Raw genomic sequence first — 144,179 nt, forward strand, 5'->3', positions numbered from 1 at the left:
CAGGGTCTGAGTCCATTTGGTCTCCTGTCCCACGACCACGTGGGTCCCGGCCTCTTGCTGGGCCCCATAGGTCTGGGTTTCCCTATTGGCAACCGGCTCTGTGATGGTCTGGGTCCTGACTCCCTGCTGGGTCCCCGCCATCTCCACCTCAGCCTCTGTCACCTTCTCCAGGTCCAGTGTGGCCCCTCCCGGGCCTCCAGGCACCTCCATCGGCCAACCCTCAACTCCCTTAAGAGGGCAGTGCCTTCTAATGTGGCCCGGCTTCCGGCAGCCCCAGCAAACTTGCCGCTTCTTGGCTGTCGTGGGCCTTTCAGGATCCCTCTAAGGTCCCACCCCCTTGCTAGGACTGACCCGGACCCTTTGCCTCAGGCCTGGGCATGCCCACCACAGGTGGCCTTCCCGCCCACAGGCCCAACATATCTTCAGCCACCTGGGTTCCCTCACCCAGCGGCCAGCTTGAGGGACTTGCCGCTTTCCCGGTTCGAGGCGAGGCACCCTGCCTCCAACCCCATAGGGACAGTCCCGTCTTATATGTCCTCTCACGCCGCAGGCGTAGCAAGCCCTGCGCCCTCCTACAGGCCTCCTGCCCTCGGCGTTCCGTTGCTCCTGCCCTCCGCGGTTTCTTCTTAACTCCTTCCCCAGGAGTTTCCGCAGGGACCGCTGTTCTTCTGCCAGCCGGCCGACCTGCTCTTGGAGGGCCCATAGCACCTCCCACAATTCCTGTTGGGTCTCCCGTAATCCCAGCAGCTCTTCGGCCCCTTTCCTCCAGGGCACTGCCTCCGGGCCCTACCCAGGAATGGTACCTGGGGCTGCTCCATAATAAACCCCCACGTACCCAGGGTCCATCATCCCCTGTCTCAGTTTCTCCACCTTCCAGGCAATAGTCCCACCTTGCCCCTTCTGTCAGGGGCGGACCGCTTATGCCCACATTCTTCACCATATGTAGAGATCCGGACTCACCCCTGCGGCGCCTCCTACTGGTCGTCCAGGGAATTAGCTCACCAGCCTCTGGAGCGCCCTCTGCAGGCCGGTGATCCACCTTGTCCTCTGCTGGCGCCTGTGTCCCTCCCAGGACCCGGTGCCCCTATTACTGGGACGCTGCCCCCTGGCAGTACCCCACAGATCTGGGTCTCCCCTCCCTGGGGAACCCCCACCCACTATCCCCAACTTGCCTCAGCACTAGGCCACTGCCAGTCACCAACTAGCCCCTGCTTCTTGGGGCAGACTGCAGTATAGGCCACTCATCACTGGCAAGGAGGGTTTGGACCTGCTGCCTTGGCTTAGCCCTGGGCTGCCCTCTGCAACCCCCAGTACCCCTTGGCCTCCTACCAGGCCGCAGCCTGGGGCTATCCAGGCTGGAGCTCCCCAGCTCCTCAGCCTTTCCCCAGCCCTGCTCCACTACAGGTATCCTGTCTCGCTCCCTGCAGCCAAGCCCTTCTCTCTCTGAAGGCAGAGAGAGACTCTGGCCTGAGCTCCTGGCTCCCAGCCTTTATAGGGCCTGTTGAGGCTGTTTGGGGCGTGGCCCCAGCTGCAGCCACTTCCCCTAATCAGCTCAGCCTTCACAACACCTGCTCCCTGGGCTATCTCAGGCCCTTCCATGCCGGAGCAGGTGTCCACCCTGCTACAAGGGGCCATCGACCACTATATGCCAGAAGACAAGGCAGGAGCGAGAGAAAGCAGAAGGGTCTCTGCCTTGCCTGAAATGCTGACCAGACCTCAGAGTCACTAAAGGGGTGAGATCAGACACAGGGGGTTCGGGGCAGTTTGTCTCAGGACAGTTTGTTATTTTGCGAAGATCTATAACTCTCCAGTGCTTTTCACAAGTACAAGTGCCATGGGTGGCAGATATAATAGGCCAAGGGAGGCTAAGCCTCCCCAAACAGGATGCTGTGTATCTCCCTTTTGAGGCATGCTGCCAATCCGCTGCCTTTGGAGCACTGCTACTGAAAGGAGGCCTGGGCCATGGCCCCACCCATGCTCCGCCCCCAGGTCCCACTCCTCCTCTTCCCTCCCCCACTCCACCCCTTCCCCCAAGGCTCTCATCACCTGCCACTCGCTATTCTCTCCTCTCCTTTGCCCCCTCCTCCAAGGTCCCCACTATTCGACGCTCGCTCCTCTCCTCTCATCCTTCCCCCAGTGAGCGGTGAGGGTCTTGGGGAAAGGGACAAAGGAGAGGAGGAAGCGATGGCAGTGGGGGCTTCGAGGGAAGAGACAGAGGAGAGGAGCAAGTGGCATGTGGCAGGTGGGGGGGTCTTGGGGGAGGGGGCCCAGTGGGAGCGGGGCCTGGGGTGGAGCTAGATGGAGTGTGGGCAGGGCCTCGCACCCAGCCCCCCCAAATGCTGAAGTCACATGCCACCCATGTCCTTTACTTAGCCAGTGTTCCCGGCTCACCTGTGCACGCAGAGTGAGCTGGAAATCTGCCAGAGCGTGTATACACAACTGGGAGCTTGGGAGGGCTGAGGCACTGGTTCTGGGGGGCTAAGCCAGCTCGGGTGCAGAGGACACACCCCAAAGAAGGGTGGCAGACATGGGGTCTGCAGCTGGGTGTGTATCTGAGAGGCCCAGAAGCACCTGGGATCTTGTGGTTAGGCCCACTCACAACCAGGGGTGAACGTAACTTAAAGGACTTATCGGTACTCCGGAGTCCTTCGGAGGGGGCGGGCCCTCAACCGGAAGAGGGGTGGCCTCTACCAGAAGAGGTGGGGCTTTTAAATCCGCAGGCGCTTTAAATCAGGATTTAAAGGGCCCGGGGCTCGGGCTGTGATAGCAGCAGCTGGGAGCTGTTTATTTACCTTCACGGGGAGAAAATACTGGGCATTCAAGGGCTCTGTAATCTAGCAGACAAAGGCTGGACAAGAATCAATGGCTGGAACCTGAAGTCAAACAAATTCAAATTAGGTATAAGGCACAATTTTTTAACAGTGCTGGTGATTAACAGAGACCCAAGGGGCTGGATTCTCCATTCTTTTATGTCTCCTGGTCCAAACTGGGACCTTTCTGGAGGATGTTTTAGTCAAACACAAGTTATTGGGCTCAGTAACCAGGTGAAATTCACTGGCCAGTGTTACACAGGACGTCAGACTAAATCCAGGTTTAAAATATATGAATGGATGAATTCCGGCTGGGCTGAGATCACCCGAGGCCTCAGTCCTGGAGAAACAGCATGAATAATACCACGCTAAGTAGGTTGTGGGTAAAGTGTGCCCATCCCTAGGAGCTGTCCTGCAGGTCCTTGAAAATGCAGGTAGAAGCTAGGGAAGAAAACGCATGAGTTTGAGGGTTTGAGACTAGCACAGTGCTTCCAAGGGGACAATGAATGTTCACTGGCCTCTGTGATTTTGTGTTCACATTTAGAATAAAACATTGATCATTGCACCATGACCTGAACCAACAAGAACACACTGTTATTCAGTAGTGCTGGGGCCTGGTTTTTCTGCTCCTAAAAACGGACAAATAAGTGTGGTCAGTGCTCACAGCCAAGTTCGGTTCAGCGTTTCCTCACCCACCTGTGCTGGTAGTCTCTGTCACCCCTATTGTGTCCGTCATTGTGAGCTCCCTGGGCCAGGGATGTCTCTTTATTACACATCTGTGACTGGGGTTCCTAGGCACTAACACACCATCACTGATACTGATAACCATTAACAGCAAACAGGGCAATAAACAAATGTGCTGACTGTACTATGGCCAGGCTGGTTCATTCATCACTAAATCCCCTCAGAGTAATACAGCACCACCCCCCGCTCCTGAACTCCCCAGAGAGGGACCCCAGGGGCCATTGGCACAAATGTGGACAGGGGAGCTGGGTTGGGCAGAGGGAAGGTATTGGAGGGATTTACTGAGCTCCTGGAGACAGAAACGTCCAGCATATTGTGGGGAACAGGAGAGGGCAGGGAGCCATTAGCTCAGTTGTAAATAGGGCAGAGATCTCCTGCTCTAACCGCTGGGCCTGCTGCCTTTGCCTAGCCCCTTTCTAGCAAGGTCCCAGAGAAAACACACATGGTGACAACGCAGCCTGGCACACCCACTCCAGCTGCCTCCCCACCTCTTCCCCTGGACTCTGCTCTGCCTTGTTCCTATCGAACGTGGCAGCTGCGTTATAGACACACATGTTACATCTCAGCAATAACGCCTGTGTGCCCAGCACCATGTGTACCTGTTGGGCTCCCCGCTGAACCCCTCTCCCTTCCCTCCCTCCCTCCTGCTGTTCTCTGCTACCCCCGACTTGCCCAGCATGCGCCCATACACATCACAGTCATGCAGGGAATATGATGCTTTACAATTTGTTATTGTACTGCAGTCCGGAGTTATTTCCAAAGAGCATTGTTTTTCATTTACATTAAATAGATAGAACTAGCTACCTCCTTCAAATCTATTAAACCTATCTTACCATTTGTTGAGTCTCTGTATCCTCTCTAAAATTTTCCCAGAGCCTGTGTGTCTCTACTTTACAACTTGGTGGTTATAACTCCCATTAGGGACATTCCTGAGGTGGGGGTGCTTTATCAACAGCAGAATATTATTTTTTTCAATTTTAGTGGTGAACTCCCTGAGTTTCACCCAAGGCTGGTTTACTATGGGGAGGGGGGTTGATCAGATCCCAGGCCTATATCCTGGTCCATGTCCCTGCCCTCCAGGGCATGCTGCCCAGGGCAGGTACAGGGTTTGGGGTTCTCCACAGTAGCCCAGCTCCAGCTTCTGACCTGGCCTGTGGAGGGGACCTCAGGGGGAGAGGAGGAGCATGGGGCAGGGCCTTGTAGTGAGGCCCACCTCAGCCCACCCAGCCCCGGGAAGAGGCTGGTGCCGCCCTGAGCCTTGGGCAGGCGCACAGCAGTGCCACAGGGAATCCAGGACAAATGCTGTCCCTGAGTCATTCAGCGCGGGACTGGGACTTGAACTCTGTATGTCAGGACTGTCCCATCCAGTTTGGGATGGGTGGTCACCCTACTGAAATAAAATTATTCTACTTAACTGCCAGGGGGCAAATTTGTCACATACACATGGAAGATATATAGCATAGCTATGCATAGTCCTAACTCAGGAAGTTCCTTCGAGAGGAAATGTAGCCAAACTCCAAACCTGGAGACAATGGAATTTTCTGTGCCTGCGTCCTGTAGATAACTAACTGCTTGGTTTGCAAAATAACGCAAGGGGGGGGGGAAGTAGATGAACAATAAGGGGTCATGAGAGGGGCAGATATATGTAGCTTGCTAATTATGTATGCTAATGATGGCAAATTTTAACCAATTTTGGAGCGATAGATTATCATAAGCAACTGCATATAATGCTTTGGTGTAAGTGTTTTCTTTGTTCTTGCTGACTTATGAGCTCGAACCCAATTGCAATTGAAATAAACGGATCGCCCCTCCTGGGGCTCCTTGCTTGATTAACTGTGTCCGCCTCTCCTTATTCCTCAGCTGGAACGGACAGGAATTTCTATGACAGTTTTGGCGACCACGAAGGGACTTCTCCAGCTCGGAACCGCTCCGGGGCCCCTCCCTCGAGAAGGACCAGCGCGCGCCGAGGTGAGTTTACCTTGGGTTGTATTGTCTTGGAAGTTGGCCCCCGGCGGGGACGATAAGGAGGACTCTGAGAGACGGACCACAAGCAACGAGACAGATCGCGTTAGAAGAGGCCTCATCAGGAGATGGGTAAATTGTCTCTGTTTTGTGTTACGTGTACACGGGGGTCTTAGACCCGACGATTTCCTTGGGACAGCTTCAGTGAAATTACTGGGACATCCGTCTGGCAGTTAAACACTCTTAGAGTGCCAGCCCAGTATAAAAACAAGTTTCGGATGACAGGAGATTACCCAGGCAGGAACAGAGGCTGACTGGATAGCTGGGTGGTCTCCCCGGGACATAAAGGAAACCGTCACTGACTCCAGGGCTTTGTTCTCGGTAACACTGCGCATGGTGGAGAACTGAAGCAGGGAATTTAGGAGTCAGTTAGACCTGACATGGGAAATTGTCAGGGGAAATTCGATGCCAGCACACTTCTGGGATGTGTTCTCAGGAATTGGGGAAGACTTTGCCTCAAGACCTTGAGAACCATCCTGGAAGTTTTAAGAGTAGAACAAATGAATTATTTGTATTTGTTTTATAATGCTGCCCCAATTTGCAAAGACAAAGAGTGCACTCTCATGTTACAACAAGCTAAACCTCCTCCCTACCGGCAGTGTAGAGTAGAGGAAGATGAATATAGGCCAGTTCCCCCACCAGCTGCGTCCCCTCAACCCCTTCCCGTTCAGGTAAATCAGGTGGTCCCAGGGCCCGCCTCTGCACAGGTGCAGGATCTGCCTCCAACCCCATCCCGACCCCGAGCCACATTGTATCCTGATCTGCCAGTGGTCTATTATACCCGAAGCCACGTTCGCAGGCGAAGTCTGCCCGACTCCTCGACTGGCTCATGGGCTTGGTCTCCCGAGTGTGTTCCTGGAGACGTCAATTTCAAGCTCATTAAACAAGAAGGACAGGACCCTCCGGCACTCCAATTGCCCTTAAGACAGTACCCTGTTCCTACCGGAGAGGGTCAGGTTGTTGACCGCTATGTCCACACTCCTTTCTCTACCAGTGACCTATTGAATTGGAAGATTACCACCCCAAAGGTCAGGAACGACCCAGAATCTGTATATAGGACATTTGAAACTATTTTTGCCACTCATAACCCTACGTGGCAAGATATTCATGTTCTTTTAAAAACCCTACTTTCTGAGGAAGAAAGGAAACAAGTGCTCAGTCGAGCTCAGGAGTCTATAGGTGATTTACCCCCACCGCCACCAGGATGGAATGCCCTGACAGCAGGAGATGTAACTGGGGGCGATCCTAACTGGGATTACAACAATGCTGAAGATCAATATAAGTTAACCTCTTTAAAGACTGTAATTTTAAATGGAATCAAGAAGGCTGGGCAGAGAACTACTAATTGGAGTAAAGTAACTTCTGTCCATCAAGGCCCAGATGAACACCCCTCAGACTATTATGAAAGACTGATGAAAGCTGCTAGGTTGTTTGGGGGTCTAGATCCTGAAGCAGAAGCAAATGTGCCAGTGATAAGAGGATTGTTTAAAGACCAGGCTGTGGAGGATATAAGGTGGAGGTTAAATGATGTGGAAGGATTTGCAGGGATGCCTCTCTCTCAGATAGTGACTATTGCCACCAGAGTGTTTAATGGGTGAGAAGCCCGATGAAAGGCTGAGAGGGTGAAGGAAGAAAAAAGGAATATAAGAATGTTGGCGGCTGTATTGAAGGGAGCAGAGCCTAGCGTCGGCAGAGGCCGAGGAAGAGGACAAGGGTTTGTTGGTAGAGAGGGACCCAGTAAAGGGGGGTCCAGAGGACCTTTAATTTGTTATTTCTGTCATCAAGAAGGGCACATGAAGAGAGATTGTAGACTGAGAGCCCAGGGACAACTTAAACCTCCTCAAGATGTCAATAAGGGCCAAGGTCCAGTTTGGACACCGCCTAATCAACCCTTCCAGGGAATGATGCAGGATGAGGGACTTTATGACTGACGGGATGAAGGGGGTTCCACGTTGTTATGTTGCCCAGTGTTTTCCTTATCCCGCAATGATCCCCTAGTTCCTTTGATGATTGGAGGAAAACAGTATAATTGCTTATTAGATACAGAAGCCATCCTTTCCACCCTTACTGATTTGGATCTTCCTAAGAGTGGCAAAATTGAACGTGTTATGGGAATTGAAGGAAATCCTTTCCGTTGTCAGATTTCCAAACCTTTAAACATACACATAGGGCCCCTGTCTGAGGAACATGCCTTCCTACTTACCCAAGGACCAACCAGTTTATTGGGACGCGATTTGCTGTGCAAACTTTGGGCTACTATTCACTGCTCTGACCAAGGCATTCTTTTGAGCCTGCCGAATGACTCTGTCATTCCCTTGATGGCTCTAATGAATCCCGAAACTCCTTCAAATTTAGCAATGCTTCCCAGGGATTTGGAAAATGCTGTCCCACCTTGGGTATGGGGAACAAAAAACACTGACGTAGGATTACTAAAGTCAGTTGAGCCAGTTCAGATATGTGTTAGGACAGACATGGACCCCCCTCGCATTCCCCAATACCCTCTCCCACGAGAGGCAATAGAGGGACTGACTCCCTTAATTGAGTCATTTTTAAACCAGGGCATTTTACTTCCCTGCCACTCGCCTTGTAACACGCCCATCTTGCCAGTAAAAAAGCCTAAACCTGATGCCCAAGGGAACACTGTTTGGAGGTTTGTACAGGACCTCAGCGCTATAAACAATTACGTAATCCCTAGACATCCTGTAGTTCCTAATCCTTACACTATATTGACTGCTATACCTCCAACCACAAAATATTATACTGTTCTAGACCTGTGTTCAGCATTTTTTAGCATACCCGTCCACCCTAATTCCCAATATTTGTTTGCTTTTACCTGGGGATCGTCCCAGATATCATGGGGGCGTCTCCCTCAGGGGTATGTGGAATCCCCCGCTATATTTTCAGCTGTCTTGCACAAAGATTTGCAAGATGTAATTCTCCCAGGACAGTCCATGTTGCTTTTGTATGTGGATGATCTTTTATTATGCTCAGAAACACAAGAGACTAATAAGCAGGACTCGATAGCGCTTTTATGTGCCTTAGCAATGAAGGGACACAAGGTGTCACCCTCAAAGATTCAATATTGCTCACAGGAGGTGAAATATTTAGGGCACATACTAAAACCAGGAAAGAGAAGCCTTGCTCAGGAAAGAATAAGTGCCATTTTAAATGTACCCCAGCCCAAGACAAAGAGACAGTTAAGGGGGTTCCTCGGCATGGCAGGATTCTGTAGGTCCTGGATTCCTGGGTATGGGGAAATGTCAAAACCATTATTGCAGATGACCACTAAGGATGAACCTGACCCAGTGAAATGGACTAAAGATGCTATCAAATCCTTTGAAAGTATCAAGACAGCCCTTGCATCGGCACCTGCCTTGGGATTCCCGGATTATAGGAAACTTTTTACCTTATTTGTTCATGAAAGGGCGGGGGTGGCCTCTGGTGTTCTTACGCAAGCTTTAGGATCACAGAAACGGCCTGTGGCCTATTTTTCAGCATTACTGGATCCCGTTGCAAGAAGAGCAGTTGGATGTCTTAAAGCCCTAGCTGCTGCAGCTTTGTTAGATGAGAAAGCTCAAGAGTTGGTACAAGGACACCACCTAGTGGTAAAGTTCCACATGCTGTTGCTCTCCTTTTAAATCAACTAAATACCCAACATTTTACTAATGAAAGACTGACTAGAAGCAGCTTACCTACATTCACAGGTACGCCTGCCATTTCCAAGGACAGCCCCTGGACGTGAATGCCCACTCGTTTCAGCCCGGTGATTTTGTGCTTGTGAAAACTTACAAGAAGCAGACACTCCAACCTGCCTGGGAGGGGCCGTTCCAGATCCTGTTGACTACTCCTACTGCCATCAAAGTAGCTGAAAGAGACTCCTGGATTCATTACACCCGAGCCAAGAAAGACTATTCTGTTTCTAACATTTTGCCTCCACAGGTATCCACAGGAAATAAACCTCGTGTTCTCTCTCCAGAGGATCAGTGGATGGTGCAGACCTTGCCTGGACTGAAACTTAAATTCACTCGAAAGGGAACTCCTGGATAAGGTCCCCAGCGAGGGAGCAACGCTTGTTTGCCGACCGGCAAGGCCAACCCGAAGTAGATGACTACAGGGCAACCAAGGCCCTAAACGACTGATATCAGAGTTTTCGATGGATATAGAAGATTGGACTGTATTATTTGGATTGGCGTTTATTGCTCTTTTTTCTTTTATTTGTTGGTATTTTAACCTATTGTGAAAATGTTTCCTCTGTTAATTTTGTTGTTTTCCCCTTCCTGTTCTTATGAGCATAATAATTTCATTAGATTTAGCCATGTGGTGAGGAATAGAATCCCAGAATGGAGGAATGACTCATGCTGGGTGTGCACCTTGGTGCCTCCCGATGCAGAACGAGGACTTTCTTTCCTTCCTATCCCTTTGACGGCTGCAAATATTACTCATTCAAAGGTGTATGTTACTCTCCATCGGGCTACAACTCATACCTGGCAACAAGAAGGTATAAGCCCTAACTCCAGGTATTTGTTAACCTTCAAGGTGCAGGGTGAGTGGTGTCTCCTGGGAAATGCGCCAGGCCTGTTTTTAGGGAACAGTACTTGCAAATACTGTGTGGGCCCGGATGGTGACAGAGAGTGGGTCACTCCCTTTGTTTATTGTTTTGACACCACTGACGACATTGACCGCAAAAGTATTTGCGCCAATAGTGTCTGCTATGAAAACTGCACCATGGTATGGGAAAACTCCGATGGAAAATGTCTGTATGCAGGCAAAAATGTAGAGACGGAGACATCTCCTCGAAGCACGGGCCTATTGGGTTTACGGGACGTTATACATTCCTGTTACAAAAAGCGTTGGGAGTAACATGGGATGCACCTCCAGGCCCTGTTCCAGCAGGGTTCGGTTCTTACTGGGTGTGTGGGAATAAAGCCTATCATACCCTTCCAGTACACTTCTCAGGTTCTTGTTATCTTGCCTGGTTGTTACCCCCCACTCGTGTTGTGAAACAATTACATGAAGGCAAGATTAGAAATGTAAGGGACACTAGCAAACCTCAAGCTGAAGAGGATGCAGCCCTCGAACCAATGACGTGGGCAACATTTCCTAGTAATCGCAGACTTAGGAGAGGGGTTATAAGACTCCAGGGTATTTTAGAAATTATAGCTAATGAAACTGCTACCATAGTTACAAATCAAGCCACTGAACTTAAGCAGCTTAGACAGTTAGCTTTACAAAATCGTATGGCTTTAGATATTCTATTAGCAGCTCAAGGAGGAACTTGTGCCCTTATAGGCCAAGAGTGTTGTGTATTTGTGAATGATACCTATAAAGACACCTTTAACAGAGCAGCCCACTTAAGAGACATCGCCCGAGAAAGGTCTGATGAAGGTAGCTGGACACATGATTGGTTTGATGGTTTATTTTCCTGGTTTTCTTCCCTAACAGACTGGCTAAAGGGACTCCTGAAAGGAGGTGTTATGATTTTACTGATGATTGTGTTTATCTTGTGTGTGTTTAAACTGTCCATGTGCATAATGTCTAAATGTGCTAGGGCAACTAGCAAACCAAAGGGAATATTTCTCTCTTTACAAGAAAGACAGGTTTTGGCAAAGGCGGGAACCATGCCAGATACCGATATTCTGACCCCTACATATTTGCTCTAACACTCCTATTGCTGTGAAAAGTATGATCATGAACCCACTATATGGGTCATGATCAAAGGGGGGAAATTGAAATAAAATTATTCTACTTAACTGCCAGGGGGCAAATTTGTCACGTACACATGGAAGATATATAGCATAGCTATGCATAGTCCTAACTCAGGAAGTTCCTTCGAGAGGAAATGTAGCCAAACTCCAAACCTGGAGACAATGGAATTTTCTGTGCCTGCGTCCTGTAGATAACTAACTGCTTGGTTTGCAAAATAACGCAAGGGGGTGGGGGGGAAGTAGATGAACAATAAGGGGTCATGAGAGGGGCAGATATATGTAGCTTGCTAATTATGTATGCTAATGATGACAAATTTTAACCAATTATGGAGCGATAGATTATCATAAGCTACTGCATATAATGCTTTGGTGTAAGTGTTTTCTTTGGCCTGGTCTACACTAGGCGTTTATGTCGAATTTAGCACCGTTAAATCGAATTAACCCTGCACCCGTCCACACCACGAGGCTATTTAGTTCGACATAGAGGGCTCTTAAATTCGACTTCTGTACTCCTCCCCAATGAGGGGAGTAGCGCTAAATTCGACATGGCCATATCGAATTAGGCTTGGTGTGGATGGAAATCGACGCTAATAGCTCCGGGAGCTATCCCACAGTGCACCACTCTGTTGACGCTCTGGACAGCAGTCCGAGCTCGGATGCTCTGACCAGCCACACAGGAAAAGGCCCGGGAAAATTTGAATTCCTTTTCCTGTCTGGGCAGTTTGAATCTCATTTCCTGTTTGGACAGCGTGGCGAGCTCAGCAGCAGTGGCAACGATGCAGAGCTCTCCAGCCGAGATGGCCGTGCAATCCCAGAATAGAAAGAGGGCCCCAGCATGGACTGATCGGGAAGTCTTGGATCTCATCGCTGTGTGGGGCGATGAGTCCGTGCTTTCTGAGCTGCGCTCCAAAAGACGGAACGCAAAGATCTATGAGAAGATCTCTAAAGCCATGGCAGAGAGAGGATACAGCCGGGATGCAACGCAGTGCCGCGTGAAAATCAAGGAGCTGAGACAAGGCTATCAGAAGACCAAACAGGCAAACGGACGCTCCGGATCCCAGCCCCACACATCCCGTTTCTACGAGGCACTGCATTCCATCCTTGGTGCGGCCGCCACCACTACCCCACCACTGACCGTGGACTCTGAGGATGGGATATTGTCCACGGCCGGTTCCTCGGACATGTTAGCAGACGGGGAAGATGAGGAAGGAGATGAGGAGGACGAGGCAGTCGGCAGCGCTTACCAAGCTGATTTCCCCGACAGCCAGGAGCTCTTCATCACCCTTACAGAGATCCCCTACCAACCCTCCCCAGCATGTAACCCGGACACAGATTCAGGGGAAGGATCAAGCGGTAAGCGCTTTAAACATATAAACCTTTATTTTGTACAAAACTTGAATATTAATACTAATAACAATCTTTGATTCATGATTTCTTCCCCCTGGGCGCTTAAATAATCAGTAACAAGTATTTGTAAAAAAATCAAACAGTGTCCGGTTGTGCATGATTGTGCTGCCCAAGCTGCTCCGCTCTTTTGTCCCTGCTACTGCAGCTAGATGAAAATCCTGTCTATATGTCCAGGGATAGAGCAGTAGTCCTCCACGGACATCTCCACAAAGCTCTCCTGCAAGTAATGGGATAGCCTGTTCATCAGGTTCCTGGGGAGAGCGGCTTTACTTGGTCCTCCGAAGTGCGAGACGTTCCCGCGCCAGGAGACAAGCAGGTACTCTGGTATCAGTGCCTTGCATAGCATGGCGGCATAGGGCCCCGGTCTCTGCATGCTTTCTCGAAGCATCCTCCGGATCTCGGTGTCCGGGATCCTCATGAGGGTGATGTCGGTCATGACAACCTGCTTTGAATTAGGTAGGGGACTGTTAGTATTGGGACTGCTTGCAACAAGTTCCTTTACAGAACTGTGACCGCTGGTTTACAGCCACGCGGTGGGGGCAGGAGAGGGTCAGCATCCAGGGATCTTTCCCTGGCACATCCGCGAGGGGGTGGGACAGGGCCACAGTTCTTGCTTGGCCGACTGCTGGCAGCACAGACTGGCATTGCTTTCAATGTGAAAGGTGGCCAGTGGTACTCCTAAAGTTTTAATCTGCAACAAGTCTACGGCTTACCATGTTTGCCTGCTACAGAGAGTACCGTGTCCTGCCCCGGTTCCCAGATCGGCAGTGCAAAAGCCCAGGCACTGAAGGCGAGGTTCGAAAATTCGACCTTGTCCTCAGTGCGCATGTGATAGGTGTGGTTCATGGTCTTGTTCACGGAGAAAGACTATGTTCTTGTGAATCAAGGTTCTTGATTCACAACTACATTTATCTTTCGGAGGAATTCACTGCCTTTTCCTCATTCCCACAGCCACATCTGCAACTGTCTCCCAACCCAGCCTGGAATCACACTCCCAGAGGCTAGCGCACATTAGGCGGAGGAAGAAGAAGACGCGAGAGGACATGTTCTCTGAACTTATGGGCTGCTCCCGAGCCCAGGCGGCACAGCATAACCAGTGGAGGGAGAATTTGTCCCAAATGCACCGGACACACATGGACCGTGAGGAGAGGTGGCGGCAGGAAGACCAGCAGGTGACTCAAACGCTGCTTGGACTTCTGAGGGAGCAAACGGACACGCTCCGGCGCCTTGTTGATGTTCTGCAGGAACGGAGGCAGGAGGACAGAGCCCCACTGCAGTCTATCAGGAACCGCACTCCCCCGCCACCAAGTCCCATACCCCCCTCGCCCAAAGTCCAAAGAAGGAGGGGCGGGAGAGTCCGTGAAAACTCTCACTCCACCCCTGCAGACTGCTCAAGCACCAGAAGGCTGTCATTCCCCAAAATTTGAAAAGTCCTTTCCTGGCCGCCTCAAGCAAGCCCCCGTCCGAGTTTCACCCCCCAGTTTCATGTGTGGTTGTTAATAAAAAATACGTTTTTGTTCATTACTGTTTCAGTCATGCTGTTTTGAGGGAGAGTCTGTCTGCAGGGGGGGAAGGGGCTTGGTAATTGGACAGGACAGTCACCTTTAGCAGGCTACAGAGGCGGGGGCAGGTCCAGCAGCAGGACACATACACAGTGCACTGACTAGTTACCCTGGTCAGTCTGGGAGGTGGTTTTCATGTTCTGTGCGTGGGGTGGGGTGGGGGGTTGCGCTGTGACTTTGTGGCGGGGGAGGGCAGTTACAGATGTTATGCAGCGGTCCTTGTCCTGGATCACAGAGCCACGCAGCAGGGGATCTGTAACCCTCCTCCCCCTGCCATAAAGTCACATAGCCCCCACATACACGCAGTCCCGCTCAGGAGGGCTGGCAGGCTCCGTGGAAACAACCAATCCGCCACTGCGAATCCTGTCATTCCTGGAGTTTAGAAGGATCATTTGCATCAGTACACTACACCCGCTCCCCACCACAGTCTGCGTCCCAGGTTTAAAACATTCCCGCGAAAACAGTAATAAAGACAATGGTGTTCATTAACAAAATAAAACTAAATTTATTTTTTTGGAAGGGGGTGGAGGGGATCTGTAACTGGAGAGGATAGTCATCCTTAACTGGGTAAAGAAACGGGGGCAGGTTCAGCTTCTCTGTACAGAAACTTTAAAGTCACTGGTCACCCTGCTCAGTGTGGAACCAGGCTTTCAAAGCCTCCCGGATGCACAGCGCGTACCGCTGTGCTCTTCTAATCGCCCGGCTGTCTGGCTGGGCGTAATCAGATGCCAGGCTATTTGCCTCAACCTCCCACCCCGCCATAAAGGTCTCCCCCTTGCTCTCACACAGATTGTGGAGCACACAGCAAGCAGCTATAACAATGGGGATATAGGTTTTGCTGAGATCACAGCGAGTGAGTAAGCTTCTCCATCTCCCCTTGAGACGTCCAAAAGCACACTCCACCACCATTCTGCACTTGCTCAGCCGGTAGTTGAAGAGTTCTTTTTCAGTGTCCAGGGCGCCAGTGTAGGGCTTCATGAGCCAGGGCATTAGCGGGTAGGCTGGGTCCCCAAGGATCACTGTAGGCATCTCCACATCCCCAAGAGTTATTTTGTGGTCCGGGAAGTAAATACCTTCCTGCAGCCGTCTAAACAGACCAGAGTTCCTGAAGACGCGAGCGTCATGAACCTTGCCCGGCCATCCGACGTTGATGTTGGTAAAACGTCCCATGGTCCACTAGTGCTTTCAGCACCATTGAAAAGTAGCCCTTTCGGTTGATGTACTGGCTGGCCTGGTGGTCCGCTCCCAGGATAGGGATGTGAGTTCCATCTATAGCCCCACCGCAGTTTGGGAATCCCATCGCGGCGAAGCCATCTATGATGACCTCCACGTTTCCCAGGGTCACTACCTTTGAGAGCAGTACCTTGACGATTGTGTTGGCTACTTGCATCACAACAACCCCCACGGTAGATTTGCCCACGCCAAACTGGTTCGCGACAGACCGGTAGCTGTCCGGCGTTGCAAGCTTCCAGAGGGCTATGGCCACTCGCTTCTGGACAGTCAGGGCTGCTCGCATCCGGGTGTCATTGCGCTTCAGGGCAGGGGACAGCAACTCACAAAGTTCCAGGAAAGTCCCCTTCCGCATGCGAAAGTTTCGCAGCCACTGGGATTCGTCCCAGACCTGCAGCACTATGCGGTCCCACCAGTCAGTGCTTGTTTCCCGTGCCCAGAATCGCCGTTCCACAACATCCAGATGACCCATTGTCACCGTGATGTCCTCGGAGCTGGGTCCCGTGGTTTGTGAGAGGTCTGTGCCCCTCTCAGAGTTCAGGCCCTCACCGCGGTGCCGTAGCCTCCTCGCCTGGTTCATCTGCATCTGCCTCTGGGAAAGGTGGATAATAACCTGCGAGGCGTTCACAAGTGCCACAACTGCAGCGATGGTCGCAGCGGGATCCATGCTCGCAGTGCTGTGGCGTCCGTGCTGTCACTGACCCGAAAAGCGCGCGAACTGATTTCCCGCCGGCGCTTTCAGGGAGGGAGGGAGGGCGGTATTGACAGACGGATGACGACAATTACCCAAAAGCACCCTCGACCCTTTTTTTTTACCCAGAAGGCATTGGCGGCTTGACCCAGAATTCCAATGGGCAGCGGGGACTGCGGGAACTGTGGGATAGCTGCCCACAGTGCACCGCTTCCAATGTCGACGCTTTCCCCGTTAGTGTGGACTCACAAAGTCGAATTACTGTCCTTAGTGTGGACACACAAGTTCGACTTTGCAATATCGATTCCACATATTCGATTTAAGTGAAATCGAAATACCCTCGTAGTGTAGACATACCCTTTGTTCTTGCTGACTTATGAGCTCGAACCCAATTGCAATTGAAATAAATGGATCGCCCCTCCTAGGGCTCCATGCTTGATTAACTGTGTCCGTCTCTCCATATTCCACAGCTGGAACGGACAGGAATTTCTATGACACTACTTTATTAGACAACACTCTTTGAATGTTACTGCCAATGCTTGCTGAGGTGCCTTAATCCCTGAAGAGTGGACAAGTCTCCATCAGGAGCCTATCTCAGCTGGAATTGCTGAACAGGGCTTCTGGTGTGAAGCAGGAGTGCTGAAGGTCCACAGGTCCAGTCTCAGGAGGCAATGAAGCTGCGTGTCTTACCCTGGGGGAAGAGTGAGACCTCTAGGAGTCTGGCACATCAAAGGGCTTCCTCTGAGAGACTGCTCCAAACCTGGAGCATGTCACCAATCCTATGGATCCATGAGAGTAGGCGAGGGGACATTAGGGCAGCTCTATGCAATGACCCCTGCTTGCTGCAACAGGAGGGGCTCTGGGGGATCTGTCCATGTAGTCCCAGCCCTGGGTCCTCTGCCAGGGCCTAGCTGGCCCCTTGGCTCCTCTCCTTCCCAAGGAAAATGGGTTTCTTCCATAGGCATTGGGGTGGGGGGCAAAGGGCCATTGCTTCCATAGGCTTTTGAGAGGGGAGCAAGGGAGCCTCCTTGGGGGAGCTCAATCTCCTGGGCAGGCTGGCTGAGTCATGGGACACTTCTGGCTGGAGGAGATGAGGCAGGAGTTAAAATAACTGGTGCCCCCTGACAATTCTGACACCTCCCCTAGAGGAAAACATGCAAGACCAGTTCGGTTATTTACTATTAGCCTTTCTTTAGAGTAATATACCAATAAAATACCCCTCCAAAATGCTCTGGGTGCCTGAACAATTCATAAGGGTCACAACAGCTCATGACGCCCACCCAGCAGGAAAACATTATCCCACACAAATGATGAATGAACTCAGCCAGCCAATAAATCAGAGGAGCCTTGCGAGGGGAATTAAAACCAATAGTAAGAGGTTTTATAGCCATATAAATAGGAAGAAAACAAAGAAAGAAGAAGTGGGACCGCTGAAGACTGTAGATGGAGTGGAGATTAAGGATAATCTAGGCATGGCACAATATCTAAACAAATACTTTGCATCGGTCTTTAATGAGGCTAATGAAGGGATAGGGATAGTGGCAGAGTGACGGATGGGAATATAGGAGGGGGGATTGACATTACCGTATCCGAGATAGAAGCCAAACTCGAACAGCTTAACGGGACTAAATCGGGCGGACCGGATGATCTTAATCCGAGAATATTAAAGGAACTGGCGCGAGAAATTGCAAGCCCGTTAGCGATAATTTTTAATGAATCTGTAAAATCGGGGGTGGTACCGTTTGACTGGAGAATAGCTAATGTGGTTCCTATTTTCAAGAAGGGGAAAAAAAGTGACCCGGGTAACTACAGGCCTGTTAGTTTAACATCTGTAATATGCAAGGTATTGGAAAATTTTTTGAAGGAGAAAGTAGTTAAGGACCTTGAGGTCAATGGCAATTGGGACAAATTACAACACGGTTTTACGAAAGGTAGATCGTGCCAAACCAACCTGATCTCCTTCTTTGAGAAAGTAACAGATTTTTTAGATAAAGGAAATGCGGTGGATCTAATATACCTCGATTTCAGTAAAGCGTTTGATACGGTACCGCATGAGGAATTATTGGTTAAATTGGAAAAGATGGGGATGGATAAAAAAATCCAGAGGTGGATAAAGAACTGGTTAAAGGGGAGACTGCAGCGGGTCATACTGAAAGGTGAACTGTCAGGTTGGAGGGGGGTTACCAGTGGAGTTCCTCAAGGTTCGGTTTTGGGTCCGATTTTATTTAATCTATTTATTACTGACCTCAGAACCAAATGTAAGAGTGGGCTGATAAAGTTTGCGGATGACACAAAGTTGGGAGGTATTGCAAATTCGGAAAAGGATCGAGATATCCTGCAGGGAGATTTGGATGACCTTGTAAACTGGAGTAATAGTAATAGGATGAAATTTAATAGTGAGAAGTGTAAGGTGATGCATTTAGGGATGAGTAACAAGAATTTTAGTTATAAGCTGGGTACGCATTGGTTGGAAGTAACGGAAGAGGAGAAGGACCTCGGAGTCTTGGTTGACCGCAGGATGACTATGAGTCGGCAATGTGACGTGGCCGTGAAAAAAGCTAATGCGGTCTTGGGATGCATTAGGCGAGGTATTTCTAGTAGGGATAAGGAGGTGCTGGTTCCGTTGTACAAGGCACTGGTAAGACCACATTTGGAGTACTGCGTGCAGTTCTGGTCTCCCATGTTTAAAAAGGATGAACTCAAACTGGAACGGGTACAGAGAAGGGCCACTAGGATGATCCGAGGAATGGAAAACCTGTCGTATGAAAGGAGACTCGAGGAGCTCAGTTTGTTTACCTTAACCAAAAGAAGGCTGAGGGGGGATATGATTGCTCTCTTTAAGTATATCAGAGGGATAAATACCAGGGAGGGAGAGGAATTATTTCAGCTCAGTACTAATGTGGACACGAGAACAAATGGATATAAACTGGCCGTCGGGAAGTTTAGGCTTGAAATTAGACGAAGGTTTCTAACCATCAGAGGGGTGAAGTTCTGGAACAGCCTTCCGAGGGAAATAGTGGGGGCGAAAGACCTCTCTGGCTTTAAGATTAAGCTTGATAAGTTTATGGAGGGGATGGTTTGATGGGATAACGTGATTTTAGTCAATAGATCAATAACGTGCCATAGTTGGTAATTAGTAACAATGGTCAATGATGGGATATTAAAAGTTACTACAGTGAACTTTTTCCGGAGGGCCTGGCTGGAGAATCTTGCCCACATGCTCGGGGTTAAGCTGATCGCCATATTTGGGGTCGGGAAGGAATTTTCCTCCAGGGTAGATTGGCAGAGGCCCTGGAGGTTTTTCGCCTTCCTCCGCAGCATGGGGCAGGGGTTGCTGGCTGGAGGATTCTCTGTGACTTGAAGTCTTTAAATCACGATTTGGGGACTTCAACATCTGAGTCAAGGGAGAGAATTATTCCAGGAGTGGGTGGGCCAGCTTTTGTGGCCTGCATCATGCGGGAGGTCAGACTAGATGATCATAATGGTCCCTTCTGACCTTAAAGTCTATGAGTCTATGTTAGTCCCCCAGGAACAACCCTCAGCCTTCCCCCGTAAGTCTATCAAATAAAGAAGGGCCTGTTAGTCTCAGCTGAAGGGGCTGGTCCTTTCTCGTGTACCCTGGAGATAGGGCTTTTCTGCTTAGAAGCCAGCTCTGGAGGTATGAGGATATTGGTTGGGTTACAGCACATGCAGTGGGAGCATGCCAGCTGCTGAACACCTTTGCAGGGCTGCCCTGCCCTGCCCTACTCTTACCAGCACAGGGTGCGGGGACTTTATGTTGGTCATGCAAGGAGGGAAAGCCTCTCTGTGTCCTCTGAGCTCACACTAAACACCTACATGAAGGCCAGGCAGAATATGGCTCTTGGTGTTTATTGCTCCACTGTGAAAAAATGTGGCCTATTTCTCAGAGAGTTTGTTTTATTTGTACCAGAAAACTTGTGAATTACTTGGAATCACAGGGAGGCCTTTCCTGCCTTGGCCAAGGACTACTACTGAGGTCTGATTATTAGCTCTGCACCCTGGTACACTGCTTCAGTCAGAAAAGTGTAGTGCTTGTGGGGGCAGAAAGCCTTGGCAGAAAATACAATTGACAGAAATATAATTGATTGTTATGACAGTGACTCTGAGGGAGCAGGGAAAAGCCTTAAAAACTAAAACTGTCACCTTCCAAACCAGGGAAAATTGCATTTGCTCTCCCATAAATTGTCACCTTCCTGGGACTATGTGTGTGTGTTTCTTTAAGTCTTATATCTCTGCGTACCATAAATGGGATTCCTGTAACTTTGGTTTCACTTTCATTTGGAAGCTGCTGGACGCATAGAGAATGTTTCAGTTCAGCTAAAATTGCAGTAAGTTAACCAGCAGTAGCTGTATGAACAGACTGGAGTCAGACGTGCCTGCCTAGTGGGAAATACTGCTGTAAATACAGAGAAGTTCACTTGTAATGCAGACCTGGCAGTTCTGAAGCTGGGAGCCCTTCCTCTGCCGCTAGCCTGTGCACTTTGCTGTAGGATCCAGCAGGCCGGTGAGTGTCAGCCCTCAATTGCTCTGGGTGAGGCTCTATTATTCTGCACAGGAACTGTTCTTATGGCAGGGAGTCCGTCCAGGGCTCTCACTTTCCTACTTTAAATATTGCTGCAGAAAGGTCTAAAATGCTCAGAGATCTGCGGCCCTTTTCCATTATCCTGTAACACAGGCTGAAATAGTGTCTGTTTATTCGCTCTTCTGCATGAAACCTGGAATTACATTTACACTTCTGCTCTGGTGACTTTCCTGTAAGCTGTCATCAGAGGAGTTTGTGCTCTCTCGTTCTCCTTCTCCATTGACTGTGTGTATTTGCCATTAGCTCATGCCACTGAAGTTCTGCTCTAAGAGATTAGAAGGGAAATGGTGTAGGCCAGATTAAATAAGGCTGCTGCAGGGAGGGGTTAATTTGAGCATGTTGGGCCATGAGGACCTTTCTATGCCAGGGAGAGGGGAGAGTTACCCAGACAGAAGGCTGATGATGTTACTTCTGCTGCTGTCCTAAGGGTTCTCCCAGGAGAGGGTTCAGCTTTAACACCTGCTAGAGCCCCATCAGCAGGAGTCACTGAGTGCAGGGGCTGAGCCAGTGCATTCCCTGGCAGCCCTGGTCGTACCCACTTCCCTGGGCTGCACTGACCCTCAATGGCTGCCTGAGCATAGGAGAAATTAGAGATCCTCAGTGCTGGGGTGTACTGAGGTCCAACTGTGTTGGAATTACCAGCTATCGCTTTAAGGGCCCTGGAGGAGGGGTGGGGGGAGAGGGAGGAATTCCATGGTCCCATTTGCAGGCTAGAGGGCTCTGCAGCAAAGCATGTGACTGTGCCAGCAGTCACTTTACAGACAGACAGCTTAATGCAGGGGTCTCAAACTCAGATGACCCCGAGGGCTGCATGAGGACTAGTGCATTGGCCCGAGGGCCGTATCACTGAACTCCCCCCCCCCCCCCCGCTGCCTTCTTTCCCCTCCCCCCGGCCCGAAGGGGCGTGCTGCCGGCTGCTTCAGAGAGCAGCACGGCGCTTGCAGCATCAGGAGGCAATCCCACGGGTAGGCAGAGGGGCGGGGGGGTGCGGGGAGCGGCGAGCTTGGCGGGCCGCACACAAGAGCCCTGCGGGCCGCATGTTTGAGACCCCTGGCTTAATGTAAGGTGGGGAGAATTGTAGCTCTCTGTTTTAGGGGGCAGGCAGCTTTGTTTCTTTTCTTAGTGTTGTGTTCTTGTGTGTTCTGAATTCTAAGAAAAAAAAGTTGTTTTTATTTAACTTCTCTGTGTGTGTGCTGTAAACACAAGAAGTGCCACTGTAACCTGGATTCCTGGTAAACCCTTCACCATCAGAAGCCCTTACCAGGATATCAGCTGGCATAAATCAGTGTGAGCCCTGGAGGAGAGCTGGAGACATAGGCAGTTTTTGTTTAAAGCCAACTTTTGCATCCTCTCTAAATTCCAAAAGATAAGTCAGCTCAGCATGATTGGGGGGAGGGGGAAGGAAGGAGGGAAGTGAGATCGAGTTTGTGGGAAAATCTGGAGTTATTTGAGCTAGGGCACCTTACAAGTGAGCTGATTTCAACAACCCGCAAGTCTTTGAATGCTTTTTTAACCTACATCATAGGAAAAAATGTAGACCCCTCCTGGGACTCCCCAGATCCCCAAGAGAGGGACAGCCCCTTATTCCTCCTGCTTTGGGGGCTCAGTGACTCAAGCTAGGACCAATGGGCCCGGAGTTCTTTGCATGTGGTGCCTCCATCTAGTGTCAAGGTGCATGCTGGCCAATATTGTCTCGTTTCCTTGTGCTCCCCCATTTGTTTGTCTGGCAAGTGTACTATGCGCTGAAAGAGATGAGAGACGTAAACTCACACCACTGGACTCCCACTGCTGAGATCTACTGTGTGGTTGTGAGGCAATGCACCCTGTGTTCACAGCCTACACACTATTGTAATAATCTTTGTACAAAATATGCCTTGTGAGGTATCATTTGAAAACAACTCACTGGTCAATAATATAATGGTGAAATGGATGTAGCAGCATTATATGTAAAGTTATGACATCCCCCTGTATTAGCACATGTTCAAAACCATAGAGACCAGCCTATACAAAAGTTGTTAAAGAGGTCTGTCTTAAACAAAGGAATGTGTGATTACCTCAATTTACAAAGTAATGTTGTGTGTCTGAGTTAATGACTCAAGATTGTCCAATAACAGGCTCAGCTGGAATTATTTAATCTAAGATTATCAATCCGAGATCAGTACAGCATTATACAGAATTCAGAAAAAGAAATACATTACCACTTTTTGTTGTTAGACCAAGAGCTGGATCTGTGTCTCTGCTTCACTGTGGGAGGCTCAGTTTTCACTCTCCAAGTTCCCATACCATTTGTCGTGGAGTGCACAGGCTCCGTGCTCTGGAAATGCTCTGACTGAAGTTCAGACAGGGCCCTCTTGTAGTGTGACTCCCCTCAGGGCGCACACTCACTAGGGCAAGCCTCCTTGGCTTCAGTGCCTCCTGGATCTGACCTCGGAGTGTTCAGCACTCCTGTTTCACACTGTGAGCTTTCCGCAGTGAGTCCACCTGGGGACGCCTTACACTCCCCCCCAAAGGGGCCCTGCACCCCAATTCTGCAGTCAGCTGAGACTCTCAGCCAGCGTTGTAAAACAGAAGGTTTATTAGTTGTCGGGAACACAGCGTAGAACAGTTCTTGTTAGCGCAGAAAATGGGAAGATTCAGCAAAGTCCATCTTAAGGGGATCCAGTGCTCAGAGCCCTGGGCTCTCCCTCCGAGTCCCAAACCAAGAGACCGACCAGCTTCCAGCAGCCCACCCTCAGTCACGCCCTGTTGCCCCTCCTCTGTCCTTTGTCTCTTTCCTGGGCAAACTGGTCACTTAGCCTTCACCTCTCGCTTTGTTCTCCAACTCCTTCAGCTGGCTCCTTGCAAAAGATGGGGCCTGGCCATCAGTTGCCGGGACACAGAGTATCCGGCTATTGCTTGGGCCCAGGAAGCAAGACAGAAGTCACACATGCCCTCTACATTCTCTGCAATGATCACACACCCTTATTCCACCACCTAGATACTTGTGCAACACATAGAGGAAACTGAGGCACACACAAAGTATTCAAACAAAACATTAAGAGAATCCCCACTTCATCACTTCAGTATCATTCTATAGGGTTGTAGACAAAGAAACCCTCTTTGCCAAGACTCCCAGAGAAATATGTTGTGATGTCATTTCTATACATTCTCATTTTACCTGATTTATGTGTGAAGGCATGATTATTTACATCTGAGGGGACTAACAAGTCTTCAAGATAACATCTCTCAGTGGGTCCTTCTTACCCTGCAGTCATTCTTCCCTGTGGATTCCCCAGCAGAAAACATCTGCTGTAACAATCATCCCTTATTAGTTTCCCAAGTTTATATATGCTTATTTAACCATTATATCTATATTTATCGATAATGGAGATGGTTTCCAAGAATATCTGAAGTTTTATAGACATGAAAGTGCCCAAGATTGTTAAAATATAGCATAATGAATAACATTCCTGAATATGGTTACTTATCAGTCAAGGACCAGTGTTCTGGACCTTAGAGTTCAGACATACTCTGTTGAAGACAAAGATTCTAAAGAATCTAAAGATTCTAATAATAGAATCATAGAAATGTGAGGCTGGAAGGGACCTTGGGAAGTCATAAAGTCCAGCCCCCTGCTCTGTGGCAGGACCAAGTAAACCTAGACCATCTCTGACAGCAGCTTGTCCAACTTGTTTTTAAAAGCTTCTAATGATAGGGACTCCACAACCTTCTTTGGAAGCCTATTCCACAATTTAACTACCCTTATAGTGAGAAAGTTTTTCTAATATGTAACCTAAATCTCCCTTGCTGCAGATTAATCCCATTACTTCTATCTAGAAATGAATCAAATATACAGAAAGAAAGAACAAAAAGGGTTAATATTTACTAACAGATACACTAGTAAAAAGGGTCCTCAAGACAGCAAGGGGGGGAATGGCAGGAGACAAGCCAAATCTGCATTTCAGCAAACACAGGTGAGAAGAAAAAGCATGGCGCCTCCTTCACCCTAGACTCTATGTTGCCGTCTTTACTGTTTGACCAAACTTCTTTTGAGGTGTAATCTTCAGAAGAATCCACTTAAAAGGGTGTCTGGACTATAAAAGAGGCAAAAACATCCCAGTTCATGTTTCTGTCTTCCACCTAAGAAGACAAAGGAACTAGCCCTTTGACTTTCCAGGTAGAGCCTGACCTGTGAATTTGGTCATTCCTGTTGTGGGAATATGTGGTAGGATTTTACCTTGAACCAAGTCTAGCTTGTTAAGTTTTAGTTACTAGTAAGTATTTTACCTTTATTTTTCTTATAACCATTTCTGACTTTAATGCCTTATGTTTGTACTCAAAATTTATGTCTTTATAGTTAAATAAACTTGTTTTATTTTTAATTTAAACTAATCCAGCGTTGTGTTTAAACTGAGCTGTTTGGTAACTCCAGTTAAAGTTATAAAATGTTGTGCACTGACCCCTTACAAGGGCCATGGATCTTTAATATCTGCACTGCCCAGGAGTGGGGTGGGCAGTACAGAACACACATTTTTGGGGAAAATTTGGGACTGGGAGTGTGTTGGGTAGTAAGCAGGTAGTAAGCGAGGCTGGTGGAAGCCAGCATGTAGCTGGAGTGTTGCTGCCAGGGTCACAGTTGCTGGACCAGGGCTGTGGTGATACACAGACACTCAGGGTGTGACCTCCATGCTGGCAGGCTGATTGTGAACAACCCAGATTGGGATTTACAGCAGCAAGGCATTGTGAAGTACCCCAGGTTGCAGAGCAGGCAGTGACACACCTCCTGACTGGTATGGACTGCACCCTGGAATGTGCCAGTGGGACCTGAACCAAGGACCATAATTTAAAATAAGAAGCCATTAGTCCTTATTTTTCAAACCACAGAATGAGAAGGCCCAGTGCTAATCCTTAAATTGTACAGAATCTCAGTTTTTGTTTTCAATAATTCTGTTTAAACCTTTGACATACCAGGGTACAATTCAGATCAATGAGCAGCAGCATCACCCCTGCCCTGTAACCTGGGGGCCCTCTACAATGCCTTGCTGCTGTAGCCGCCAACATGGACTGCTCACTAACAGCCTCCAGTGTGTAAGTCACTCCCAGCTATGTCTGTGTGTGCTACAGTCAGTCAGCCACACCTTGGCTCTTACCAGCCTTAAAATTTACCATAGGGTGATCCCGGCATACTCCCAGTCCCAGACTGTCTCCCAGAAAAGTACTGCCCAGCCCTCTCCTGGACAGTACAAATATACTAAGTCCATTATTCCTTTAAGGGAATAATATAGCAGTTTATTACTTTAAATCGAGTTATCCAGACACTTCAACTTAAACACACTGGATTAGGTAAAACATTAAAACAAGTTTATTAACTACAAAGAGAGAGATTTTAAGTGAGTACAGGTAATGAGGCATAAAAGTCAGAAAAATAAAGACAGAACACTTACTAGTGTCTAATTTAACAAACTATACTAGATTCAAGCCAAGTTTTTCACCTATGCTTTCAGCAGTCTTGCAGACCAAACTCTTTAAGGCCTTGTCTACACTACGAGAGTACTTCGATTTTAGTTAATTCGACTATGTGGAATCGATATTACTAAGTCGAACGTGTGTGTCCACACTAAGGACAGTAATTCGACTTTGTGAGACTTTGTGAGTCCACACTAACGGGGCAAGCGTCGACATTGGAAGCGGTGCACTGTGGGCAGCTATCCCACAGTTCCCGCAGTCCCCCCTGCCCATTGGAATTCTGGGTCGAGCCCCAAATGCCTTCTGGGTAAAAAAATGTGTCGAGGGTGCTTTTGGGCGCCTGTCGTCATCCGTCCGTCACTCAAGCCCTCCCTCCCTCCCTCCCTGAAAGCGCCGGCGGGAAATCAGTTCGCGCGCTTTTCTGATTACTGACAGCGCGGACGCCACAGCAGTGCGAGCATGGATCCCGCTGCGACCATCGCTGCAGTTGTGGCAGTTCTCAACGCCTCGCAGCTTCTCCTCCACCTGTACCAGAGGCAGCTGCAGATCAATCATGAGAGGAGGCTACGGCACTACCGTGACGGCATGAAGTCGGACACTAGCTCCGACCTCTCTGAGAACATGAGACCCCGCGCCCAGGACATCTCGCTGTCACTGGGTCTTGTTGATACTGTTGAACGGCGATTCTGGGCCCGTGAAACCAGCACGGAATGGTGGGACCGCATAGTGCTGCAGGTCTGGGATGAATCCCAGTGGCTGCGCAACTTTCGCATGCGGAAGGGGACTTTCCTCGAACTGTGTGAGTTGCTGTCCCCTGCCCTGAAGCGAAAGGACACCCGGATGCGGGCAGCCCTGACTGTCCAGAAGCGAGTGGCCATAGCCCTCTGGAAGCTCGCAACGCCGGACAGCTACCGGTCCGTCGCTAACCAGTTTGGCGTAGGCAAGTCTACCGTGGGGGTTGCTGTTATGCAAGTAGCCAGGGCAATCGTCAAGCTACTGCTATCTAAGGTAGTGACCCTGGGAAACGTGGAGCTCATCAGAGATGGCTTTGCCGAGATGGGATTCCCAAACTGCGGTGGGGCTATAGATGGGACTCACATCCCTATCCTGGCACCGGACCACCAGGCTAGCCAGTACATCAACCGGAAGGGCTACTTTTCCATGGTGCTGCAAGCACTGGTGGACCATCGGGGACGTTTTACCAATATCTACGTTGGATGGCCTGGCAAGGTTCATGACGCTAGGGTGTTCAGGAACTCTGGTCTGTGTAGACGGCTGCAGGAAGGTATTTACTTCCCGGACCACAAAGTAACTGTTGGGGATGTGGAGATGCCTACAGTCATCCTCGGGGACCCTGCATACCCGCTAATGCCCTGGCTCATGAAGCCCTACACTGGCGCACTGGACTCAGGGAAAGAACTATTCAACTACCGGCTCAGCAAGTGCAGAATGGTGGTGGAGTGTGCTTTTGGCCGTCTCAAGGGCAGATGGAGAAGCCTACTCACTCGCTGTGATCTCAGCGAGACCAATATCCCCATTGTGATAGCTGCTTGCTGTGTGCTCCACAATTTGTGTGAGAGCAAGGGGGAGACCTATATGTCGGGGTGGGAGGTTGAGGCAAATAGCCTGGCTTCTGATTACGTCCAGCCAGACAGCAGGGCGATTAGAAGATCACAGCGGGACGCACTGTGCATCAGGGAGGCTTTGAAAGCCAGGTTCCTGACTGAACAGGGTCTCCAGTGACTTTTTACTTTGTGGACACAGATGCTGAACCTGCCCCCGTTTCTTTACCCAGTTACTGTTGACTATCCTTCCAAGTTACATACCCCCTTCCCCACCTTCCCAACAAATAAAATCTGTTCTGTTCTGTTAATGAACAAGGTTCTCTTTTTTACTGTTTTCGCGGGAATGTTTTAAACCGGGGACGCAGACTGTGGCGGGGGGCGGGCTTACTGTTTTGATGCAAATGATGCTTCTAAAGTCCGGGAATGACAGGCTCCGCAGTGCTGCATTGGTTGTTTCAACGCAGCCTGCCAGCAGTCCTGGGCGGGACTGGATGTATGTGTCGGCCAAGTGACTTTCTGGCAGGGGGCGGAGGGTAACAGATCCCCTGCTGCGTGGCTCTGTGATCCAGGATAAGGACCGCGGCATAGGATCTCTAACTGCCCTCCCCCGACACAAAGTCACAGATCAACCCCCTCGCACCCCAGAACAAGAAAACCGCCTCCCAGACTGACCAGGGTAACTGGTGACTGTGCTGTGTATGTGTCCTGATGCTGTACCTGCCCCCGCCTCTGTAGCCTGCTACAGGTGACTGTCCTGTCCAAGTAACAAACCCCTTCCCCCCCTTCAGACAGAATCCCCTCCAAAAGACACTCTCGGAAACAGTACTTAACAGAAACCGATGTTTTATTACGAACCGCACATGAAAAGGGGGGGAGGGGGAAGGAAACTTGGACATGGGCTAGTGTGAGATGGGTAGGAAAGGACTTTTCAAAGTTTGGAACGAGAGCCTTCCATTGCTGCAGCAGTGTGCAGTGGCCGACTGACAGTTTTAACGGCCCTTGCCGCCCCTCCTTCTTTGTACTTTTGGTGAGGGGGGTGTGGGACTTGGTGGCGGGGGAGGGCGGTTAGAGATAGACAGCAGCAGTGCTCTGTCCTCCTGCCTCCGGTCTTGCAGAACATCCACTAGGCGCCGGAGCGTCTCCGTTTGCTCCCTCATTAGTCCAAGCAGGGTTTGAGTAGCCTGCTGGTCCTCCTGGCGCCACCTCTCCTCCCGTTCCATGACTGCTCTGTGCATTTGTGACAAGTTCTCCCTCCACTGTGTCGTCTGGGCTGCCTGCTCTCGTGAGCACTCCATAAGTTCATAAAACATGTCTTCACGAGTTTTTCTCTTCCTTCTTCTAATCTGCGCTAGCCTCTGGGAGTGTGATGCCAGGCTGGGTTGGGAGACAGTCGCAGATGTGTCTGTTGGAATGGGAAAAAGGGAGTAAATTCCTGAGACAGATAAATGAAGTTGCTAACAAAGAGCATAGTCTTTCTCTGTGAACAACACCATGCACTGCACCTTTCACATGCGCACTCAGGACAAGGTCGAATTTTCGGCCCTCGCCTTATGTGTCTGGGGTCCTGCAGTTGCGATCAGAGAAGCGTTGCAGGACACCTCTACTTCTGCTGCGGGAAAACATGGTAAGCCGTAGACTTGTGGCAGCTTAAACATGTAATAGTAGCACTGGGCTCCTTTCGCACTGAATGCAAGGCCACTCTCTGCTGGCAGCAATCAGGGAAGCATGAGCTCTGCCCCTGTCCCACCACCTCGCGGCTGTCCCCGGGAAAGATCCCTGTATGCTGCCCCTCTGCCGCCTCCACCGCGTGGCTGTAAAGCAGTCCAAATACTAACATTCCCCTCCCTAATTTAAAGCAGGGCGTCATGTGTGACATAACCCTCATGAGGATCTCGGAGACCGAGAGGGGAAGGATGCTGCGTGAATGCATGCAGAGGCCTGGGCCATATGCCGCCATGCTGTGCCGCGCACTGATCCCCGACTACCTCATGGACTCATGGCGTGGGAACGTGTGCTACCACGGGGGACCAAACAAGATTGCCCTGCCGTTGAACCTCGTGCGCATGCTGGAGCGGTACCTCCAGGAGAGCTATGCGGAGCTATCCCAGGAGGACTGTCTGTCCATTCCCGGGCACATTGACCGCCTTTTCCTTTAAGTTGAGCATAACGGACTACAGAGTGGAGGGGCCGTGTTGTGGACTAATCATGAATATCCGGACAGTACTTGATTTTCTATACATAGTTAGTAGAAAAAAGTTTACTAAGCCAACTAAATCATGAACAACAAATTACTGATATAGTTATTATTCCTGTTTTGTTATAAATAAAAGTTTCTATGTTTAACTGAGTGACTGAAAAGCCCATTCTTAACAATATAAATATTCCACTTATGTTAAAATGAAATGTTTAGATGTTTAAAGCACTTACTGCTTGATCCTTCCCCTGATTCGGTGTCCGGGGTAACGGATGGGGACGGTTGGTAGGGGATCTCGGTAAGGGTGATGAAGAGCTCCTGGCTGTCGGGGAAATCAGCGGTGCAAGCGCTGTCGACTGCCTCGTCCTCCTCATCTCCTTCCTCATCTTCCCCGTCCGCTAACATTTCCGACGAGGAACCGGCCGCGGACAATATCCCATCCTCAGAGTCCACGGTCAGTGGTGGGGTAGTGGTGGCGGCCGCACCTAGGATGGAATGCAGTGCCTCGTAGAAACGTGATGTGTGGGGCTGGGATCCGGAGCGTCGGTTTGCCTCTTTGGTTTTTTGGTAGCCTTGTCTCAGCTCCTTGATTTTCACGCGGCACTGCGTTGCATCCCGGCTGTATCCTCTCTCTGCCATGGCTTTAGAGATCTTCTCATAGATCTTTGCATTCCTTCTTTTGGAGCGCAGCTCGGAAAGCACGGACTCATCGCCCCACACAGCGATGAGATCCAAGACTTCCCGATCAGTCCATGCTGGGGCCCTCTTTCTATTAGATTGCACGGCCAACTCTGCTGGAGAGCTCTGCATCGTTGCCAGTGCTGCTGAGCTCGCCACGCTGTCCAAACAGGAAATGAGATTCAAACTGCCCAGACAGGAAAAGGAATTCAAATTTTCCCAGGGCTTTTCCTGTGTGGCTGGTCAGAGCATCCGAGCTCAGACTGCTGTCCAGAGCGTCAACAGAGTGGTGCACTGTGGGATAGCTCCCGGAGCTATTACCGTCGATTTCCATCCACACCTAGCCTAATTCGATATTGCCATTTCGAATTTAGCGCTACTCCTCTCGTTTTCGAGGATTACAGAAGTCGAATTTAAAAGAGCTCTATTTCGAACTAAGTAGCTTCCTGGTGTGGACGGGTGCAGGGTTAATTCGATGTAACGGCGCTAAATTCGATATAAGCTCCTAGTGTAGACCAGGCCTAAGTCAGGACCCCTCCCCCAGAGTCCAACAGTTGCTTCCTATGTCTTTTCAGGTATAGAGAATGTGATGGGCGGGAGAGACCTTTATAAACCTGCCCCCCCTTTGAGAAGCATTTCCAGCTGGGAGCAAGGCGACAGGCAGTCTATGTGGATGGAACTGCATGCTTTTTCTTTGCCAGGATGTAGATTTTTGTCCTGCCCCCTTGCCTGCCAAAGAATGGCCACTAAAATATCCCATAGACTGGGACAGTTATCTGAGACTTGGTCAATTCCCTACTCTTCTGGCAGAGGGGGGATTTGAATTGGAGGTCTCCCATACCCATGATGTATGCCCTAACTATGGGGCTAAACATTGTGAAGGAAATGAGCTGCTCGCTCCCCCACAACTGCTTTGTGTGGAGCTAGGCAGCCTCTCAGCATGCCTCCCAGATCAGGTCTAATAGAAGAGATAGGTACTCCTCCGCCTATCTTTCCCCAGGTTGTGGATTGTTTTGGAGGATAGCCAGGAGATAGGCATCTGGAAACCTTGAGGGAGGCAGGAGTGCACATGCATGGAGGCAGAAACTTAGGCACCTGGGGAATTTGTGCTGCAAAAACTTAGGTGCTGAGCAGCCAAGTGAGTTAAGGCACCTACAGGGTTGAGCAGCAGCCAAGCAGCGGTTTCATGGGTCACAGCAGTGCCTAAAAATGGGACTCAGGCACCTAAGTACCTTTGTGAATACCACCCTGTGTCCTTATCCTCGGATGCCAACAAATATCATTCTCCCCTGCTGGGGAGGGATAGCTCAGTGGTTTGAGCATTGGCCTGCTAAACCCAGGGTTGTGAGTTCAATCCTTGAGGGGGGCCATTTAGGGATCGGGGGCAAAAATCTGTCTGGGGATTGGTCCTGCTTTGAGCAGGGGGTTGGACTAGATGACCTCCTGTGGTTCCTTCCACCCCTGATATTCTATGATTCTATAATAGAGGCAGTAACTGAGGACCTGAGATATTACCAGAGGTGAGCTCTAGCAGAGTTAGGAAGAGAACACAGGTCTCTCCTGGGGCAGATCCAAGTCACTCCCACTTAGCCACACTGCCTTATGGAATGAGTGTGCTAAATCTATGTGCTTAGCTTTGCTGTCTGTACAATGGACTTACTTCTGCCCAACCATGTGAACGAGGCAAGAGGCTGCAGGAAGAGCCAAACATTGGGCAAGTCTCATAAACCAGAATGTTCAGAGGGTTAGAGTAATGGTGGGAGGGTTAGTGATGAGGTATGTGGGGCAGCCCCTGAACCTCTGTTGCTGAGGTTAGGGGGAGCAGAGGGGCCAGGCAGCCATAGGAAAATGGAGTTTGTTTGTTTTTCATGCTATAAAGCAGCAAAAAAAAATGTTTTTAAAACTCCGGTGAACCCTCTTTTCCTGGTTGTTATAATTCAGCAACCACTTGTCCAATTCACATCAAATTTGGTAGAAATAGTTTAACTCAGCCCCAGACCTAATGTTCCAATTTTGAGGCTGATAGAATCTTCCTGTAGTTTATAGATGTAGGGTCAGAAACCAGGGTTATAAAGGAAACGATTACAGTCTTAACTATGGAGTGACTACCATCACTCCATCATGCCGGGGTGGAACAGCCTCTTCCAAAGTGGGAATGACTGCTCAAACCAGGATGTGTGTGAGGCTAAACCTGCTGGGTTTAAGAGAATAAGCACATTCTTGTGTGCAGATTTCCATAAGGCTCTTTAATTTCATATCACCATCTAAATTATAATGGTGGCTTTCTGCTCTACAATTTCACTTGCATCTTCAACCTTGCTACATGCAGGAGAGAAGAGTAAATTCTGCTGCTATTTAAAAAGCATTATCATAAAATGGCACAAGGACAGACGATACTGAACTGATTCTCTTTTCCTAAATAATTTTTGCTTTATACCCTAACTTGAATTCTTTCATTGTAAGGCACCTCCTGGACTAAGGGTCCATTTCACTGGCTGTAGAGAAGCTGGAAATGTCCCAGTGATCCTGTAATTGCTGAGAAGTTTCTCCTGGGCTCATGAGGTAGGTGGTAGGAAGTTTTCATCCCTTAATTTGTTTTTAAAATGCTCATTTTTCTACTTGAAAGGGTGCATTAATGACTTTAGCTCTATGTCGAACTAAATAGCTTCGTGGTGTGGACGGGTGCAGGGTTAATTCGATGTAACGGCGCTAAATTCGACATAAAAGCCTAGTGTAGACCAGGCCCAAGTGACACAGACCCAGAAATTGCAATGCCTTTTCTCACACTGCAATATAAAAATAGACACAAAATACGTTAAGGGTTTTTTTTTCTTCTTGGTGACTTTCTCTTTGTAATTTTACAACCGGACTGTTACTCTACAAAAGTTAGTGATTTTTGTGATAATATTTTTCAGTGAATTTTGCAAATGCTAGTATTAAGGCCTTTGCCCAGAATATTGGACTGTAATTTGAGATGGTGAACAGGGAAACCCAAGTTTTGCTTTGCCTTGTAACATGTCTTATGACAAAAGCAGTAGCAAACATGCACATTTTGATGCAATTATTAACTAGCACATGTCCTAGGATTCATATTGTGCTCAATGAATTTTGCCCAAATTACAGCATGTTGCTCAGTTGGAATTTGTTTTTTCTTTTCCTTTCTGATATCTGGATCAAGTTACAATCAAGATGAGGATTTCCTTCCACTCCCACTGTGCAATGGGCAACCTCTCTCTGTGCAGTTACATCATTTTCTTTTTTATGCTCCATGTTTCTACACTGGAATCAGGTAGGAAGCCTCTTGTCACAGAGTGTATTCGACTGTTTCTCAACAGTTTTAATACCATTGATCTTTTGTTATTTTGAAACAATTCATAATAAGAGCATTTTATGTAAATTTGAGAAATACAATCCTTTTTTTGGAGGGGAGGCAGGGGAAAGATATTGATTTTTCTCCCTTTTTACTCCCCTTGGTCTCAGTGTAACTTGTACTCAGTGGATTTTTACATCGTGTTTCACCTTAAACTTTCCACCTGCCTCATCTTAAACTTCTGCAACTCTGCCTATCACTATTCAGTATTTTCATTAATTACTTGGATAATGGACTGGAGAGTATGCTGATAAAATCTGCAGATGACACCAAGCTGGGAGAGGTTGCTAGCACTTTGGAAGACAGGATTAGAATTCCAAATGACCTGCACAAATTGGAGAATTGGTCCAAAATCAACAGGATGGAATTCAGTAAAGTCAAGTGCAAAGCACTTCACTAAGGAAGGAAAAATCAAGTGCACAACTACAAAATGGTGAATAAATGACTAGGTGGTAATGCTAGTAAAGGATTGGGGGCTGAAAAGGATCTGGGCTTATGGTGGATTATCGATTGAATATGAGTAAGGCTATGAATCAGCCATGGAGGTCACAGCTTCCATGATTTTACGAGACCTCCATGACTTCCTGAAAATTATGATCAGCTCAGATAGAGCTAAGGCAGCCCTGGAAAGTGGACCTCAGGCTCCAGCCCCACATGGCGGGGCTTGGGCTTTCATGATTTATTGTTTATTGTCCATGACTTTTATTAAAAATACCCGTATCAAAATCTTAGTCTTAAATATGAGTCAACAATGTGATGGAGATGCAAAAAAAAGGCTAATATCAGTCTTGGGTGTATCAGCAGGAGTGTTGCATGTAAGACACAGGAGGTAATTGTCCTGCTCTGCTTGGCACTGGTGAGGGCTCAGCCTGAGTACTGTGTCCAATTCTGGGTGCCACATGTTAAGAGTAATGTGAACAAATTGGAAAAAGTCCAGAGCAGAGCAACAAAAATGATACATGATTTAGAAACCCTTACCTGTGAGGAAAAGTTAAAAAAACTGGGCATTTTTAGTTGTGATAAAAGAAGACTGAGGGGGATGTGATAGTCTTCAAATATGTTAAGTTCTGTTATAAAAGGACTGTGATACATTTTTCTTGATGTCCAAGGTAGGTGTGACATACCACGGTACATCCAGACCAATGACTAGCAGTGTCACCTCGCCCTGTAACCTGGGGTGCCGTTACAATGCTTTGCTGCTGTAGCCTCCAACCTGGACTGCTCACAAACAGCCTCCAGCATGTAGGTCACTCCCAGCTATGTCTGCGTGTGCAGACTTAAAAATTGGCTCTTACCAGCCTTAAAGATTGCCACAGGGTGACCCCAACACACTCCCAGTCCCAGATTTTTCTTTAGAAATGTATGTGCTAAAATATTGTTTGTTATTCCTTAAAGTGAATAATATACACACAACTTGTTACTCCACATAGAGTTACCCAGACACTTCAACTCAATCGCACTAGGTTATATAACACAACGAAAGAAATTTATTAACTACAAAGAGATATACTCAATTAAGAGCTAATTACTGAGGCATAAAGATCAGAAATGGTTAGAAGAAAAATAAAGAGAAAGCACTTAGCAGTGCCTAACTTATCAAACTACATTAGATTCAAAGCAAAGTTTTTTCATCACATGCTTTCAGCAGTCTTAATGACCAAACTCTTCAGGTCAGGACCCGTTCCCTAGAGTCTACAGGCTGCTTCCTTTGCATTTTCAGATGTAGAGAATGTGATGGGCAGGGAGAGAGATAGGGGTCTCTTGGGGTGTCTGCCTCTCCCCCACTTTGAGAAGTATTTCCAGCTGGGAGCAAAGCAACAGGCAGTCTTATGAAGAAAGGAAACTCCACAATGTTTCTTTGCTAAGATGTAGATTTTTGTCCCGCCCCCTTTCCTACCAAAGAATGGCCACTTAGCAGGTAATGGTCCATCAGCTTTGTTTTTATCTGACTGAGGCATCAGCTTGCTCGTTGTCTCTGACGAACTGGCTTAGTCACTCCCCAGACTTAACTGGAAGTTATGATTTCAGCTTATGTTTATAACGTCACATGTAACGCTCCCACATGTATTTTGCCATGATATTGATCAGCAAATGATGAGTCTTTAAATGATACCTCACAAGGCATACCCTGCACCAAGATTATTACAATAGTGTGTAGGGTTTAAATACAGGGATGTAGTCCGTTATAGCAGGACAAGAAGTAATAGTCTTAATCTTCAGCAATGGAGATTTAGGTTATGTATTAGGAAAAACTTTGTAACTATAAGGTAGTTAAGTTCTGGAATGGATTTCTAAGGGAGGTTGTGGAATCCCCATCACTGGAGGATTTTAAGAACTGGTTGGAACACTTGTCAGGCATGGTCTAGGGTTACCTGGTCCTACCTCAGCACAGGGGACTGAACTTGATAACCTCTAGAGGTCCCTTCCAAGTCCTATATTTCTCTGATTCTATGATTTTTTTCAAAATTGAGCTTGTATGTCACCGTTCCACAGATCTGTATACAAATCTACTTTTTACTTAAAGAATTGGAGAGATACAAAAAGAGAACTCAGAAAGAATAGCAGAAAATGTGGTTATTCATACATTCATAGATGATTAGGCCAGAAGGGACCATTGTGATCATTTAGTCTGACCTCCTGTATAACACAGGCCAGAGAACTTCCCTGAATTAATTCTTGTTTGAATTAGAGCAGATCTTTTAGAAAAAATCAAGTCTTGATTTTAAAAATTGCCAGTATTGGAGAATCCACCATGACCTTAATGATCTACTGCATTTTCATAAACTGTTCCAATGATTAATTCCCTCACTGTGAAAAATTTGCACTTTATTTCCAGTCTAAAGCCTGGGCAAATTCTATATGTTGTACAAAACTTCTTCAAAATTACATATAAGAACATAAGTATGGCCATACTGGGTCAAACCAATGGTCTATGTAGTTCAGTATCCTGTCTTCCAACTGTGGCCAATGCCAGATGCTTCAGAGCAAATGAACAGAACAGGCAATCATCGAATGATCCATCCACTGTCATCCAGTCCCAGCTTCTGGCAGTCAGCTGCTAGGGCCACTCATAGCATGCGGTTGCATCCCTGACCATCTTGGCTAATAGCCATTGATAAATCTGTGATATATCACACACAAATAACAAAATATATGTTTCCCAATTATATATACAGCTGTGATTCAAGAAAATAGACCATTGGAAGAGATACCTAAAAGACACAAGAATTAATTCATAGCTTCATAGATTTCTAAATTCCAAGGCCAGAAGGGATCACTGTGATTATCTACTCTGACCCTCTGTAAAATACAGGCCAGAGAACTTCCCCAAATTCCTTAAAAACAACATCCCCTTTCTTAAAAGAAAAATCCTATATTGATTTAAACATTCCTAGTAATGGAGAATCCACAACAGCTGTTGGTAAATTGTTCCAGTGGTTAATTACTCTCACTGTTAAAAATGTACACCTTATTTCCGGTCTGAATTTGTCTACCTTCAACTCATAGACATAGATTCACAGATTCATAGACTTTAAGGCGAGAAGGGATGATCATGATTATTTCCCATTCCTCTGATCATCCTAGTAGCCCTTCTCTGCCCCTGTTCAACTTTGAATTAATCTTTCCTAAACATGGGTACCAGCATTACACACAGTATTCCAGCTGGGGTCTCACCAGTGCCCTGCATAATGGTACTAACACTTCCCTGTTTCTACTGGAAATACCTCGCCTGATGCATCCAAGGATTGCATTAACCTTTTTCACGGCCACATCACATTGGTGGCTCAAGGTCATTCTGTGATCAGCCAATTACACCTTTCTCCTCCTTTGTCACTTCCAACTTAAAAGTCACCAACTTATAACAAAAATTCTTGTTGTTAGTCCCTAAAATCCCAAAGTGCATGACCTTGCACTTTGCACTATTAAATTTCATCCCATTTCTATTACTCCAGTTTACAAGGTCATCAAGATCTTATTGTATGATATTCTGGTCTTCCTAGGTATTGGCAATACCTCCCAACTTTGTGTCAGCTGTAAATTTTATTAGCGCACTCTCACTTTTTGTGCCAAGGTCAGTAATAAAAATGTTAAATAGGATTGGTCCCAAGACTGATCCATGAGGAACTCCACTAGTAACCTCCCTCCAGCCTAACAATTCACCTTTCAGTATGACCCACTGTAGCTTCCCCTTTAACCAGTTCTTTATCCACCTTTCAGTTCTCATGTTAATCCCCAGCTTCTCCATTTTAACTAATTCCCATGAGGAACTGTATCAAATGCCTTACTGAAATCCACGTAGATTAGATCTACTGCATTTTCGTTGTCTAAAAAATCAGTTATCTTCTCAAAGGAGGAGATCAGGCTGGTCTGGCACAATCTACCTTTTATAAAACCATGTTGTATTTTATCCCAATTACTGTTTACTTCTATGTCCTTAACTACCTTCTCTTTAAAAAATTTTCCCCAAGACCTTGCATACAATTGAGGTCAAACTAACAGGCCTATAGTTTCCCAGATGACTTTTTTTCCAATTCTCCAGTCAAAGATGTACGACCCCCAAGTTTACAGATTCATTAAAAATCCTTGCTATTGAGCTTGCAATTTCATGTTCCAGTTCCTTTAATATTGTTGGATGGAGATTATCCAGGTCCCCCAATTTAGTCCCATTAAGTTGTTTGAGTTTGACTTCCACCTCAGATGTGGTAATTTCTACTTTCATATCCTCTTTTCCATTAGCCTCTCTGCCACTACCCCTAAGCTTCTCATTACCCTTATCAAAAACTGAGGCAAAGTATTTGTTTATGTGTTACGCCATGCCTAGATTATCTTTAATCTTCACCCCATCCTCAGTGCTTAGTAGCTTCATTTCTTTTTTCCTTGTTTTCTTCTTATTTATTTGGCTATAGAATATTTTACTATTGGTTTTAATTGCTTTTGCAAGCCCCAACTCTGCTTGGCTTTTTGGCAGTTCTCACTTTTCCCCTACACTTTCTGACCTCGTTGCTGATTGTGACAGAGGTCCCTGGGATACAACCTGGAACTGTGGGACTGCTGTGCCATCTTAACTATTTAGCCTGGGTTGTCTCTCATAAAGCTATACCAGTGAGAAGCAGCAACACTCCTTCAGGCACTGTGATCACTCAGCTATCAGCATGTGAAGCCCCACACCCAGCTGTATTACATGAATGCTCCCTGAGCTACTCATGAATCATACAGAGAGAGGCACCAGTCAATCACCTCAGCCCCCTAGCCTTTCACCCCAGAAATATACCGTCTTACACTGCTTAAGGCTCCCTTGGGCAGTGCAAGCTCATTAATAAGTTTCCCACTTCCTCGTAGGAAAGTGGACATGCACCAGCCTTTGTAGTCTGAGTTGAGATTTCCAAAGCACTTCATCCAAAAACATACTGTTTTAGGTAAAGTATAAAACAGATTTATTAACTACAGAAAGATAGATTTTAAGTGATTATAAGTAGCAGGGATAGAGATCAAAGTTGGTTACTCAAAGTTGGTTACTTTAAAACACTAAGTAAGATTTGAATCAAGCTGTCTCTCACCCTTACAGATGTTACAGGCAGCTCAGAGTTTCTCAATACATGGACTGGACACCCTTCCAGCCTGGGACCGGTCTCCCTAGTTCAAAGTCTTTGTTTTCCAGATGATCTTTCAGGAGTTGAGATGGAGATGGTGGGGAGAGAGGTCAAATGATGATGTCACTCTCTCTTTTATGCTAGAAAGATCCTTGCTGTGACGTGGGTTAGGCTGCCTTCTCTGAGAACTCTCTGGGATAGTGGGTTGGGTGTTGATGAGCCATTAAAAACCTGTCTGGCCAGTTTCAGGATGCTCTTTTGTCCCTACTGAAAGGCCAGCAGTGGGCATCTCCCAACCTCATAATATATTTCAGTAACACATATAGCAATGCTTCATAACTTCACATCCAATGATGGACCTTAATATGTTGTTGGATTTTATGTACTAGCAAATCCAGACTTTTAAAATGATTCCTCACAAGGCATACTTGTACAAAACAAACCATAATCACATGGCAGTGGTGAATATAGGGGTTCCAGGGTGCTAATTTGAAGTACAAAGTGTCACAATGATTCATCCCCTCTTCCATTCCTTGTAGGCTTTCTGCTTTCTCTTAATAGCCTGTTTGAGATGCTTGCTCATCCAGCTTGGTCTGTAACCCTTCCCTACAAATTTTTCTCCTTGCTTGGGATTCAGGCTTCAGATAGCTTCTTCAACTTTGACTTAAAGTAATTCCAAGCCTCCTCCACATTCAGATCCTTGAGTTCCTCAGTCCATGCCACTTCACTAACTATTTCCCTTAATTTTTTAAGTTTGTCCTTTTGAAATCAAGGACCCTAGTTGCAGATTTATTTTTTATCCTTCCATTTAGTTTAAATTGAATTAGCTCATGATCACCTGAACCAAGGTTGTCCCCTACAACTAGCTGTTCTCAGAGGTCCTCACTGCTCATGAATGCCAAATCTAAAATGGCATCGGCTCTTTTGGTTCGGTGGCTATTTGGTGAAGAAATCTGTCAACGATCACATTCAGGAAAATCTGGGTCCTACTATTATTAGTAGCACTTGTCCTCCAATATATATCTGGGAAGTTAAAATAATACTACTGGGAATTGTGTGATTACAGGAGACTTTATTAAAATCATTAAAAAGGTCTCTACCCATATCCAAATCAGATGGCGGGGGTCTGTAGCATACCCCAAGCACTATCCCAGGGAAGCCTCTGGTAGTTTTCTTCCCCAAAGTGTTTTTGACTGAAGTAGACTCTGTTTTATCCATTCTGTCACTTCTGATTTCTTTACAATCTCATCATTAATGTATGATGCAACTCACCCACCTTTGCCTTTATTTCTGTCTTTCCCAAACAGCACCTGCACTCCAGTCATGACTCCTATTCCATCATGTTCCTGTTATCCCTATAATATCTGGTTTCACTTCCTGCACTGATAGTTCTAGTTCCTCTATTTCGTTACACAGGCTCCTTGCATTGGTGTACAAACATCTTAACTGTTGCTGCTTGGCTTCACTCAGATTCTTCACCTGATTGAGTACAGTTATTTTACTTACAGTATTGCCTACTTGACTGTTAGCTTCATTGGTATTGGCACTATCTTTCCTTTTACTGTCCATTCTCCTACCTACTGCTCTTCCTTTCTCCATTGGTGTATTCTCTCTTGATTTTCTACCTGGTCAATATTAGGATAAGGTGTGGGGATTACGTGTGCATCTCCCAGCTGTCTACCCCCAAGTTCCTAGTTTAAAGCTCTGTTAATCAGTTGTGCCATCCTCCACCCCAGCAGTCTATTTTCCTCCCTACTGAGGTGGAGTCCATCCCATGAGAACAGTCCTCTGTCTGTGAATGTCTCTCAGCCATGAAATATCCCAAAGCCCTCCTTATAGCACCACTGCCTGAGGCATCTGTTGATCATCATAATCTTGTCTTGCCTTCCCTCTTCTCCTCTAGGGACAGGCAGAATCTCACTGAAGATCATCTGAGCCTCCATTTCTTTAAGCGTCTTCCCCAGCTTGGCATAGTCTCCTTTGACACGTTCCAGTGAGAATCTAGCTGTGTCATTTGTTCTCATATGAAGGACAATCAGTGAATTCTTTCCTGCTCTCATTAGAATCCCCTTCAGCCTCAGATCCACATACTGTATCTTAGCTCCTGGCAGACAGCACACCCTTCTATTCTCTGGATCAGCTTTGGTGACAGTCTGTTGAAATGGATCTTTAATGGCCCATAGCTGGGCAGATTGTTACCAGCACCAGTAGAAATTCAGAAAACAATATCTTCAATGCATAGTAATTTATTTGAGAAAGAATCATACAAGCAGTAAAGGTTACATAATGCACATCTCCTTAATAAGCTTCAATTCCCCAAGCATAAACCTTCAGTAACTGTGTTGGCCTTACACAGTATCTCGATTAGCAAACAAAGCAGGTATAGCTACCGATTCTAGATGGAGACTTCTTTTCTTCCGTTCTTTCCCCTCTCAGGTACTTGGTCTGTCAAATATCCCCTGGAAGCAGGGTCTTGGTTACTCCGAGGTCCTCTGGTTCAAAAGTCCCACAAAAGTCCCTCAAAGCAGCATCTTGGTTACCCTGTGGCCTTCTGTCTCACAGCGTCATGAACCTCTTCAAATGTTAATCGGGGAACTAACTTAACTAATTTACTTAGCTTAGCATTTATAACTTTTGTTCTCAAAGGAGTCACATGTCCCAGAAATATGCCCTGTGGTTTTCTCTAATTAATATTTTAGAAGGGACTGCAAAATAGGCACAGATCAATCAGTTGTTACCCTCTCATCAATCATTCATTTAAGCTTTTAGCATGATGCCATCCAAAAAAGGGTCATTTTGACCCTGGGTCAGCCTGTACCAAGCCCACTGATTGCATGATTTTATGTCTTCTTTACTTTGGTGAGCTGGTTTCCCCGGCGGATATATTCCAAAGTTTGATGTTGAAACATAAATGCAGCTAGAACTTTTATTAACTATTTAAGTACAATTTCAGCACTTCCAGTACATTTTCCACACCATCTATATAATGCTAAGCGAATGCTGCTCCCAGAATCCTCTAGCAAATTCAGACACACCAAGCCATATCAAACTTATGCTTGCCACATTTATTCATATCAATCACAGAATTTCATAATAATTCAGCATCGTCCCAACTCAGGCCTGTCTGTTCTTCTTAGTAGAGAGTCCCCAATCACATAGACCTGCTTTTTCCTGGTGTTGGTATGATTTTCCAGCCTTCATCCTGTTCCTTCTGGCTGCAATTCCTCTTGACTTTTGTTCTCCCTTGCAATCTTAGCACTTCTTAGGAATGTGTATTTTTGCAATATTAGCCCTGTTCTTGCCAGATTCTGTGAGCAGGTCCTGCCTCATACCAGGCCTCTGATACAAGGGCTTATGTCTCAAGCTCTCTTCCTACTACAGGTTCCAGTCTAGCAAACAGTTTTCCACAGGTTAATTGTTCTGGTTGCAGGCATTAGCCAGCTCACAAAATTTAGAGACAGAGCTCACTCATTTTTTAATCCTCTCTGGATTGGTCTTGACTAGGAAAAGTGTCTGAGTTTAGTGCAGGGTCAGCTAACACGTGCTGGCTAAGCCTGTCCTAACTTGACCCGTTTTCCAGTGCACATACAGTGAGACACCATTAGCTCAGTTTTAGCTGGTCAAGTTGCAGTCTAGGCGGTTGTGAGAGATCAGCATGCATTACCTATGAAAGTAATCCACCTCCCCTCTGGTCTAACTTTCTGTGTGTCTTGGTTCCTTTAACAGTGAATTTCAAGGTTATTGGACCTGATCATCCCATCACGGTCTCTGCAGGGGAAGATGCCCTGTTACCCTGTCACCTCTCCCCCAGCATGAATGCTCAGGAGATGGAGGTGCGCTGGTTCCAATCCAAGGACTCTGAACTTGTCCATCTGTATCAGGATGGAAAAGATCAGACTGAGCTGCAAATATCAAAGTATCGGGACAGAACAGAGCTGCTGAAGGACGGTATCGTGGATGGAAGAGTTGCCCTGCATATACGCAACATCACCCCCTCTGACCAAGGACAGTTTATCTGTTTCTTCCGATCACCCAGCTTTTTTGGGGAAGCCACTCTGGAACTGAAGGTGACAGGTCAGTAACTTGGCTGCTAATTTGAGTTCCCAGAAGAAGAAGAATTTATTTTGAGGTGTAACTTAATGTGTCTCATTTTCATACCAGTATCCAGAATTCCCTTCTATCTGTCTAGCAGAGAAAGGTGTAATACACACTAATGGCTGGAAGTTGAAGCTAGAGAAATTCAGACTGGAAATAAGGCATAATTTTTTAATAGTGAGAGTTGTCATAAACAGACAGTTAAGGGTTAATGCCTCTTTTACCTGTAAAGGGTTAAGAAGTTCACCTAGCCTAGCTGACACCTGACCAGAGGAACCAATGGGGGGACAAAATGTTTCAAAAGGAAGGAGGGAAGTTCCCTTTGTCTGGGTCAGTTTTCAGTTTTGACCGGAGTGGGAAAGCTCCAGAAATCAGCCTCTTATCAAATAGTGAGTATTAGTGAAGGGAATAAATAGGTTTATGTTTATTTTCTTTGTAACTTATCTTGGGCATTAGGGAATAATCAAATTGGGTAATTTTTGTGTAACTAAGTTTTGGCCCAGGGGAACATCCTCTGTGTTTTGAATCTGTTGTCTGTGAGATCAGCTTGTATGCTATCTCCCAGAGGGTTTTCTTTTACCTTCCTTAATTAAGTCTTATTTTTAAGAACCTGATTGATTTTTCCTTGTGTTAAGATCCATGGGGATTGGATCTGGACTCACCAGGAATAGGTGGGGGAAAGGAGGGGGGATAGTTAAATTCTCCTTGTGTTAAGATCCAAGGGTTTGGATCGGTGTTCACCAGGAAATTGATGAAGAAGTCTCTCAAGGCTACCCAGGGAAGGGAGTTAGTACTTGGGAGTGGTGGCAGCAAAACCAGATCTAAGCTGGTAATTCAGTTTAGGGGTTCACATGCAGGTCCCCATATCTGTACTCTAAAGTCCAGAGTGGGGATGAAACCTATGACAAGAGTAATTAACCATTGGAACAATTTACCAAGAGTTGTGGTGGATTCTCCATCCCTTGCAATTTTAAAATCAAGATTGGCTGTTTTTTTCTAAAAAACCTGCTCTCAGAATCATTTTGGGGGCAGTTCTCTGGCCTGTGTTATGCGGGAGGTCAGACCAGATGATCACAGTGGTCCCTTCTGGCCTTGGAATCTATGAATCTGTGAATGAACCCATGAAAGCTTTTTTAAAGACTATTAATATATATATATATATATATATATATATATATATAAATAAAACTGTCAGGGACAGTACTTGGTCCTGCTAATGAAGGCAGGGGACTGGACTCGATGACCTTTCAAGGTCCCTTCCAGTTCTATGAGATAGGTATATCTCCATATATTAGATCTTTAATCTTTGAGAAAACAGCAAGAGGAGATAAAAAGGTGAATAAAAATACTTTAAAATCAGCTCTAGTTTCTTGCTGCACAACTTCTAAGGGCATGTGTAGGAGTAGGATGGCTGATACTCACTGCTCATCCAGGTGCAGTGCATCACAAGAGGAGCGAGGCTCAGTGGTATCAGCCATCAGTAAGGCTATGTTTTAGTCACGGGTATTTTTATTAAGTCATGGACAGGTCACAGGCAGTAAACAAAAATTCACGGGCCCGTGACTTGTCTGTGACTTTTACTAAAAATACCTCTGACTAAAACTGGGAGGGGACTCAGGGGGCACCACTGGTGTTGGGAGGGAGGATGTAGTCCGGAGAAGCGCCGTGGGTGCTGGGGAGGGGGGCTCAGCTCGGGGAAGTGCCACGGGTTCTGGGGAGGGGGACGCAGCCTGGGGGGGCACCATGGTGCTGGGGAGGGGGGTATGGGTGCTCAGGGGTGAGTCACGGCACTACTCCCACACTACGCTCGGACGTATCTGTGGATACGACAAATGGTTGGTTGAAGTCCGTGGCCCTCAGTACAGGGTCAGACGTAAGGGCTGCCTTAAGCTGGTTAAAGGCTTTGTGACACTTCTTAGTCCACTGAATTGCATTTGGCTGTTTTTTCCTGGTCAGGTCTGTCAGTGGGGTGGCAATTTGGCTGTAGTGTGGTACAAATAATCTGTAATACCTGGCCAAGCCCAGGAAGGTTTGGACCTACTTTTTTGACTTAGGGACAGGCCAATTTTGGATAGCATTTACCTTATCCTGTAGGGGGTTGATAGTACCTTGACCCACCTGGTGTCCAAGGTACATTCCCCTGTTAAGGTCTATTTGACACTTTTTGGCCTTAACGGTTAATCCTGCCTCCCTTATGTGCTGGAAGACAGCTTGGAGGTGTTCCAGGTGTTCTGCCCATGAATCTGAGAATATAGCCACATCGTCAAGGCAGGTGACTTCAAATTCCCCAAATCCAGCCAGAAGGTTATCTACCAGTCTCTGGAAGGTGGTGGGTGCATTTAGCAGTCCAAAAGGGAGCGCATTAAATTCATACAGCCCCACATGGGTGATGAAGGCTGACCTTTCCTTGGCTGGGTCATCTAGCAGCATTTACCAGTACCCCTTAGTTAAGTCTAAGGTGGAGATGAACTGGTCACATCCCAGTTTCTCCAACAGCTCATCTGTGCATGGCATTGGATAGTTTTCTGGGCGAGTTACAGCATTTAGCTTATGGTAGTCCACACAAAAGCTGATTTCCCTATCTGGTTTGGGAACCAGAACCACTGGAGAAGCCCATGCACTCTCAGAGGGGCGGATTACACCCATCTGTAACATGTCCTTGATCTCCCTTTCTATTGCGCTTTTGGCTTGAGGAGCCATCTGGTAGGGTTGGGCTCTAATTGGGCGAGCATCACCTGTGGCAATGGAGTGGTACGCCCGTTCTGTCCATCCTGGGGTCACTGAAAACATCGGCGCAAAGCTGGTACACAGCTCCTGAATTTGCTGTCGCTGCTTACGCCCAAGGGTCATGGAAAGACACCTCTTTCATGCCACCGTTGCTTTTTTCTTCATAGTATACTCCTTCAGGCCACTCAGCGTTGTCTCTCTCCTGGGCTGTTAACTGGAGAACCTTGATTTCTCGGGAATAAAAGGGCTTTAGAGAATTAACATGGTATACTTTAGGTTTTAGGGTAGGGTCTGGGAACGCTATGATGTAATTAACAGTTCCCAGATGTTCTCGGACCATAAATGGACCCTCCCACAACGCTTCCATTTTATTGGCCTGGAGCGCTTTCAGTATCATGACTTGGTCACCTACTTTGAAGGAACACTCTCTGGCATGTTTATCATACCAGGCCTTTTGCTCTTGTTGAGCATGTTGTAGGTTTTCTCGAGCAAAGGCTAGAGAGTCTTTGAGGGTGTATTGCAGCTTGGTTACAAAGTCCAAAATGTTAGTTCCTGGATAAGATGTAACCTCCTCCCATTGCTGCTTCACCAACTGTAATGGCCCCTTAACTTCGTGCCCATAAACGAGTTCAAAGGGTGAAAATCCCAAATTGGGATGTGGTACAGCCCTGTAGGCAAAGAGCAACTGCTGCAACACTAGGTCCTAATAATTGGAGTGTTCATTCACAAATTTATGTATCATGGCCCCCAAAGTCCCATTAAACTTCTCCACTATGCCATTCGTTTGATGGTGGTAAGGTGTGGCAACCAAGTGGTTCACCCCATGAGCTTCCCAAAGATGTTTCATGGTCCCTGCCAGGAAGTTAGTTCCCGAATCTGTAAGCATGTCGGAGGGCCAACCTACCCTGGCAAAAATGTCTGCCAATGCCTGGCTTACACTTTTAGCCCTGGTGTTGCTTAGAGCTACTGCTTCTGGCCATCGGGTGGCAAAATCCATGAAAGTCAGTATGTACAGCTTTCCTCTGGGTGTCTTCTTAGGGAAAGGACCCAGAATATCCTCAGCTACTCACTTAAATGGAACCTCAATTATGGGGAGAGGCTAGAGAGGGGCCTTGACCTGGTCTTGGGACTTTCCCACCCTCTGGCTCACCTCACAAGACTGGACACAGGTAGAAATGTCCTTGCCCATTCCCTCCCAGTGGAATGACTTCCCCCAAACGGTCCTTGGTCCTGTTCACCCCAGCATGGCCACTAGGGTGATCATGGGCTAAGCTCAAGAGCTTTCCCCTATACTTAGTTGGAACTACCAACTGTCTCTGAGGATGCCAGTCCTCCTTGTGCCCACCAGAAAGAGTCTCTTTGTATAAGAGTCCTCCTTCTATAACAAACTTGGACCTGTTAGAAGAGCTGAGAGGTGGTGGATTGCTCTGTGCTGCCGTCCAAGCTCCCTTGAGTCTCTCATCTGCTTCCTGCTCTGCATGGAACTGCTCCCTTGATGCTGGAGACATTAGTTCCTTGCTGGGTTGGGGGCTTGGGCTTGGTCCCGCTGGAAGCAATGCAGGTGATGGAGTTGTTTCCGTTAACTATGAACCGCTCTCTGCTGGTGCACTAGGTGGTATTTCAGGCTCCGGTTGAGCCTCTTGTGCGGGTTTAGCTGCTGCTGCAGGTGCAGGCTCTGTGGTGCCCTTTGGTGCTGGCTCCCCTGACTCTGGTGGGGTTCCAAGCACGGGCTCTAGTGCTGACTGCTCCACCAGTTCCGATCCTTGGGCTGGTTCTGGCTGGGTTCCAGGAACTGGATCTACAACTGCTGCTATAGACTCTGGTTTGGGGCTTGGTTCCACCACCTCTGGCTGGGTTCCTGTAGGAGGCTCAGGAATGGAGTTAGGTCTGGAGGCCTGTTTAGCCTGGCTGCGGGTGACCATCCCCACCCTTTTTGTTAGACTACATGGTTGGCTAAGTCTTCTCCCAGCAGCATGGGAATGGGATAATCATCATAGACTGCAAAAGTCCATATTACTGGACAGGCAACCTTGTACTGGACAGGCAACTTGGCTGTAGGCAAGTTAAAAGAGTTGGCCTTAAAGGGTTGCACCGTCACTTGGGCCTCTGGGTCGATGAATTTGGGGTCCACCAGGGATTGGTGGATCGCTGACACTTGTGCGCCAGTGTCTCTTCACGCAGTAATCTTCCTCCCACCCACACTCACAGTTTCCCTTTGCTCTGGGGGTATTTGCGAGGCATCTGGGCCTGAAGCAGTAGCGTAGCTGGAGGGGTGCAGGGGAAGCAGCTGCTTCCCCTCAGCAAATTTTTCAAAAGCCCATGCCTTAGTTAGGCGGGGTTACCATGGCGCCAGCGGTGCTGCTCTGAAGCCCGGCTTCCCCCAGCGTGCTGCTGCATACCCCGCCCCCTCTCACCGCCACGCCCATCAGCTGTGTCTCCCAGCAGGAGGGAGAAGCTGATTGCCCAGGTAGGAGACGATTAAGTACTGAGCTCCAGCAAGCTGGGCTCCTGCAGGCAGGCTTTGCCAGCTTCCCCCAGCATGCTGCATTGCATACCCTGCCCCCTCCCTGCCACGCCGGCTGTCTCCCAGCAGGAGGGAGACAGACTGCTAATCAGGGAGGCGGGGAGGGGGAAAGAACTGAGCTCCAGCAAGCTGGGCTCCTGGGGAGGAGGAGAGGCTGGGGCCTTGGGGAAGAAGGGGGTCAGTTGGGGCATGCCCCCCCATAGGGGGCAGGGACACCCACCTCACCCACCAGTCAACTGTTTATGGGGCCCTTGGGGGCCCATGAGCCATCAGCTGTTCGGCAAGGGTGGGGGCAGTAGGGTAGCTAGGGGAGTGCTGTTTAGCTGGTTTTTGGCCACTAGCCAATCAGCGAGGGGAACTGCTCCTGGAGCAGGGGCTGAGCTGGGAGACCCCACCAGTGAGGTGCAGCACCACCTCCTTCTCCTACCTGCTCCTTGTGGCACTGTGGCAGGCGTGCTTTCTCTGGCTCTGCAGCAGCAGCTCCTAACCTCTCACACAACTAAAGGCAGCCAGTAGCAGCAGCTGGTAAGTGTATTTCAAAGGGGGTCTTTCTTGTGGTGAGGGTGGTGGGGACTGGAAACCCCCCAGGTGTCTGTGAGAGCCAGCACCTGGCTGCTGGTGGGATGGCCGTCTGCATGGTGGGGGGCAGGGGGCTCAGCCAGAGGCATCTCCAAAAACATCCCCTGCACCCCCGCAGCAGAGAGACTGAGAGTACCAGCCCCTGCCGGGCAGCTGGACCAGGACAGGCATGGGGGGTGGGGGGGGAGGCGTGTCTCCTGTGGGGTGTGGTGTCCCTGCTTGCCCTCCCTGCCCAGGCAGACGCCTGCCTCTCAGAGACAGTGGCCATGTAGTGTGCTTGGTTCCCCCTCCCTGGCAGCTGGGTGACTACCTCTTAGGGGGTGAGGGGTGGAAGGGAAGAGGCAGTGGGGAAGGGATAGGGGTGGGGGGGTAGGAGAGGAAAACTATCAGGGAAATCTTCATAGCTACAATCTCTGCCTTGGGGTTGTGGATGGAATTGTCTCCCAAGGGACGGCTGGAACCATCTGCTGTGCTCTCTGTGAGCTGAGGGGTGAAAACATTATATGTGTTTAGTAGTCCATGTGATCTGGCAAACACAAGTCCAGGCACCATGTTGGGGGGCAGGGAGAGGTAGCCTGATTTTCCCTCTCCTATCAGGGGAAACCTGAATTGTCTCCTAAGGGAAGGGCTTGTCTTGTGATCATGTTGGGGGGCGGGGAGGGGGGTATTGCTGAGTCCCAGGATTGAGTAATTCTCTGGTGATGGTCATTAAATGACTAATTGTCATTCACTTGCTGTACACAATGGCGGGTGATGGTTGTTTAACATCCACCCAGCCATTTGGTCAAGTGCCTTGTTTCTTGGGAGTTGCCTTCTGTTACTTCTTTAATTTCATCCTACTCACAGGAGAGTGGGATGAAATTACAAATTCTGGTTCTAAGGACCTGCTGCCTGGATCCCATATTGCCTTGCACTGGGACTGGGAATTAGTGCCCTGCAACTCCTCCTATTGGGCCAGTGTAGATCCTGCTGTTAGTACAGCTATTTGCAGGTGCCCTTGTGTTTAGCTGAACCGTTGGACTCAGTTTAGTGGGGATGGACTCAGAGACTGAGAGCTAAACTGACACTACTGTCCTGCTGTGTGGATCCCAGTGTGCTTGTACTGTGAATTTTTGGCATGCACATGTGGCTATATTTATCTCATTGTGCTGGTGCTACTTCCTTGGTGTGATGATGACATTATGCTAAGATGAATCGTGAAAATAGTGTCCTGTTGTGATGGTCACTCTGTGCTGTTCATGTGAATCTTGCATTTTTGTATGCTGTGTTGGTGTAGTGTAGCCCTGTTGTTCCCAGGAAATTGGAGCCACAAGGTGGGTGAGGTAATATCTTTTATTGGAGCAACTTTTGTTGGTGAGAGAGAGACAAGCTTTTGAGCTTTCACAGAACTCTTCTTCAGGAAGAAGAAAGAACTTCGTGAAAGCTCCAAAGCTTGTCTCTCTTTCTTCTTCCTGAAGAAGAGTTCTGTGAAAGCTCAAAAGCTTGTCTCTCTCACCAACAGAAGCTGGTCCAATAAAAAATATTTTACCTCACCCACCTTGATATATATTTACCCCTCCCCACCCCATATTACCTCACCCAGCTTTCCAGGAGTGAGTTTTTATGATGACATGGGAAGTGCTCTGACTGGTCCTGACTTCTCTGTAGCAGCCCGTCTAGCTTGCACTGCAGCCCCGTACCTGGGGGCTGGGTGCCTGCAGCGCTGAGACTCTGTGAGATCAGGGACTCACAGACCCAGCTAGGAGGGGAAGGGCACCTCCTCCTTGGCCTCTCTCTCTTGCTGCCTCCTTTTCCCGAGTGGCCTCATGATGCACAGAGCCAGCATGGCTAGGTGCTGCATTGGAGTCTCCCAGTGCAGCCCCGCAACCCCTCTCCCCCATGCAAACCCCCAACAGACCGTGCCCACCTCTGTCCGATTGTCTCTCTCATGTGGGGGACTGTGCCCCCCCTCCTTGCTCCTCTGTGCTGCCTGCTTCCAGGGGCCACAGATTGCAGAGCAGCCCCCTCAGGAGAGATGAGAGGGGCTGTCCCACCGGGGGCGTGCGAGCAATGGCCCCCTCACAGCGAGATGCTGCACTGCCCCTGCCTCTGTCTGGGTGGTGGCCCCAGCCTGAGGAGTGCAAGGCAGCATGAGCTGAGCATGGGGGCTGGGGGCCAGGCCAGCAAGCCTGATCACTGACACTCCAGGTGTGCCCAAGTGCGGAGCTAGTGCTCCGGGCTTCTCCTTCATTCAGTGACACATCATTGGGACTTGCTTTTTTCGTGCAGAATTTGCCTTTCAGAAAGCAAACCAGCCCCCCCCCCCCAAGCCCTTTTCAATGGGATCCTGGGGGCTCAGGTCCCTTGGGGAGTCAGCATTGGGATTGCATTAAGTGGGGGTTGTGACGATGCGGTTCTGACGGGGACCCAACTGAGAGTGCCAATTCAGGACAAATTGCTAAAACAGGGCAGTTACAGCCCAAGGCTGGGGTTTTTCCACCTTTAAGGCAAACCAAACCAGCCAGACAGTGAAGTCGTTGGTCTCACCCCACTGGCTAACCACAAGTCACACAAGCAATTCCCTTAGACACTCCAGTTTCGCAGTATCACCACCAGTGCCACTCGTTATGGGGACAAATGGTTATGAAAACCAATGCCCCAGTAAAAGAAAAAAGGTTCTCCTGATCCCAAAGGACCAAGCCCCAGACCCAGGTCAATATACAAATCAGATCTTACCCACAAATCACGCTGTAGCCAATCCTTTAGAATCTAAAGGTTTATTCATAAAAGGAAAAAGATATAGATGAGTTAGAATCAGTTAAATGGAATCAATTACATACAGCAATGGCAAAGTTCTTAGGTTCAGGCTTGGATTGGATCTGGTCTTGCCACAGGATTCCTGTATGACTCATGTGATTTTCCCAAGAGCTAAAGAAAACAGCTACTTTATCTGTACAAGCTCTGGCAAATGTTTGGAACCCAGTTAACATCAAATTAATGTAGATATTAATGTTGTTCATAGTACAGGAATCTTGGCATTTAGCCATGAAAGCAATATGGAGGCATGCCTCAGTTTCCCTTTTCATACAGCACATTAGGTCTGGAATATCTTTTCCCCTGTGAAAAGTTCCAATACTGTTTACAGGCATTAACTGTGAAACACCAGTATAACAAGGCCTTTTAACATAAAGTGTGTTCTTATGTATTCCTTTTAACATGTTCAAGGGATTTTTCAAAAGATTAGGCACATGGTACATTTTTACAGTTTGTGGTAATAGCAACACATTTGTTACAAAAATTACCATTAGCAATAACAACAAATTCATTGCAAGTGTCCATTTACAATCATGTTTGTCGTGCCACACCTTTGGCTCAATACCATTGTAGTTTGGGCATTTTAGGGGTAACCTGTGGCTTCCCTTTGCAAAATTCAGTTTTCTCTTTCCTCCTTGTCCTGCAGGATCAAACCCTGATTTCTCTTGCTTAACAGAATTCACTGGCTGATGGGGTGGGCTCTCTGGGCTAACAGCTATTAGCAAGTCCTTCCTCTCCCAGCCAGACAAGTAATTTGCATTACCACAGACTGGAGCCAGTCCACCAGTTTTCATATCCTTAACTGCTATTTCCAAGGCTGGACTCTGTCTTAAAGAGATACCACACAAATTCAAAGAGTCTGAGGGTGAGAGTTTGCTTGCTGTCCCCTGCATCCTCAAGCATTCGGCCATAAAACTGTTCTGCTTTGAAACCCCAGTAACCAAATCTGTCCTCAGACCCTGAAGCACAGACTGCTCACTTAAAGAATTAGCATGGAGACATTCCTGTTCCAACACCATTGTCTTCCCAACAAGCTGGCCACACACAGCCACTTGGGTATAGGGCTGCTCAACTTTCTTAACAGCTTTTACTCCATCTGAGACCTTCTTAAAGCTACCCACACTGGATCTTTCAAAAGGAAAGTCAGTGGATCCATTCACAACAGAAAATTTCTGGCTGTTAGGAACTGAAACTTCCCTGATTAAATCACTTTCACACCCTTCAGTTGCAGCAAACGGCTTGTACAGATCACCATGAGGATTCCTTCCCTTAGGAGCTTCTCTAAGCAACAATTCACCCTTCACAGAAATTCTTCCCTTACCCTCTTTACCTAGGGCTTGCTCTAAAGGAACACTTTCCTGAGCAGCAACAGACTTTTTCTGGGTCTGTCTTACGTCCAGGATCACCTTTGGCCCATCAGGCGGATTCCTACACAATCCCCTTTCAGGCAAACCCGTAGACTCACTAGATAAAAGGTTAGAAGCATTCTCCTTCCCTTTGCCACACACAAGTTCAGGAATCTTTTTCTTCTTGCTACAAGTTGCTACAAGATAGATTGTCTGGGTTAGCTTTGCTCTCCATTGAAAGACAATTGGCTACTATAGTAGATTATAATAAAGTAATAGATAACTTTGCTAGAATGAAGCTTAGACGAAAGAGGCGGTTGTAGTGCTTCATAGATTATCATATTGTTTTGATCTTATCTTTGAAATATAAAATAAGTAAATAACACGTGTTTTTATTATGTTTTGATTTTATATACAATACTGTAAAACTTTTTTTATATTTTAAATGCAAAATAACACACGTACTTATAAAACAATATCATTCTTGTGTTTTTATTTTAAGTACAAAATAAATATGTATAACAAATTTAAAAGTATGTAACTAGTAATTTGATATGGCGGCGGGTGGCGCCTTTTTTTGTGTTCGCTTCCCCAGATGTTAGAACCTGGCTACGCCACTGGCCTGAAGGCTCTCAGTGGGACTGCAGGGTGATGAGTTGCAGTCGGTTGGTGCTCTTGGGACAGCTGGCCTTCACATGCCCCAGCTCATTACATTTAAAGCATCTCCCAGCTGACTGTGGGCTGGGGCGAGGTGGGTGGTTGGAGAGTGGGGTGATGGGACGAGATGGGGCATCTGGGGTTTCCCTGGCTGTGTGGAGGGACCTGCGTTGGGCTGACCTCAATGGTGGGGTGTTGTCTCGGGTTGCCCCTTCTGGTATCCACTCCAACTGCTACTACCTTTCTTCTTCTCCGCCACCTCCACACATTTGTTTCCGATCTCCCCTGCCTTGATTACAGTTTTTGGCTTCCCATCTAGGATGTACCTTTCTATTTCCTCAGGAACACTCTCTAAGAGCTGCTCCATTTGTTTTAGGAGAGACAGATCTTCCAGAGATTTAATACTTGCTCCTGATATCCAGGCATCCCATTTTTTTTACAATGTGGTAGACGTGTCGGGAAAATGCCACGTCTGGTTTCCACTTTAGGGCTCTGAACCGCCGACAGGCATGCTTGGGTGTTAGTCCCATTCTAATTCTGGCCTTTTGTTTAAAAAGTTCATACTCGTTCATGTGTTCTTTAGGCATTTCAGCTGCCACGTCTGCTAAGGGTCCACTGAGTTGCGGCCTCAGCTCCACCATATACTGGTCTGTCGGGGTGTTGTACACAAGGCAGGCCCTTTCAAAATTTTCTAAGAAGGCCTCTGTATCAACGCCTACCTTGTATGTGGGGAATTTCTTAGAATGGGGAGCAGTACCTGGAGAAGGACTGTTAAGGTTACCTGGTTGGTTCAGCTTAGCCTTTTCCAGCTCTAAGTGCTTCAGCTCCATTTTCAAGCGCTTTGCCTCTGCTTCCGCCTCCAAGCGCTTCATTTCCAAGCGCTTCTCTCTCCTGTCTTCCGCCTCCGCTTCCAAGCACTTCATCTCTAGGAAGAAATTCCTGTCTTCAGCAATCAGAACTCGGTCTGGGTTAAGGGCATTCCTCCAGCTTGACACCGGGATCTCGGACTGGGGAGGGCTGATCCTTCCTCCCTGGAAAGTCTCCGGTCCCCCCATCCCCTCCCTGCATTTCTGTCATGGAGCTGGATGTCTGGGCTTGATCTGGGTCTGTCTTCTCCGAGGCATGCCACTTTGGGAAGATTGGTTTCTCTAGGGTTTCGGTGCCTGATCTCAACTTCATGCACAGACTGCCCTACTCTAGCCGAACTATTTCGTTGCCATAAAGCTAGAAAAGAAAAAAAGAAAAATATAAACTGCTTGTTGGACTCCCTGACTTTGCAGGCTAATTCCCCTGGTGTGGCCTCATGCTGGTGAGTCATTGCATTGTAACTCCCTTGCTGGACAATAGCGATTGATGGGTTGTTTGACACCCCGCCCAGGTGTTGGTTGCTTTCCCTGCTGTTGCCTCTGGGGAGTTAATACTGGCTGATTCCCCTAACTTACAGCATGTTTTAGTGACAACCATACTACACAATTCTCATAACTTCATATGCACTGATGATATACATATATGGATAGAGAAATGACTTTCAGCAGATCATAACCGTTCCCCTGATACCTTACAAGGCATGCTTTATATGTAAGATCACGATTATATGAAAATGAGGAATATGGGGATTCCTCATTAAAAATCATTAAAAAGGGGATAGAGAATAAGACTGAGAATATATTATTGCCCTTATATAAATCCATGGTACGCCCACATCTCGAATACTGTGTACAGATGTGGTCTCCTCACCTCAAAAAAGATATTCTAGCACTAGAAAAGGTTCAGAAAAGAGCAACTAAAATGATTAAGGGTTTAGAGAGGGTCCCATATGAGGAAAGATTAAAGAGGCTAGGACTCTTCAGTTTGGAAAAGAGAAGACTAAGGGGGGACATGATAGAGGTATATAAAATCATGAGTGATGTTGAGAAAGTGGATAAGGAAAAGTTATTTACTTATTCCCATAATACAAGAACTAGGGGTCACCAAATGAAATTAATAGGCAGCAGGTTTAAAACAAATAAAAGGAAGTTCTTCTTCACGCAGCGCACAGTCAACTTGTGGAACTCCTTACCTGAGGAGGTTGTGAAGGCTAGGACTATAACAATGTTTAAAAGGGGACTGGATAAATTCATGGTGGCTAAGTCCATAAATGGCTATTAGCCAGGATGGGTAAGAATGGTGTCCCTAGCCTCTGTTCGTCAGAGGATGGAGATGGATGGCAGGAGAGAGATCACTTGATCATTGCCTGTTAGGTTCACTCCCTCTGGGGCACCTGGCATTGGCCACTGTCGGTAGACAGATACTGGGCTAGATGGACCTTTGGTCTGACCCAGTACGGCCTTTCTTATGTTCTTATGGGGATTACAGCACGCTCCCCCAAGGTATAGAATGTCACAGTGTGTGCATGTCATGTTGGGGCCAGGGGCTGCTGCAGCAACAGTTTCTGAAGTTGATTGATTGTTGTCTTAATAAAGCTTGTTGGATTTCACCCTTTTGGTCTCCGCTTCCACTGCTCAACACAGAGGTGAGGCAATAAATACACCATGAGCCTCCCAGGCAGAGCTGCCAAGCAGCTCATGGTGCCTTTTCACAACAAGGCTGACAGAATGTGATTTACAGCTTTCCTACACTATGGGGGCTACAGTGGCACAGCCATGGCACTCTAGCTACGCCACTGTAACCCCATAGTGCAGACACAGACTAAAGCGATGGAAGGGTTTTTCCATTGCTGTAGGTAATCCACCTTCCCAAGCAACAGTAGCTAGGTCAACTTCACCTGCGTAGGTCTGAGATTAACACTTAATCTGCTGGCACTCAATCTTTACCATTAGCTCAGTCTGCTTCTGCATGTTGTCTCTGTAGACAATTTGTCATACAAGTCCTGGTATCATGCTGGTGTGAGCACCTGCAATCCATTTCTTGTGAATTTATTTTTTGATGGTTCTGATGCAATCTGTGTGTCAGAAGATGTGGTGTCAATTCTGATCCGCATGCCGCTCATTGATTCTTCTGATTTAGGTATCTCTTGCATATTTGTTGTTGGCATTGTACGGTCAAGTCTTAGGTGCCTTCTATTACATAGAATCATAGAAGATTAGGGTTGGACGAGACCTCAAGAGGTCATCTAGTCCAACCCCCTGCTCAAAGCAGGACCAATCTCCAACTAAATCATCCCAGCCAGGACTTTGTCAAGCCGGGCCTTAAAAACATCTGTCCCTTTCTCCTGTAGGTGTTTCAGTGTGATATGACTATGGCTCCTGTAGTTATTTCCCATGCTGGTTGCCAACCTTGTGTTGTTTCCATGCATGTGGATCTCAATGATGGAACACAGATAGTGGCTTAGCTGTCCAGTCATAGTATTTCTTCTGTCATTCTTGTAGCTGTTTTAATCTGGTGTGAGCCTCTGCAGTATTTTGGGTTGTAACAATGTATATGAAGATGGAAGAGTTGTTCTTAACATCTTTCCCTTCAGCAACCTTGTGAGACAGTATTCCATACCTCTCAGTGGGGTGTTTCACACTTCAGAAAAACTAAGTAGGAATCTCTACCCAAAGCAGCCATTTTGTGAAACATTGATTTTATCATCTGAATGGTTCTCTCGGTCATTCCATTAGATTGTTGCTATCTAGGACTGAGTGAGTGTATTTCACACCCCAAGATCTCTCCAAGTTACTCATTTCTATGCTTGGAAACAGAATGTGGTCAATTGCTAACTTTTTTGGGATTCCATGTCTTGCAAATACAGCTGTCAGTTTAGCAATAACGGAATGTGCTGATTTGTCTGACCAATGCAAAACTTCTAGAAATTTGGAAAAGTAGCCCTCTAGGAGTAGATATGAGTGTTTGCCAAAGTAAAAAAACGTTGGCAGATATCTTTTGACATGGGATATCAGGAATCTTATAAGACCATAGTGGTTCTTTCTGGTTACTCACCTACATTCCTGACACACCCTGCATCCTTGTACAAGTTATTCTATGTATTGGGATGTACCAGGCCAGAACATTATCTGCCTTGATCTTGCTTTAGCTCTCTGAATGCCTTGGTGAGACTCATGCAAGCATTTCCTGCCTTGTATTGTTAGCAATAATGATCTTGTCACCAGCCATTAATAAATCTTGTTGTAATGAAATAGTGCTTTGCACAGCCCAGTATGGCTGCACTCTGTCATTCACTTTTCTTCTGTGTGGCCAGCCTTCATGTACTGTATTGTGTAAGGCTTGCATTACAGGGTCTTCCTGTGTGTCCTCCTTCCATTTGTTTAACAAATCTGTGCCGAGTGTAATGGTGGCCTCAACTGCATAGATGACCTTTTCATCAGTGATTTCATCATTTGGGTCTGTAGTACATTCCACTGCAGCGCTTGACAGTCTGGCTGGAGTTAACATTTCTTTACAAGATGTATGTGTGACTTTTAGATCATAATTCTGTAATTGAAGTAGCACATGGTATAGATTTGCAGCTCCTTTTCCAAGGGGTTTGGAGAATACCAACTCCATTGGCTCATGATCAAACTGTACCTCAACCTTGTCACAGTTTAGGGCAACTGCACCTGTATTTCCCCTTAGTGGTCACACAAGGGCACTCACAATCAAGTTTCCGGTTCCCTAGCCATTGCCTTTCTTGAATTGAAACCTGTGTCTCTCTCCTTCCTGACCAGGGTATTTCCAGGCTGAACAGTTGTCTGCCTTCACAGTGTATTTCTCAGCAAAAGACAGTCTGCTGAAGCAGGCCTGCTTCACTTCTCCCCTTAGCGATGGTACCCAGTATAATTGCTACAGTTATAAGCTACCACACAGCACTTCCTATGCAAGCCTAGTTTATTACTAAGTGTGACCGGGGTCCTAGTGGGGAGCTAACTGTGGTCACTCAATTAGGGTGAACTGCAAAGAATGGGGCAGACAGTCCCCATAAAGCTGGTGGATATTTCAATACTTAGATTTACCAAGCCAGCATAAAACAGCTTCTTTATTACCTTACTGGTTACTCAGAAGTCAATAACACAGTTTCCCTTAAAGTGATCCAGCCTCAAGCCTCCATCCAGGTACCCATGTCAAATATGATAATTTCTGTAAATCTTATTTCATCATATAAAAGAAAAGGTTCTACCAATCCCAAAGGATCGGACACATTACCTCCCAGGTTAATGAATGTTTCAGATCTTACCCAAATATACGCTACAGCCAATTCTTATTAACTAAACAAATTTATTTAAAAAACGAGAGAGAGAGAGAGTATGGTTAAAAGATCAATATACATACAGACATGAGTTCAATTCATTGAGGTGCAGATTCATAGCAGAGATGGTGAGCTTTGTAGTTGCAGGGTTCCTTTAGAATTCAGTTCATAGGTCATAGTCCAATGTCCAAGTCTCATATTCAGGGCGTATCAGCATAACTGGGACCTCAGTCTTGCGACTCAAACTTCCCCTGATGACAGAATCAGGGCTCAAGGATCCTTTATACAATTTCATGTCCTCTTTGACAAGTTGGGATTTCTTCGGGGAACAAAAGGTAATTAGGATGACTTTGAAGGAGGTCCATCACTGGTACTTAGCTATACGAATTAACATAAGGCCATTTGCCTTTTCCTCCACCATTCACAGTACATTTCAAAGAGAAATGAATACCGGGATATCCTGTGTTTACAATTCATTTAAATGATATCAGAAAACAGCATAGACAGGGACTGTTCATTATATTGTGGTACTCATACATATGTAAATACACAAAAACACAAACATTATCTCGACACATGTCTTTTGAGGGTTATTTATTTTGCAGGATGTTTAACTCTTTCTAGCCATGCATCACACTAAGGTAAAAGCATTACAGAAAAAACATATTAACAACAATAAAAACTTTTATGCATGCCAATATGCTTACCAAAGGTCACCGCTCCATTTATGCAAAGGCTCTTAGTGACAGTCATTCCAACCCTTCCCTAAGGATCAGGCCCTCTGAATCTGTCTGTCACCGCAAAGGAGATATCTCTGCAACCATGTATGACAGGGATGACCCATGGGCCCCTAGATAAGTGATGCTTCTCATAGAACTCTCCTAGTCCCCTGAAGACTTCTGGGTATTGTGCAATCAATTCTTTCTTGCTGGGTGTGTTGGTGTGCAGCATACCTGTTCTGCATATTAGGTTGAGCTTTGTGCAAGCTTCTATGCCTCACAGTGGTGGTGTAGATGTCTCAGTGATGAACTGAAGACTGACCGTATCCTTGGCCAGGGCTGCTGTTAGGGTGATATCTTCAGAGTCCGTTCTGGAACCACCATATGCTATAAGTACAACCTCACGCTGCTCTAGCTGGATGAAACCTAGTCTCTTTTTCAAAAGGTGAATTGATAAAACATTGGCCTCAGCCCTAGTGTCAACCTTGAACTTTACAGCAGTGTTTCCCAACCGTGGAATTTTTTGAAAAACTAAAATTTTTCAAATTTATGGGGATTGATATAAAAATCCAGAGGTGGATAAAGAACTGGTTAAAGGGGAGACTGCAGCGGGTCGTACTGAAAGGTGAACTGTCAGGTTGGAGGGGGGTTACCAGTGGAGTTCCTCAAGGTTCGGTTTTGGGTCCGATTTTATTTAATCTATTTATTACTGACCTCAGAACCAAATGTAAGAGTGGGCTGATAAAGTTTGCGGATGACACAAAGTTGGGAGGTATTGCAAATTCGGAAAAGGATCGAGATATCCTGCAGGGAGATTTGGATGACCTTGTAAACTGGAGTAATAGTAATAGGATGAAATTTAATAGTGAGAAGTGTAAGGTGATGCATTTAGGGATGACTAACAAGAATTTTAGTTATAAGCTGAGAACGCATTGGTTGGAAGTAACGGAAGAGGAGAAGGACCTCGGAGTCCTGGTTGACCGCAGGATGACTATGAGTCGGCAATGTGATGTGGCCGTGAAGAAAGCTAATGCGGTCTTGGGATGCATTAGGCGAAGTATTTCTAGTAGGGATAAGGAGGTGCTGGTTCCATTGTACAAGGCACTGGTAAGACCACATTTGGAGTACTGCGTGCAGTTCTGGTCTCCCATGTTTAAAAAGGATGAACTCAAACTGGAACGGGTACAGAGAAGGGCCACTAGGATGATCTGAGGAATGGAAAACCTGTCGTATGAAAGGAGACTCGAGGAGCTCGGTTTGTTTACCTTAACCAAAAGAAGGCTGAGGGGGGATATGATTGCTCTCTTTAAGTATATCAGAGGGATAAATACCAGGGAGGGAGAAGAATTATTTCAGCTCAGTACTAATGTGGACACGAGAACAAATGGATATAAACTGGCCGTCGGGAAGTTTAGGCTTGAAATTAGACGAAGGTTTCTAACCATCAGAGGGGTGAAGTTCTGGAACAGCCTTCCGAGGGAAATAGTGGGGGCGAAAGACCTCTCTGGCTTTAAGATTAAGCTTGATAAGTTTATGGAGGGGATGGTTTGATGGGATAACGTGATTTTAGTCAATAGATCAATAACGTGCCATCGCTGGTAATTAGTAACAATGGTCAATGATGGGATATTAAAAGTTACTACAGTGAACTTTTTCCGGAGGGTCTGGCTGGAGAATCTTGCCCACATGCTCGGGGTTAAGCTGATCGCCATATTTGGGGTCGGGAAGGAATTTTCCTCCAGGGTAGATTGGCAGAGGCCCTGGAGGTTTTTCGCCTTCCTTCGCAGCATGGGGTAGGGGTCGCTGGCTGGAGGATTCTCTGTGACTTGAAGTCTTTAAATCACGATTTGGGGACTTCAACATCTGAGTCAAGGGAGAGAATTATTCCAGGAGTGGGTGGGCCAGCTTTTGTGGCCTGCATCATGCGGGAGGTCAGACTAGATGATCATAATGGTCCCTTCTGACCTTAAAGTCTATGAGTCTAAAACATTGGCCTCAGCCCTAGTGTCAACCTTGAACTTTACAGCAGTGTTTCCCAACCATGGAATTTTTTGAAAAACTACATGTGAGAACAAAAACCCTTCCCTTGTATCTTAATTAGTGTTGGAGTCAGACTCTAACATCATTAACTTTATTGTACAGACTGAATGGCAAGGATGGTAAACAGCTTAAACTGAGGCAATAAAAGGGTGAGCTCATTTGGAGACAATATTGTGGTGTGCCTCAAAATAATGAAAGGTATCTCATAGACTCATAGACTCATAGACTTTAAGGTCAGAAGGGACCAATATGGTCATCTAGTCTGACCTCCCGCACGATGCAGGCCACAAAAGCCGACCCACCCACAACAGAATCTTCAGAATCTGTCAGATATAGGCTGCTTGTGTGTTCTCTCTGGCACTGGCCAGATAGCCTGGACAGCAGGTTCTATCAAACTGCCCAATAACCACAGAGCCATTTAGTAGCAAAGGCACCTGGCCAGGTTTATTGCTTACGAAGCATGGTGCTAATGTCCCGGCTCAATGGTTACAGGTACACTAACAATGCCAGTGACAATGGTACCTGCTCAGTCAGTGGCGGGACTTTCCACTGCCCCCTACACCAGGCGAAGTGTTAAGGCAAGGTATCCCAACATTTATAGACTGAGACAAACAATCTGGGATAAATAACTTATGTACCACCTTATGTGTTTCATGACATGTTTGTTACCTCTCCTTGTACATTCCTCCTGATGTTTCAGACAAAATATCACTATTCATGACTTGTCAAACCATTTTATTGTGTGCTTGGTTGTGGTGTCCTTGAGCTGGCCTGCTGGAATGTGTTTACATATTCAGTGTATTTTAGCAATGCTAGCAATACCGGTGCCGAGTTTGTGTACTGGACACTGACTTGCAGGCAAGCATCTGCTTTTGGCAGGGCCTGACTGTTGCTCAGAGCATAATGTTAGCTGACTTTGGTTCAGGGCTCAGGCCTTGCACGAGACCCATGCTTCAGGATCTCTATTTCTACTACAGTATCCAGGTGTGCCGCAGAAGAGAAAAGGTTGGAAACCACTATTTTATAGTCACATTCCTCATATGCAGTGTACAATACCAAGGTTGTTTTGAATGCACTGTATGATTTTTATTACCCTGTGATACTGTATCTAGAGGAGAGAGTGCTCACATTCTTGTTCAGCCAGAGACATGTGACTTGGTCTTTTGGGAAAGTTTGTTGCTGTACACATAGAATAGTGATTTAATTGTCTATATTTCTGACACAGACATCAGTGCAAAGGCTGGGCAGCCTCTGGGTGCTGTGTCTTACCACAGTTTCTTTATGTGAGCTGTTGGTGAGTCTGCACTGCTGTGACTGTCAGGTGGCTGAGGACTGGCCATGCTACTCTTTTTCGTGTAAGATCCTGTAAAAATTTGTCAGTGCGTGGCCCAGACATTATCTCTATTTGCGTGTTTATGGCTTGGGAGGCTCTGCAAATGTCTATTGCTTTCTGCCCAAATCATCTCTTTGAATAGCCTTTAGTCAGCCTTTATCAGAGACTCCGAACAAAATTTTCTCTCTCAGCATGTCATTTTCAGTATTTCCAGAGTCACACTTTCTTGCTTTTGCCTCAGCGCTGTCACTTACTTGTTCTTCTCCTAGGTGTGGGTAAGGCCAGAACTAGTATAGTTCAAACACAACACTACTCTTAGGCTTACATTAATTCCTCACCATTGGGAAGACCTCATCCAAAGTGGGAGCATTTTCAGTTGGCTGCTGTAAGAATGTGCTGTACACTTCCAGAGCCTCCACACCCATTATGTGCAATACACTGACCATTTTTATGTCCTCTTCCCTTTTATCTGCTTCTGAGGAACAAATGTGGTACCATTATTCCCATCTCCTCCAATTCTCAATACTACCAGGTAAGGATAAAAGTGGTTGGGGAGGAAGCATGCAACTCACCAGTTATGAGTTTTATTTTTATTAGTTTGACTGCTTACTTTGGGTTTCAGATCTGTGTGACGTTCCCCTAGACCAGTGATCTGCTAGGTCACTCCAATCCTTGACTCTGGGAGCCAGCCTTACTATGCTCTGCTGTGAGAACCCCCACTTCTGGGCTGTTCACACACAGCCTCTGGCATGTAAGCTGCTCCTTGGATTGTGCAACTGAATGACACTAGCCAATATCTCCGGTCCCAGACACCACTCTAGGAACCTCCATCTTGCAGTGTCTAGTTATGCCCCCTGGACGCTGCAAGCTTATATGAGTTCATCAATTTAACAAAGAAATTAATATGTACACCTCTACCTCGATATAACGTTGTCCTCAGGAGCCAAAAAATCTTATCGCGTTATAGGTGAAACCGCGTTATATCAAACTTGCTTTGATCCACTGGAGTGTGCGGCCCCGCCCCCCCGGAGCACTGCTTTACCGCGTTCTATCAGAATTTGTATGATTTCGGGTCGTGTTATATCGAGGTAGAGGTGTACCAGGCTTGTTATCCCAAGTGGAGACTCTGACAGACTTCAATCAAATGCACTGCTTCAGGTAGAACAAACAAACAAATTTATTAACTACAAAGATAGATTTTAAGTGATTATAAGTCAAAGCACAACAAGTCAGATTTGGTCAAATGAAATAAAAGCAAAACGCATTCTAAGCTGATCTTAACACTTTCAATGCCCTTACAAACTTAGATGCTTCTCACCACAGGCTGGCTGGTTGCTCTTCAGCCAGGCTCTCCCCTTTGATCAGCGCTTCAGTCACTTGGCGTGGTGCCTGTAGATCGGGGTGGGCAAACTATGGCCCGCAGGCTGGATTCAGCCCATCAGGGCTTTGGATCTGGCCCGCGGGATTGCCAGCCCTGTGGCGCATTGGGGCTAAGGCAGGCTTCCTGCCTGTTCTGGCCCCGTGCCACTCTCGGAAGTGGCCAGCACCACATCCCTGGGGGGGACTGGGAGGGGGGGTGGCAGAGGTCTCCGTGCTCTGCCCTCGCCTGCAGGCACCGCCCCCTGCAGTTCCCATTGGCTGTGAACAGGGAACTGCAGTCAATGGGAGCTTCAGGGGAGGTACCCGCAGGTGACGGCAGTGCACGGAGCCCTCTGCACTCCCCTCCCCCCCAGGGGCCGCTTCCGGGAGTAGTATGGGGCCAGGGCAGGCAGGGAGCCTGCCTTAGCCTTGCTGCGCGCTGCTGCCACCCTGGAGCTGCTCAAGGTAAGTGGCGCTGGGCCGGAGCCCACACCGCAAAACCCTCCTGCACCCCAACCGCCTGTCCTGATCCCCCTAATCCCCTACCTTGAGCCCCCCTGCCACACCCCAACCTCCTGCCCTGACCCCCATCCTGTACTCCACACTCCCTCCTACACCCCAATCCCCAGCCCTGAGCCCCCTGCTGCACCTTGCACCCCTCCCTGAACCCCAACACCCTGCCCTGAGCTCCCAACCCCCAGTCCTGAGCCCCCTCCTGCACTCTGCACCCCTCCCTGCCCCCCAATTCCCTGCCCTGAGCCCCCTCCTGCACTGTGCACCCCCCTGCACTCCAACCCCCTGCTCTGAGCCCCCAACTTCCTGCCCTGAGCCCCCTCCTGCACACCGCACCACCTCCCACACCTCACACTCCTTCCAACACCCCTCTACCTCTTGCCCCACCCCTACATTCACGGCCCTGCATGCAATTTCCCCACCCGGGTGTGGCCCTGGGGCCAAAAAGTTTGCCCACCCCTGCTGTAGATGTAGATGGAAGAGAGAGGAGGAGCATGACAAATGTCTCCTCCTTTTATTATGTCCTTTCTTCCCTCTTGGCTTTGCCCCCTACCCCCCTTCAGAGTCAGGTGAACATTACCTCATTGCAGTTCCAAACTGACCAAAGGAATGGGGGTGACTCACTCCAGAATCTAACATTCTTTTGTTGCTGCCTAGGCCAGCGTCCTTTATTCCTGTGAGGCTGGGCTGGGTTTGTCCCATATATACCCTGATGAGGTGTGAACTGCCTCTCTGTTCTTGGAGAGTTTTTGCCTGGGCTTGCTTTAAGCCATGAGGATACATTTTCAGCCTCATAACTATATACATGACATTATAACCTTACTGTAACAATTACTATAACATCCCTATAACAACCATGCTCAGTGCATTATGAGCCTTCCAAAGACACCCAACATGACAAACTTTGCATTGGATACCACACAATCATTTTATAAAGTTCAACATGGGGGTGTAGGGTGTTCCCCCGAGGTACAGAGCGTCACAATCTATGTACTCTCTGTCTCAATACTCTGTATCTTCTGCTTGGTTCCTGCAGATCTGTAGATTGTTTCCTGGCTCTGAGTAGTCATTTTCACTATATCTGGCAGCAGAGAGGGACTTCCTTGTGAGCCTGCTGCAGACTATGGATCTCAGGAAACAGAGTGAGACCAAGGATATAAAGTTTAAACCACAACTCTCTCTGTTAGTTACACAACAATATGGCTGCTACAGACAACTGAGCCTACAGAGCCCAGAGAGCCCCTGCATCTTGTGAGAGACTCCTTATACCTGGAGGCCCTCTGGTGATTATGCAGGACTAGATTTAAAGACACAGTACTACAATATACTAAAGGGGCTTTTACCAGCACAGCTGTGTCAGTCAGACTCATACCTCTTCACACCCCTGGTGGACAGAGCTATGCCAGCAGAAGTCTGTAGTGTAGATGTGCTATCAGTTTCATGGTCATTACATTTAGCTCATTTAAAACATTCCAGGAAGGCACTCTGTATTTAAACACTCTAATATTTTATTACTTGCATTTCAATATTCATTCTTAATCCATTCTGATGGGGTTGATTTCTATTGTGACCACTTATTTTCCACCAAGGAGACAAAAACAAGACCAGCAACCTTGTCAGTGGATCTCAGGATGCAGCATCTGTGGACTAATGGGTCTGTAAATGAAAAGGGCTTGAACAATGCAGAAGATGCAATGCAGAACCTTCACCGTCCCTGGTGTACCACAGAGCCAAGGGCTGTGGTGGCTCCCTAATCAGGAATATGTGCGGGGGAGCTCAGAGGAGGGAGACAGGACTTTGGAAAGTGTATTGATGTACTGGGGTCAAGGCCAATGTCATCAGATGTTGGCTGCGCGTGTGTTCTCTTTGCGTGCTGCTCTGGCTCGATACCCCATACAGCAGCCTCCAACTGAATTGCCCAATAACCACAGACCTGTTAGTAGCAAAGGGACTCGGTCAGGTTTATAGTTGATGAAGCAAGGTGTTAAAGCCCTATACATGCTACAGGTACACTTAACACATGTATTACAATGGACGTAACTCAGTCAGTAGAGGGATTTTCTGCTCCCCCTTGGCCAAAGACTCTCCCTCTGAGACTTCATTTATACACCAATACAAACAAGTTACGTGTTGCCCCTCTGATGTGGCTAGTCACCCCACCCATCCCACGTGGTTTGTTACCACCCATTACCTTGTACATGTTGGTTTGATCAAAATAGCTCTATCCATCACACTGTCATCCTGACCTTATCTTTAGGAGGGGTCAGTGTGTTCTCATTATCTTTGGCGGGGGTGGGGGGGTGTAGGATTGCCAGGTGTCCGGTTTTTGACAGGAGCAACCAGTCAAAAAGGGACCCTGGCAGCACTGCTGACTGGGCTGTTAAAAGTCCGCTCAGCGGAGGTAAGGCAGGCTCCCTGCCTCCTGTGGCTCCATGCATCTCCCAGAAGTAGTGGCATGTCCCCCCTCTGGCTCCTACACATAGGGGCAGCCAGGGGGCTCTGCATGCTGCCCCGCCCCAAGGCCTGGCTCTGCTGCTCCCCTTGGCCAGGAACCATGGCCAATGGGAGCTGAAGGGATGGCGCCTGCAGATGGGGCAGCGCGCAGAGTCGCCTGGCATCACCTCCGTGTACAAGCCAGAGGGGGGACATACCACTGCTTCTGGGAGCTGCATGAGGTAAGCGCTGCCCGGAACTTGCACCCCTGACTCCCCCCATGCCCCAACCCCTTGTCCCAGCCCTGATCCCCCTTCCTGCCCTCTGAACCCCTTGATCCCAGCCTGGAGCACCCTCCTGTACCCAAACCCCTCATATAATCATAGAATATCAGGGTTGGAAAGGACCTCAGGAGGTCATCTAGTTCAACCCCCTGCTCAAAGCAGGATCAATCCCCAACTAATTCATCCCAGCCAGGCCTTTCTCAAGCCAGGCCTTAAAAACCTCTAAGGAAGGAGATTCCACCACTTCCCTAGGTAACCCAATCTAGTGCTTCACCACCCTCCTAGTGAAAAAGTTTTTCCTAATATCCAACCTAAACCTCCCCCACTGCAACTTGAGACCATTACTCCTTGTTCTGTCATCTGGTGCCAATGAGAACAGTCTAGATCCATCCTCTTTGGAACCTCCTTTCAGGTAGTTGAAAGCACCTATCACATCCCCCCCCGCCCCCCAATACTTCTCTTCTGCAAACTAAATAATCCCAGTTCCTTCAGCCTCTCCTCATAAATCATGTGCTCCATCCCTCTAATCATTTTTGTTGCCCTCCTCTGGACTCTTTCCAATTTTTCCACATCCTTCTTGTAGTGTGGGGCCCAAAACTGGTCACAGTACTCCAGATGAGGCCTCACCAATGCCGAATAGAGGGGAATGATCATGTCCCTCGATCTGCTGGCAATGCCCCTACTTATACAGCCCAAAATGCCGTTAGCCTTCTTGGCAACAAGGGCACAATGTTGACTCATATCCAGCTTCTCGTCCACTGTAACCCCTAGTTCCTTTTCTGCAGAACTGCTGCCTAGCCACTCAGGCCCTAGTCTGTCACAGAGCTTGGGATTCTTCCATCCTCAGTGCAGGACTCTGCACTTGTCCTTGTTGAACCTCATGAGGTTTCTTTTGGCCCAATCCTCTAATTTGTCTAGGTCCCTCTGTAATCTGTCCCTACCCTCCAGCATATCTACCACTTCTCCCAGTTTAGTGTCATCTGAAAACTTGCTGAGGGTGCAATCCATGCCATCCTCCAGATCATTAATGAAGATATTGAACAAAACCGGCCCCAGGACCAACCCTTGGGGCACTCCGCTTGATCCTGGCTGCCTAGAACTAGACATGGAGCCATTGATCACTACCCGTTGACCTCGATGATCTAGCCAGCTTTCTATCCACCTTATAGTCCAGTGGTCCCCAACCTTTTTGTGGCCAGTAGCACATTCATGTTTTCAGAAGAGTGTGGTGGGCGCCAACAATTTTTCAAGGCTTATTTAGTATTTGTACCTTAAATAATACGAAAAACATCATATTTAATATTACATAATATATGAATCCAGAGAGAAGCCGGAGAGAAGCCACGAGGACAGAGAACACCGGCGCCCACAGCCTGCAGCCCCGGAGTACTGTGTCCCCAGTAGGCATGGGGTCCCAGCTTCTCTCCCCTGCTGAGCACTAGGCGGGCCCTGCGCCTGCTGGGGACAGAGAACACCGGCGCCTGCAGCCACAGAGTTCTCTGTCCCCGGCAGGCGCGGGGCCACGGCTTCTCTCCGGCTTAAGCCGCGGCTCCGTGCCTGCCTGGGACCAAGAACACCAGCACTCGCAGCCTGCGGCCCCAGAGTTCTCTGTCCCCGGCAGGCGCGGGGCTGTGGCTTCTCTCCCCTGCTGGGCACTAGGCGGGTGCACACAAATGCCCCGGCGGGCGCCATGGCACCCGCGGGCACTGTGTTGGGTACCACTGTTATAGTCCATTCATCCAGCCCATACTTGTTTAACTTGCTGGCAAGAATAGTGTGGGAGACCATATCAAAAGCATTGCTAAATTCAAGGAATAACACGTCCACTGCTTTCCCCTCATCCACAGAGCCAGTTATCTCATCATAGAAGGCAATTAGGTTAGTCAGGCATGACTTGCCCTCGGTGAATCCATACTGACTGTTCCTGATCACTTTCCTCTCCTCTAAGTGCTTCAGAATTAATTCCTTGAGGACCTGCTCCATGATTTTTCCAGAAACTGAGGTGAGGCTGACTGGCCTGTAGTTTCCCGGATCCTCCTTCGCCTTTTCAAAGATGGGCACTACATTAGCCTTTTCCAGTCATCCGGGACCATCCCCGATCGCCATGAGTTTTCAAAGATAATGGCCAACGGCTCTGCAATCACATCCACCAACTCTTTTAGCACCTTCGGATGCAGTGCATCTGGCCCCATGGACTTTTGCTCGTCCAGCTTTTCTAAATAGTCCTGAACCACTTCTTTCTCCACAGAGGGCTGGTCACCTCCTCCCCATACTGTGCTGCCCAGTGCAGTAGTCTGGGAGCTGACCTTGTTCGTGAAGACAGAGGCAAAAAAAGCATTGAGTACATTAGCTTTTTCCACATCCTCTGTCACTAGGTTGCCTCCCCCATTCAGTAAGGGGCCCACACTTCGCTTGACTTTCTTCTTGTTGCTAACATACCTGTAGAAACCCTTCTTGTTACTCTTAACATCCCTTGCTAGCTGCAACTCCAAGTGTGATTTGGCCTTCCTGATTTCACTCCTGCATGCCTGAGCAATATTTTTATACTCCTCCCTGGTCATATGTCCAAGCTTCCACTTCTTGTAAGCTTCTTTTTTGTGTTTAAGATCAGCAAGGATTTCATTGTTAAGCCAAGCTGGTCGCCTGCCATATTTACTATTCTTTCTACACATCGGGATGGTTTGTTCCTGCAATCTCAATAAGGATTCTTTAAAATACAACCAGCTCTTCTGGACTCCTTTCCCCCTCATGTTATTCTCCCAGGGGATCCTGCCCATCAGTTCCCTGAGGGAGTCAAAGTCTGCTTTTCTGAAGTCCAGGGTCTGTATTCTGCTGCTCTCCTTTCTTCCTTGTGTCAGGATCCTGAACTCAGCCATCTCATGGTCACTGCCTCCCAGGTTCCCATCCACTTTTGCTTCCCCTACTAATTCTTCCCTGTTTGTGAGCAGCAGGTCAAGAAGAGCTCTGCCCCTAGTTGATTCTTTCAGCACTTGCACCAGGAAATTGTCCCCTACACTTTCCAAAAACTTCCTGGATTGTCTGTGCACCGCTGTATTGCTCTCCCAGCAGATATCGGGGTGATTGAAGTCTCCCATGAAAACCAGGACCTGTGATCTAGTAACTTCTGTTAGTTGATGGAATAAAGCCTCGTCCACCTCATCCCCCTGGTCTGGTGGTCTATAGCAGACTCCCACCACAACATCACCCTTGTTTCTCACACTTCTAAACTTAATCCAGAGACTCTCAGGTTTTTCTGCAGTTTCATACTGAAACTCTGATCAGTCAGACTGCTCTCTTACATACAGTGCAACTCTCCCACCTTTTCTGCCCTGCCTGTCCTTCCTGAACAGTTTATATCCATCCATGACAGTACTCCAGTCCTATGAGCTATTCCCACCAAGTCTCTGTTATTCCAATCACATCATAATTCTTTGACTGTGTGCCAGGACTTCCAGTTCTCCCTGCTTGTTTCCCAGGCTTCTTGCATTTGTGTATAGGCATTTAAGATAACTCGCTGATTGTCCTGCTTTCTCAGTATGAGGCAAGAGTCCTCCCCCTTGCACTCTCCTGCTCGTGCTTCCTCCTGGTATCCCATTTCCCCACTTACCTCAGGGCTTTGGTCTCCTTCCCCTGGTGAACCTAGTTTAAAGCCCTCCTCATTAGGTTAGCCAGCCTGCTCATCCCCAGCCCCACCCCAGAGTCTGCACCCCCATCCAGAGCCCACCCACCCCGTGCCCCAACCCCCTGCCCAGGGCCTCATCCCCCTCCCGCACTCTGAACCCCTCAACCCCAGCCCATAGTCCCCTCCTATACCCAAACCCCCTCATCCCCAGCCCCACCCCAGAATCTGCACCCCCCAGCCAGAGTCCTCACACCCCCCTGCACCCCAGCCCCCTGCCCAGAGCCCCCTTCTGCACTCTAAACCCCTCATCCCTGGCCCCACACCAGAGCCCGCATCCCCAGCTGGAGCCCTCACCCACCCCCACCCCTCCTGCCCCAGCCTGGAGCCCCCTCCCGCAACCTGAACCCCTCTGTAACAATGTGGGACTCACCCCTGCGGTGCCTCCTGCTGGTCGTCTCAGGAATTAGCTCTCCAGCCGTCAGAGTGCCCTCTGCAGGCCGGTGATCTGCCTTACCACTGGCCCCGTGTCCCTTCCAGGATCCTGATTCCCCTTTCTCTGGGGTGCTGCCCCTCTGGCAGTAACCCCCAATCTCAAGGTCTCCCCTCCCAGGGTAACCCCCACCCCCTATCCCCACCTCACCTCAGTGTAAGGCTACTGCCAATCACCAACTAGTCCCCGTTCCCTTGGGCAGACTGCAGTATAAGCCACTCATCACTGACAAGGAGGGTTTGGACCTGCTGCCTTTCTCTACAACCCAGTACCTCTATGGGGCCTTGGACAAAGCCCTGCAGCCTGAGGAGTTGCCAGCCTGGAGCTCCCCAGCCCCTCTGGCCTTTCCCCAGCCCTGCCTTACTCTAGGTACCCTGAGCTTCCCAGCAACCAGTCCCCCCTCTCTCTGAAAGCAGAGAGAGACGCTTTAGGCTCCTGGCTCGCAGCCTCTTATAGGGGCCAACTGGGCTCTGTTTGGGGTGTGGCCGCAGCTCTGCCTGCTTCCCCCAATCAGCCCAGTGGCTGCCTTCTCCTCCCACAGCCCTTTCCTAGGGCTGTTTTAAGCCTCTCAGGGCAGGAGCAGGTGTCCACCCTGCTACACCCTCATTACTGGCCCAGAACCCACACCCCCAGCCCAGAGCCCATACCCCCCCACACCCCAACCCCAACCCCCTACCTTAGCCCAGAGCCCCCTCTCATACTCTGAACCCCTTGGCTCCACCCCCCAGCCCGGAGCCCCCTCCTGAACCACAAAACCCTCATCCCTGGCCCGACCCCAGAACCCACACCCCAAGCCAGAGCCCTCACCCCCTCCCACACCCCAACCCCCCTGAGCCAGCCCGGTGAAAATGAGTGAGTGAGGATGGGGAGAGCGAGCGACAGAGGGAGGGGGGATGGATTGAGGGGGGCAGAACCTCAGAGAATGGGCGGGGTATGGGCAGGGACTCAGAGGAGGGGTGGGACAGGGGGCAGGCCAAGGGTGTTCAGGTGTGTGCAGGGCCGGTGCAACCTATTAGGTGACCTAGGCGGTCGCCTAGGGCACTAGGATTTGGGGGGCGGCATTTTCTTCGGCGGCGACCGCAGCGGCCGGATCTTCGGCCGCCACGGTCGCCGCTGGCATTTAGGTGGAGGGAGCTGGGGCAGGGGGGGGCGTGGGGAGGGCCGCCTGCAGCAAGTAAGGGGGGGGGGGGCGGCACGCAGGGGAACTCCCCGCCCCAGCTCACCTCTGTTCCGCCTCCTCCCCTGAGCATACCGCCCCGCTCTGCTTCTCTCCCTCCCAGGCTTGCGGCGCCAAACAGCTGATTGGCACCGCAAGCCTGGGAGGCAGAAGTGGAGCAGCGACGGCGTGCTCGGGGAGGAGGCGGAGCAGAGGTGAGCTGGGGTGGGGAACTGCCACACGGCTCCCCAGGCCGGGAGGGAGCTGCCACGAGGGGGGGGTGTGTCTCAGGGCAGAGGGGGGGTGGGGAGCTGCCTCAGGGCGGGGGAGCTGCCGCAGGGCTCGGGGAGGGGGTGGAGCAGAGGTGAACTGGGGTGGGGAGCTGCCGCACGGCTTCCTGGGCCGGGAGCTGCCGCGGGGGGGGGGCAACTCAGGGTGGAGGGGAGGGTGGGGAGCTGCCGCAGGGAGGGCGCCTCAGGGCGGGGGGCTGCCGCAGGGCTCGGGGAGGGTGCAAGGTGGAAGTTTCGCCTAGGGCATGAGACATCCTTGCACTGGCCCTCGGTGTGTGAGTAGGAAGTTGGCAACCCTAGGGGGTGTTCATACTATGCTTGGTATGGGGTATTGTGGTACCACCCTTCTGGAATGTGTTTGTGTGAGTGTCCTGTGCCTAGCACATCTCAGGAATGTGTGTGTTTCTGCAATATCAGCCCTGTTCTTGCCAGATTCTGTAAACTTAGAAGCAGGTGTGTTTTATAGCAGGACCTGCCTTCTGCTCACAGCCTGACTTTCGCTAACTTTGCTTTAGATCAGCAAAGCTTGTCCACTACTTTAGTTCAGGCCTCAAACCAGGCCTCTGATACAAGTTGTGTCTCAGACTCTCTCTTTCCACTGCAGCCCGTATGTTGACACACAACAGATCCACTGGCCGCAAATGTGTGTGTGAGAGAGGGTTGGCAGAAGGCAGCAGGCCACATGTGCTCCTCTCCTTTACTCTGTACTAGGGCTGTGGAGTAATTGCTTACCTGCTACTGCAGCTTGGCACTTGTGGTTTCTAATCCTCAGCCCCTCATACATTCCATAGAGTCATAGATGTTAGGGCCAGAAGGGACTTTTATGATCATCTAATCTGACATTCTGTCTGACACAGGCCAGATAATTTCACCCAGTGATTCCTGCATCCAGCCCAGTAACTTATGGGTAAGAGAGCAATTTTAAAAATTTTTTTTTAGGAAGAGACTTACAATTCTGATTTAAGGACTACAGGAAATGGAGAATCCACCATGTCCCTTGTTCCAGTGATTAAGTACACACACTGTGAAAAATTTGCACCATATTTTGTCTGTCTTCAACTTCCTGCCACTGGAATTATTTCCTGGAGCTCACAGCCAGTTTAGTTGGGCTGCTCTCTCTGTTCAATAATACAGTCTATCATTTTATTCTTGATCTGAAATATGCTGTTCACGTTGAAATAGGCTTCCAGCTTTAGGGTTTAGGCAATAGTGAAACATTTCTCATAACCAGAGCTCAGCAGTGACACAGTGAAAGGCTCCTGCATTTCTACGTAATCTCTGCAGAAGGGACAACGATCCACTTTTCCCTTCTCCTGAAGGATTAAACGCTCGCCTTCCAGGCTGAAGAGATCCATAATGCTTGTGTAGGGTTCACATGTGTCACTCCATTCCCCTCCAGGTCTGGGCTCTACTCCTCGCATCTCTATTGACAGCTACCAGAGCAGAGGGATCCACATGGTGTGTGAATCTGCTGGATGGTACCCGAAGCCCCAGGTGCAGTGGAGAGACCTGAGGGGGCAGCACTTACCATCCCTGACAGAAAAAATAATTCAACATGATAACGGCCTGTTTGAAGCACAAATTTCCATTATTGTAACAGAAACTTCCAGTCAGGATCTGTCCTGCTCTGTCAGCAACTCCCACCTCAACCAAGGGAAAGAATCCATGGTCTACATCGCAGGTTGGTGTCCATGAAAGCCACACAGTTCAGCAACTCAGAAAAAATGTGATATGTTTAATTTAAGTATTGGATTTACAACGTGCATATGCATAGAGCTGCTCTGAGGCTATTCATTAAACACAGCGTGTGTTGAATTTAGGGAAGGTTAGACTTTATGAACCTGCCTTCCAAACTGCAGATGGAGTATAATGAAACATGACTAATTTTGGTGGGGAGTGTTCAATAGTGTGTTTTATTGCTAACAGTTGCAATACGCTGGAGGGTAGGGATCAGATACAGAGGGACCTAGACAAATTGGAGGATTGGGCCAAAAGAAACCTGATGAGGTTCAACAAGGACAAGTGCAGAGTCCTGCACTTAGGACGGAAGAATCCTATGCACTGCTACAGACTAGGGACCAAATGGCTAGGTAGCAGTTCTGCAGAAAAGGACCTAGGGGTCACAGTGGACGAGAAGCTGGATATGAGTCAACATTGTGCTCTTGTTGCCAAGAAGGCTAATGGCATTTTGGGCTGTATAAGTAGGGGCATTGCCAGCAGATTGAGGGACATGATCGTTCCCCTTTATGCGACATTGGTGAGGCCTCATCTGGAGTACTGTGTCCAGTTTTGGGCCCCACACTACAAGAAAGATGTGGAAATATTGGAAAGAGTCCAGCGGAGGGCAACAAAAATGATTAGGGGTCTGGAGCACATGACTTATGAGGAGAGGCTGAGGGAACTGGGATTGTTTAGTCTCCAGAAGAGAAGAATGAGGGGGGATTTGATAGCTGCTTTCAACTACCTGAGGGGGGGGGGTTCCAAAGAGGATGGAGCTCGGCTGTTCTCAGTGGTGGCAGATAACAGAAAAAGGAGCAATGGTCTCAAGTTGCAGTGGGGGAGGTCTAGGTTGGATATTAGGAAACACTATTTCACTAGGAGGGTGGTGAAGCACTGGAATGCTTTACCTAGGGAGGTGGTGGAATCTCCTTCCTTGGAGGTTTTTAAGGCCTGGCTTGACAAAGCCCTGGCTGGGATGATTTAGTTGGGAATTGGTCATGCTTTGAGCAGGGGGTTGGACTAGATGACCTCCTGAGGTCCCGTCCAACCTTGATAGTCTATGATTCTATGCCTGGAATTGAATTGGCATTCACAATGGAGAGGGAGTCTTGAAAAAATTCCATAGTGTAGAAAAGGCCCCTTTGTGCAGCCAGAATGGGCTCTCCAAACTGGAGCTGGGAGGGAAATAGTTTCCTGTCCCATGAAGTTTTTCAAATTTTCAAAAAATTTCCTTTTCCCCATGGGGAAAAAACTGACACGTTTCAAAAGTTTTCATTAAAACAAGAGAGACCCCCCCACACTTCACAATAGCCTGCTGGTCAGGACTCTTACCTGGGATTGGGGGTCAAATCCCTGCTCCAAATCAGGCAGAGCAGGAATTTTACTCTGGATATCCCCTGTGAGTGTCCTAGCCACTGGGCTAGTGGCTATTCAGGGGTTTTGCTCCTCTGGTTTTGACTAGAAATCCCATCCTGGACCCAAGAACCTTTTCCTGTAAAATATTTGGTTATGATGAATTGGCGTTTTCTGACAAAACAAAACAAAAGCAAAAAAATTTAGTTGAAAAATTCCTGATAATTTCTACTTCCAACCAGTGGCACATGATCACCACAAAAGTCCTACTAGTGATACATCTGTTCTATCAACGTTTTCAAGTTAATGAGGCTTTGTCTTGCAGATTCTTTCTTCCTGGGGGCCTGCCCCTGGAATGTGGCTGTGCACATACTCCTGGTTGCTTTGGGTTTGCTCATTTTCACGGCCAGCTACTTCTTCTGGAAGCAACACAAGGCAAAAGGTAAAGTTATAAGGGGAGAGTACAATGTACTCAGAGATTTCCTTTAAAATATAAATTAGTCTAGAGTGGAGGTGGCTTCTCCATAGTTAAAGATGCAGCTACATTTTTATTTGAAGCCATATTTTGCATCATCTCTAAGGCCTGGTCTACACTTACCCCCCAAGTCGAAGTAAGGTACGCAAATTCAGCTACGTGAATAACGTAGCTGAATTCGACATACCTTACTTCGAATTTACCGCGGTCCACACGCGGCAGGCAGGCTACCCCATCGACTTCGCGGTACTCCTCTCGCCGAGCTGGAGTACCGCAGTCGACGGGGATCACTTCCTGGTTCGATTTATCGCGTCCACACCAGACGCGATAAATCGAACTCGGAACTTCGATCCGCAGCCGTCGAACTACCGGGTAAGTGTAGACAAAGAGAAAATTTCCCAAGAAAAGTCAGATTACCATAAATTGACAAGGAGTCTGGTGGCACCTTAAAGACTAACAGGTTTATTTGGGCATAAGCTTTCATGGGTAAAAACCCCACTTCAGATTTTTTACTCACTAAAGCTTATGCCCAAATAAACCTGTTAGTCTTTAAGGTGCCACCAGACTTCTCATTCTTTTTGTGGATAGAGACTAACACGGCTACCTCCTGATACTTGGTACCATAAATTGGAAGTTCTGGACAGGCCCTGGGTGTAATTTGTGAGGGAAATCTGAAGTCTTCCATTACTTTTTGGCCATATCTTGGGAAATAAATGAAGGGCATAGGAGCCACATGAAACATATCACTTGATTCCCATTGCTAATGTCTAGTGTGGATGAAACCAAATGATAAAGCCAATGTCGATAATTTACAATATGAAATGATTAGATCTTCACTTTAGAAATACAGAGTGCTAATAGAACACCTGCGCAGTGCAGCGAGAGAGACACTTTCCCGTCAAAATTCCCTTAGCCTAAAAAAGCTGCACTGGGCTTGGGAATAAGAGTTCTGGGCTCATATATGCCACTGATTGGTTTTATGCACTTCATAGAGAGCACAGCCAGATATTCTACACTAGCAGGGTTAAAGCAGCAAATCTTTTAAGTGAAGACAAGCCCTTGATGTCTTGTACTAACTCAAACAGAAGGTCTGTGGTAGACCCAGGAATTGAACTATGGTCACTGAAGTCCCAGGCTACGGTTCTAACCCCTACCTCTCCGAGGCCTGTCTGCAAAGGTTGCCACCCCCTTTCTTAGCTCATCAAGCTTTAATGCAGAGGACCAATGATTAGCTAAATAGAGACCACTTTAAAAGTAACACCTGCAATTATTATTTCCATTTCCCTTCCTGCAGCCTGGCGTTAACTGTCACCACCCAAACCCTGCTCTGCATAGGGAGCTATTCATTTCTTCATGGGCTTTCCCATGATGCTCATCACTGCAGTGTCTGAGCCTCACAAATTGCCTGCTAGCTCTGGTAGTGTTAGTCCCATTTCCTCTCCTGTAGCCTGTTTTTTCAAAGAATCTTTTATCCTGCACAAGGGTCAAGCAATGGTGCCCGATCCTATGGGACTGCTGAGGGTCCCTTCCTGAACTGTCAGACAACATGCCAGTCTTGCTCTGTCACTATTCTCCTTTCCAGCAATTCTGTGTTTTTCTGTACTACCAAGTTCAGCATGGATAGCCATTCTCAGGGGCTGGCTCCCAGTCCGTCACAAGAGGCTGTTCTCCACAGGAGTATTGAAATGGGCTGTGACTGAAGTCTGGGTAACTGAGGAGATTTGGTTGTTTTCATGCTGTTGGGCCTAGCTCAGAACCAGTCCAATACAGCCAAGCTGATCTTTATTCCCCAAGTCAGTTGAGGAGGATGCACAAATAATTTACAGGGTTTGGGTTCCAATTTGTTTAAAAAGTTATTGAGATTCATAGTGAACAGGAGAACTTTAACCATAGGTGGGAGGAGCGCTACGACAGGCAAGTGCAGGCCCCTCTGATACACAGGGCAATGGGAGTGGTTATATGGAAGCCTGTCGATACAGTTCATTACCAGCCAACCAGTGCTCTGTAGAATGTGCAGCATTTCTACTGGACTCTCCCCCTTTCTAACAAGTCTCTCCTCTTTTCTCATAGTGGTGCATGTTGCAGAGAGAGTTAAGGCTCTTCTATGGGAATTGCGTGGGGGGAAATCTCAATCTTTGGAACAATTTGCTGGTGCCTCCCAGGCAGCTGTTAGGGGATCTAATGAATGAATGCTCAACACGGTGGTTATTACATGCAAAGCACTTCCCGCCCCCCTCCTACCCTACCGTGCCCCCCAGAGAGCCCCAAGGATTGCAGGAGTTTGCCCCACATGAACAGGCAGAGGGTGTAAGCAAGTGTATGTTACAGTGACCCTTCATTCTGTCACTGACTGGGATGTCAATGATGTGAAGGTGTTCTCACTTCCTACTAAGTTTATAACATAACCTTTATGTAGATGGTGGCTGGGGCAGAGTGGCTTGGAAAAGGCCAATCTTAAGGCTTTGTGTAAACTGGACTTTCGTCAGCAAAACTTTTGTCGTTCAAGGGTGTGAAACCCTCCCCCCCAAATGACAAAAGTTTTGCCGACAAAGCTACTGCCGCTCCTTGGGGGTGGAAGTTTTTTGTCGGCAGGAGAGCTCTCTCCTGATGACAAACAGTGGCTACACTGCACACCTTTTAGCGACACGCCTGTAGCGGCACAGCTGTGTCACTATGTCACTAAAAGGTGCGTAGTGTAGACATAGCCTCAGAAGCAGAACTGTGAATTTTCAGCCTTTCTGACATCTTAAGCTTGTGTTTTGGTAAATTTTGTCACTAGAACATTATTTTATGGTTTGTTTTAACCACAGCCTCAAGTTCTTAAAGTTAACAGTGTTTTCCATTTGGGATAATTATCTTTCCATTGACTTTTATGGGACAAGAGCAGGCCCTAAATCCAAACTCTTATGGGATTATTTATGTGATATGCTAGTTATAAATCTACAATATATTCTGTTTTTGTTTTTAGGGAAACTTGTTGCGGATCTTGGTAAGTATCATAACCCTCTCCCTGTTATAAACCTTGTTCCTTGTTCCACCAGGGGATGGAGCTTCCCTGATCCATGCACCCTCCTGACCCGACACTCTGCACCCCCTCTGCCCTTCAACTTTCTGATGGTCACCATTAGCTGACAGACTCTGCCTCTATACTCTTGCTCATGAGTCCCACCCTGGCCCATGACTCTTATTTGCCTATCGACATTTACATGGCCACAACATTCATTTCCCACAGTCTCCCCAACATTGACTCTTGCCAACTCCACTCACACCTACTCTCCCTACACTTAAACAGAACAAGGACATTCCAACACAAAACCATTCATTTCCAGTTAAGCTTGAGCATTTATATATAAACTCCAAGGCTGAGATCAGAGCATTCTGGTACTAATACAGAATGAGGCCAGTGTCATGTTGAAGGATCACACTTAGTATCAGAGACAAGTATGCTTTAAAACCAATACCAAGAATTCAGTTCTCCACTCATGAACTTTACTCCAGTATTGACTTCTTCAAATTTAAAGCTAGGAGGGAAGAGAGAAATGCAATCGTGCCACTGTGTTAGAGTTCTGTTTGTTTGGGTGACTTAAAGAAAACAACTGCAAACCATACTTCACATTTTTTAAAGTGGAACCTTAAGTTTTAATTTCCATGATTTTAAAAGTTTGAGAGTTTAAAATAGTTTCTTGTTGGGGTTTTCTGGAGGAGGTTGGTGGCACATCTGCTCAGCCTGAACTCCAGAGTTTTGGGTGGTTATGTGCGCATTGTAATGTTCTTTGAAATGTGCCCAACAGAATGGTATGCAAGATACAAGGAAGGGCATATATGCATTTTTTGACAAATTGGCGAAAAACAAGCTGATAGGCTGAGGCTCTCATAATAATTGAAATAACAGATCAAAGTACATCTACTTACAAAGACATAAAGTAAAGCAAAAACTAAATCTAAGATATTCTAGATTCTGACTGATTGTATTGTGGCCTCCATAGAAAGGTCTATCTGTGTCACACTGTCAGTCAGTCTCTTGTAGCAAGGCACCTCCTCTACCTTGGCGGGCTCAGCGCTTCCCCCTCTGACAGTGGGGGAGCCTGGAGTAAGTCATCCCCACTCTGGACAGTGTTCATTCTCCCACTTGGGGGGGTTATTTCCCAATCTTTTCCTGGGAGGTCTTGGGGCAGGCCTCAGCAGTGCTCCTCCGCCAAACAAAGAAAACAAACAAGAAACCAATTCCAACACAAAAACGAAGGTGATAACTTTTCCTACCCCCCACTCTGAGGGCAGGTGACCTTGTTATTGGCCTGGGGTGCCAGCCCTTCCCCTAGAGAGGCAGTCAGTTATGTAGCCTCCCCTGTATGAGGAGAGCAGCCATCCCTCCCCGCCCCTCCTCACTCCACTCCACTCCACTCCTCTCCTCCCCCAGCCTTTCTCCCTGCTACCACTAGCCTTGCAGTAGCTTGTCTCACCTCCTGCCTCCTCACCAGAGGAGGGTTTTTTAAAGATCTCGGGCAGCTCTTAATTGGATTCAGGTGTCCCTAGTCGACATGAGGTAACTCCTTCTCAGCTTATAGGGAAAAGGGCCTCTATCATTAGAGCTAACACACTTGCCTTCCCCCACCCTCTTACAGCTGTCCAGCCTGACTTTGTCATACTCCTTAATAATCATAGTGCAGTTACATTAAATTACAGTCGGAATTATCCCCAGGTACCTGGCAGCATGAGAGCTCATCTTTTGCCCTTTTCTTTCTCTAGAGCAGGGGTTCTCAAAACAAATTTTTTGGTGTCCTCAGAGTACGGCCACCAACTTTTGCTGGTGGCCGCTATGATAATTTTTGCTAAAATACTTCGTTAACTTTAGGAAAAACATATAAATATGAACATATACACATCCAAATCATAGTAATTTATTTATGTAAGGGTTTTTTTGCAGACTAAATAATAAAAATAATGTACAGTTGTCTCAATCCTTTACTAGACCTAAACAGAATAGAAACACAGATAAGGTGCATGGCATTCTTGTCTTGTTGTTTCTTTTGCTTTTTTGGTTGCATTTTTGTTCTAGACTCGATAGCTAGTAAGTCTGCTTCTGTGAAAAATGATATTTGTATATTTGTTTATATCTCTTTTCACAGCAGACTTCTTAGCTAGCTGGGAGGCAGTGAAAAGTTATATTAACAAACATATAAATATCACTTTTCAAAGCAGACTTACTCAGCCCTGGCAATCTGGGGGATAAATTAAGTTTTGGATGAGGAGGTAGGTAGGGAGGCAGTGGGGGCCAGGGGTGATGGGGTGGATGGGTCAGGGGATGGACCCTGCCAGGTCCTGCAGGTGGGGGGGCAGAGCCTGTGACCAGAGCCCACCGCCGGGCAGTTGGAACCTTCCTGGAGCCTGCTGCCTGCCACCCCAGGGCTGCAGCCGGAAGCCAGAGCCCCACTGCCCCTGGGAAGTGGGGAACTCACACCAGCTGTCTGCTCCTCTGGTGGTGTAGCTCCAGAGGGGGGCAGTGCCAAACCTATCCTGGTGGTCCCAGGGGAGGGGCCGCTGTTTTCCCCCACCCCTCCAATCACTGCCCAGAAGGCTGTGGCCACAAGAAGAGACCCTAGTGGCCACATTTGAGAAACACTGCTCTAGAGACTGTCCGATCTGAAATGGAGAGCGAAAGAGGTAAACATCTCGGCCATGGCAATGTGTTAGCAATTGCATGTAATGTCTCCAAAGAAGGGGGAAAATGAGAGTTTGTATCTTTATCTCTGGATCATGTGGTTAATGGGATGAGGGCTCATGGAAGATCCCTGCTACTGATGCAACAACCTCATGATACTGCCTAGGAGCTATAGCAGCAGACCCTGCTGCAGCCACTGCAAACCCAGCTCTGTCAGCAGCAAGAAGAGTTCATGGGCTGGCAGCAGGAGGTGCAACTGTCCCAGCAAGAAAGGACTCGCCAGTGGAGAGACGGTCTCCTGCGACAGTTCACAGATCTGCCCAGGGTGGAAATTTCAAGACCACTGGGGAATTGTCCTAGGTGTTGGAAGCCCAACCCATCCTGAGAGATGATATGGAGGATTTTCCAAACACACCCAAGAAGGCTGCAAACCCCCCTGATTGGGGGGGGGGGGAAAGGGGGCTGGATCAGCTTGGTAATGCTTTTCTCCATGGTTGAGGATCAAGCTCCCTATAAGGCTTTAAGTGAGAAAGAGGCCAAGTCATGCCCCTCTCTGACTCTGTCAGCAAAGGCACCATGAATGGTCTGAGCCAAACCCTTTCCTCATGGGGTTTGTCCACAGACAGTAGCCCGGTGATTCCTGGACAAAGCTATTCCCTGAGTTAAACCTTGAGTTTAGGACAATGAACGAGAGTATGAATGCATAGTCTTGCAACAGTTAGGGCTGGTCAGAAATTCCAATGTAACAGTTTTCCATCAAAAAATTCAGCTTCATCTGAATGTTTTGTGGGAACGTTGATTTTGATGAATTTTTTTATGGGAAAAAGTTGAAATGTCACATTTAAAAATGTCAAGCTCTTTTGTTTTGGCATCATCATTTTGACTCATTTTGTTTTGACTTTAATATTAATATGGATATTTTCATATGATAGTACTGTATTTCCATAATATATGTAGTATTATGTCTACAATCTATATTATATTTAATATTTTAATATAATATTAATGTTTAAATGAAACATTTTAACACTATAGAAACCAAGCATATCTATACTTTTGAAACAAAATGTTTTGATGGACCTGAATTCAGTGTTTTTTTGAATGTTCATAGGAAATTTCAAAATTTGAGGGTTTTATTCTGATTCCGAGCATTTTTTTTTTTCTGCAATGTTGGAACTTCGCACTGAACAGAAATCCCTGTTTTGATCAGCTCTAGGAACAAAACGTGCGGGTCTAGCCACCAGGGGCTCAGAGCTGAAAACAGGTCTTCCAGCTGAGCTCAGTAAATGCAGTGCTGGAAAGAGACAGGGACCCAGCTGCACCTCTTGGTGCACAATGGTATCACTGACATTATAACTAGGGATTGAAAAACACTGTCACTCTTTGAAGTTCCACCCACAAACCAAGCTCCTCCCATTTGACCACTTGGGATGCTGTGACAAAGTGGGGATTTTCCCTTGTTATGTTGTATGTGAGTCTTACTGTTGAGCCTATGTGAGTTTTACTGTTTTGCATGAATACTGTGTGTGCCTCAGTTTCCCTGTGTGCTGCACCAATACCTCGGTGGTGGGAATAGGGGTGTGTGACTTTGGTTGAGACCTCTGGGGCAGGTGAGGCTGCTCCAGCTGCTTGCACGTATTCTCTGACTGGTGCCCTTTGTAACTTGAGACCCAGGAGGGGGATGCAACCAGGTGATGACCAGGTGACCCTTTGCCCGGGAAGCGAGACCAAGACAAGGAGGAGGAGCAACAGGGGTGTCTGAGGTCAGCTCGCTCAAAGCTGGCAGTCTGCTTGAGGGGACTGGAAGAGGGGGAGTCCAGGGCTTCTGGCCCAGGACTCCCCAAGATGGACTTGGCTGAAAGTCACTGACTTCTGTGCTAACAAGTCCTGTTCTACGCTGTGTTCCTGTCGACTAATAAACCTTCCATTTTACGCTGGCTGAGAGTCACGTCTGACTGCGGAGTGGGGGTGCAGGGCCCTCTGGCTTCCCCAGGAGCCCTACCCGGGTGGACTCGCTGCGTGAAGCACACGATGTGGAAGGGGATGCTGAATGCTCCAAGGTCAGATCCAGGAAGGTTGAAGCTGTGTAAGCTTCTTGCCCTAGTGACAGTATGTTCAGAGAGCAGAGACGTGCTCCCCCAGAGTCCTGACTGGTTTCATATGGAGTAGTGCCAGAGCATCTCCTGGTGACTCCGTGACAGATGCCAAAAGAAGATGTCACTCACAGTAGGTTGTGCTGTCAGGTGGATTCCTCCAGAGAGCACATGTACCAATATGACCATGCACACTCTTCAGGGCTATTATTATAGTGGGAGCTGGTAGCAACATCCTTCTGTGTAAGTTGCCTAAGGCTTTCCATTATAAAAGATTCTTTCCAACTTTTTCAAAAGTTTATAATTCAGCTGAACCTGAATGGAATATCATGAGACAAGTGAAAAGCACTTCTCTAGCCCCAGGGCTTTGTTCCAGCGAAATAGCATAGTCTACTGCAAACAATGGAAGTGTTAGACTTTCTCCAAAAGAAAATACATGGATACTGTGCTTTGACTTCGGTTGGTGAATAAAGTTTTTGTTGCATGTTAGAGTCTCTCTGTAGGGGCATTCATAAATGTTGAGGACAGAAAATACCATTCTGAGCATCCATCCTGACCTACTGCTGATCTACAGGCCAGAGAACCTCGTGCATGGACTGCTGCCTCAAGATCATACCTTCTGGTTGAGCTAGAGCAAATGTTTTAGACAAAGATGTGATCTTGAATTATGTGGGATGGTTTCTTCTTGAATAGTCAGACAATAGACCAGACATTATCAGTCACAGCCTTAAAATTCCCTTCCTTCCTAATAATTCCATATTTTTCAATATTGCCAAATCCCGATCAGCTCTGATCTCACAGCAGACAGTCTCTAATCCACACAGCATTTTCATGCCACTACGAACATGAGTCACTGACTGTGAAGACTGGGTTGCTGTGCACGGCTTCAATATTATTGACCATGTCCAAATATTTTATATTCTGGGGAACTGTAGACTATCTGTAGAGCTCAGCTTAGAAGAAAGCTAGTATATTTCAGATAATATTTATTTATCTTGCATCATGGCATTTTGTAAAGATGGGATTTGGGTTAAAAAACAAGACCAAACTGAGGCCCTTTTGGCTATATAGTAACTATAGGTAATGGGAGTAGATCTAAAGAAAGGTTGCTGATAGAATTAATTGTCTAATAAAAAATGCAACATTTAAGAAACACTTCTCTATATTTCTTTCCTATTTTCTTTTAGAGAAACAGCTTGCAGAAAAAGGTAAGGTTTCTTTGATTTCTCCCATTAAAATGAACAAAGTTTGCAATAAGTTGCCTATATTATTATTATTATTATTTGTATTGTGGAAGCACCAAAGGGGTCAGGGCCCTATTGTGCTAGGTACTGTACAAACCTATAACAAAGAGCTGGTCCGTGCCCTAAAGAGCTTACAATCCCAAATATAAGATGCGAGACAACAGGTGGATATAGACAGACTGACGGGGCTCACCATGATTGTGATAAGTACCAGTCACAGCTCCCCAGCTGTCAAGTGATTCATAGGCTTTCTGGCAGAGGTGAGTTTTAAGAAGTCTCAAGGTAGCAGCCTCCTACTTCCCAGCTGGCTATTAAGAGATTTTCATATAGACCAGTTACAGTTGCATAAAGGCAAAACCCACCCACACAAGCCCTTAACAGTAAGCAAACAACAAGTGCAGAGAACTCTCTGAACACTGATGCATCATGGTACCCATTCTTTATAGTAGCCTCCTGTCCCCTCTAATGGATAGGGAAACACCCCTGTATGTGACATAGTCCCCTGACTGACTCTCACTAACCCTTAGTGCTGCCCTCAGCTGCGTTAGCAGGTGCTTGCTCTGGCCCAGTGTGTGCTGGGGAAAGGGTGAGGCAGGAGTTAAGCTTTGACATTTTAATGCAGAGTGGATTAATGGGGGGTGTGGTTCCTTGCCTGGGGAAGGGAGCTGCCAGCCTGAGCCCAAGGAGGCACTGAGAGATGTGCCAGTTCTGTCTCCACAGCCTCACCCCATCTCTGCTTATGCCCCCTGCCCGTACTGTCTCCCCCAGCCACCCTCCCCATCCCTGCTCTGGCCATCTCCGCACATAGCATGGGCCAAGTCAGGGGAGCCAGCCCTGTCCCCCATCCTATGTTCCCCTTGCATGTTTCCCCACATATCCCTTGCATCCCAAGCAAGGGCGGAGAGGCCTAGGTAGGGTGACCAGCTAGCAAGTATGAAAAATCAGGACGGGGGGTGGGGGGTAATTGGAGCCTATATAAGATAAAGCCCCAAATATCGGGACTGTCCCTATAAAATCGGGACATCTGGTCACCCTAGGCCTAGGCAGCACTGTCACAGGAGCAGGCAGGCATGGAGGGAGGGAGGGAGGGAGCTGCAGTTGGAGGTGGTGCCAGGGCAGAATCTCCCAGCTCAGCAGCAGAGGCCTCTCCTCCCTCAGAGGAAGGGGCTGGGCTCCCCAGCTCTGCTGTGCCAGCAGTCCTGTCTGCTAAGACTCATGCCCATGGGGACACCCCACCATCCATCCATGCCCCATCCCTGGTGATTTCCCCCCACTCAATAGCATCATCCCTTCCTGCCCACAGCACTGGTCTAAGCAGCCTCCCTTAGCTTGTATGAGGAAGGGTAGGTGTAGGTTTTGCTCTGTCCTTTAATCACTGCTGTGAGAATGTTCTTCACTTGTAGTAATAGATATAAAATTCCCATGTAGTTCACATTGGCCAGGGATACAGTAACTGGAAAAATTCATAGATTCCAAGGCCAGAAGGGACCACTGTGATCATCTAGTCTGACCTGCATAACACTGGCCAGAGAACTGCTCAAATAATTCCTAGTGCAGGAAAAGCATATCATGTTGATGTAAAAATTTTCATTGATGGAGAATGCACCACAATCCTTAGTAAATTGTTCCAGTAGTTAATTACGCTCACTGTTAAGTTTATGGAAATAAGGCATAATTTTTTTTTAATTTCATTAATTTTTAATTGAGCATTTCCAACCTTTCTGACACTCATTGTTATTATTAGTCTTATTTAAGTATAATCCCTTATAGTTAACAAAGATTTAATTTGTGATAAGGTCATGGGAATTCTTATAATGTAAACCACCCTTTAAATGTATGTTTGTTTCAATAAAATTTCTTACCATATATCTATTTCTATTGATTTGTTTTTAGAGACGCTCCAGAATGAACTTCGTAAGTGCCATTCCCACCTTCCCCCAATATAAACTTTATTATAAACTATTTCCTCTTCTGAGGGGCTGGTGCACAGGACAGCTCTCATCTCCCTGTATCTACTTTGTTTCAGAATTGAGAAGAGTTCAAATATATCAAGGTAAATTCAGCTGATATTTTATTCATGTCAAAATTGGGGAGATCTTTGCCCCCTTTCCTTTTGCAATGAACAGGCTCATAGTAAGAGTGACAGGATTCAAGTAGTATTTTCAGAGAGATGGGACAGATGTTCTTCTTTGGGTAAAGTGGTGATTAGTGAGAGAGGATTTCCAACCTTTCCGGGCTTACACTGTTCTGACAGGATCATTTCTATTACACTGCTCAATATGCTCTGCTGAAGAGCAATTTTCCACACTCCCTGATTTAACTCTCCATCCCCTTCTAATGGAATATGAGGAAACAAGGAGCATGTTGGTCGTCCATGGTGCTGGGGAGTTGGACTCTCTAAGGGATGCTGAGGGTCCCAGGGAATATGGTCATCAATTTTACCTTATACACCTCTACCCCGATATAACGCGACCCGATATAACGCGGTAAAGCAGCGCTCCGGGGGGCGGGGCTGCGCACTCCGGCGGATCAAAGCAAGTTCGATATAACGCGGTTTCACCTATAACGCGGTAAGATTTTTTGGCTCCCGAGGACAGCGTTATATCAGGGTAGAGGTGTATTTAAAGATTTGCAATGTACAGTGGACGGGGGATTGCTAATCAGATGTGGAGCCTTTCCCTGGTAGGCCACTAGTCTCAATGTCACCAGGTGAGGCTGATTGTATGGATCATAGTGCAATGAATAGCTGGTGACAGTTCAGTTACAAACAATTAAAGGCTGTGCTCGTTATCCTGAAAGACTCATATTCATGGCTGAACGCACCACAGAGACTCACCTGCCCATTACCCTTGGAAATGAATTTTGCATGTGTCAGGTTTGAGGCAGATTGGCAGAATAGTGTAAGAGAATCTTGCACTGCCGCCACCTGTACTGTACCTGGACAATAAATACGGAAAGAGCTTTAGCAGCCAGTGTTTAAATGCTTCTCTTCTTCCCAGAACTACATTCATGCAGCACTCTGGCTCAGTATCTGTCAGCAGAGTGTCAAGCGTGCTCAGAAGAGAGGGTGAGTGAAGGAAAGGAGAGTGGGGTGGGGCTCTCAGATGCAGTTTAAGTTGTTACCATCACAGAAAGTACCACATCTTTAGGGTTAAATTTAAATCATAATTCTGGAAAAGGAAACCTGGCAGGTGTAAATTAAAATGACACATGGTGGAAAACCCAGAGAGAGAGGGATGAAATGGAGGCATAGAGAAAATATATACCTGAGGCTTCTGAAATGACACCTCACAAGATGCCTCAGCCTCCAGTCAAGACTCCATCTACACAGTCATGGAAATGGAAGGACTCAAAAATCTACCCATGAGAGGGGGTGTCTTGGGAGAGGGAAAGCAAAAGGTTAATCTTGATGGAAAGAGTCTCGTGTTTATGAAATAAAAGTAAGTAAGAAAAAAAATGACAGGTCAGAAAAAGGCAGTGAAGGATGGTGTTTTTTAAAAACTGAAACTAAAAACCTGTGGTTTTTAGTTAATTTTTAAAGAAATAAAAATTGGATAAATTATAGCCAGATCACTGCTAACACCTCTAGCCAAGGTTGCCAAAGTGTTTTCATTACAGCATCTGAATTCAGTTGCTTATGAAATGTTCACCTCGAGGACTGAGATTTTCCATTCCCGTCTCTGCCCTAAGGTGATACCTTTTTATTAAAAAAAAAGGTTTCAGCAAAATGGTCCAGCCGGTCTTTAGTAAGAAAAGAATCAGGAAGAAATTCATTTTCCTGTCCCCATTAAACTTAAGTCTTAGTGCCCCAGTCACTCACTCACACACATCCACTGCACATGTTCCCTAGCAATACTACTACATTAACAACTTATGTAACTTCACGTTAATCCACTAAATGTTAGTCCTGGGCATTAGATCCTGCCTAGAGGAGTCCAGTAGATGAGGTTTCATCTTCTTTCATTTTATGGTACAAAGTGGTAAATAAATGTCAGAAAACTTTTAGGCTTCTGTTTGACAGCCCCAACACAATTAAACAGCCCCTTGTTGGATTCATTACAAATTTTCTAGAATTAATCTATTGTGCTGTGGGACCTTGCCTATCAGTGATGAGGCCAATATGACTCTCTGGGAGGATTTTACAGCAGGAGTGAGGTCTGCGTGGACTCAGGCTTATAATAAAAAATCAGTTTCAGCCTTACCTATGGAGTGACTAGGGACACTCCCTAATATAGGGGAAAAAACAAAGTTCTAATGTTTTAAGTGGCTTCTGTGTCATTTGTTTCTCATATGATGCACCCACGTCACTCACTCATGACAGACTACAGACTATCGTCCCTATTCCCATGCCAGGTACCTGGGAACCCTGGACACAACCCACCCGACTTCTCCTCAGGCTGGAGCCCACAAGGGCCTGGCTCTCCCAAGAATGCAGTGAGAGGCAGTGGCAGCCAGAGCAGCAGTGGGTTGGGGGAGTTTCACCTTCAGCGGCTTGGGGCCCTTTAACACAGAGCCACCAGCCAGACTCGAAGCTGAATGAAAGGGGAAAGTAGCAGAGCAGTGTGTGGGTGCAGTGGGGAAGGTTTTAGCTGCTTTTCAGGGGTTAAAATTTCCCTTGGAGGGAGATGCAGGGAAGAGTGAGACAATGAGGATGATAGAAACCATAAATGGTGATAAGTAGATAGAACAGGATATGTCCATGCTGGCAGGGAGAGTGGGGAGCTGCAGTGAATCTCTGCTCGACCCCAGCAGAGCTCCCTGGGGCCCAGGACCGAAAGCCAGGAAACCAGGGAGTGCTCCAGCTGGGATGGGGCCAGTGGCTTGGAGTAAGTACCAAGAGCCAGTATTCACATGGGTGAGGGGCTCTAAGAACAACTGCTGCTGTCGGTTGGGTGATTCTGAGCTCATTATTAGTTTAAGAAGAGCACTTGGTGACCAGGCCAGGTGTAGGGTATAGGCCATTGGTGCCCCCTGACTTTGGACACCTTCCACACATGTGGAATGCCAGAGAAGGAGTTTGTGAGGGAGACTAGCTGTGAGTGGAGGTCATGGCTGTCTGAGGCATCTGTACTAGTAAACCCCTTTAAAGGCTTCAGGAATGATGCGAGCCAGGTGACCTTGACAATCACACCACAGGATGGCCCTAGCAGTTATTACAGCAAGGCCTCTGTAATTACTTCCCTATTTCAGAGTGTCCCAGAGCAATGTGAGGGGTTACATTGTGCGTGTCCCATCAGAGTGATGAACTGTTACATGGAGTAGGGCACGAACTGACAAGCAGGGCATTATAAGGTGCCTGATGGCTGGCAGTTACATGACCCTAGTTTATTACTGGACACTAATATGTCTGTTTTATGGACAAGGCTGCCGGAAGACTCCAGTAAAGTGAAAGGTATTACAGCTGCATGTATCCTGGCTGTTCTAGACTGAATTCACTGTTAACCCTGGTGCTACCCTGAAGGGAGAGTAGTTTCAGAGTCAGCAGCTGCGCAGGCCATTCCCCATTGCTCACTGAGCATTGCCACTGGTATCACCGGTATGTTTGCCACTGTCTTGTACTGAAGCCTGGTGCAAGGTGGGGGCAGGAGGCAGGATTCATTTATTCAGGGGGAGGGATAGTTCAGTGGTTTGAGCACTGGCTTGCTAAACTCTGGGTTGAGAGTTCAATCCTTGAGGGGGCCACTTAGGGGTCTGGGGATTGGTCCTCCTTTGAGCAGAGGGTTGGACTAGATGACCTCCTGATATTCTATGATTACCTTTATTTTTATGCAAGAAGTTCTTTTTTTTTGTTTGACAACAAATCAGCATGCGCTGTTGGCCAAAACTGCCCGACTCCTTTCGATGCTGCCTACTCCTTCTCCCTTCTCAGCTGCACCTAGAGCTCATGGGATGTCCCTGCCTCCTGCCTCACCCTGTCCCCCCCACTTGCTCAGTGCTCCTAGAGCTCATGGGGTGTCCCTGCCTCACCCTGTCTCCCCCCCCCACACACACACACCTCCTCAGCTGCATTTAAAAATCCCAAGGCACAGTTAAGAATTATAGGTCAAATCCTTAGCTGTGTCTATTGACGTAACTCCACTGCAGTCAATGGCATTAATGCTGATTTACACCAGCTGAGCATCGGTCACTGCCATGATGACTACTACTGGGATTGGGCCTGAAACAGCCCATAGGCCCAGATAATCTAGGACTGTTTGGGCTGGTCTACACTGGGGCAGGGGGGAGGATCGATCTAAGATACGCAACTTCAGCTACGTGAATAGCGTAGCTGAAGTCGAAGTATCTTAGATCAATTTACCTCGGGTCCTCACGGCGCGGGATCGACGGCCGCGGCTCCCCCGTCGACTCCGCTACCGCCTCTCGCTCTGGTGGAGTTCTGGAATCGACGGGGAGCGCGTTCGGGGATTGATATATCGATCCCCAATAGATCGATTACTACCCACCGATTCGGCGGGTAGTCTGGACATACCCTTTGATGTAACTGTCCTATACATTTAGAAACCTGTGTGTGCCAGAAGTGTAATATCAAAACAATACATTCCCTTTACATATTTCCTTTGAGACGCCGTAAGGTATGATCCAAAGCCCATTGAAATCAATGGGACTCTTTCTATTGACTTCAGTGGAATTTGGATCATGCCCATAGTGAATAAAGAGGGACTAGGTGACTTGGTTTATTTGGACCTTCAAAAATCCCTTACAGGAAGGTATTAAGGAAACTGAGTAGCCATGTGGAGAGATGTAAAGTTCTGGCACTGGATCAAACTGGCTAACAGATAGAAAGTAAAATGTGATACAAAATGGTCAATTTTGATACCAGCTAGAAGTTGAGTGTGTATTACAATGTTCCATACTAATACTGGAGTTATTTACTTTTATCAACTCAAGAAAGGGTCCTGGGCATCATTGTGTGCAGCTCCGTGGAAACCTCTGCTTAAAGTGCAGCAATGGTCAAAAAGCAAACAATGTTCACATGCACATATATGCAATGGAAAATAATATGAAAAATATTACACCACTATATAAATCAATTAAATGCTCTTATAACGCCAATAGGCCAGGGGGATTGAACCTGGGATCTCTGGAGCTTAGTGCATGAGCCACTACCGCATGAGCTAAAAGCCATTTGGCTGTTAGCTAAGGCTATAGAGCAGGAGCAGACTCATAATCTCTCTCTCTCTCTCCTCCTCCTCCTCCCCCCCCCCCCCAGGAGTTGTGTGGATTACACTCTCACCTGGATACTGTATGATGGGGCCCTTCATTTTTGGTTTTTATTTTATTTAATTTTTCCCAGGAATTTATCGGTGTTTAGTAATACAACAACAAAAAAGGTGAAAATTAGTGGAAAAAACTACTAATAATTTTCTAGGTAAATATCGGGGTTTATTTTGGTGGACAGAAGGACAGGGGAAAAGAGTATTTGGTAGGTTAATGCTTTGATGAATGGAATTCAATGTGGTTTGCTGCAGAACTAAAACACAACTTAAAACACAATTCCACCTTGGAGTTTAAGAAAACAATCCCCAAATAAAACTTTTCATTTGAATAAACAGTTTATTGTTGTAGACTTAGAACTATTAGCCTATAAATATTTACATTTAATAATTGGGCCACACCATTTGCAGTGCATACACTCAACTTCATCCTTTCCTCCTGTTTTTGGTTTTTAAAACTTTTGAATACTTCCTTGTGTTCTGAAATGTATTCTGATACAGATTTTCATTTTCTTCCCATTTTAGTGTGTCAAATCTTTAAATTGTTATCTGCTAACAGCTTGAAATGTGTACGTGGTTGGCATGAGATTCATCAGTATGTTCAGATGTGCATGCACTTCAGAGCTTGCATATGTTCCTGTTTGTTTATTGTGTGTATCTTTAGATTAGTAAGTAACTGTGTGACTCATGCCCTCTCACTTGGGGTGCTCTTTACACTGCTTTGCTGCTGTGTCCTCCAGTCTGGACAACCCACAAGTGGCCTCCAGCATGTAAGTCACTTCCACCTATGTCTGTGTGCACTTGCAAACTGCCAGTCACACTCAGACTCTCACTAGCCCAGGGGTGGCCAAACTGTGGCTTATGAGCCACATGCAGCTCTTTTACTGCTAAAGTGCGGCTCGCGGAGCCCTTCATGCACCCTCCCTTCCATTCTCCACCTACCAGACTGGGGGTGGGGGGAGAGCTTGGGACCTTTGCCTTGCAGCTGGGTGGTGGGGTAGGGGCTTCAGCCCAGAAGGGAGGGGGGTCTCGGGGTTTCTGCCCAGTGGGGTGTACCTGCCTGGGCTTGGGCTTCAACAGGAGCAGGGCTGAAGCCCCGAGCCCAGGCCCCAGCAGGTGCACCCCAGCTTTTGAACTTCTGAAGATTGCTGTATGTGGCTTAGAGGGCCAGTAAGTTTGGCCACCCCTGCACTAGCCTGAATTACAGTGCAGGGTGACCCCAGCCTACTCCCAGACCCAAATTTTCCCAAAAAATATACATTTTATACTGTCCAGCTCTCTCCTGGACAATGCAAGCTTATATAAAGTCCGTCATTTTATTAATAGAAATGAGATACACAACTCCTATTATTCCAAATGGAGTTCCCAAACACTTCAAATCAAACACACTGGTTTAGATAAAACAAGTTTGTTAACTACAAAGAGAGAGATTTTAAGTGAGTACAAGTAATGAGGCATAAAAGTCAGAAATGGTTACAAGAAAAATAAAGATAAAATGCAACTAATGCCTAACTTAACAAACTGTGGTACATTCACAGCAAAGTTTCTCTCACCACATACTCTCAGTATTCTTACTGCCAAACTTCTTGTCCAGGAGCCCCTTTTCTGTGTAATGGCTGCTATTATTTTTTTCATTTTCACTACATCTCTTTTCCTCCTTATTTCTTATGTTTTTAATTATAATTTATCTTTCATTGTAGCTTATTTCATTTTCATTTCATTCTTGCTTTACTTAATAGTTTTCTAACAATGTTTTTCTAATAATTTCTTAATTACATCAAGACTAGTTACTTTTTCCTCTCGTTTAATTGTACTATTCTTCTTTTAACGTTCCCACTTTTCCCCTTCTATCACTGCCTTTTTTCTTTCAAAGTACTGTCCCATTTGTCACTGTTCCTACTATTTCTGTCTGTCCTTTCCCTCCTGAACTGGATTGTCTCCCTTCCAGCTCTATTCCTGGAAACCCTCTGATGACAACTCGCCAACTGGGGTCTGTATCCACTGGCTCCCCACTTATTGTGTCCCTTCTTTTCTGGTGTTGGTTGCTGTCTCTTTTGCTACTGGCCTCTCTCTCTCCCAGTACTGGGAAGCTTCCTCCAGACTCCACCAGCCATTTCTGCTGCTGTCCATTTAGCCTGCACTCAGCAGTGCTCTGGGAGAGCTGAGGCCTCTCTCCAGCATTGTTTTCCTTCCCCACAACCCATCCCAACTCCAGCTCACCCCTTTTCAGTTGCCCTGCAATCCTTGGAGTTCTTGAGACTCTCCCCAGAACAGTTATTTTGGGCTCCCCTCTTTTTAAAAAAAAGAAATTCTAAACCCAATGCGGCTGCCTCCGAGCTGCCAACCTGTGTTCCTCCTATCACTCCTTTGACCCAACATTGTCCAATAAAGGCAGGGCAGAGAGTAGGCTGAGTGGGACAAGAGGGGATATTGAGTCAGGAGGGAGGCTGAGGGGGGTGCACAGGACAATGATGGGGCGGGAGATGGAGGGGATTGAATGGCAGCTGGGGGCGGGGGAAGGAGAGTCCCTTCCCAGCAGCCAGGGAAGATAGTGTTGCCAGTTTTTGCCAACTGATCAAGACTCACAGGATTTTGGCATCTGCAGGGAGAGCTGTCATGATGACACAAGAAGTTCCTCTCGTCCTGTGATTTTCAGGGCAGGCACGCACCGCGAGCTCTGTGTGAGAGCCTCCAGGCTGAGGACACAGATGTGCCTTGCCATACAGGAAAGAGGGGAGTGGGGAGTCAGGGTAGTGGTGCTGCTGGCACTTGGACAGAGAAGTCCCAGGGCAGGCGAGTGGGAACTCAGAGAAGTGGTGTAGCTGGGTTCCAGTCCTAGGGCAGTGGGAGACAGAAGTGTTGCCGCTGGGTCATGATAGCACAACAGTAAAAAACACACAACCTAGACTAAAAAACTATTTGATTTTAAGAAAGCCTCATGAGTTGAGGATCTGGCTCCTGACTTTTGATGTCTTGAGGCTGGCAATACTGCTAGCATGTTTGCACATTAGTAGGGAAGACAAGCCCTTCCAGGGCATGGCAAGAGGTCTTTCTCTGCAGTGGTGTTCTCTTCCTTTGTTCCCTATTATCACTTTCTATATAATTTAATGGGAAAACATAGTAAAGCTGGTTCATCTCTCTGGAGAGGCTGAGGGAGAGAGAGGGAAGGTTTTGAATCTCAGGCCTGAATCAGTTGATGCTTTTACTCTGCCAGTAGAATGAATCATTCTGGCACTTTCCTGAGCTCTTTGATCTACTCCCTGTTCAGAGCTGGGTAAACTGGAGGAAGAAGAGTCTCTAATTTGCTGACAGCTCAGACAGATTATGTCACAGAAATGAATACAACCTTGCCTAGAGCCAAGATCTGCCTCTAAAACTCTGATTTTTCTCTTTCTGCAGCCAGCGTGATTCTGGATCCAGTCACTGCTCATCCTGATCTCATCCTGTCTGAGGATCAGACATGTGTAACAAAAGGAGATACAGCACAGAATGTGCCAGACAATCCTGAGAGATTTGATTCTTCTGTGTGTGTCCTGGGTTCTGAAGGTTTCACATCAGGGATACATTACTGGGAGATGGAAGTGGGGAATGGTGGTGACTGGTGGGCTGTAGGGGTTGCCAGAGAGTCTATAAAGAGGAAGGGATGGCTCAATTTTAGCCCAGTGGAGAAGATCTGGGCTGTGGAGTGTGACTGGGGTAAATACCAGGCTCTTGACTCCTCTGTGATCCATTTGCCTCTGAATGAGCGACTTGGGAAAATTGGGGTTTCTCTGGACTTTAAAGAGCGCCATGTAGCATTTTATGATATTGATAACATGGTGCCAATATACACTTTCAAAGAGGTCTCTTTCTCTGATGAGAAAATCTTTCCTTTCTTCTGTATCTGGAGAACTCCAGGAAAATATATCAAACTGTGTGACCGAGAAAAGAGTTAGCCCTACATTTTCAAGTGTCCATTATTTTTTGGTGCCAGCGCTCAAAATTAGAGGGCACTTATGAAAATTTAGAGCAAATTACCTTACTGTGCCCAGAATTCTGTACCTTTCAAAACTATAGAAAACATGAATGGTCAGGAGAAAATGTCAATGGAACAGCATTTACCCAAGTTATTTTTCTAACTGTGACGGGTTGGATCACAGAAACCCCCTTGGGAGCTGCCACCTGATGTGCAAAGACTACCTCTGCTCCTGTTTTCCCTGCCAGCTCAGGATTCCAGCACCCTGTCTTGCTGAGCCAGACACTCCCGTCTGCTCCAACACAGACCCAGGGTCTGAATCACTTGTCCCAGAGCTGCAAGTTTACCCGAAAACAGCTCACAGAAGTGTGCTTGTCTTTAGCACTCAGATGCCCAACTCCCAATGGGGTCTAAACCCAAATAAATCCATTTTACCCTGTATAAAGCTTATGCAGGGCAAACTCATAAATTGTTCGCCCTCTATAACACTGATAGAGAGATATGCACAGTTGTTTGCTCCCCCAGGTATTAATACATACTCTGAGTAAATTACTAAATAAAAAGTGATTTTATTAAATACAGAAAGTAGGACTTAAGTGGTTCCAAGTAGTAACAGACAGAACAAAGTAAGTCACCAAGCAAAATAAAATAAAATGCGCAAATCTATGTCTAATCAAACTGAATACAGATAATCTCACCCTCAGAGATGCTTCAGTAAGTTTTTTCTCAGGCTGGACACCTTCCAGGCCTGGGCACAATTCTTTCCCCTGGTACAGCTCTTGTTCCAGCTTAGGTGATAGCTAGGGGATTCTTCATGATGGCTCCTCTCCCCCTCTATTCTCTTCCACCCCTTTATCTATCTTTTGCATAAGGCGGGAACCCTTTGTCCCTCTGGGTTTCCACCCCCCCTCACTGGAAAAGCACCAGGTTAAAGATGGATTCCAGGTCAGGTGACATCACATGTCACTGCAAGACTTCATTGCCCACTTGCCAGCACACACATATACAGGAAGACTAACAGGTAAACACAGCTATCTGCAGACAATGGTCCTGGTTAATGGGAGTCATCAAGATTCCAAACCATCATTAATGGCCCACACTTTACATAATTACAATAGGCCCTCAGAGTTATGTTTTATATTTCTAGTTTTAGATACAAGAGTGGTACATTTCTACAAATAGGATGATCACACTCAGTAGATTATGAGCTTTGTAATGATACCTTACAAGAGACCTTTTGCACGAAGCATATCCCAGTTACATTATATTCACTTATTATCAAATCTTTATAAAACTATCCCAGTTACATTATATTCACTTATTATCATGTTTTTATAAAACCATATAGACTGCACAACGTCACACTAACCTCTAGTATTCTGGAGGCCAAGTGTGATAAATGAAGGGTGGGGGGAGAAGAGCTCCCTTTTATGAACACACAGCCAGCCAGTTAGCTGTAAAATCCCTCTTGGTAGCTGTTCTCTGCTTGCTTTTCCTGTAAAGGGTTAAAAAGTCCCCAGGTTAAAAAAAAAAAAAAAAGGAGTGGGCACCTGACCAAAAGAGCCAATGGGAAGGCTAGAACTTTTTAAAATTGGGAAAGAACTTTCCCTTTGTCTGTTGTTCTCTGGGCTGCAGGGACGGAGCAGCAATGCTATAAGCAGGAATGCTTTCTAAGGTTTGAATCAGGTATGAAAAATTATCTTCTGTACCTAGGAGGAATTATTTGCATAGGGAATGTTTAGATAAATGCCATCAGGTTTATTTCTTTATTTTGGCTTGTGGATCTCCTCTCTGCTAACCCCAGATGCTTTTGTTTGGTTGTAACCTTTAAGCTGAACCCTGTTTTAGGTGCTTAATTTTTGGAATTGCTCTTAAAATCTAGCAAAAGCCTAAATTCCAGATGTATTTTCTTTCTTTTTGTTTTAAATAAAATTTTACTTTTTTTAAGAACAGGATTTGGATTGTTGGGTCCTAAGAGATTTGTGCCTGTGCTGTTTGATTAGCTAGTGGCAAAAGCTAATTTCCTTTGTTTTCTTCACAGCTCTTCCTGGAGGGGGGGTGAAAGGGCTTGAGGGTACTCCACAGGGAGGAATTCCCAAGTTCTCCTTCCTGGGTCCAAGGGATTTTTTTTTTTTTTTTGCATTTGGGTGGTGGCAGCATTTACCAAGCCAAGGTCAGAGAAAAGCTGTAACCTTGGGAGTTTAATACAAGCCTGGAGTGGCAAGTATTAATTTTTAGAATCTTTGTGGGCCCCACTTCTGCACTCGAAGTGCAGAGTGGGGATTCAGCCTTGACACCAAGTCTACACAGGGTCTGAATGAGCTCTTCCCTGTTCCCTCTCCTATTGATGGGCTGGGGGGAAAGACTTCAGGAGCAGACTGTGTTCGCATAGGCACACCTACTCTGCCTGCGTGCACACCATGATTGAGCTTCTTTGCCAAAATGATCAATTATGGCTGGTTTGAGGTTACAAATCACTTTAGTACTTGAATACAGGGGTAATGAAATGTTGTTATCCTGATTGTATGGGTAAAGGACAGCAGAACTGTTCATAGCATGCCCTGACAAGGTTTCATTTAGGGTGACCCCCCTCACTCACTAAGCAGGGGTAGGGATGCTAAATCCCAGTGAAAGGGAAAGAGGGTGGGGACAGGTGGTTGTACCTGGTGGCATGGGTGTTGCTGAAAGAATCCTAGACATTAATTGAGTCTAATGAGCTCTGTGGTGAAAGTCAAATAAAGACTGGAGAGGTAATCCCAAAGCAAAGGGGAAATAAGGTGGGATAGTAAAATGGGGTGTAGATAGGTCCTGGAGAGAGGAATCTGGGAAAGAGAGAAGGTAGGGATTGACTTTTTTTTTTCTTTTCCCCCTGGATAAATGTTGATAACTGCGAAGTAATGCACATTGAAAAACATAATCCCAACTATACAAAATGATGGAATCTAAATTAGCTCTTTTCCCTTGTGATGCCATATAATTGGAACATGACCATTTATATCATTAATATTGCAACAAATCTTGTACAAAGTATGTCATGTGTGGTATTAATGGAAAAGTTACAATCTATCAAATATCACTATCCTGTTTGTATGCACATATCATTTTTGTATCTGAAGTTATGAATATTGACTATATACCTGTATTTCAAATGTGTTTGTTTCTGGGGTAACACCTACAAGGTAGTTTGCATCAAGTCTAGCCAGCACTAAGCTCTTGGAATTAGAAAAACCCTTTATTTGATTAAATTGTTTTTAAATAACCACTCATCATTAAGGGTATGTCTACACTATGAAATTAGGTCGAATTAATAGAAGCCGGTTTTATAGAAATCGGTTGTATACAGCCGATTGTGTGTGTCCCCACATAAAATGCTCTAAGTGCTCTAGTCGGCGGACCACGTCCACAGTACCGAGGCTAGCGTCGACTTCTGGAGCATTGCACTATGGGTAGCTATCCCACAGTTCCCGCAGTCTCCGCCGCCCATTGGAATTCTGGGTTGAGATCCCAATGCCCGAATGATGCAAAACAGTGTCGCGGGGGGTTCTGGGTACATGTCGTCAGGCCCCTCCCCCTCCGTCAGAGCAACGGCAGACAATAGATTCGCGCCTTTTTACCTGGGTTACCTGTGCAGACAACATACTACGGCAAGCATGGAGCCCGCTCAGCTCAGCTCACCGTCACCATATGTCATCTGGGTGCCAGCAGACGTGGGACCGCATTGCTACACAGCAGCAGCAGCTAACTGCCTTTTGGCGGTAGACGGTGCAGCATGACTGGTAGCCTTCATCGGCGATCTGGGTGCTGGCAGCTGTGGGGCTGGCAGCCGTAGGGCTGCATTGCACCAGCCCTTGCCTTTTGCCTTTTGGCAGTAGATGGTTTATTACGACTGGTAACCGTCCTCGTCGTACAGCAGTGGCTGGAACTCCGTATGTCCCCCAGTCCCCCCTCCCCCCAGTCATATTCTGCTGCCTTCACAATGACGATGATGGCTATCAGTCGTAGTATGCCATTTTCTGCCAAGCGCCCTGTTGGATCATTGCACATTAGCAGAGTTTTCCGTGAGCAGCAGATCGTGCAATAGGCCTGAAGGCCATCGTCATCATAACTGCCAAGCGCCCAGTATTTGCTGCCAAGCACCCAGAAGATGCCGAGGGCTATCAGTCATGCTGCACCATCGTCTTAAGATGTAAAAAATAGATTTGTTCTGTATTCATTTGCTTCCCCCCTCCCTCCGTGAAATCAACGGCCTGCTAAACTCAGGCTTTTGAGTTCAATCTTTGGGGGGGCCATTCTGTGTGACAGTTGTTTGTGTTTCTCCCTGATGCACAGCCACCTTTGTTGATTTTAATTCCCTGTATCTGTACGCCATGTCGTCACTCGCCCCTCCCTCCTTCCCCTGGTCCGTCAGATACTAGTTTCGCGCCTTTTTTCAGACCAGACACCATAGCTAGCACTGGGATCATGGAGCCCGCTCAGATCACCGCGGCAATTATGAGCACTATGAACACCACACGCATTGTCCTGGAGTATATGCAGAGCCAGGACATGCCAAAGCAAAACCAGGACCAGCCGAGGAGGCGATTGCAGCGCGGCCACGAGAGTGATGAGGAAATGGACATGGAGATAGACCTCTCACAAGGCACAGGCCCCAGCAATTTGGAAATCATGGTGTTCCTGGAGCAGGTTGATGCCGTGGAACGCCAATTCTGGGCCCGGGAAACAAGCACAGACTGGTGGGACCGCATCGTGCTGCAGGTGTGGGACGATTCCCAGTGGCTGCGAAACTTTCGCATGCGTAAGGGCACTTTCATGGAACTTTGTGATTTGCTTTCCCCTGCCCTGAAGCGCCAGAATACCAGGATGAGAGCAGCCCTCACAGTTGAGAAGCGAGTGGCGATAGCCCTGTGGAAGATTGCAACGCCAGACAGCTACCGGTCAGTCGGGAATCAATTTGGAGTGGGAAAATCTACTGTGGGGGCTGCTGTGATCCAAGTTGCCAGGGCAATGAAAGACCTGGTGATATCAAGGGTAGTGACTCTGGGAAACGTGCAGGCCATAGTGGATGGCTTTGCTGCAATGGGATTCCCAAACTGTTGTGGGGCCATAGACGGAACCCATATCCCTATCTTGGCACCGGAGCACCAAGCCACCGAGTACATAAACCGCAAGGGGTACTTTTCAATGCTGCTGCAAGCCCTGGTGGATCACAAGGGACGTTTCACCAACATCAACGTGGGCTGGCCGGGAAGGGTACATGATGCTCACGTCTTCAGGCACTCTGCTCTGTTTCGAAAGCTGGAGGAAGGGACTTTCTTCCTGGACCAGAAAATAACCGTTGGGGATGTTGAAATGCCTATCGTGATCCTTGGGGACCCAGCCTACCCCTTAATGCCATGGCTCATGAAGCCGTACACAGGCAGCCTGGACAGTAGTCAGGACCTGTTCAACTACAGGCTGAGCAAGTGCCGAATGGTGGTGGAATGTGCATTTGGGCGTTTAAAAGCGCGCTGGCGCAGCTTACTGACTCGCTCAGACCTTAGCGAAAAGAATATCCCCATTGTTATTGCTGCTTGCTGTGCACTCCACAATATCTGTGAGAGTAAGGGGGAGACATTTATGGTGGGGTGGGAGGTTGAGGCAAATCGCCTGGCCGCTGATTACGCGCAGCCAGACACCAGGGCGGTTAGAGGAGCACAGCATGGCGCGGTGCGCATCAGAGAAGCTTTGAAAACGAGTTTTGTGACTGGCCAGGCTACGGTGTGAAACTTCTGTTTGTTTCTCCTTGAAGAACCCTCCGCCCCACCCCCCCGCACCCGGTTAACTCTACTTCCCTGTAAACCAACCACCCCACTCTCCCCTACCCTCCCCCCTTCGAGCACCACTTGCAGAGGCAATAAAGTCATTGTTACTTCACATTCATGCATTCTTTATTAATTCATCACACAACTAGGGGGATAATTGCAAAGGTAGCCCGGGATGGGTGGGGGAGGAGGGAAGGAAAAGGACACACTGCAGTTTAAAACTTTAACTCTTATTGAAGGCAAGCCTTCTGATGCTAGGGCAATCATCTGGGGTGGAGTGACTGGGTGGCCGGAGGCCCCCCCACCGTGTTCTTGGGCGTCTGGGTGAGGAGGCTATGGAACTTGGGGAGGAGGACTGTTGGTTACACAGGGGCTGTAGCGGCGGTCTCTGCTCCTGCTGCCTTTCCTGCAGCTCAACCATACGCTGGAGCATATCAGTTTGATGCTCCAGCAGCCGGAGCATCGACTCTTGCCTTCTGTCTGCAAGCTGACACCACCTATCATCTTCAGCCCGCAACTTGCTCTGTTCATCCCGCGATTCAGCCCGCCACCTCTCCTCTCGTTCATATTGTGCTTTTCTATAATCAGTCATTGACTGCCTCCACGCATTCTGCTTTGCTCTGTCAGCGTGGGAGGACATCTGTAGTTCTGTAAACATGTCATCACGTGTCCTTCGCTTTCTCCTTCTAATCTTCACTAGCCTCTGTGAAGGAGAAACATTTGCAGCTGGTGGAGGAGAAGGGAGAGGTGGTTAAAAAAGACACATTTTAGAGAACAATAGGTACACTCTCACGTTAAATTTTGCTGTTCACATTACACAGCACATGTGCTTTCGTTACAAGGTCGCATTTTTCCTCTTATATTGAGGGCCTGCCGGTTTGGTGTGAGAGATCACTCACGCAGTGCCAGGCCACAGATTTCAGCTTGCAGGCAGCCATGGTAAGACAGTCTTTTGGCTTTCTTAACTTTCTTAACATGTGGGAATGGTTTCAAACAGTAGTGCCCTCATTTCCCATACCAAGCACCCGTTGGGTTGGCCATTTAAAATGGGTTTGCAATGTAAAAGGAGGGGCTGCGGTTTCAGGGTTAACATGCAGCACAAACCCAACTAACCCCCCTCCTCCCCCACACCGAATTCTCGGGGATGATCACTTCACCCCTCCCCCCCACTGTGTGGCTAACAGCGGGGAACATTTCTGTTCAGCAGAGCAGGAACGGGCACCTCTGAATGTCCCCTTAATAAAATTGCCCCATTTCAACCAGGTGAACGTGAATGATATCACTCTCCTGAGGATAACAAAGAGCGATAAGGAATGGATGTTGTCTGCATGCCAGCAAACACCGGGACCATACGCTGCCATGCTTTGTTATGCAATGATTCCAGACTACGTGCTACTGGCCTGGCGTGGTAAAGTGTCCTACCATGGCGGACGGGATAAGGCAGCCCTCCCCAGAAACCTTTTGCAAAGGCTTTGGGAGTACATGAAGGAGAGCTTTCTGGAGATGTCCCTGGAGGATTTCCGCTCCATCCCCATACACGTTAACAGACTTTTCCAGTAGCTGTACTGGCCGCGATTGCCAGGGCAAATTAATCATTAATCATTAAACACGCTTGCTTTTAAACCATGTGTAATATTTACAAAGGTACACTCACCAGAGGTCCCCTGTGTGCCCTCAGGGTCTTCGGTGAGTTCGGGGGTTACTGGTTCCAGGTCCAGGGTGACAAACATATCCTGGCTGTTGGGGAAACAGGTTTCTCCGCTTCCTTGCGGCTGTGAGCTATCTCCTCCATCCTCCTCTTCCGAACCCTCTTCCCTGTGTGTTTCTCCAGTGAGGGAGTCATAGCACATGGTTGGGGTAGTGGTGGCTGCACCCCCTAGAATGGCATGCAGCTCCGCGTAGAAGCGGCATGTTTGCGGCTCAGCCCCGGACCTTCCGTTTGCTTCTCTGGCTTTGTGGTAGGCTTGCCTTAGCTCCTTAATTTTCACGCGGCACTGCTGTGCGTCCCTGTTATGGCCTCTTTCCTTCATGGCCTTGGAGACCTTTTCTAATATTTTGCCATTTCGTTTACTGCTTCGGAGTTCGGCCAGCACTGATTCATCTCCCCATATGGCGAGCAGATCCCGTACCTCCCATTCGGTCCATGCTGGAGCTCTTTTGCGATCCTGGGACTCCATCATGGTTACCTGTGCTGATGAGCTCTGCGTGGTCACCTGTGCTCTCCACGCTGAGCAAACAGGAAATGAAATTCAAACGTTTGCGGGGCTTTTCCTGTCTACCTGGCCAGTGCATCTGAGTTGAGAGTGCTGTCCAGAGCGGTCACAATGAAGCACTGTGGGATAGCTCCCGGAGGCCAATAACGTCGAATTCCGTCCACACTACCCCAATTCCGACCCCCTAAGGCCGATTTTATCGCTAATCCCCTCGTCGGAGGTGGAGTACAGAAACCGGTTTAAAGGGCCCTTTAAGTTGAAAGAAAGGGCTTCGTCGTGTGAACGTGTCCAGGCTTAATTCGATTTAACGCGGCTAAAGTCGACCTAAACTCGTAGTGTAGACCTGGCCTTAGGCATAGGCTAGGGATTTGTTACAGGAGTGGGTGGGTGAGATTCTGTGGCCTGCGTTGTGCAGGAGGTCAGACTAGATGATCATAATGGTCCCTTCTGACCTTAGTCTGAGTCTAAATACCACAAAGCCCCCCAACATAAACTCTATAACTCTTTAAGCATAGAAGGTGACCAGATAAAGCGCAATGCTGCCACCTTGTGTGCAAATGCTGTTACTGTTGTCTCTGAAGGAATTAGCCTTAGGATCAATATTAAAGCTAAATATGGAAAGAAGAGTGAGTTAATTAGCAGTGCAGAGATTAATGGAAAAAGGTGTATGGCATGGAGGGACACCACAGCCGGTATTACTTTGGTAAAGCAAGTCTTGTCAGTGAGGAAGATTATTTGCCATATGAGAGTGTGGCTATTGTAGCCCTATCTGAGTATTTTATGAATGTGCTGTTAGCTAAAATCCACCTTATTCAATTCCTGCAGATGTTTTAATTGGGAATGATAGTAAAGCTATGTTCAGTCAAGTTAATATCCTGACCCAACCACAGGGAGAATATGAATGTGTTTCATCTGTATTACTAGCTAGCAGTGTGGAGAATGGTGGAAAGGAGGGGAATGTTCCCAAGCCTTTATCTGTCCCACTCTCCAAACATGTGTCTGTAAACAGCTAGGTGTGCTGGGACAAGGGAGAAACTGTCTCCAATTGTTTGTCTGTTGGGAGTGGCAACTTGCCGGTTAAGGAAGCCATCCCATTATCCATGTATTTGTCTGTAGTCAGCCATGGGTGCTGAGACAAGGGAGAGGATTTCTCTAATTGTTTATCTGTTAGGAAAGACAGCCTGACTGGTGACAGTAAGGTAGGCTGTGAATAAGAAGAAAGTACCTCTCAGCTTATGTTGGCTGAGGATTTGTCAGTTATCCCAGAACTGGTTCTGGACTTAACTGAAACCCAGAAAGAGTCTGTTGTTGCTCAGGAAGATGTTTCTTTAGAGCAAGCCCTATATGAAGAGGGTAAGGGCAGAATTTATGTGAAAGATGGATTGTTGCTTAGAGAGGGTCCTGAAGAGAAAAATCCTCGTGGTGGTTTTTGCAAACAGTTTGCTGCAACTGAGGGGCGTGGAAGTGATTTTAATTGAGTTAGCTCAGAACGAATCACTGTCTGTACAAAAAGAACAGGAGTACTTGTGGCACCTTAGAGACTAACAAATTTATTTGAGCATAAACTTTCCTGGGCTACAGCCCACTTCATCAGATACATAGAATGGAACATATAGCAAGAAGATCTATATACATACAGAGAACATGAAAAGCTGGGAGTTGCGATACCAACTCTATGAGGCTAATTAATTAAGATGAGCTATTATCAGCAGGAGGAAAAAAACTTTTGTAGTGATAATCAAGATGGCCCATTCCAGACAGTTTGACAAGAAGGTGTGAGGATACTTAACATGGGGAAATAAATTCAAATTGTGTAATGGCTCAGCCATTCCCAGTCTCTTTTCAAGCCTAAGTTAATGGTATCTAGTTTGCAAATTAATTCAAGTTCAGCAGTTTCTCGTTGGAGTCTGTTTTTGAAGCTTTTCTGTTGCAAAATTGGCACCTTTAAGTCTGTTACTGAGTGACCAGAGAGGTTGAAGTGTTATCCTACTGGTTTTTGAATGTTATGATTCCTGATGTCAGATTTGTGCATAGAGACTGTCCGGTTTGACCAATGTACATGGCAAAGCAACAGTTTATTTGTTGAGAGACTTTTTCAGTTCCTAACTGCCAGAGTCTTTCAGATGTGTATGGATCCAATGAACTTGCTTTAGAAAGATTCAGTGTGGATAACTTAGGGCTTGTCTACACTGGCAATTTACAGTGGTACAACTTTCTCACTCAGGGGTGTGAAAAAACCCCCCCTGAGGGCAGCAAGTTTCAGCGCTGTAAAGCGCCAGTGTAAACAGTGCACCAGCGTTGGGAGCCGCACTCCCAGCACTGGTAGCTACGCCTCTCGTGGGGGTGGGGATTTTTAGAGCGCTGGGAGAGCTGCCAGTGTAGACTAGCCCTTAGAGAAGGTCTCAGGGTGAAAATTGCTTGGGAGGTTGAACAGCCCTATTACCAAGTGTTTACCCCAGGGCTCTGTGCTTTTGCCAACCCTGTTCAACCTTTACATCAATGACCTGCCAACCACAGAGTCATGAAAGTTCATTTACGCAGACGACATCTGTTGCAGTACCCAGGCCTGGACGTTCCACGAGCTTGATGCCACCTTAAACCAGGACATGACAAAGTTAGCTGACTGCTGTAAGACTTGGTGCTTCCAGCCAAGCATCATAAAAACAGTCTCCAGTTTGTTCCATCTTCATCACACCAGCGCAACCCGAGAACTGAATGTTTATCTGAATGGTCAGAAGGTGAAGCATGAAGTAGAACCGGTCTATCTAGGTGTGATCTTAGACTGCACACTGAGTTACCATGCCCACCTGAAGAAGACAGCAGCTAAAGTTAAGACACGCAACAATCTTCTTAGCAAACTGGCAGGTTCATCATGGGGTGCCATGCTCCATGCTCCAACTCTGCAGATGTCTGCTCTTGCCACCTCGTATTCGGTGGCGAAGTACTGCGCACCAGTTTGGAGCCGATCGTCACACACCAAACTGGTGGATACGCAGTTACCTGCCACCATGCGTATCATCTCCGGCACCCTGTGTCCGACTCCACTCCTATGGCTCTCAGTTCTGAGCAATATTGCTCCTCCTCATATCAGTTACTGGAGAAAGTACACGCCAACTGTATCCTGATCGGAGTGTTTTGTTTTCATTGTGGTGGTGATGTTGTTTATTTAGCTTTTTTGTTAGGTTGATTGATTTTGGGGGGTCAGGGCTGTTTTTCTGATTATTTCTTGTGGGGGTTGTTTTTCTTTTTTCAATTTAAGTTTTTTTAAAAATGTTGACTAGAGCTAAGGCTGATCAATGCCACACAGAATAAACAAAATAAAAAAGGGATTTGAAAAGAAATGAGCTGTCAGATTTAACTTTGATCCTGACAATACTGAGAAATAGTGCAGAAAAGAAGTGGAAAGTGGATCTTTGTCATAAAAATAAAATTTAAAATTGGCAATATTTTGAAGAAAAATGTTTGTTTCTGGAAAAGGCAATTTTTCAAGAAAAACACTTTTAATTCAAAAATTTGGATTAGCTTTCAGATTTGACGTGCTGTGTCTGAGTAGAACTCAGTGGAACTATTCAGATCTGTAAAGTTAAGTACATGCATCAATCTTTTCTAGATCGCTGCATATATATGTTCTGTTCTGCTCCCCCTAAAGTAAATGGGAGATTTTTCACTGACCTCGGTGGGAACAGGATCAGGCTTTTCTTACCAGGTATTTTGCATAATTCAAATGTGTCAGTGGAAAAAATCTGATCGTAAGTTTTTGACAGTTGCATAGTTAATGGGACCTGATATAATACAAAATAGTGTGTTTAAGGTGTAGCCTCTGAGAGAGAAGCACTTACACAATCTAGGTGTGTTTCTGATTCTTGATTTTAATTTATCATAAACGTCTGTTCGAAATTATAAATGTATTTTTTCCCTCAGTGTATCATTCTGTACACTATTGAATCCTATCGAATTTGTTCCAGTGAATTCTCATCTCTGATTATGTGATTGGTTTCAGGCTAGAGAAAACTTGCTGCCCCTATGGAAAAAGGTAATTGAAGAGGGATAGCTCAGTGGTTTGAGCATTGGCCTGCTAAACCCAGGGTTGTGAGTTTAATCCTTGAGGGGGCTACTTAGGGATCTGGGGCAAAATCAGTACTTGGTCCTGCTAGTGAAGGCAGGGGACTGGACTCTATGACCTTTCAAGGTCCCTTCCGGAGATAGGTATATCTCCATATCGTACTGTATCAATATCCGAGTCTCACATTTCATAAGAAAATGTTGCACCTTCTCCCTGATTGTTGCAGTGAGTAGTTCAGGGCTGACCTCACAAGCATCCTGTATGTCAGTGCACAGCAAGATGTGAGGCAGGTTTATGCCTATGTCCTGCCACAACACAATGCATCCAGATCATATCACAGCTCCTCCCACTCCTATGTCTGCAGGTTCACTGCCCTCTGCAGGGCTTTCTGAGAGCACCTCTCAGTCATTGTACAGAGCCAATGGGACCTGCTCCTCCCCATCTGCTACCTCAGGGCTAAAGCTTGCCCTGTCTTCCCATCAATCGCCTTCCTGCTCATGTCTCCTCCTCACTCTTCTTCAGCCCTCACTGCCTGGGAGAGGGACAGAGTCATGCTCTGTGGATGAGGAGCAAACTGAATTCTGTGTCTGGTGTCTAGATACCATGATGATGGAGAATGAGAAAAGTGTAGACTAGAATTATGGCTAGAGGGGCCGGGGTAAGTGAGGAAATAAAATGTAGGGAAGGAAGATCCTGCTTCCTGCACATGAGCCAGAGTGAGCAGTGGGGGAGTGAAGGTGGTGGTGGGAAGGAAGGGAAGGGAAGGATGGGATGATGAGCAGTTTTGAAGATGATAGGAATTAACAGGAGGGTGGGTGCAGTTCCCCAAAGCAGCCGTCCTTGGGAGAAACGGGACCTGCTGCTGAGCAGTGAAATCTGGGGCATGTCAAATCCTTGCCCCATGTGGCCTGTTGCTGCCTGAGGCAGGAGCACGTCCGAGATCCAGCATTTGGAGAGGGGTGGAGAGTGAGGAGGCCCATATCACATTGAAAGGAGGAAGCAGCTGGGACACAAAAGGACTCATGCTGGAAATAAGGCACTGCAGCGGGAGGGGGGCTGTGTCAATATTCTTCACATCATATAATCTGCTGTGTCCCCCCAGGGATTCCAGGATTCCTGTGTCGTCGTCCGTCCGCGACCCCCCCCCCCCCCCCCCGGGATACTAGTCCCCTCTCTGGGGAGAGGTGGGGCCAGGAGGGGACGGACTCTGATTCTGAGACCTGGCCCAGCTGATCCCTTCACTCTGTCACTGACATGTCTCTGCCAGGGGAGTGACTCTCCCCTGCACTGTGCTGAGATCTCAGAGCTGCTCCCCATTCAGAGCTGGTAAATCCTGGAGAAAGCAGATTCCCTGAGTCACTCTCCAGCTGGGGCAGATTCTGTCACTCAGGCCTGGTCTACACTACGAGTTTAGGTCGACTTTAGCAGGATTCAATCGAATTAAGCCTGGACACGTCCACACGACGAAGCCCTTTCTTTCAACTTAAAGGGCCCTTTAAAACAGTTTCTTTACTCCACCTCTGACAAGGGGATTAGCGCTAAAATCGGCCTTTGCGGTTCGGAATTGGGGTAGTGTGGACGGAATTCGACGTTATTGGCCTTCGGGAGCTATCCCACAGTGCTTCATTGTGACTGCTCTGGACAGCACTCTCAACTCAGATGCACTGACCGGGTAGACAGGAAATGCCCCGCGAACGTTTGAATTTCATTTCCTGTTTGCCCAGCATGGAGAGCACAGGTGACCACGCAGAGCTCATCAGCACAGGTAACCGTGATGGAGTCCCAGGATCGCAAAAGAGCTCCAGCATGGACCGAACGGGAGGTACGGGATCTGCTCGCCATATGGGGAGATGAATCAGTGCTAGCTGAACTCCGTAGCAGGAAACGAAATGGCAAAATATTAGAAAAGGTCTCCAAGGCCATGAAGGACAGAGGCCATAACAGGGACGCACAGCAGTGCCGCGTGAAAATTAAGGAGCTAAGGCAAGCCTACCACAAAGCCAGAGAGGCAAACGGAAGGTCCAGGGCAGAGCCGCAAACATGCCACTTCTACGTGGAGCTGCATGCCATGCTAGGGGGTGCAGCCACCACTACCCCAACCGTGTGCTTTGACTCCTTCAATGGAGAAACACACAGGGAAGCGGGTTCGGGGTATGAGGAAGATGAGGGTGAAGATAATGTAGATAGCTCACAGCAGCAAGGAAGTGGAGAAACCGGTTTCCCCAACAGCCAGGATATGTTTATCACCCTGGACCTGGAACCAGTAACCCCCGAACTCACCCAAGGCGTGCTCCCAGACCCTGAGGGCACACAGGGGACCTCTGGTGAGTGTACCTTTGTAAATATTACACATGGTTTAAAAGCAAGCGTGTTTAATGATTAATGATTAATTTGCCCTGGCAATCGCGGCCAGTACAGCTACTGGAAAAGTCTGTTAACGTGTATGGGGATGGAGCGGAAATCCTCCAGGGACATCTCCAGAAAGCTCTCCTTCATGTACTCCCAAAGCCTTTGCAAAAGGTTTCTGGGGAGGGCTGCCTTATCCCGTCCGCCATGGTAGGACACTTTACCACGCCAGGCCAGTAGCACGTAGTCTGGAATCATTGCATAACAAAGCATGGCAGCGTATGGTCCCGGTGTTTGCTGGCATGCAGACAACATCCATTCCTTATCGCTCTTTGTTATCCTCAGGAGAGTGATATCATTCACGTTCACCTGGTTGAAATGGGGCAATTTTATTAAGGGGACATTCAGAGGTGCCCGTTCCTGCTCTGCTGAACAGAAATGTTCCCCGCTGTTAGCCACACAGTGGGGGGGAGGGGTGAAGTGATCATCCCCGAGAATTCGGTGTGGGGGAGGAGGGGGGTTAGTTGGGTTTGTGCTGCATGTTAACCCGGAAACCGCAGCCCCTCCTTTTACATTGCAAACCCATTTTAAATGGCCAACCCAACGGGTGCTTGGTATGGGAAATGAGGGCACTACTGTTTGAAACCATTCCCACATGTTAAGAAGGTTTAAAAAAGCCAAAAGACTGTGGCTTACCATGGCTGCCTGCAAGCCAAAATCTGTTGCCTGGCACTGCGTGAGTGATCTCTCACACCAAACCGGCAGGCCCTCAATATAAGAGGAAAAATGCAACCTTGTAACGAAAACACATGTGCTGTGTAATGTGAACAGCAAAATTTAACGTGAAAGAATGTACCCATTGTTCTCTAAAATGTGTCTTTTTTAACCACCTCTCCCTTCTCCTCCACCAGCTGCAAATGTTTCTCCTTCACAGAGGCTAGTGAAGATTAGAAGGAGAAAACAGCGGACTTGGGATGATATGTTCTCGGAGCTCCAGATGTCCTCCCACGCTGACAGAGCACAGCAGAATGCGTGGAGGCAGTCAATGTCAGACTACAGAAAAGCACAATATGAACGAGAGGAGAGGTGGCGGGCTGAATCGTGGGATGAACAGAGCAAGTGGCGGGCTGAAGATGATAGGTGGCGTCAGCTTGCAGACAGAAGGCAAGAGTCGATGCTCCGGCTGCTGGAGCATCAAACTGATATGCTCCAGCGTATGGTTGAGCTGCAGGAAAGGCAGCAGGAGCAGAGACCGCCGCTACAGCCCCTGTGTAACCAACAGCCCTCCTCCCCAAGTTCCATAGCCTCCTCACCCAGACGCTCAAGAACACGGTGGGGGGGCCTCCGGCCACCCAGTCACTCCACCCCAGATGATTGCCCGAGCATCAGAAGGCTGGCCTTCAATAAGAGTTAAAGTTTTAAACTGCAGTGTGTCCTTTTCCTTCCCTCCTCCCCCACCCATCCCGGGCTACCTTGGCAATTATCCCCCTAGTTGTGTGATGAATTAATAAAGAATGCATGAATGTGAAGCAACAATGCCTTTATTGCCTCTGCAAGCAGTGCTCGAGGGGGGGAGGAGAGGGGGGGTGGTTGGTTTACAGGGAAGTAGAGTGAACCGGGTGGGGGGGGGGGCGGAGGGTTCATCAAGGAGATACAAACAGAAGTTTCACACCGTAGCCTGGCCAGTCACAAAACTGGTTTTCAAAGCTTCTCTGATGCACACCGCGCCCTGCTGTGCTCTTCTAACCGCCCTGGTGTCTGGCTGCGCGTAATCAGCGGCCAGGCGATTTGCCTCAACCTCCCACCCCACCATAAATGTCTCCCCCTTACTCTCACAGATATTGTGGAGCGCACAGCAAGCAGCAATAACAATGGGGATATTCTTTTCGCTGAGGTCTGAGCGAGTCAGTAAGCTGCGCCAGCGCGCTTTTAAACGTCCAAATGCACATTCCACCACCATTCAGCACTTGCTCAGCCTGTAGTTGAACATCCCCAACGGTTAGTTTCTGGTCCGGGAAGAAAGTCCCTTCCTCCAGCTTTCGAAACAGACCAGAGTGCCTGAAGACGTGAGCATCATGTACCCTTCCCGGCCAGCCCACGTTGATGTTGGTGAAACGTCCCTTGTGATCCACCAGGGCTTGCAGCAGCATTGAAAAGTACCCCTTGCAGTTTATGTACTCGGTGGCTTGGTGCTCCAGTGACAAGATAGGGATATGGGTTCCGTCTATCGCCCCACCACAGTTTGGGAATCCCATTGCAACAAAGCCATCCACTATGGCCTGCACATTTCCCAGAGTCACTACCCTTGATATCACCAGGTCTTTGATTGCCCTGGCAACTTGAATCACAGCAGCCCCCACAGTAGATTTTCCCACTCCAAATTGATTCCCGACTGACCGGTAGCTGTCTGGCGTTGCAAGCTTCCACAGGGCTATCGCCACTCGCTTCTCAACTGTGAGGGCTGCTCTCATCCTGGTATTCTGACGCTTCAGGGCAGGGGAAAGCAAGTCACAAAGTTCCATGAAAGTGCCCTTACGCATGCGAAAGTTTCGCAGCCACTGGGAATCGTCCCACACCTGCAACACAATGCGGTCCCACCAGTCTGTGCTTGTTTCCCGGGCCCAGAATCGGCGTTCCACGGCATGAACCTGCCCCAGTAACACCATGATTTGCACATTGCTGGGGCCTGTGCCTTGTGAGAGGTCTATGTCCATGTCAATTTCCTCATCACTCTCGTTGCCGCGCTGCAATCGCCTCCTCGGCTGGTCCTGGTTTTGCTTTGGCATGTCCTGGCTCTGCATATACTCCAGGACAATGCGCGTGGTGTTCATAGTGCTCATAATTGCCGCGGTGATCTGAGCGGGCTCCATGATCCCAGTGCTATGGCGTCTGGTCTGAAAAAAGGCGCGAAACTAGTATCTGACGGACCAGGGGAAGGAGGGAGGGAGGGAGGGGCGAGTGACGACATGGCGTACAGGTACAGGGAATTAAAATCAACAAAGGTGGCTGTGCATCAGGGAGAAACACAAACAACTGTCACACAGAATGGCCCCCCCAAAGATTGAACTCAAAACCCTGGGTTTAGCAGGCCGTTGATTTCACGGAGGGAGGGGGAAGCAAATGAATACAGAACAAATCTATTTTTTACATCTTAAGTTGGCAGACAACGGTGCAGCATGACTGATAGCCCTCGGCATCTTCTGGGTGCTTGGCAGAAAATACTGGGCGCTTGGCAGAAAATAGCGTACTACGACTGATAGCCATCATCGTCATTGGGAAGGCAGCGACTGGGGGACATACGGAGTTTCAGCCACTGCAGTACGACGATGATGGATACCAGTCGTAATACACCATCTTCTACCAAAAGGCAAGGGGCTGCTGCTGTGTAGCAATGCAGCCCCACGTCTACCAGCCCCACGTCTGCCAGCACCCAGATCGCCGATGAAGGCTACCAGTCATACTGCACCGTCTACTGCCAAAAGGCAATTAGCTGCTGCTGTGTAGCAATGCAGTACCACGTCTGCTGGCACCTAGATGACATATGGTGACGGTGAGCTGAGCTGAGCAGGCTCCATGCTTTGCGTGGTGTGTTGTCTGCACAGGTAACCCAGGTAAAAAGGCGCGAATCGATTGTCTGCCGTTGCTCTGACGGAGGGAGAGGGGCCTGACGACATGTACCCAGAACCCCCCGCGACACTGTTTTGCATCATTCAGGCAGTGGGATCTCAATCCAGAATTCCAATTGGCAGTGGAGACTGCGGGAACTGTGGGATAGCTACCCATAGTGCAACGCTCTGGAAGTCGACGTTAGCCTCGCTACTGTGGACGCGGTCCGCCGACTTAATGCACTTAGAGCATTTTATGTGGGGACACACACAATCGGCTGTATACAACCGATTTCTATAAAACCGGCTTCTATAAATTCGACCTAATTTTGTAGTGTAGACATACCCTGACATGATCAAACTCTCCCGCAGGACTGAGCTCTGCCCTTAATGCTCTGATTTTCTCTTTCCCCAGCGAATGTGACTCTGGATCCAGACACGGCTCATCCTAGCCTTATGCTGTCTGAGGATTGCAAAAGGGTCAAAGCGTTATTAACATGGCTGAATCTGCTCGACAATCCTAAGAGATTTCAATATGAATGGTGTGTGCTGGGCTATGAGGGGTTCATCTCAGGGAGACATTACTGGAAGGTGGCGGTTGGGGGTGGCAGATCCTTGGCTGTGGGGATCGCCAGAGAGTCTGTGAGGAGGAAAGGAGAGATCATCTTTAAAACTAAGGAGGGGATCTGGACTGTGGAACTTTGGGGGAATCCGTACCAGGCTGTCACCTCCCCTTGCGCCTCATTGGCCCTGAACCAGATGCCCAAAAGGATCCTGGTTTTTCTGGACTATGAAGTGGGGCAGGTGGCATTTTTTCATGCTGATAAAGGGGTCCTGATATTCACTTTCCCACCGGCTTCCTTTGCTGGGGAGAGAATCCACCTCTGGGTCTGGAAAACAAAATCCCAGCTCAGACTGTGTCCCTGAGACACAGGAAGAAATATCCCTCTGGGACACCTGTCATCGGCCAATCTAGCCTCACACATCCTCATCCTAAGATGCTGGAGGTCTCCCATGTTCCTGCAGCGCCTGTAATGCACAGTATCTATAAACCTGGGGGTGGGGTGGTGTCTCTGGACTTAATAGCCATTGAGAGCAGAGATGGAGAAGGACCAGCCAATTTCCTTGCTCCTAAGATTGTGCAACCTGACTATCACTAGCCCAGGGCTGGCTCTAGGTTTTTTGCCGCCCCATGCGAAAAAATTTTTGGCTGCACCCCAGCCCTGGGCTTCCCCCCCCCCACACCCTTCACCCGCACCCCCTGCCACCCCAACTCTTGGCTCTCCCCCACACCCTACCCTCACCACCTGCCTGCCGCCCCAGCACTGGGCTTCCCCCCCACCAGCGCTGACTCCGCCCACTCCCCCCTTGCCTCCAGCCGGTACAGCGCTGGCAGGGTCGGGGTAAGCAGTGGGGCTCCCGGGCCACGCCTCAGCCCAGGGTCCCTCCAGCCGGGGCTCCCGCCTCCAGGACTGGCCGGGACCTGGGAGGGCAGAGCTGGGGGACCGTCCCGGCAGGGGGCTGAGGAGCCGGGGCAGGGCAGCCCCAGAGATAGCGGAGCCCCGGAGAGCGGGACACGGGCCCCGCATGGCAGCACCCCACCCTCTATGGCCCCGCTCCTGCTGCTGCTCCTGGCTGCCCTACCGCAGTCCCTGGGCAGTTCTGGCTGCTTCGCCCAGCCCCGGCTTCGGTGCTGCGGGGGGAGAGGGGGGGCCGCCCTGCATTACCTGCAGGCGGCTCCATGTGCCCTGAGGGGCGGCCCCCAGCCCAAGTGTCCCATGCTCGGAGCCCGCCCGGCCATAAGGTGTGGGCACTGCTCCCCGACGCGAACCGCAGCGGCCCCAGGGCACCCCTGGTGCAGGACGTGCTGCTGCTGCCAGGGCCGGCTCTAGGCTTTTGCCGCCCAAGCGCCCAAAACAAAACAAAACAAAAAAACAAACAAAAAAAGAGGCTGGCTGGAATGCTGCCCCTGAAAATGTGTCGCCCCAAGCACCTGCTTGGTTTGCTGGTGCCTGGAGCTGGCCCTGCACTAGCCTGTGCAATCCAAGAGAACTCTAGCAGCTGGTCAGGTTAGAAACTAAGGGTGCATCTACACTGCAGCATGTGCTCCATCCTGCCTTGCAGGCATGTGCACACATTACTCAAGTCCACTTGTAAAGTCCACATTGCTGAGCTGCACGTGCTCCGTACCCCATACACCTGCGTTGGCACAGATGCTTTAGTTACGTGTTTGGCACTAGGATTTCTAGGAACATGTCCCAGGGTTCTTACCACCTTGCTAACTGGAGCCACCCTGAGAATTGGTTCACAGTATATTGTGGGAGAGCTTGTCAATCCTCTCTGAGGGCCTGTGCGGAAGTGGTTTTAGCCCACCAACATATTCAGCTGAGGCACTTCCAGCTCTGCTCACTCCTCACTTCTGTCCATTCCAACGGGGGGACAAGTCATGGATCCATCAGTACTGGATGAGCTGTTCCTGCTTGAGGGTGAAGTGCTTATGCAGCAGAATGAATGTTCAGCAAGATTCTGGATGTCATTTTGGCAACAGTTTGTGAACTGCAGAAGATGATGGAAGTTGAAGGGAATTCATTCATGGCAGGCTGGATGGCCACAATGCATGTTACACGTGGACTCCTTGTGTGCAGAATGGCTGTTCTGGTGCAGGAGAACAAGCACATTGTGGTGGGACCTCATCACCAGGCAGGCCTGTGATGACCAGCAGTGGCTCCAGGATTTATGCATGAGGAAGCACAGCTTCATGGAGCTCTGTGAGGACATTGTCATGACCTCCAGCACCAGGTCATGCAAATAAAGGAAGTCATAATAGTCCAGAAGTAGGTTGCTATTGCCATCTGAAAGCTGGATACCCCAGACCCCTACAGTCCCATGGTTAACCAGTTTGATGTTGGCAAGTCAAGTGTCAGTGCTGTCATGGGGAAGGTTTGTGAGGTCATTAATCCTCTGGTGGTGGACATAAGTAATGCACATGAAATAATAGCTGCCTTTGAGAAAACGGGCTTCCTACACCAGGCTAGGGCCATTGATGGCACCTAAATGCCCATAGTTTGCCTACAAAGGTTAGTAGTCAATCATTCTGCAGGGTTTGGATGACCCCAGAGGCAGGTTTATGAATTCCAGTATGGGATGTAACAGAAAGGTGTAGGACACCAGCCTGCTGAGGAGATCTGGTGTTAACCTGTGCAGAAATACAGGGACAATTATCCCTCCAAAGGACATAGTTATCAATGGGGTGGCTGTGTTCACTGTTAGTTTAGGGGCCCCCACCTTCCTTCTCCTTCCATGGCTCATGAAACCACACGCTGGCCTCAAAGCACGTGGAAGAAGAAGGTGGAGTGCACATTTGGCAGGTTGAAGGCAAGATGCTGCCACTTACAAACCATTTGGACACCAGCATAGCTAATTCCATCGATATGGCTGTGGTCTGCTTTTATTAAAGTTAGTTACAATTTAAGTTATAATTACCCAAGCATACAGAAATTTTATACAGACCTATGCACAAGTTACAAATATAGTTATACTTTCTTAATAGTGTTAGGGTTTGATGGGTCTTTTATGGCTTGATTATTAGTAGAGGGATGGTTTCTGCTGGAGTCTTCCATAGGGAGCTCATTTTTTCCATTTTGGGCATTTTTTTTAAATAATGTAATTTTGTTTATACCTACATTTTGTGCATGTTTATGAAAGTGTTAATCCTTTTTTATTGGGTTGTGTTTCCTGGAAACTAAAGGGATCCCAATTTTTTTATAGGCTGTGTAAGTTTTTGTTTTTTTGTTTTTTTTATTAGCATTGACGCACAACCTGTATTTTATGGTTAAGACACAAGTTGGAGACAGATGTGTCCTTACAGTATTTTTATGATTTACTGTTAATTTTGGGGTGTGGTAATTTTGTGCAATATTACCACTTGGTACCTTTTTTTCATAATTTTATGTCATTGAGTTATTTTTTGGTTATTGGCTTATGTTATTATCTTATATTTAACATCTAAAATAGCTAAGATAAACTTTTGCAGACCTTAGCCTACACGCCTTGTGTTTTAGTTTGTTTTATTTATGTTTAATACATAAATCTTTTAAATAGTTATTAATCTTATACTTTTATAATTCTACAATTACACAATAAATAAATAATAAACTAAAATTATTGGCTACAAGGGTGACCAGCTTCTCTAACCGTGCTTGGTGGTAATCCCCATTCCTTTGATCATGTTCCAGGAAATCAGTAACCATTCTCTCCCCTCTCTCCCTATCCAGCTCTTTCTTCACTTTCTGAAATTCCAGGTGCTCATCAAACCTGTGACCCATGGCATAGAACATGGCATTCTTCTCTCATGCTTTCTCATGCTAGTTGAGGTTCCTGTCCCCAAGGGTCCTGGGTGGCTGTGTCAGTGCTGCTGAGGTGGAAGGGCCTGCAAAGAAAATGAAGGAGTATGTGTGCATGTATGTATATTTATGTGTGTGTGTGTGAGTGTAGGTGTATACATGTATATATACAAACATTGCCCCCCATGCAGGGAAGAAATAATCTCCCCATATTACATTCTGTGTCAAGACAAGGCCAACATGTTTTAACATTGTCATCAGTCTGGTATGTTTTTATTCCATCTTCATATTACTGAGAAGCTCCTTCTAGCAACAAACCCAGACCAAAGATACATCATGGTAAGAATTTCAGGGTTAATTCATTAAAAATAAGTAAGCGGGCAGGTAGGTAGGTCTTGGTTGGGGGTTTTGGGTAATCGGATCTGGAGCCTATATTAGTTTCAAGAAGGAAACCTTGAAACCTTGAGGAAGCCTTGTAGGACATTACACAGTGGCATAGAAAGCAATGGAGAGAGTGAGTAAGCTACCATGGTGGGCATTGGAAATTTGCTCATCATAGGGCTCTTACTCCCTGCCTGGAGTTTCTCTGTATGAAACATTGTCAAGAATCAAATGCTCGATTGGGGGAAAATCCAGGTGAACATTAACTAGATACAGAGCTAGGATGCAGAGGAGTGATTACAGCAGAGCCGATTTCCCTGCTGTCCTTCCACCACCCCATTCCAGACAGAGTAGCACAAATGCACAAAACCAGGAGGCCAAGTACTGAGGTCCAGAAAAGTCTTTTCTACTGAATACAGCCACTGGGACTTGTAATCTACCCTGCCAGGGACAAAGTTTTTATGCCAGTGACAGCAGAATTCTATGTCATTCTATCGGTGTCACAGAGCTACAAACAGCAGGCAATGCAGAGATATGCCACCATGCTTGCTCAGCCTTCAGTCCTGAATCCTTTTAAATAAAACAATAAGTGCAAAGATAATAAAAATGAATCACTAGCTGCATGTTTAATCACATGAATGAATCACACGGCAGTGTTCTCTGGAGCTGTCCCCATCCTCTTTTCCTCTGGCCTAAGCACTACACAATCCCTGCTCAGAAGCACGTCATGCAAGGCTCTGTGCTCGGAACAGTGCTGAGCACCCAGACTCCTCATCTCAGGGGCAGCTGGCACCTGACCTGTTGTTGCCATCCTTAGCCCGGTGCTGGAAGGTCTTCAGGTGTCTGAGGTGCTCACTGAACTGCACACCAGTCCAGTTGATCCCCTCCCCACCAGCCATTGTGACCCAGTCTCGTACTGGTGTAATTTCAGGTGCTTTTCCCAAGATCATGTTCCTTGCTGTATTCACACCACGTGTTAAGAAGAACCCCAGAGTGCTCCTCAGAGTAGCTATCAGCATGCAGGGTGATGAGCATGAGATTGCTACTTAAATAGCTTGTCAACTAAAATGCCCAAACTCCAGCCTAGAAGGGGCTCTGTGCCTGTAGCAGGCACACCAGGCTGTGTGGGCACCAAATGAGCACCCTGATAACAAATGGGCAAGAGTAAAGTGTCACAATCTCCAATTAAATTAAACAACTTTGTTCCCTTCCCCCCATATCTCCATCCATTTAGCAGGGATCTGCTTAAATACATCACAATGACTGCAAGCGTGACCATTCTTTGAGTAACTACTACAGCACTATGGACGGCTCAGAGCGCCAGAGAATCCCCAGTCAAGGACTAGCTCCTCTTTTTCTCCAGCTTCAGTATTCACTTGAGTACTCACCTGAGCAGCCAGGGAGCAGCGGGGCCTCTGGGAGAGCTGAGTTGCCTCCAAGTTCAGAAGAAGGAGATCAGGATTAACTCTCCCTCTGATTTTATTAGGGGGGTAGGGACTGCACTCTGCTCTAATGGCTTCACTTTAAACCTGTTCTGATTTGAAGGCTGACACTGAGAAAGAAAGAAAGAAAGAAAGAAAGAAAGAAAGAAAGAAAGAAAGAAAGAAAGAAAGAAAGAAAGAACAATATTAGATTCTAAGGAAACCACAAGCTAAGATTACATCACTAGTTTGTCACACGTTTGCTCATATAGGCTGAGCTCTGTGTGTTATCCAGCTTTTCAGTGCAAATGGAGACTTGGCTAGTGGGGCTAGCCAGAGTGGCTAGGAGGGCTGGCTGGGGTGCAGAGGAGGTTAGGGGCCCAGCTTGCAGTGGCTGGCCAGAGTGGGGAGGGAATGAAGGCTCCAGCAAGGGGACCTGAATGGTGTGAGGTGAGATCCAGCTGTGGGGGTGTTGACTGGAGTGGGGGGTTAGGAGCATGGCTGGGGTGGCTGGTCAGAGTGGAGGTGAGGGGTGTGGCTGGAGAGAATTCGGGACAGGACGGGGGTGAGGGTACCAGCTTAGGGGCGATGGGGGGACTGGCTGGGGTGGGCAGGCAGGAGGCCCTGCTTGGGGGGCTGGGTATAGTGAGGGTAAGGGGCCTGGCGGGGGGCAGGGACCCAGCTAGGCATACAGGTCAGCCTACATAAGCAATGCAGTGTGCGACCCCCTAGCAGCTACCTGTCATACATATATACAGCAGCAGGGGGAGCCAGAGAGATTCCTCTGCCCACATCACCCTGGGCCTCTCTGGGTCTGACTTTAGTGGAAATCGGGCTTTTCCAGTTTTCTGATTGTCCCCAAAGTCAGCAGGGTTCTGCCTGTTTGTGCCTCGACCAGGCCCATCCGGAATGTAACTGAGCGGGTGTTCTCCAAAGCTATTGTGTGACAGGCGCAGAAATGCCTCATCGAGCTGAGTGGGCAGCCTGGCTTCCTTGTGCCCTAAAGAGCCTGACATCAGCCTGAGCAGCCAGTTCTCACACACCCAATACTCAGAAACAGTGTCACCGACTAGACCCCAAACACCCTTTACTCTGCCCCGGCACTGCTCATGGACATTTCTGGGTGGGATTGTCAGGAGAGTCAGGAGCACAAGACAAGTCCCAATGGGATTTATGCTACTAACACCCTTAGGTGCTCCTGTAAATCCCACCCCATAATGAGGAAAATGGAGCAGAGAGGCCGCTGGGTTGGGGCTTTCCCTCCAGAACCTTCCGCTGGAGCTGGGCTCTCCTGCGGGGGCTGAGCTCTGACTGAAGTGCTCTGCTTCTCTCCCCAGCGAGTGGGACTCTGGATCCAGACACTGCTCATCACTGGCTCCCCCTGTCTGTGGATTGGAAAATTTTGACCTGGGACGTCATACGGCTGAACCGCCCTGAACTTCCCCAGAAATTTGATCTGTCTCCTTGTGTGCTGGGCTGTGAGGGATTCACCTCAAGGAGCCATTGCTGGGAGGTGGAGGTGGGCGGTGGGACAGCCTGGGCTGTGGGGGTGGCCAGAGAGTCTGTGAGGAGAAAGGAGGAGCTCAGTCCGGCACCTGAGGGGGGGATCTGGGCTGTGCAGAGGTGGGGGTTCCAGTTCCAGGCTCTCCCCTCCTACCCCCCTGTCTCTGAGCCGGGTCCCCAAGAGGATCCAGGTGTCTCTGGACTATGAATGGGGGCAGGTGGCATTTTTCAAAGCTGATAGTGAGTCCCTGATCTTCACTCTCCTGCTGCCCTCATTCATGGGGGAGAGAATTTGCCCTTTCTTCTGGGTCTGGGGTGTAGGTTCCCAGCTCACTCTCTATTCCTGAGGCACCCGGTGGCACATGGCTCCCAGTCCCATGAAACGAGCTTCTCCGACCTCTGATATCCTCTTTGGCCCTGCATGGCTCCCATGTTCCTGCAGAGACATTTAAGCACAATGTGAACAGACCAGAGAAGTTGCTGTCTCTGCCCTATCGTAGTCTTTCCTGCTTGTGTCTCTCTCTCTCTCCCTCCGAGAGACCATAACAGCTCTGCAAGGAATGGAGAATGGGGGTTTACAGTCTGCCTGAAGGGGGCAGGGGGTTTCCAGGAGCCCAAGGCTTGTATGACTCTGTGGTCCCACAAAAGGGAACATGCATGTCATGTGAAGGGAACCTGGTCATGACTGTAATGCATTGCTCAAACTGTGACCTGCAGAGAGCTGTCTGACTCCTCCCCTTTGTTTTCAGTTGCTGCGCTGCATTAAAATAGCCTTAGGTGCCTCCTTAGGATTCCTTCCCCAGGTGAGCGATTGCTGTGGTTGCCCCAGGAATGTTGAGGAGAGGGGAGGTGGGCCCTGCAGTCATGTCTGGGAGTCACTATGTCTACTGGGCTGGGTGTACACTGTGGGGAACCACTGAGTTCTGCTGGTGTCAGCACTGTGCTTCTGTTTAATGTGTGTCCCTGCTGTAAAACATCGAGGCCTCTGCTCCCTGCTGGAGGACAGCCACCGTTTTGTGTATGGTTAGCTGCAGAGAGCCCAGTGTGCGGTGCTCACAGAGATTTTACTGTGTTCTTAAATAAAGATCTAGAGATGACAAGTCCCTGGCTGTTCTTGGTGAATTGTGACAATGCTGTGTGAGCCCTGACCATGGGGATGGGATTGGCAGACACAGCGAAGAGTTCAGGGGAAGTGAGGGACCAGTGGATGGGTCTCCTGGTTAAGAAGAAAAAGAGAAAAGGTGAAATGGACACTTAAAGTGATGGGAGCAGAGGAAGATGGACAAGTAAAGAGTCTCTGGTTGCTTTGAGTCCCTGGTTGTGACGCATTGACATGCCTATCAGTCATGCAGTGATGTGGGATTAGAACATGGTGCCATGCACAGAACAGAACCAGGGGAGGAATGGAGTGGCTGCAACTGGTAACATCCCTTCCCCAGCACCAGCCCAGGCAATTGGGTCCCTTCTCCTTCAAGGGACTCCATGGAAAGAGGAGCTGGTGTGAGTGAGCCCTTGGGTATGAATGAATGAAGTCTGAGAGAGTGATGCTAGTAGGAGCTCCAATCCTGTAATGACAGTGCCCTCAGCAGTATGGCTGGATACATCCCCAAGTGCATGGAATGGGGGATGGCCAGGTGTGTAACCTGTTGATGCGGTTAATGTAAAAGCCCATGAGATCCCTGTGAAGGCTTTGCACTAGAGGGTGGGTGTGGTAAAGCTGGGATGTGCCGTGCTTTTTGAGAGCTGTGTCAGATATTAGTGAAAGCCCTCTGGAGTGTTGCAGGGTGTTATCATCAGTGCTGTAAACAATGTAAATGTGGGAGATTTTCCCCTTAAATTCTTATTACCCTTAAATTCCCTTAAATTCTTTCCCCTTAAATTCTTATTACCCTGTCACAATATGCTCAGGGTTTGTCATGTTAGACACCTGGGTCCTTGGCCTCCAGTGATCTGGCATAAGTTCTCTGCTGACTAATTTAAGTAGTAGAGAGTGTACAGCAGCTCTTCCCTGGGGCTAGATTTACAAATGGACACAGGTGTTGGGATGCTCAGTAGCACCTAGAAAATCCCTGGGACTCCCAAAGCCTGAGTTAGGTGCTCAGGTTTCCTATACAATGAATGGAGGGAGATAGGTGCCTAAGAGTGGGATTCACAAAGCCCAGCACACTCCTGTGGGGAAGACACACCCCCCCCCGCATTCACCCAGTGATTAAGGTACTCGCCTGGGATGTGGGTGTGACCCAGGGGCCTCTCGGTGCCAGCTGGCAGAGGGCACAAAGGGTTACAGGGACCCACTGGGTCTGATATCTACGGACTAGTTTGCCAAAGAATGTCACGCAAGGTCTCCACTGAAAGCCTGTGTCACACTGCTCCTCAAGATCCTTGTGAGATGTATGTATGGAAAATAAGCGAGAAGTTATATGTATAGATACTGAAAATTATGCCCTAAGGGGAGAGCAGCATGTGACCCTTTTTGAATGTTAAATGTGTGTGGGAGAGATGTGGTAACCTAGGCCCGGATCCTCATGGGAATTTCAGCATCTAACTCCTATTGGTTTCAATGGCAGTTTGGCACCTGAATGCTTTTGAGGATCTGGGCCTTTATGTCTTTAGTGACCCCTGTTGCAGAAGTGAGGCCAGCTCTTTGCTCTATCCAATGTTAGCAATCAGTGCCTAGTTAGATATAAGGGTATGTCTACACTTGTAGAGTTTTTCCGCTGTAAGTTTCACCGGTGATAGGGAACCGGTGAAAGTAAAACACTGGTTTGTGTACTCACTTAATTCCTCAGGCATCAGAAAGTGTTTACACTAGCAGCACTTCCATCCGCCAATGAGAGCAGTGCTGTAGGGCAGCTATCCCACAGTGCAGCTCTCTCAATAGGTCTTGTAGAAAGGGGGGGGTGAGCGGAAGGCATTCTGGGTCCCTGCTCAGTGCCCCGTGATGGTCTGCTTCATGTACCAGCAGCCCCGTTATTTCCTTGTTTCTTTCGTGGCATTTTTTTAAAAAAAAACCTGCTGTCTTGCTGCTTTCCCTGTCACATCTACAAGAAAGGGAAAGGGAATTTCAAACTTCCCGGGGCTTACAGGGGGAGGGGCGGATGTCCCTTTACCTGGCGTCACAGCAGTGGAGATGCTGGCCAGCGTGGTCACTTTTGGAACTGTGGGATATCCTCCGGAGGCCAAAAGGTGTTTACACAGGTAGAACGTGTCTTCACTTTCACAACACCTCTCATGAAGGTGGTTTTCTTTTTGCAGTGGAACTTCTGAGTTTCACCGCAAAAAGTCATTAACAAGTGTAGATGCTTTAAATGGCAAGTGTAGACATAGCCTAAGACTAGTTTTTTTAAGGTTCTCTTGGCAGGATAAAGGCAAGAAAACAACACACACAAACAACAGAAATCAGAGTGTCTCATTTCTGCTGTCAGTTCACGCCCAAAGACTGAATCTGTGTGTGTGAGTCTTTCTGGGATCACTAATGAGTGTATTGTTAAAAATGACAAGTTTCCTTCTGAGTTCCTTGCACATAGGTAACTCACAGCTATTTACAACAATACCTGCAGCTTAGCCAAGCTTGTGCCTGTGAGTTTAATAACACTCCCTTAGCCCAGAGTTTACATTTTCTGTGACTTTAACACAGATCTCACTCTGGATCAGCAAACAACATGAGGTAAGTCCAGGCAGGGAAACACCCATCTGTGGCTGCCAGTTGAACACAGTTCTAAACACACAAAAATGAACTTTACCCAACTCACTCCCTGCACAGAGCCAGGACCACAGAAAAACCTGCAGAGTCTCCAAGTTGAAGTAACTAGTTTCATCTCTCTAGACTATGTTGAAGAATCAGCCACCATGGACTCTGTGTGCTGGGAGGGATAGAACACAATTGTGTCTTCTTACCCCACATATTTCCTTATTTATTTTTTCTCTTCTCCTTTTCATTCTCCCCCCCTTCTAGCTCCTCCTTTTTCTTTTCCTCTCCCTCCTGACTCCTCCCTTGTTCATGTTGTTCACATCACAGAACCTCCCATTGCTAACACAGAACATGTGATACACAGCGGAAGGCAGAGGCAGCAGAACCACAGTGGGACCAGCAACCATGGCCTCTGGAAGTTCAGCGGGGGCATTGCAAGATGAAGTGAGTTGTACCATCTGTCTGGAGGATTTCAAAGATCCAGTGGTTATAGACTGTGGCCACAGCTTCTGCCGAGCTTGCATCACTCAGTACTGGGGGGGATGGGAAGAGAGGGCACACGGGCCTTTGTGCTGCCCTGTGTGCAGAGCATGGAATCAGATGGGGAATCTCCGGCCCAACTGGCAGCTGGTCAGTGTGGTTGAAAAAATTAAACAGCTGGATTTAAAAAACGCAAAAGAAGGAAACAAGTATCTGGACATAAACCCAAAGCTGTTCTGTGAGGATGGGAAAGATGCCATCAGCATGGTGTGCCCATAGTCCCAGCCTCACACATCTCACTCAGTGCCTGCACAGGAAATAGAAGGGGCCTCCCAGGACAACCAGACCTTGGATAATTGAACTCCTACACTTTACTGTTGACACTAACAGTCTCATTGGATTGACTTTTCTTTGTGGTACTGAGTTTTCTCTGATGCACTTTGCTGTATTTAAACTAGGGCTGTCAAATGAATTAAAACAATCACAATTAATTCTGAGATAAAAAATAATAGTGATTAATCACAGTTTTAATTACACTGTTAAACAATAATAAAATACCAATTTACATTTATTATAAATATTTTTGGATGTTTTTCTACATTTTCAAATATATTGATTTCAATTACAAGACAACTTAGGCTTGAATAGAGACTGGGAATGGCTGAGCCATTACAAACATTGAATCTATCTCCCCTTGTAAGTATTCTCACACTTCTTATCAAACTGTCTGTACTGGGCTATCTTGATTATCACTTCAAAAGTTTTTTTCTCTTACTTAATTGGCCTCTCAGAGTTGGTAAGACAACGCCCACCTTTTCATGCTCTCTGTATGTGTATATATATCTCCTCAATATATGTTCCATTCTATGCATCTGAAGAAGTGGGCTGTAGCCCACGAAAGCTTATGCTCAAATAAATTTGTTAGTCTCTAAGGTGCCACAAGTACTCCTGTTCTAATTACAAGACAGAATACACAGTGTACAGTGCTCACTTTATTTTATTTTTTATTACAAATACATGCACTGTAAAAAAGATAAACAAAAGAAATAGTTTTTTTTCAATTCACCTCATACAAGTACTGTAGTACAATCTCTTTATTATGAAAGTGCAACTTACAATTATAGATTTTTTTTATCCATAATTGCACTCAAAAACAAAACAATGTAAAACATTAGAACCTACAAGTCAACTCAATCCTAATTCTTGTTCAGCCAATTGCTAAGAGAAACAAGTTTGTTTACATTTACAGGAGATAATGCTGCCCGCTTCTTATTTGCAATGTCACCTGAAAGTGAGAACAGGAGTTCACAAGGCACTGTTGCAATATAATGTGAGCACTATATACTTTGTATTCTGTGTTGTAAATGAAATCAGTATATTTGAAAATGTGGGAAAATATGCAAAAATATTTTTAATAAATTTAATTTGGTATTCTATTATTGTTTAACAGTACAATTAAAACTGTGATTAATCTTGACTATTTTTTTAATCTAGTTAATTTATTTTGAACTAATTGCTTGAGTGAACTGCGATTAATTGACAGCAGTAAACAGTAAGGCCCAGATTCTCAAAGGTATTTAGGTGCTTAACTCCTATTGATGTCAATAGGAGTTAGGTGCCTAAATACCTTTGAGGATCTGGGCCTAAGCTCTTTGGGCAAGGAACTGCTTTTTTTAGTGCTTGTACAGCACCTAGCACATTGGGGTTCCAGCCCCTTACTAGGGTTCCTCGGTGTTACCACACTACAGAGAAATGTAATAATAATTAACACTAAACACTATGTTGCTATTTTGTATTTTACTCTCTGAGGTCAACGTTTCCAGCTACCAAGGTGATACATGTACTAGCCTTTCCCCACTGCTTCCCCCCACCACAGCCTTTAACTGCCATAAGCAGCTACACCCTGCAACATGGATGCAGCCTGCTTTTCACTGTAGCATGTAGCAACAAGTACCCTGCACATCACCACCAACATAGACAAGGACTTAGATTCCCCGGGGCAGGGACTGTGTCTTCCTGTGTGTTTGGGTCTAATTCCAGTGAGTCCAGAAGACCCCAGCGAGTAACATGCCCTAAAATGGTGGGAAGCAGACTGAGCAATGGCTCTGCCTTGCCTATATGCTGGCCAGTGAAAGTGGCTAAATGGGAGTAGTATAGTGTACCCCACACAGGCAGATTGCTCTCCCCTGAGGCAGTAGAGATGCTCTGGGAGGCATTGAACCTAAGGTAGAATTATTATTATAATTAATTAATTACATTCGCATATAGGAACCCCTGTCATGGATCACGTGTTCTGATTAGGGATGGTCACAAATTTTACATTGAAACTGTTCCATGGAAAATTGGAGTTTTGACTAACTGAAAAATTTCACAGAAAGTGTCTTCTTTTCTCTCTCTTTTTTCCCTTCTTTTCAATTTGTGGTAGAAAACTAAAAGCCTGAAAGGCAAAACTTTTTTCAAACTTTTCAGCTGAAAATTTTCAGCAGTTTTCATAATGGTCCCTTCTAGCCTTAAAATGTCTGAGTCAATTACAGGCACCGTGACATGATTCTTTATTTAAAATGTACCGACTCATACATTTAGCTCAGGAGGTCCCGTGGCTGAATCATTGATTGTGGCCCTCACACTTCCATGTATGGCATCAGCTTCTACTTGTACTGTAGCACAATCACCTCAGCCATCCTCACGCTCATCATGTCCGGCCTTGCAGCATCAAAGACAATGTGAAAAACTAACGGATATGTTTGCCCAGGCTGCTAGTGAACACAGTATGTGAGCTCGTTTTTTCTTTTCCCCTAGGATGAGGAATATACATTCATAAGGTATCGTGTGGGTCTCATTCTCCATTTTTATTGTATTCCTATTACAAGCATTGAAAAAATACAAAGAGTGAACAACTGAGCTGGAGATTTAATAAATGTGCTGTTTTTAGGACTGAAGATGTCCTTGCTGATTATATGCCTAATGTCCTTGCAAAATGCATTAATATGAGGTTAATAGAAAACAAATATAAGGGTAAGTGAATGCTACTATCATTTAACATGCATAATATGTACTATATTGATGAAGGGTGAGAGAAAAGATAGGGATGAGGTGTATGCTGCACCTTAACTGTCCATTTCTTCATTCCACATTGTCTAGTTTTAAATAACTGCCTAGTACCAGTTTGGGTTTCAAACCATTCATATTTGTTTAAAAGCTGAACCCAGCCATAAGGACAATTTTGCCAAGTAATTTTCTGCGGGAAAAATTCTGCCTTCACTTGCACCACTTCAAAGAGTGGGAAGAAATGGTCAATTTTTTAACATGGAGAAGAAGATTTTCAATGGGATCCATGCAGGGACCAGAAGTGTTGAATATATTGATGATCTAGAGAATGGGGTGACAGATCACCTGGCAAAACTTGTGGACAACTCCAATGTCTAGGTTTCTTGTACACTTAACCTTAAGTCTAAAAATGTTGCCTCCTCCCATCAACTAAAATGCTCTGTGGAGGATTCTCACCCTCAGGCTTCACACCGCCATGACAACGGTGGGTTTTTTTTGTTTTTACTTTGAAAAACCCTGTTATAGGTTGGGTTAAACCTTGCTGAAGTCACACTTCCGTTGAACTAGTAGAAACGGTTAAACTCACTGATGAAATAATAGTGATCTCGGTCCACAACAAAGGCCCCTTCAAGCTTCAGGCTTTTCCTGCCTGTATGAGTCTTAACAGCCATCCTGGGAAAACCTCAGAGCCCTCCAGTGCACAGGTTTAAGAGGTTTTCATTTGAGGCCCAGTGCACCCAGCCTTTTAGCCACTAGTCTGATGAGTTAACAAGACCAAACCCTCCCCAGGGCTCAGCTCTGCCTCTAACCCTCTGATTCTCTCTTCCCAGAGAATGTGACTCTGGATCCAGATACAGCAAATATCAAACTCATTGTGTCTGAGGATCGGAAGAGTGTGTGGTGGGGAGATGCACGACAGGATGTGCCTGACAATCCCCAGAGATTTTACCCTGGTTATTGTGTCCTGGGATCTGAGGGATTCACCTCAGGGAGACATTACTGGCAGGTGGAGTTGGGGGATGGGGCAACCTGGTGGATAGTGGGAGAGATCAGAGAGTCTGTTCCAAGGAAAGGAGGGGTCAGATATTACCCTCACCATGGGGTCTGGGCTGTGGAACAGAACAGGGGTCAGTACCATGCTCTTGGCTACTCTAAGTACTCCCTGCCCCTGGGCGATAGTCTGAGAAAGATTGGGATTTATCTGGACTATGAAGGGAGGCAGGTGACATCTTATGATACTATTAAAAGGACTCCAATCTCCACTTTCATTGCTACCTGTTTCAAAAAGGAGAAAATCTTCCCTGTTTTCTGGGTTTGGGGTGAAAGATCCCAGCTCAGACTGTGTCCCTGAGACACAGGGTAGCATGTGATCCTGGGGCTCTGTGCTGTCAGTCCATGGAGAGTGGGAAGGGATCAGGAAAAAATAAATCATTATCTCTGCAAGGATGTCCAGCCTCTTGTTCATATCCTTTGTGATCATGGAGGATCCCAGTAATCTTCAGGGTCAATGAATGGCATAGGGGAACCCAAAGGTAATGGTGGAGAAGATGCGGGGAGATTAAGAGTTCAAATCTGAGAAGCAGGAAAAGGTGACTGAAGAAGTGGAAACTGGTAGGACGGTGGAGGAAGGTGTGACTGGAGAGGGAAAGTCTTGGAGAATGAGAAGATTGGGGCTAGAGAGGAGAGGGGAATCCAGGAGTGAGGTGGTGTGAATGGAGAAGAGGAATCTGGAAGTGGATCACAAGTGTGAGATGAAAGGTGGAATCTGGGGGGTGAAGGGGAAGGTGTTAAGGACTATATATTTCAATCTTGACACAAGAAGAACCTGCTGTGGTGATGAACTATAAGATGGAATGGGAAGATGGCCCCAGCTATGGGGAGGGGAGAGATAGAGATGGGGCAGATTATATATTCTTTGGAGCAGGGTGTCAGAGAGGCTGTATTTCCTGCTTATGGTCCAGCAAGTCACCTCCTCAGACATCACCCTTCTTCAGCAAGGACCTGCATCTCTCTCTCTTTTCTGATGGGTTTTTCCAGGCTGTTCAGTTCCCTGCCTACACTGTGAGTTCCCCAGCAAGTCAGACTGCCTCAGCAGTCCTGCTTTGCCTTCTCCTCAGAGGCTATAAACAGCATCATTGCTCACAGTTATGTTATAACACAGCAGTCTCTAAGCAAGCATATTTATTCTTCAGGTGAAAGCATTAGAGAGAAAACATATTTAAAACAATAAAAGAACATATATGTACGCTAATAAGCTTTACCAGAGATCACCCTGAATAGTCCTTCAAACACCACCATGGGGTCTTCTTATGGTCTCAAGTTCATAACAGTTTCAGTTCAGAACAAGGAAACCCATGAATCTGTGAGTTGCTCCTTTATACAGTTTGGGCCTTTGATCTTGGGACCATGACAGTGCTTCTCTTCTTAGAGTGTAGCTTCAGAATGTTGGGTCCAAAGGTGGGAATTTGCATTCACTCCCCCACACTCCCTGTATCTCCTAGGAAAGCTACTTAACTTTCTTTATCCCAAAAGTTCCTTCTTATCTGATACATTGTTTAAAATAGTCCTTTGAAGCTCATAACACTTCCTAGGGTTTACATTGGCCAAGTCTCCCCCCTAGAGAAATCACAATAATAACCAAACTCTGTATTTATGTCCCTCATCACACCACAATCAACAGCCCATACTGGTTTTAATGGTCATGTGAATTAAACTATTTAAAAATGAAAACTAAGATATATACCAAATGGAGCCGCACAATCCCCACTCCCACGGCAACAGGGTTCGTACTATGACCTCTCTGGTCCTCTGCACTCATCTCCACCACTGGAACTTTAGGAATAATTGCTATTATGACTGACGGCCAACCACTGGAGGGGGACTTAACAGACACTTTGCCAGTGGGCCTACTAGACAGCTTATAATATTAGAGATCAAGACACCTGGGTTCTCTTCCTGGCCCCAGTGTGGGGTAATGATAGGTAACCAAATTATTTCTATGTTATACATTTATTCTGCAAGGCAGTAGAAGGGAGCAGCCATTGTGCAGTAGTGGATTATGATAAGTGTGGTTAGATGTTGATAGATGTTGGGCTGTGTGCTGCCCCAGCCCTGTGCAGACAGCTGGCATGGCAGACCTCGAGCAAACCACCCAATGACCACACAATCTATTAAGGGACGAAGGCACCCAGCCAGGTTTATTGTTGATGAAGCACAGTATTAGTATCCCGCAGACTCTACTGGACCACTAATACATGTATGCCCGTAACAATGGACCAGCTCAGTGAACAGCGGTACTTTCTGTTCCTCCCTAGGCCAGACAAAGATACTCTCTCTGAGGTCCATCTTTATACCCCGATACAAACAAGTTAGTACTGCCCCCTGACGTGGCTAGTTATCACCCATCACCTTGTACATGCTGGTTCGATCAAAACATCTCTATTACGTACTGTCATCGTGACATTATCTTTTATGAGGGGTCAGTGTGTTCCTGTTATCCTTGGGGAATGTTTTTGTACCATCCTTGGATGTTCAGGTACCACTTGATATCGGGATGTGTTTGTGTGAGTACTCTGTGATTAGCACTCCTTAGGAATGTGTGTATCTGGAATGTGTGTTTCTATAAAAACTATAACTTTCACCTTTTAAAACAGAGAGAGAGAGAGAGCAAAAGTGAGGAGAGGAAGGGGAAGGGGGGGTGAAGAGTAACCTAGGAAGATAGGGAGACCTGAGCCAAGAGAAATTAATTCTATAAAGTTATCTTAAGATACATGAAGCAGCAGCAAGTTTAGCAAACTGAGAAAAGATATAAAGGAAAACTTAACCGGTATGTAAAAATATTTTAGAAAAGTTATATTTTTAGCCATGAGCACGGAGTGTGGCTCCAGGGGTTAAAGCAGTTGGGAACCTGCCCAGTTGGGACCCCACCCCTGGTTTTATCCTGGCTCTAAGAGGAGAGTGGGGTTGTTACCTGCTCTTGCAAAGCCAGAATTTGTTTCCCACAGTGTCTGTTGCTTTTGTCCACATGCCAAATGCCAAGTGCCCTTTTTTGCTGCAGTTAACTGTTTTTGGGCAACTCCATCTGTTAATGCAATTCTAGGTGTTAACCACTCAATTGTGTTTTTTCACTTTGAAGTTCTTTTTTATTCTCTCCCCTGCAACTCAGTCACAGTTCCTGTCTCCTAATGTACTTTCTGAACTGTTCCATTTTCCCCTTCATCTGATTTAATAATTCAGTGAAAGTACTGTTTGCTATTTTCTCCTTCTGTGCAATTACTTGTCCTGTTCTGACAGGCACCAGTCTACATTTAGTTTTTACTAGGGCTCTTGATTAATCGCAGTTAACTCACGCGCTTAACTCAAAGAAATTAATCACGATTAAACGCAGTTTTAGTTGCACTGTTAAACAATAGAATACCAATTGAAACATGTTAAATATTTTGCATTTTTCCACATTTTTATATATATTATATTCTGTGTTGTAATTAAAATCAAAGTGTATATTATTTTTATTACAAATATTTGCACTGTAAAATGATAAACAAAAGAAATAGTATTTTTCAATTCACCTCATACAAGTACTGTAGTGCAATCTCTTTATCGTGAAAGTGCAACTTACAAATGTAGATTTTTTTATGTTAGATAACTGCACTCAAAAACAAAACAATGTAAAATTTCAGAGTCTACAAGTCCACTCAGTCCTACTTCTTGTTCAGCCAATCGTTAAGACAAACAAGTTTGTTTACATTTACAGGAGATAATGCTGCCCTCTTCTTATTTACAATGTCACCTGAAAGTGAGAACAGGCATTTGCGTGGCACTTGTGTAGCCAGCATTGCAAGGTATTTATGTGCAAGATATGCTAAACATTTGTATGCCCCTTCATGCTTCGCTCCTCATTCCAGAGGACATGCTTCCATGCTGATGACGCTTGTTAAAAAAATAATGCATTAAATTTGTGACTCAACTCCTTGGGGGAGAATTGTATGTCCCCTGCTTGTTTTACTCACATTCTGCAATATATTTCATGTTATAGCAATCTCAGATGATGACCCAGCAAATGTTCATTTCAAGAACACTTTCACTGCAGATTTGACAAAATGCAAAGAAGGTACCAATGTGAGATTTCTAAAGATAGCTACAGCACTCGAACCAAGGTTTAAGAATCTGAAGTGCCTTCCAAAATCTGAGAGGGACGAGGTCTGGAGCATGCTTTCAGAATTCTTAGAAGAGCAACACTCCAATGCGGAAACTACAGAACCCGAACCACCAAAAAAGAAAATCAACCTTCTGCTGGTGACATCTGACTCAGATAATGAAAATGAACCTGTGTTGGTCTGCACTGCTTTGGATTCTTATTGAACAGAACCCATCATCAGCATGGACGCATGTCCCCTGGAATGGTGGTTGAAGCATGAAAGGACATATGAATCTTTAGTGCATCCGGCATGTAAATATCTTGTGATTCCGGTTACAACAGTGCCATGAGAATGCCTGTTCTCACTGTCAGGTGACTTTGTAAACAAGGGCAGTATTATCTCCTGCAAATGTAAACAAACTTGTTTGTCTGAGTGATTGGCTGAACAAGAAATAGGACTGAGTGGACTTGCAGACTCTAAAATTGTACACTGTTTTATTATTGAATGCATTTTTTGGACATAATTCTACATTTGTAAGTTCAACTTTAATGATAAAGAGATTGCACTACAATATTTGTATTAGGTGAATTGAAAAATACTACTTCTGTTGTTTTTTTACAGTGCAAATACTTGTAATCAAAAATAAATACAAAGTGAGCACTGTACACTTTGTATTCTGTGTTGTAATTGAAATCAATATATTTGAAAATGTATAAAACATCCAAAAATATTTAAATAAATGGTATTCTATTATTGTTTAACAGTGTGATTAATCACGTGATTAATCGTGATTAATTTTTTTAATTGTGCGATTAATCGCGATACATTTTTCAAATCACATGACATTGGAAGTTTTTACCAGAATCTGGCTTTTATCGTAAGGTGGTGGTTGCAATGCAGTGGACCCCATTTCATCTTTTAATTTTGCTAGGGCCACCTTTTTCCATTTCTGTCCCCATTCTTCAGGCACAGGGGAGCTACCTGAAGCCTGCTGTTAATGACAAGTATTTATAACAGGGGATGGCACATCTCTTTTTTGTAGGTATTTTACAGCTGCTTCCAATGTTTTATTCTGTTCCAGTGCTTGCTGTCTCTGGACTGCTTACCACCCTGCAAGGGGAGTGGGAACATTCCAGGGTTCTGTAACTTCTCCTGCTTGTTTTAACTCTTTCTTTGTTTCTGCTCCTTGCCCTGCCAATTTTGTGGCATGTTGTTTTAACCATTTAACAGCCATGGTTATAGTTTGCAATATTCTACATTTCAAGGCTACAGTCTCTGCCCTAGCCTTACAGATTTCATTCCATGTTTCTTCTACACTATATTTTTTAAATGCATATGGGCCCCCCTTGCTGGCAATCAAGCGGGTGCAAATTTAATGAAACAATGTGGGGATTTGCAGGGAGGGGTTAAGGGAGTTCCCTAGCTTGGTTTTCTGTCATGTTAGGTCACGATTCCTACAGAGGACAGCTCGCTTATTTACCGGATCAGCGGTCATAGGTCACCAGTGTAGTTAGATGTTGATAGATGTTTGGCTGTGTGTGTGTGTGTTCCCTCTGTGTACCACCCCAGTCCTGCGCAGACATTTGGCACGGCAGACCTTGAGCGAACCACCCAATGACCACAAGATCCATTAAGGTACAAAGGCACCCAGCCAGGTTTACTGTCGATATAGCACAGTACTAGTATCCCGCAGACTCCATCACACCAGTATCCCCGTAACAGTGGACCAGCTCAGTGAATGGCGGGACTTTCTGTTCCTCCCTAGGCCAGACAAAGACACTAGTTTTGTGATCCATCTTTATACTCCAAAACAAACAAGTTATTACTGCCCCTCTGACACAGTTACTGCCCCCTGACATGGTATATGTATATGTTGGTTCAATCAAAGCATCTCTATTACGTATTGTCATCCTGACCTTATCTTTTAGGAGGGGTAAGTGTGTTCCTGTTATCCTCGAGGAATGTTTTTGTACCATCCTTGATATCGGGATGTTCTGCTACCACTTGATATTAGGATGTGTTTGCGTGAGTACTCTGTGACTAGCACTTCTTAGGAATGTTTTTTTCTGCAATATCAGCCCTGTTCTTGACAGATTCTCTGAGCAGGTCCTGTCTCATACCAGGCCTCTGATACAAGGGCTTATAGAATCATAGAAGATTAGGGTTGGAAGAGACCTCAGGAGGTCATCTAGTGCAACCCCCTGCTCAAAGCAGGACCAACACCAACTAAATTATCCCAGCCCTGGCTTTGTCAAGCCAGGCCTTAAAAACCTCTAAGGATGGAGATTCCACAACCCCCTTAGGTAACCCATTCCAGCTTCATCACCCTCCTAGTGAAATAGTGTTTCCTAATATCCAACCTAGCCCTTCTCCACTGCAACTTGAGACTATTGCTCCTTGTTCTGTCATCTGCCACCACTGAGAATAGCTGAGCTCCATCCTCTTTGGAACCCCCCTTCAGGTAGTGGAAGGCTGCTATCAAATCGCCCCTCACTCTTCTCTTCTGAAGACTAAACAAGTCTCAGGCTCTCTTCCTACCACATCTAACCACAATATGTAACCAGATCATATCTATTTTCTGTATTCATCCCAAAAGGCAGCAGGAGTGTGTGGCTAGCATTTGGGATTTCCATAGTGAAGACCTGGGTTTTCTGTCCAGTTCCACCTGGATTGACCTTGTGCAGCCTCTAAATAAATTGCAGGAATTAGTGTTTTCTTGTGTGTTTTCTAGGGTGGGGATGTGGTGTTTTATTAGCTATAAGGGTTGTGATGTGCATGGAAATATAAACAACAAAAGCAACAGGTGATATTTGAACTCATTGATTTTAGCCTTTAGTTTGCTGTATTTTGACATTAGCTGCTGGCTATTTGCTCACGGAAGAGTCCCTCTCTCTCACGTGTGTCTGTGACAGGCTGCCTGCTTTTGAAGAGCAACAGAACAAGCAGCTGAAACCAGCACAAATAATGAACCTTCCAGCAATCCAGTAACTTGGGAGCTCTGCTGGTCACATGGTGCTGATCTTCCTTCTTGTTTCCAGTTGGGAACTTACATTCAAAGGCAACCAACCTATATACAATGTGTTATTCACATTTCTTCTACACATCAGCAATTCCTGTGGTGGCCTCAGGAGTGTTAATGGGAGCTGCTTCATGGGACAGTCTTTCTAAGATGGAGACCAATCTGTAAAAACATTTGACCCCTCCCCGTCTTGCTATTAGTGCTCAGAATTAGTTTTCTGGCTGCTCCTTATTGAAATAGCTAGCACGCTGCATCTAGCTGCCAGGGAACATCAAGGCCTGGGGAAGCTACTTTACTGTGGCCAGTTCACTTTACACAGCTGCAGTAATGTGGCCAATGTGATGAAAGAGCAGTAACATTGAGCCAGTTTCTCAGCTGGTGCAATGACTGTGGTTTCATTTACTTTAATGGATCTAAACTAAATGATAGCTCCTGAAGATGTGGACTGTTATTATAGCCAGTCACAGAGCAGCCTGTGTAACTACTAGCATCCCTAAGAGCATCTCTAGACAGAGCTTTCTTCCCATCACGGTTGGCTTCCCTTTCCTGGTCTGAGGCGGCCACTCCCCAGATGCTTCCAGGCCTCCTGCAGCTGGGATGGACAAGTGGCCAGAGAGCCTTGCAGACTGGAGTTCTCTGTTTATCCTGGACGTTGTATGGGGGCAGGGGCTCCGGTATTAGCTGCCCTCCGCAGAGTGCCAGGTCTTTGCTAGAAGTGACGATACTGGCAGGGGAACAGAAGTAGTTGCCAGGCCAAGAAGAGGGACCAGAGGGAGCCAGAGTTTTAATTCACAAACCAAAACAAAAGATAACCTAACGCATTTCCTACTCCTACTCACAGTTTCTGTGGTTTTAGATGGATTATTCCAGGTATATTTTCAGGAGATGTTGTACCTGCTTGGCTTCTCCCTCTGTCTGGAGAGGGAACAACACACAGAACAACAAACAAATCCTCCCCCCCCAGATTTCTGAAGTATCTTCTTTCCTCATTGGTCCTTCTGGTCAAGTGCCAACTAGGTTATTTGAACTGCTTAACCCTTTAGAGTTAAGGCAATCCAGTACAGCTGCCAAGGAGGGATTTTATGCTACTGCATACATAAAGGTTGCTACCCTTCTCCCTATATTCATGACAGATGGTTTGCCTCCCTCACCTTATGGTACACCTACCTCCGTTCCTTTATCTTTGCTTTGCACTGCACGGTGTCCTAATCGTACCCCCTTTCACACAAACCATTAGAAATCTGCCAGTAGGTAAAATTCCTACAGCTAGAGTCAGGGCCGGTGCAACCACTAGGCGAACTAGATGGTCGCCTAGGGCGCCAAGAGGTTGGGGGCGTCTGGGATTTTTCCTCCCTCCCCTCCCTTCCCCTCACGCAGAGTGTGTCGCAGCTGATTGGGCACCTGGGCCAGATTGAGCCACTCCCATTGGCCTCCAGCAGGCAGAGCCCCTCCCCTGCTCCCCCCTCCCCCTGCCTCAGCGCCACGTCGCCAGCACTCTGCGGAGGAGGTGTGCGCTCAGCAGACTGTTTGGTTTGGCTCCACAGGGCTGCTAACAGGGGAGTTTAAGTGGGAGTGAGTCTCATTGGAGGAGAAGGTATCTGTACTTGCGTCTGTCTTTGTAGTGCTTGTATGTGTAGAGGCCTGTAGGGGCAGTGTGCTGAGCCCCGAGCCCTGAGTAGGGGCTCCGCCCTGATTAGGGGGCGGAGCTTGGCTGATTAGGGGGCCTATAAAAGAGGCCTCCCAGCCGAGCAGCGGCCCTAGCAGCGAGCAGCGGCCCCCAGGAGCCGGCCAACAGGGCTGCTAACAGGGGAGTTTAAGTGGGAGTGAGTCTCATTGGAGGAGAAGGTATCTGTACTTGCGTCTGTCTTTGTAGTGCTTGTATGTGTAGAGGCCTGTAGGGGCAGTGTGCTGAGCCCCGAGCCCTGAGTAGGGGCTCCGCCCTGATTAGGGGGCGGAGCTTGGCTGATTAGGGGGCCTATAAAAGAGGCCTCCCAGCCGAGCAGCGGCCCTAGCAGCGAGCAGCGGCCCCCAGGAGCCGGCCAACAGGGCTGCTAACAGGGGAGTTTAAGTGGGAGTGAGTCTCATTGGAGGAGAAGGTATCTGTACTTGCGTCTGTCTTTGTAGTGCTTGTATGTGTAGAGGCCTGTAGGGGCAGTGTGCTGAGCCCCGAGCCCTGAGTAGGGGCTCCGCCCTGATTAGGGGGCGGAGCTTGGCTGATTAGGGGGCCTATAAAAGAGGCCTCCCAGCCGAGCAGCGGCCCTAGCAGCGAGCAGCGGCCCCCAGGAGCCGGCCAACAGGGCTGCTAACAGGGGAGTTTAAGTGGGAGTGAGTCTCATTGGAGGAGAAGGTATCTGTACTTGCGTCTGTCTTTGTAGTGCTTGTATGTGTAGAGGCCTGTAGGGGCAGTGTGCTGAGCCCCGAGCCCTGAGTAGGGGCTCCGCCCTGATTAGGGGGCGGAGCTTGGCTGATTAGGGGGCCTATAAAAGAGGCCTCCCAGCCGAGCAGCGGCCCTAGCAGCGAGCAGCGGCCCCCAGGAGCCGGCCAACAGGGCTGCTAACAGGGGAGTTTAAGTGGGAGTGAGTCTCATTGGAGGAGAAGGTATCTGTACTTGCGTCTGTCTTTGTAGTGCTTGTATGTGTAGAGGCCTGTAGGGGCAGTGTGCTGAGCCCCGAGCCCTGAGTAGGGGCTCCGCCCTGATTAGGGGGCGGAGCTTGGCTGATTAGGGGGCCTATAAAAGAGGCCTCCCAGCCGAGCAGCGGCCCTAGCAGCGAGCAGCGGCCCCCAGGAGCCGGCCAACAGGGCTGCTAACAGGGGAGTTTAAGTGGGAGTGAGTCTCATTGGAGGAGAAGGTATCTGTACTTGCGTCTGTCTTTGTAGTGCTTGTATGTGTAGAGGCCTGTAGGGGCAGTGTGCTGAGCCCCGAGCCCTGAGTAGGGGCTCCGCCCTGATTAGGGGGCGGAGCTTGGCTGATTAGGGGGCCTATAAAAGAGGCCTCCCAGCCGAGCAGCGGCCCTAGCAGCGAGCAGCGGCCCCCAGGAGCCGGCCAACAGGGCTGCTAACAGGGGAGTTTAAGTGGGAGTGAGTCTCATTGGAGGAGAAGGTATCTGTACTTGCGTCTGTCTTTGTAGTGCTTGTATGTGTAGAGGCCTGTAGGGGCAGTGTGCTGAGCCCCGAGCCCTGAGTAGGGGCTCCGCCCTGATTAGGGGGCGGAGCTTGGCTGATTAGGGGGCCTATAAAAGAGGCCTCCCAGCCGAGCAGCGGCCCTAGCAGCGAGCAGCGGCCCCCAGGAGCCGGCCAACAGGGCTGCTAACAGGGGAGTTTAAGTGGGAGTGAGTCTCATTGGAGGAGAAGGTATCTGTACTTGCGTCTGTCTTTGTAGTGCTTGTATGTGTAGAGGCCTGTAGGGGCAGTGTGCTGAGCCCCGAGCCCTGAGTAGGGGCTCCGCCCTGATTAGGGGGCGGAGCTTGGCTGATTAGGGGGCCTATAAAAGAGGCCTCCCAGCCGAGCAGCGGCCCTAGCAGCGAGCAGCGGCCCCCAGGAGCCGGCCAACAGGGCTGCTAACAGGGGAGTTTAAGTGGGAGTGAGTCTCATTGGAGGAGAAGGTATCTGTACTTGCGTCTGTCTTTGTAGTGCTTGTATGTGTAGAGGCCTGTAGGGGCAGTGTGCTGAGCCCCGAGCCCTGAGTAGGGGCTCCGCCCTGATTAGGGGGCGGAGCTTGGCTGATTAGGGGGCCTATAAAAGAGGCCTCCCAGCCGAGCAGCGGCCCTAGCAGCGAGCAGCGGCCCCCAGGAGCCGGCCAACAGGGCTGCTAACAGGGGAGTTTAAGTGGGAGTGAGTCTCATTGGAGGAGAAGGTATCTGTACTTGCGTCTGTCTTTGTAGTGCTTGTATGTGTAGAGGCCTGTAGGGGCAGTGTGCTGAGCCCCGAGCCCTGAGTAGGGGCTCCGCCCTGATTAGGGGGCGGAGCTTGGCTGATTAGGGGGCCTATAAAAGAGGCCTCCCAGCCGAGCAGCGGCCCTAGCAGCGAGCAGCGGCCCCCAGGAGCCGGCCAACAGGGCTGCTAACAGGGGAGTTTAAGTGGGAGTGAGTCTCATTGGAGGAGAAGGTATCTGTACTTGCGTCTGTCTTTGTAGTGCTTGTATGTGTAGAGGCCTGTAGGGGCAGTGTGCTGAGCCCCGAGCCCTGAGTAGGGGCTCCGCCCTGATTAGGGGGCGGAGCTTGGCTGATTAGGGGGCCTATAAAAGAGGCCTCCCAGCCGAGCAGCGGCCCTAGCAGCGAGCAGCGGCCCCCAGGAGCCGGCCAACAGGGCTGCTAACAGGGGAGTTTAAGTGGGAGTGAGTCTCATTGGAGGAGAAGGTATCTGTACTTGCGTCTGTCTTTGTAGTGCTTGTATGTGTAGAGGCCTGTAGGGGCAGTGTGCTGAGCCCCGAGCCCTGAGTAGGGGCTCCGCCCTGATTAGGGGGCGGAGCTTGGCTGATTAGGGGGCCTATAAAAGAGGCCTCCCAGCCGAGCAGCGGCCCTAGCAGCGAGCAGCGGCCCCCAGGAGCCGGCCAACAGGGCTGCTAACAGGGGAGTTTAAGTGGGAGTGAGTCTCATTGGAGGAGAAGGTATCTGTACTTGCGTCTGTCTTTGTAGTGCTTGTATGTGTAGAGGCCTGTAGGGGCAGTGTGCTGAGCCCCGAGCCCTGAGTAGGGGCTCCGCCCTGATTAGGGGGCGGAGCTTGGCTGATTAGGGGGCCTATAAAAGAGGCCTCCCAGCCGAGCAGCGGCCCTAGCAGCGAGCAGCGGCCCCCAGGAGCCGGCCAACAGGGCTGCTAACAGGGGAGTTTAAGTGGGAGTGAGTCTCATTGGAGGAGAAGGTATCTGTACTTGCGTCTGTCTTTGTAGTGCTTGTATGTGTAGAGGCCTGTAGGGGCAGTGTGCTGAGCCCCGAGCCCTGAGTAGGGGCTCCGCCCTGATTAGGGGGCGGAGCTTGGCTGATTAGGGGGCCTATAAAAGAGGCCTCCCAGCCGAGCAGCGGCCCTAGCAGCGAGCAGCGGCCCCCAGGAGCCGGCCAACAGGGCTGCTAACAGGGGAGTTTAAGTGGGAGTGAGTCTCATTGGAGGAGAAGGTATCTGTACTTGCGTCTGTCTTTGTAGTGCTTGTATGTGTAGAGGCCTGTAGGGGCAGTGTGCTGAGCCCCGAGCCCTGAGTAGGGGCTCCGCCCTGATTAGGGGGCGGAGCTTGGCTGATTAGGGGGCCTATAAAAGAGGCCTCCCAGCCGAGCAGCGGCCCTAGCAGCGAGCAGCGGCCCCCAGGAGCCGGCCAACAGGGCTGCTAACAGGGGAGTTTAAGTGGGAGTGAGTCTCATTGGAGGAGAAGGTATCTGTACTTGCGTCTGTCTTTGTAGTGCTTGTATGTGTAGAGGCCTGTAGGGGCAGTGTGCTGAGCCCCGAGCCCTGAGTAGGGGCTCCGCCCTGATTAGGGGGCGGAGCTTGGCTGATTAGGGGGCCTATAAAAGAGGCCTCCCAGCCGAGCAGCGGCCCTAGCAGCGAGCAGCGGCCCCCAGGAGCCGGCCAACAGGGCTGCTAACAGGGGAGTTTAAGTGGGAGTGAGTCTCATTGGAGGAGAAGGTATCTGTACTTGCGTCTGTCTTTGTAGTGCTTGTATGTGTAGAGGCCTGTAGGGGCAGTGTGC

General features: G+C 47.6%; 1 protein-coding gene across 1 annotated transcript; it reads left to right on the top strand.

The window, feature by feature from the left end:
• Positions 1-20,478: 20,478 nt before the first annotated feature.
• On the top strand, positions 20,479-98,615 carry LOC135887289 (butyrophilin subfamily 1 member A1-like). Its single transcript, XM_065415041.1, has 11 exons — positions 20,479-20,696; positions 33,120-33,218; positions 33,835-33,945; positions 43,344-43,691; positions 75,141-75,422; positions 77,139-77,255; positions 80,257-80,277; positions 86,228-86,248; positions 88,178-88,198; positions 88,311-88,337; positions 96,898-98,615. Exons 3-11 carry the CDS (start codon positions 33,846-33,848, stop codon positions 97,431-97,433), a joined length of 1,473 nt encoding a protein of 490 aa, XP_065271113.1. The 5' UTR covers positions 20,479-20,696; positions 33,120-33,218; positions 33,835-33,845; the 3' UTR covers positions 97,434-98,615.
• Positions 98,616-144,179: the final 45,564 nt, after the last annotated feature.

The sequence above is a fragment of the Emys orbicularis genome, chromosome 13, assembly GCF_028017835.1.
Source record: "Emys orbicularis isolate rEmyOrb1 chromosome 13, rEmyOrb1.hap1, whole genome shotgun sequence".
Lineage (NCBI taxonomy): Eukaryota > Metazoa > Chordata > Testudines > Emydidae > Emys > Emys orbicularis.

Coding starts and splice junctions, on each gene's coding strand:
- LOC135887289 (XM_065415041.1), top strand. CDS start 33,846: ATGAGGATTTCCTTCCACTCCCACTGTGCAATGGGCAACCTCTCTCTG. Junction 75,423..77,138: donor ATCCATGGTCTACATCGCAG/GTTGGTGTCCAT, acceptor TTTGTCTTGCAG/ATTCTTTCTTCCTGGGGGCC. Junction 80,278..86,227: donor GAAACTTGTTGCGGATCTTG/GTAAGTATCATA, acceptor ATTTTCTTTTAG/AGAAACAGCTTGCAGAAAAA.